This window comes from Lactuca serriola, chromosome 5, assembly GCF_051521515.1.
Source record: "Lactuca serriola cultivar US96UC23 chromosome 5, Lser_US96UC23_V15, whole genome shotgun sequence".
NCBI lineage: Eukaryota > Viridiplantae > Streptophyta > Magnoliopsida > Asterales > Asteraceae > Lactuca > Lactuca serriola.
The window spans coordinates 264,088,778-264,232,956 of NC_136412.1; the positions used below are offsets into that span (position 1 = coordinate 264,088,778).

Consider the following 144,179-nt stretch of genomic DNA (forward strand, 5'->3'; position numbering starts at 1 on the left):
TTTCTTCAAAAAACACAAAGTATTATATTTTGCAACTTACAAAGTACGACTTTCCATATCTAAATTTCAAGTGTGATATGTGTATTGATATCCTTATTACAAAGAAGACGATAAAAAGAATTCTAGTTATTTGGAATAAAAATGAAGAAATGGTCATTTGAAAATCATACCTTAGACCATTGTTATGATAAAAGTTTACAAGACCCTATGTTAATGCGCTTCTAATTCGATATATGCACTTTGTTTGTAGTTGCTTTATAAATGAAATTTGAAATTGACATGACAAAAAAAAACTCTTACATAAAAGAAATTACTTAAATCCGAGTTCATATAAAGAAGTTATGAGGTTGCCAAGTTGATATGAAAACCATGAGATTTTCGCATATCACTGCCTGCGAAAATCATGCTTAAAATGATCATTTTTCTAAATTTTGCGTAAATCTTTAAAAATAGTTTGTAAAATTAACTTGGTTTGTCTTTTTTTTTTTCGTAGAACAATTTAAAGTATTTAAAATTTAAATACACTGTATGCTTTCAACATGTTTACCAATAAATTAAAATTGATACGTATACCATTCATTATGCTTATGTTTGTTTAAATGCATGATTCATGAAAATAACACAAGTGTTTTAAATTTGAATTGTAAATTTCCATGCTAATTTGGGCGTTGCTATGACAAACACAAAAAAGGTCAAGAGTGTGCTTGAAGCTTTGAAGTGTTAATAATTACCGTCGCTAGCTTCGGAGCTTGGGCATAGTTTTTCTGGACAATGTGGGTTGGTGCGGGACCATTGCTCCGGTGCTCCTTTACTGTTTCCTTTTTACACATGAAATTTAATTAAAAGTTTGTGCAAATATATTTTTTGAATAGAGTTATCAAGTTATGTTACATTAAGTAAACCCATGTGTAAAAGATTGATTTTGAACGTGTTTCTCCTATCAGATTTATAAATTGTAGTAATAAAATAATTACTTTTCTTAAATATTCAATTTCAAAATATTTTTATTTATTATTTATCAGATAAATCTTAAAAAAAAATTACCGGTCTATAATCGTAACAATATATTTCTTACTAAAAATATTAATATATATTAGTTTTTTAAACTGGCATTTTGCCCCCCCCCCCCCCCCCAAAGCACCTGGCTATAATTATCTAGAGATAATGATTTGAAAGTGTAACGAACTTTCGATTTTGTTCACATTTACTCACTAAACTTTTTTTCATTATTTATTTGCCACTGAACTATTGAAACTGTTCAGATTTACCCTTATGACCGGTCATAAGGGTAAAATATAAACAGTTTCAATAGTTCAGTGACAATTACATGAAAAAAAGTATAGTGGCTAAACGTGAACAAAAATGAAAGTTCGTTTCCTTCTAGAAAAAGTTCAATGATTAAATGTGAACAAACTTCCTCTTGTATTATGTTTTTACAAATTATTTATTATTGTTAAATTCTAACATCACTTGCTGAAATAAAAAAGCAAAACCCAAAAAATATATTCAAAAAACGAAAAACCAAAACCGAAATAAAAAACCAATGGTTTGGTATTTTCCAAAATAAAAAATCAACATTTCCAATCTGATTTTGGTTTAACAAAAAAATAAACCATTCTCACCTATAGCGCCGTTTTAATTGTTGAATATATAACTATTTTTTCTTAAAAAAAATACTTTTTTAAAGGTAATATGGGTGGGGTGGTTTGAGCGCACCACTTCATAAAGCATGTTAACGGTTTTACTTAATTCTGTATGTCTAGTTAAATAATCATAAATTTCAATAATTATTTAAACTTTTTAAGAAAATACAATCTCAAATATAAATCAATTGTTCGGGTAAATTAAAAATGTCTAAATTCTAAACAACTTGACTTTCATTTTCGATATCATCTTTAATACTAAATATACTAATATGATGGATGTCAATATATGGAGTATAACAACATATATAATATATCAATATATGTATATATTCTTTTATAAACAACGTAGATGGTTTAATGTATGTCAATTTATGTGTTGCCTAATTTTATAACACAAAATTCGTACATATAATATTGGGATAATTTTTATACATATAATATTGCATAGTTTTATAACATAAAATTTATATATATAATATTTGTTTCGTTTTTCGTTTTTGTATACATTTTTCGGGGTTTTGAACTTTTTTTTATTTCTTCATCAACAAATGTTGTTAAAATTTAACAAAAATACATAATTTGCTAAACGATAATACAAGAGGAAAGTCTGTTCATATTTAGTCATTGAACTTTTTCTGAGAGGAAATGGACTTTCAATTTTGTTCACATTTAGTCACTAAACTTTTTTTCATTATCTATGTGTCACTGAACTATTGAAATTGTTCACATTTTACCCTTATGACCGGTTGTTACCGATCATAAGGGTAAAATGTAAACAGTTTCAATAGTTCAGTGGCAAATAGGTAATGAAAAATTTTAGTAACTAAATGTAAACAAAGTTGAAAGTCTATTACCCTTTCAAGTCATTATCCCAATTATCTACTATCATCTATATGTCAGATATAACACATCATACGAGTATCTTTAACTAGAGATCATTTCCAATCCTCAACCATATATATATATATATATATATATATATATATATATATATATATATATATATATATATACACACACACACACACACACAAACACACACATACACACTAGGTGTATTACCCATGTATTACATGAGTTTATTTAAAAGAAAAATTAAATATAAAATTTTAAATATTTAAAAAGTTTGAATTTATAAGAAACGTGAAAAAATATTAAATTATAAAAGTTAAAGTGTTTTTTTTAAATCTAAACAAATAATTTAGATAAATAAATAAAGGAAATTAATAAAACTTTAACTTAGTAATTTTGAAATTAAAAAAAATGTTAATTAATGAAATTGATATGTATTTATTATTATATTTAAATACTGTGTGAAATTTAATAAAATGGAAAAACCATAAAATGATATGTGGAATAAAATTTAATTTAAAATAACCATAAAATTAAATATAGCAAAATGAATGAGAATGTGATATATGACAAAAAGATCTTTATTTGTTAAAGTATATATAACCATTTTAAACCATAAAACCAATTGACTATTATTTTTTCAAGTTTTAAATCTTATTATTTATCGGAAAAAATTCTAAAAAAGTAGATCATATATATATATATATATATATATATATATATATATATATATATATATATATATATATATATATAACCAATTGACCATTATTTTTTCAAGTTTTAAATCTTATTAATGAAATTGATATGTATTTATTGTTATATTTAAATACTATGTGAAATTTAATAAAATGGAAAAACCATAAAATGATATGTGGAATAAAATTTAATTTAAAATAACCATAAAATAAAATATAGCAAAATGAATGAGAATGTAACATATGACAAAAAAATCTTTATTTGTTAAAGTATATATATATATATATATATATATATATATATATGCAAATGTTTAACAAAGAACCATTTTAAACAATAAAACCGACCATTATTTTTTCAAGTTTTAAATCTTATTATTTATCGGAAAAAATTCTAGAAAAGTAGACCCTATATATATATATATATATATATATATATATATATATATATATATATATATATATATATATATATATATATATATATATATATATATATATATATATATATATATATACTCTCAAAAAGGATTTTTAGTAACTCTTTTTAAAAAATGTTTTTCATGAGATTTCAACAGGAACGTAAACTTTGGAAAACATGCATCTTTGTTATTTTAATTAACTAGACTTTGTATTTGCTTTGAATTTCAAAATTACTTATTTTACCTGTTTTTATTCTTGAAAAATATATTTGTCCCGAATTTAAATACATTTGTTAATTTGCGACTAAAGCTAACGAGATTTTTTTTGTCATAAAATTTCTTTTGTCTTAAAAACATCATAGAATATTGAGTTCCTTTTGACTATTTAAACGGTTAATTTGTGATAAAATATAAAAATGTGATCAAGTGAATATATGTATCACACTGGTAGACCCTATATATATATATATATATATATATATATATATATATATATATATATATATATATATATATATATATATATATATATATATATATATATATATAAAACCAATTGACCATTATTTTTTCAAGTTTTAAATCTTATTAATAAAATTGATATGTATTTATTATTATATTTAAATACTATGTGAAATTTAATAAAATGGAAAAACCATAAAATGATATGTGGAATAAAATTTAATTTAAAATAACCATAAAATTAAATATAGCAAAATGAATGAGAATGTGACATATGACAAAAAGATCTTTATTTGTTAAAGTATATATATATATATATATATATATATATATATATATATATATATATATATATATATATATATATATATATATATATATATATATATATATATATATGCAAATGTTTAACAAGGAACCATTTTAAACAATAAAATCAATTGACCATTATTTTTTCAAGTTTTAAATCTTATTATTTATCGGAAAAAATTCTAAAAAAGTAGACCATATATATATATATATATATATATATATATATATATATATATATATATATATATATATATATATATATATATATACTCTCAAAAAGGATTTTTAGTAACTCTTTTTAAAAAATGTTTTTCATGGGATTTCAACAGGAACATAAACTTTGGAAAACATGCATCTTTGTTATTTTAATTAACTAGACTTTGTATTTGCTTTGAATTTCAAAATTACTTATTTTACCTGTTTTTATTCTTGAAAAATATATTTGTCCCGAATTTAAATACATTTGTTAATTTGCAACTAAAGCTAACGAGATATTTTTTGTCATAAAATTTCTTTTGTCTTAAAAACATCATAGATTATTGAGTTCCTTTTGACTATTTAAACAGTTAATTTGTGATAAAATATAAAAATGTGATCAAGTGAATATATGTATCACACTAGTATCATGGAATATTGAGTTCCTATAACTATTTAAATGGTTAATTTGTAATAAAATATAAAACTATGATCATGTGGATATGTATTACACTACTATATAGTCACTTTGGTAAATAACTCCGAAAAATTGTTAGCTTAATTATTATCAAGGACAAAAATTTGCTGTCAGTATTAATAAAAGCATATAAATACGTTATTATTTTATATTATTTGTCTCAATCGTTATGTATATTGTAACACCGTTCATTTACTTGTCTAATGTTTTCTCAAATTGATCATTCATCTTTACATAATTGTGAATAAACATTGACGCTATCACGATGTTGACTAATGTATCCATGTCGTTGAATCAAATTTATATATCTTTTGATACGTCCCTCTTTTGTGTGCAACACTACAAAAATTCGTTCAATCACATCATATAAAGAACCAAGGGAAAAAAATGTTTTGTTGAGACTTGTTTAACCACCAAATATATGATCTTCATCTTCCTTGCCTAGAATTACCTAATCCCAAATAAATAAATAAATAAATAAAAAGAACTACCAAACCCACTACTCATTACATGACTTTAATTTCTATTATTTTAAATTATTTGATTTTATATATTCTAATATAGTATTTTTCTTTTTAATTTTTTTTAATAGAATGTGAACAAATTGTGTGTGGAATTTCTCCTATGGTTATTTAAACTTAATTTTAAGCATTTATTCAAATAATGTACTCATATATGTTTTATATTTAGTTGGTTAAAAGGGTAAAATTGTACATGGACAAGTGAAATGGATCGGAATAAATAAAAAGGCAAACATGTTGAAATCTGTCCAAATTAAATATATGTGATAACAAAGATTTATAAAAACATTTTAGTTAGATTACCGTAATACTAGTAATAAATAGATGATATAGTTTGTTGGCTTTATATGTAACACATTAGTAATTAATACATTTTGATCCAGCATCCAGCGGTTCGACCTATCCTACATATGATAGGTAATTAACATTAAAGAAGCATTAATAAATTGTGTATGGAATTTCTCCTAAGGTTATTTAAAATTGATTTTAAACATTTATTCAAATAATGTATCATATTTGTTTTATATTTAGTTGGTAACAAGGGTAAAATAGTAAACGAACAAGTGAAATGGATCCGAATAATTAAAAAAGCAAACAAGTTGAAATCTGTCCAAATTAAATATGTGATAACACATATTTATAAAATCATTTTAGTTAGATTACCATAATAGTAATAATAGTAAATATGGTTTGTTGGCTTTTTATATAACACGTTAATAATTAATACATTTTGATATGATTTTATTTTGATCCGGCATCCAGCCGTTCGACCTATCCTACATATGATAGGCAATTAATTAACAATAACGAAGCATTAATAAATTGTCAGTGATGGTTTTCTCCGCTGTTTGTTAAAATACTGTCTTTGGAAACAATGACCTCATTTTTGGTGAACTGTTGTTGATCATTTTCTTAATCGTCATTTTCCTACAGCGTTTTATATTTGTAAATTCGTGTATGCCGTTTTGTGTTTTGATGCTCAAATAATAAATCAAGCATATGTAAAGCAAGGGTCAATTTTTATACTTAGTATTTAGCTATTTATTGTCTTATATGTGCCTCGTTTCAATTTCTATCCTGATCCCATGTATATAATTCTATGTAAATTACTAGGTGTTTGAGAATACTTATTTATTTAAGATGTTATTAATTTATTATAGGTTGTTGCATTCACACAAGTGCTTGAAACTTTGAATGGAACAAAATAAAAAGTGTTTATTGCCCGTAAAGAAACATAAGGATCACATGTTTAGTCATTACCCATGTTTAATCCTTAAAGAAACATATGGATCATACAAATATCAATTGGCACCATATGAAACGAAATTGAAATAAAAATGAATTTTAAATTCATGTTTTGTTCATGTTTATGATAAATAAATAAAAAAAATAAAAAAAATGATGTCATATTGAATTGTGTTTGTGTTCAAAATTTGACAAAATATTAACATGTCTTCGTCATGTTTTTCGTGTTTTACAAGATTAATTATAAATAAAATAAAATAATATATAGTTTTTATTGTTATTTTTTATGTTTTACAAGATTATTTATAAATAAAATAGAATAAATACGTAGTTATTATTGTTACACGTATGCTTTAATATTGTTAGTCATATTGTTTTGTTTATTATATTTGAGTTATTTCTATATGGCCCAATGTATTTAGCCCGCAATGGTTTAGCCTAACCCGATTTATATAGTATGTATATTGTAACATCCCGAGTTCAGGAATGTAAGTTCAGGGTTCAAAGTGTAAATTGTGAAAGGGCAACTCGGCGAGTCCATTGGTGGACTCGGTGAGTAGGGTCGCGAGTTAAGTGGCCAACTCGGCGAGTCGGCGGCTGGACTCGGCGAGTTGGTGTTGTGTGGAGAAAAACCCTAATTTCGGAGGATGAGCCCTATATACAGGACGCTATACCCTTTCCCCAACCTCTTTATCCTCTCTTGAAGTCCAGAAAACCCTAAGGCGCGTTTGTGAGTGATTTGAGGGCATTTGAACCTTGGAGAAGAGATTTTGGAAGAGATCTTGGAGAGTTAAGAGGCTTGGAGCAAGGGGCTTTGCAAGGATTCAGATTTCTCTTCTGTTGGAGCTTCTTTGAGGTATTATTTCGTTGCTTGGGCTGTTATTCATCTAGATTCATCATTTTGGAGTATTTAGAAAGAATAGCTTGTGATGTTTTGAGTTTGGAGGTTAGATCTGAGGTTGCTACCTCAGATCTGGAGTGGAGAAGGTCCAGAGTGCATTAAAGTCCCTGTTCTTGAGTGATTGGTGAAGCCATCTTGTCCCAAACCCTAACCCTAGAGTGTTATATGCTTAGATCTCTTTGGATTCACGTAAAGTTTGCCACTTTACGTGATGTATGGGTTGTAGAAGGGTAAATCTATGGTTTGGATCATATGCATGGCCTGGAAAGCTTCTGTATGGATTAAGATCTAGGGGTACTCGGCGAGTCACAAAGGTGTACTCGGCGAGTTGCTTGAAGATGGGCAGGAACTCGACGAGTTGGAAGAACAACTCGGCGAGTTGGTTGTAGATAGCCTTGGACTCGGCGAGTCTGGTCGTGAGGTCCTAACCTTCTTCTGGTTGAGCCGTGAATCGGTGAGTCAAGGGAGGACTCGGTGAGTTGAGTGCGAGGGGACTCAAAGTTGTGGGACTCGGCGAGTCTCGGGGTGACTCGGCGAGTTGAGTCGCGGATTGGGGAAGTTCTGAGCATGGGGGCTCGACGAGTCATCGGGTTGACTCGGCGAGTAGAGTCAGTCAGGAGGTTGACTTTGACTTTGACTTTGACCAAGGGTTGACCAGTTGACTTCCAGGGGCATTTTGGTAATTGTTGGCATTTGTTTTGAGTTCAGTGTTGGTGTTGGCTAGTGGTGGGGATCGTGTCAGTGGTCGGAGCATCTCGGTCTTATCTTTTCAGTCGGCAGTTGCGAGGTGAGTTATCCTCACTATATCGACAGGGTCTACGGCACCAAGGCCGGCCCTTTATCGGATTGTGATCCAGGTATCGTTGTTATGTTATTGTTTTGTTGTGTTTGCATCCTGGTAGTTAGGATGGTATATGTTAGAGACCTGGTTAAGGACGATATCCTGGTTAGGATGATGTTATGCTATGTGATCTGCTAGATCGGTTTGATTGGATAAGAATTGTTATATGATTAAATGTTTATGCGCACATGGTTGTTGGACTGGGGTTGGGTTGAGGCGGGTCCTGCTTTCTGCTGTAGGCCAACATACCCAGGGCGGACCCGTTATCCCGAAGGCCCAACGAGTGGTCCGGATGGGCTGTAGGCCCCAAGAGGGCGGACCAGACGTGCCGAGGCTCGGAGAGTGGACCAGGCCGACTGAAGTCCCAGTGCGGGCGGACCAGTCATACTGTAGACTCAGAGAGTGGACCAGGTGGATTGAAGGCCCGGTGTGGGTGGACCAATCACACTGTAGACTCGATGTATATGGCTAGACTTGGAGGGTCGACTAGGTGGACTGAAGGCCGGTACGGCGGACCAGTCACACAGTAGACCCGAAGTGCATGGTTGTTCTGTGTTCTGTTATGATATGTCATGTTGTGCGTGTATGGTATATGTGGTTGGTATTTTGGGGGTATCTCACTAAGCTTTCGGCCTTACAGTTGTGGTTTAATGTTTTTCAGGTTCTTCAGGAGACCGTGGCAAGGCAAAAGCGTGATCGTACTGCTCCTCATGATTATGTTTTATGATTTGGTTCTGGGAAGACTGTTAATAATTGTATTGAAAACCTTTTTGTAATAACTTTATGAAACCGGGTTGTTTTTGAAAAGTTTAAATTGTTTGAAATTTTTAGAGTGTTACAAGTTGGTATGAGAGCCTTGGTTTGAGTGAATTGGAGGAACATTCGTGTGAATCCAGTCTCAAATCAAGGAGAGTTTTCAAAAGAGAATTTAAAATGGTTTTCAAAATGAGTAAAGGAGGACGCAAAGGTACGATCAGCCAGAGCCAGTAAGTAACCCCAAAATACCATACATGATATTTGTTTTTTTGAGCTATGATAGAACAACATGCTAGTACTAGGCTTGGGATCTTCAGGATTTCATGATAATGTTGTCTAATTTATGATGCCTAGTAGCCTAGGGTTTCTTCTGTGGGAGATTTCCAGTGTTACTCTAGGAGTGAGGGTTGAGTGCTTGTTATGTATGTTCTTCACTAGGGTGTTGTGGTGATAATTGATATAAATATGGGTAAGTGTGGAAGGTAGTATGGGCCCGTACTACTGGAAGCACAGGACCCATACGCGTATCAAAGAAACCACAGCCTCTAGGGTTGGGTTGGGGGTTGGTTCCCGGGATAGTGGGAAGTATCTGAGATCTTGTGATGTTTTTCAGTATGGTGGTTACGAGGCATGCTGGGAGCGGATCCAGGTCAGGATCGGGAGCAGGAGAGGGCGGTCAGGGTGGGTTAGTACCGCCCGAGGTTATTGGTCAGATGAGCACAGACGAGTTGGATGCTAGGATTCGTGAGATCCTGCATGATGAGGTTGCTGTGTTGTTCTGGGCCGAGTTGCCGAAACTGTTTGGGTCGATCAAGACCGCCATGGTTGAGTATTTTGATGAGCGCTATGCAGCTCTCACAGAGACGGCTGCCGCGGCGGCTACAATGGCTGTAGCAGCGGCAGGGGGAGGAGCCGGTAGAGGTTTTCAGTATCGGGACTTCGAAAATACGAAGCCCCCTACCTTCGATGGAGTTCAGGACCCGATTGTTGCTATGAGATGGTTGTCGGACGTGGAGGGGTGTTTCTTCACGTGTTCATGCCCTGCTGATCAGAGGGTGAGGTGTGCTCTGAACCTGTTGAGGCTCGGGGCGAAGGATTGGTGGAGATTGACCACGGAGTCCTATTCGGATGCGCAGAGGCTGTGGTTTCTTGGAATCAGTTCCGAGAGATGTTTAGCACTCGTTATGTTCTGCAGGTTGAGAGAGAGAGGTTGGCTCAAGAGTTCCTAGAGCTGAAACAGGATTCAGAGTCGGTGACGGAGATCACCAGGATGTTCACTGAGAGGGCGATGTTTTGCCTTGAGTTCGCTTCGGAGTAGGCTCAGATGTCCCGATATCTGAGGATGCTCAAGAGGGATATCAGGCAGTTTGTGTCTACGCAGAGGTGTGAGACCTTGTTAGAGTTGCAGGAGGCCGCCAGGCGGCGTGAGTTGGAGATTGAGTTGCAGTTGAGAGAGCAGAGGCAGGCCCCAGAATAGTCGTAGCCGGCGCCAAAACGGTCCAAGACCGTTGATTCTGGATTGGGAGATCAGAGCAACCGCGCTTGTGGAAGGTGTAGGAAGGGTCACACCGGAGTTTGTAGGTCCGGTGGTGCTTGCCGCAAGTGCGGAAAGGAGGGGTACTATGCGAGAGATTGTCGGCAGACAGCCCCGGTTCGGGATTTGAGGATTTGTTATCATTGCCATCAGGTTGGACACTTGAGGGTCCACTGTCCACAGCTTGCTGCAGGACCGGTGTAGGCTCTAGCACCGGCCACTTTGAGGATTACAGGTGGAGGTCAGGGTGGAGCGGATCCCCCAAGGGCTCAGGGTCGTGCTTTTCAGCTTGCAGCAGAGGAGGTCAGGGCAGTGCCGGATGCAGCTGCAGGTATGTTTCTTTCTTGATGTCTTGTTATCTTGTGATTATTATGGAGTATTGTATATCTAACAGTCTTGGTGTGTGATTTTTGGTATTGTATTCGTTGTTCCTTGAGGGTTATGGTATGGTTATGGGTTTGGTGTTGGAAATTTCGTTGATAATCATTCATGAGGATTATTAGTGGGAAATATGGCTTTTGGTCTTAATGTCGTGTAGTATCTGCAGTATGAGGAGTGGTTAGCTGAAGGTCAGGTTTCTTTCGAGCCCAAGATGATTAGTGTTGTTATGTAATTTTGTGAAGGTTGCTCGTTCTAGTGGGAATCAGTTCGCGTGTAAGGGATTTTGTTGTGTCGGGTTGTGGAGGGAGGTCGATGATGGCGACCGGTGGTTGATAGTCAGTGCTCTAAGTGGGGAGAATTGGAAAATTCTCCGGAAGATCGATAAGCATGGGAGGTTGTTTAGTTGTTGGGATTCAACAGTGGTTCTGTCAGCCGAGCGTAGGCTGGTTTGAGCAAGTGTCAGACAGACGGGGCAGGATGCAGACCAAGGGTGATTGATTGTGGAAGGCATGGGATCGGGCCGAGATTGAGTACGTAGGATGGAGATAGAGTTTGGAACCCCTAGAGAGCTAGAACAGTATGCATGTGAGAGTTTCCTGGAGGGATAATTCGGGATATTGGATGCTAGTTGAGCGGTACGGATAGACTGAAGGCAAGTGGGTGTACCAGTCAGGCCGAAGGCTTGGAGGACGGTCCAGACAGGCTGAAGGCCCTGGAGGGCGGTCCAGATCTGCTGAAGGTTCTGAGAGTGGTCCAGATGGGTTAAAGGCCTGGTAAGGCGGTCCAGTCATGCTGAAGATTGTGCATGTGTTGATAGATCTGTATGAGGAAATGGAATGAGTATGTCGTGATGTGATAGATATTTAAATCATCCTTATCACTCCGAAACGTTTACATGTTAGTTCCAATACCGTAGACGTACGCTTAGAATCCTACACACATAAGGTTTCCAGATCCGGTCGGCAACAGACCATAGATCCGAACAAATAATATCATATATGGCAACATATAACATTTAGCACATAAAAGCATTTTAGGCAACTTTCCTCAAATAAACTAGTGCTCGTGTCTGAAATATAACAGACATACATCTAACAACCTTCACTTAGCATTCTAAGTTTAAGTCTAGAAATCCTACAAATTCCTAGTTCGCTTAAACTAATGCTCTGATACCAACTGTGACATCCCCAAAATCTCGGCCAGAAAAGACCGATTTCATTTATGCTTTTTAAAATAATTTAAGAGTAAATCCTTTTGATTTAAAAGAGTTGCGGAATTTGTTCCCAAAACATAATATGATAAAATAATATTTATCAAAGCATTTCATCAAGAGATGCATTTTCATTATATAATCAAAACTCGGGATGTCATGTTCCGATACAGACCATAAAGCATAAACGATAACATTACAAGTCATTCAACAAATATATATACATATACAAACTTGTAAACAAAACAACTCGATGATTCATCCATCTTATGCCCTTGCGCCACTTCATGTAATACAAATAAAACTGAGTGGGTCAGGCTTGGAAGCCTGGTGAGCATATAGGGTTTTCAACCCACAATAAATAAATTATATTTAATTTCACCAACCAACAATAACCCGATTACCCATTCCTGTTGTCCTCACTTTACGTCCCTAAAACAACATCTATCTCAAGGGACCTAATCTAGGATTTTCATCGGGACGGACATTACTGCTAAGGGGTTTTCTCAACAATAGATATCCTAAAGGCAACCATGAGGGGGATAGAGTACACCGGTGAACACATCGTTCACAACACCTACAGGTTATGAACCTGCTAGCGTTCCACAGGACTGTCTAGAAAGAGTCTGTGGTCGTTATCCATACTCCGCTGAATAACTAGATCAACAACAACAACATCGAGGCCTCTCATCTGTTTATCACACATCAACTATCTACTCATGTTCTACCCAACATATTAGTAGATAAAAATATATATTTTTATACATAGTTTAAAACCTGTATAGCATGTTCAATCAATACATATTCCACATAACATATGAGGCACACCCACATAACACATATTTCATAGAGAATAAATCGGATCTATGAGATAGAAGAAAGTGAATATACATTCCCACACATAACAACAAAATTATACACATAACACGTATTTAGTATAAAATACTTCATAATTATGCGTTAGAAGAAAGTAACTACACACTCACTTGATCAGAAGATGATCGGACAGCACCACGACTTGCAGAAGTAGTATTCTTCAATAGATCCGAAAGATCTTCACAAAAACCAGGCTCCTCGCGGGCAGAGCTTCGGCTCGGGAATTGCACTTCTCGGGATCTTCGGGGCTTCGGAACTTGCTTCGGGGCTCGGGATTGATACCGGGGCTTCAGGATACTTCTGGCACGCAAAACGAGGCAAAAACTAAAGAGAAAGTAAGAAATTAGCAAAAGAATTAGGCTGCCCTCGCACGCCCTTTTATAGGAGGTTGAGGCCTCGCAGTACGCTGGGCGTACTCCTTTACGCGGGGCGTACTCCTCCGAAGTCGTCACTGCATGCGTCATTGGAGCACTCGAGTGCGAGGCTTCGTCATGCTTCGCTGTACGCTGGGCGTACTTCGGATAAGTCCGGTGACTCCCCTTCGGATAATATCGGAATTAAAGATTAAATAATAAATATTAATTATTTAAAAACTTCGGAAATTCATATCTTCTTCATACGAACTCCGTTTTTGACGTTCTTCATATCCACGCGTAGGTGAGACTACGCTCTACAACTTTCGTTTAGACTCTGTCGGCTAACTTGGAATTTATTTTTATTGTTTATTTTTAGAAGACCGGGACAAGAAAACTTTGTTATAAATTCATAACTTCTTTATCCGACATCCGTTCTCGCCTATCTTTTTATCTCTTCACTACCACTAACGAGATTTTCGATTCTCGTTTAGATTGTTTCGGCTAAAAACCGCTCGATCTCAAATCAAGTATTCGGGCTACATATTGCTAAGTCGAAACTTCAGAAAACCATAACTTACTCATATGAAGTCAGATTTGGGTGTTCTATATATATTCGAAAACCTCGTTTCGGCCATTACAACTTTATGTAAAGATATCGAGTTTATTTTACACTTAAATTTTGACGCTTATTTTTTTATTCTTAATTAATCAAATCACATAATTAAGCAATTAAGCACAAACCACATAATACTCAAATAATACACTTCTATTATTTCATAACGGGTTACAAAGGTTAACCTAGGCTATTATTTCAACATTAATGACAAGCCCAGAAACACAGGCGTTACAGTAGTGTCAAGGCAGCCAAGTGGATTTTCTTGGTAAGGAAAGGGAAAGGATTGTAGCTCCGAGAGGAAGTGTAAGTTCACGGAAGTGAAAGAAATAGTGCGGAGTTATGATTGGGGTGTTCCAGTTATGGTTATTGAGCAGTGTGTTGTGGCGGTGGTATGGAATCACATCTAGGTTGGATGTCTGCTGAGGTCGCTGAAGGAATTCCGCGGGTGTAGAGCCAAGAGGCTCGGAAGGGATGCAGGGATTGAATCTTGGATTTCTAGTTTGATTTTGATCAAGGGATTATGTATGTGGTGGAAATTCATCCTGGGGGAAGTTTGGAGGTGTCGTCAGTGTATCGGGTTTTCCCAACCCTAGGAGGCAAGAGCCAGTTCAGCATGGGTATGAGATTGCGGAGGAGAACTCATGGGAGTTGCTCTGAGGCTGAAGGATGTGTCATCCTGTCAGCATGGAGTGGATAAAGTTGGTCTCAGATCGGGATTCCTGTGGTTCAGGGTTATTTGTAGCTCGTATGAGCCAAGTGATTGTTGTGATTTGGAGCGAGTGAGGTATCATGGAGTGGTACTCGGTTGATAAGTATGGTTATCAGAGGATGAGGCCGGTGGCCGGATTGAAGCGGTGGTCAGGACACCGCAAAGGGAAAGTTGGGTTTTGGGTTTCGGTGGTTGTGTTTTGAGGAACCTGGTCTGGTTAATGCCAGGTGGTGCATTGCGGGAGTAGTTCTGGAGTTGTGTTGTCGCAGGCTTCGAGGACGAAGCCTAATTTAAGTGGGGGAGAATTGTAACATCCCGAGTTCAGGAGTGCAAGTTCAGGGTTCAAAGTGTAAATTGTGAAAGGGCAACTCGGCGAGTCCATGGGTGGAATCGGCGAGTAGGGTCGCGATTCTGGTCGCGAGTTAAGTGGCCAACTCGGCGAGTCGGCGGCTGGACTCGACGAGTTGGTGCTGTGTGGAGAAAACCCTAATTTCGGAGGATGAGCCCTATATAAAGGACACTATACCCTCTCCCCATCCTCTTTACCCTCTCTTGAAGTCCAGAAAACCCTAAGGTGTGTTTGTGAGTGATTTGAGGGCATTTGAACCTTGGAGAAGAGATTTTGGAAGAGATCTTGGAGAGTTAAGAGGCTTGGAGCAAGGGGCTTTGCAAGGATTCAGATTTCTCTTCTGTTGGAGCATCTTTTGAGGTATTATTTCGTTGCTTGGGCTGTTATTCATCTAGATTCATCATTTTGGAGTATTTGGAAAGAATAGCTTGTGATGTTTTGAGTTTGGAGGTTAGATCTGAGGTTGCTACCTCAGATCTGGAGTGGAGAAGGTCCAGAGTGCATTAAAGTCCCTGTTCTTGAGTGATTGGTGAAGCCATCTTGTCCCAAACCCTAACCCTAGAGTGTTATATGCTTAGATCTCTTTGGATTCACGTAAAGTTTGCCACTTTACGTGATAGATGGGTTGTAGAAGGGTAGATCTATGGTTTGGATCATCTGCATGGCCTGGAAAGCTTCTGTATGGATTAAGATCTAGGGGTACTCGGCGAGTCACAAATGTGTACTCGGCGAGTTGCTTGAAGATGGGCAGGAACTCGATGAGTTGGAAGAACAACTTGGCGAGTTGGTTGTAGATAGCCTTGGACTCGACGAGTCTGTTCTTGGACTCGGCGAGTCTGGTCGTGAGGTCCTAACCTTCTTCTGGTTGAGTCGTGAATCGGTGAGTCAAGGGAGGACTCGGTGAGTTGAGTGCGAGGGGACTCAAAGTTGTGGGTCTCGGCGAGTCTCGGGGTGACTCGACGAGTTGAGTCGCGGATTGGGGAAGTTCTGAGCATGGGGACTCGACGAGTAGAGTCAGTCAGGAGGTTGACTTTGACTTTGACTTTGACCAAGGGTTGACCAGTTGACTTCCAGGGGCATTTTGGTAATTGTTGGCATTTGTTTTGAGTTCAATGTTGGTGTTGGCTAGTAGTGGGGATCGTGTCAGTGGTTGTAGCATCTCGGTCTTATCTTTTCAGTCGGCACTTGCGAGGTGAGTTATCCTCACTATATCAACAGGGTTTACGACACCAAGGCTGTCCCTTTATCGGATTGTGATCCGGGTATCGTTGTTATGTTATTGTTTTGTTGTGTTTGCATCCTGGTAGTTAGGATGGTATATGTTAGAGACCTGGTTAAGGACGGTATCCTGGTTAGGATGATGTTATGCTATGTGATCTGCTAGATCGGTTTGATTGGATGAGAATTGTTATATGATTGAATGTTTATGTGCACATGGTTGTTAGACTGGGGTTGGGTTGAGGCGGGTCCTACTTTGTGCTGTAGGCCAACATACCCAGGGCGGACCCGTTATCCGGAAGGCCCAACGAGCGGTCCGGATAGGCTGTAGGCCCCAAGAGGGCGGACCAGACGTGCCGAGGCTCGGAGAGTGGACCAGTCCGACTAAAGGCCCAGTGCGGGCGGACCAGTCATACTGTAGACTCAGAGAGTGGACCAGGTGGATTGAAGGCCCGGTGCGGGCGGACCAATCACACTGTAGAATCGATGTATATGGCTAGACTTGGAGGGTGGACCAGGTGGACTGAAGGCTGGTGCGGCAGACCAGTCACACAGTAGACCCGAAGTGTATGGCTGTTCTGTGTTCTGTTAGGATATGTCATGTTGTGCGTGTATGGTATATGTGGTTGGTATTTTGGGGGTATCTCACTAAGCTTTCAGGCTTACAGTTGTGGTTTAATGTTTTTCAGGTTCTTCAGGAGACCGTGGCAAGGCAAAGGCGTGATCGTACCGCTCCTCATGGTTATGTTTTATGATGTGGTTCTGGGAAGACTCTGATAATAATTGTATTGAAAACCTTTTTGTAATAACTTTATGAAATCGGGTTGTTTTTGAAAAGTTTAAATTGTTTGAAATTTCTAGAGTGTTATATATATATTGGTGATGGAATGCAAAATATGAGTTCATGGGAAAATATCGGTTGTAACATAGTATCAAAACACTCCGTCTAAAAACTCTAGCCGATCCACTGGGCAACATATTCCTCATCACTTCTTCTTTTTCTTCTTCTTCTTCTGTTTTCCGCCATCTATCTATTCTCTACAATGACATGATCGGATGTGGGTTCCTCCAAAACCAGACCTACTGATAAAATCTATGGCATCACAAACATAAAGTCTTATGCTCCTCTTCTCCTTGATCTTGATCGCATGAATTATGATGCATGGAAGGAATTATTTAAGACCTATTGCATTGGGTATTCCGTCTATAGTCATCTTGATGGAACTTCTCTCAAAGTAGATGATCCTGAGTGGGAAACAGTCGATAATAATGTCAAATAAAGGGTGTATGGAACTCTCACACAACCTTTCCTTCAATCCATTCTCAAACCCGATGCCACAACTGTTGGAATAGTGTCTAAGGCTGCAACTATATTTGGCAAGTATTTGACCCTGTTGTACATGGTCCTTTTGGGTTGCCTTCACCATAGCAACTTGACATGATGATTTATAATGAGAGAAGAAATATTATTAATATATTATGAGAATAATATAAGGAATAATAATATTGTTATTTTGATTAATATAAGTCATAAATTAATTAGGGATTAATTTGGTGACTTAAAGAGATTAATTGAATAAAGGGGCATAAACTGTCAATTGTATGATAGTTGTATTTTGGGCTGTGATTCCTTATGGATAAGAGGTGGACGATTTTAGGGTTTGGAAGAGCCTAGAAATCGTCCAAGGCATATCATTAAGGAGATTGGATTGCTTAGGGCCTAAGTTATCTAATTAGGGTTTTAAGGGTGAAACACTAGGAAGCTCACTAGTATATATAGACCCTTTGGGTGAAGGAAATCGGCACTCTTGCATCTGTAGAAACCCTGGCCGATTTCTCTCCCTCTATCTCTCTCTCTCTCTCTTATCATCCTCTTGCTAGTTGGTGTTTGTAAGCCATTAGAGGAGTGACAATTATGACTCTAAGCTCCAAGGACAAGAAGATTCAAGCAAGCAATTCAAGGTAATCCTTTAGATATGTTTTAATATGTTATGATTTGAATGTTTACGCTAGATCTATCAATTAAAGTCTTGGATACATTGCATGTTCAATTAGAGAAACCTAGATCAAAGCATTAGTGTTTGTATGTGCACATAGGAATGTTCTTATGGATCAAACCCATCAGTGGTATCAGAGCCTTGATTGGTTTCTATTGAATTGATGCATTGGTTGCTTGATTGTTGATTGCAAAATCGTTTTTTGTCCTTCTGCCTGATGAACTCAGCGAGTACCACGGTCTACTCGGCGAGTAGGCCTCAACTCGGCGAGTCCATTGTGGTACTCGGCGAGTTCGACTGTCAGAAGGAGCTAGTTTCGGGATTTCTTGCTATTTATCTTATGGAAACTTGCCTTTATCTTTATGGGTCAATATAAATCCGATTTTAACATATATTTAAGTATATCCTTGACCTAACAAAAGATATTTACCAATTAATTGAATAACAATTTCCTTATATGATAATTGATTGATTATTTTAATTGAATTGGTGAATTGTTTAAATAAATCAAATATGGATAATTGTGAAATTAAATGATTAATTTAAATTATTTGTTATTTGATCCCTTATGTTTTGAAAAGTTTAAAACTTGTCCTTAAGTTTTGAAATTTACGTTTTGTGATTAAAAGTTTAATTTAGACAATTTAAATTTCAAACCCTAGAATTTTACAAGTTTAAAATCCAACCTTATACTAATATAATATTACAAGATTAATATATATATATATATATATATATATATATATATATATATATATGTATAACTAAAATGCTAGTCTTACCGTTAGTAGGCCTCATTCACGAAGCCGGTCTATAAGGTGGGTATAAGGTTGCGGCCTATAAAATGACGCTTAATGGGTGTGCACTCACACCCACCGCTTGCTTGATCGGTGGAGGGTCGTTAGACGAACGGGTAGGAAAGGGCAACTCTATCTCCTCATGAAAAGTATAATATTAAATACAAAGTAACTACATGTTTTTTTTTTAAAAAAAATCCCAATCCTAGTTACTTTAGGAAAAGTGAATTGATGCAATCCCATGAAATTACACTTTGCACCCTTGCTAAGAAGTTAGTGGAGCGTGTGTGGTTTACCGGCACACTAATTGGTTCTAAGCAAAGGTGGCAAAGGGTGATTCATTGTTTATCATAGTTCGGTGGAGCGTGTGTGGTTTACCGGCACATCGAATAGGTGATTGTAACAATGAAGGCACTGTGTAGATTTGCATGGTTATTCACACCCACTTTGTGATCCTCGGCATCCCAGTCACAAACGAGAGGGGCATATCGAGATTTAAACATGCCATTGAAAAGTTCAATGAATCTCATCGAAACCTAGGAATTCTCAATACATTTAGAACTTAAGATTATGTCTTCATGGTGGAGAATTAGTGAATCGTCATTCACTTACCTTCAAATTGTTTTCATGTTGGATTACGACATCCCTTTTCTAATGTGTAAATAATGTTGTTGGATCCTAGCCCTAATTTTTCATATTGGGTGATAATTAGGGATTCAAATTCTAATCAAACTTTGTCCTTTCTTTTTGTAGATGTCGAACGCGAACAACGCTGCTGCTAGCTCATTCACGCTAATGAGCCTTTGCCAAAAGGTGACTTTCGATGGAACGAACTTTAGCGAATGGATAAGATACATTCGCATGATTTCTCGTTACGAGGACAAGGAGTATGTCCTTGACGAGAAGCTCGAGAAGATCAATCCAGAAGTCGCTACTCCGGCTGAAATGACTGCTTTTGAAACTCATGAACCTGATGCAACGAAGGTTCATTGCATCATGATAGCCACAATGAACGCCGAATTCCAAAAGTCCTATGAGGACATGTATCCGTATGAGATGCATCAAGACTTATTGGAGAGATACCATCAAAACGCGAGGCAGGAACGTTACGAGATCTTCACAAACATGATCACTACTAAAATGGGACATGGAGATTCTCTAACCGTACACTTGCAAAAGATGCAAAGGTATGTCGATTGTCTTCGCAAGTTGAATGTCGACTTTGGGGAAGATTTGGATATCGACATGGTACTTCATTCCTTGCCTCCGTGTTACAACCAATTTAGGATGACCTACCACATGAACAAGGAAGAGGTCACCCTAAGTAAACTCCAAGGTCTCCTAAGGGTTGCTGAGAGAAACCTCAAGGACAAGTCTGTTGCACCAACTCCCAATCCACCTGCTGCTCCTGTTTTGGCTATTGGGCAAGGAAGGGGTAAGAAGAGGAAGGCTCCGTCTAAGAGCCACCGCAAGGGAAAGTACCGAGATGTTTCCTCTTCTAGTGGGACCAAGGTTGATCCTGCTAAACCCAACCCTAACCCGAAGGAGGCAGAGTGCCACCATTGCCACAAAATAGGGCATTGGAAGAGAAGCTACCCAGAATACCTGCAAGCCATCAGGGAAGGAAAGATCAAGCCGTCTTTCGCAGGTATTTATACAATTAAATCTAATGATTCATCTCATGCTATTTCTTGGGTCCTCGATACCGGGTGTGGTTACCACATTTGTTCTGAATTGCAGGGACTAAGAAGAAATAGGGATGTGGAGCGTGGAAGAATAAATCTAATCATGGGAAACAGAAGATCGTCGCCTGTGAATGGATTAAGTTTAGATTTGAATAATTGTTGCTACTCACCAAATATGGCAAGAAACATCATTTCATTTCATGGTTTGTTTAGACAAGGATTTAGATTTTCTTTTAATAATGAGAATGGTTCAGTTTATGCTTATCTAAATGCTGTCTTATATTTTGAAGCAATACCGTGTAATGGAATTTATGAAACTGTTATGATTGTAGATAACCTAGGAAATGATGTTTTATGCATGGATTCTTCCAATAGTATGGATAAAGCATGTTTGTGGCATTGTCGTCTTGGACAGGTCAACAAGAAGCGCATAGCCCAACTCCAAAAGGATGGAGTGTTGGAGTCATTCGACCTTAGGGAAGATGACACATGTGAGTCTTGTTTGCTTGGAAAGATGACCAAGTCACCCTTCACTGGTACGTGTGAAAGGGGTGAGGGTTTGTTGGATCTCATACATACCGATGTATGTGGACCATTTAGATCTGCCATAAAGGATGCAAACCGCTTCTATGTGACTTTCACCAATGATTATAGTAGATATGAGTATATTTACTTAATCAAGCACAAGTCTGAAACGTTTGAAAAGTTCAAAGAATTCAAACATGAAGTGGAGAATCAATTGGGCAGGAAAATCAAGATGCTTCAATCCGATCGAGGAGGAGAGTACCTAAGTCTTGAATTCCACGACTATCTCAAAGAATGCGGAATAGTTTCGCAATTAACGCCACCTAGGACACCGCAGTTGAATGGTGTGGCAGAAAGGCGTAATCGAACCTTGTTGGACATGGTTCGTTCTATGATGAGTCGTGCTTCACTACCTATCTCATTCTGGGGGTATGCCTTAGAGACTGCCGCCCATATCCTTAACCGAGTCCCTACAAAGAAGGTTGCCAAAACACCTTACGAGATGTGGACAGGGAAAGCTCCCTCATTGGCACATATCAAGGTTTGGGGTTGCGAGGCTTTCGTAAGACGAGATACTCACGACAAGCTCGAACCTCGTAGTGAGCGATGTATTTTCATCGACTACCCGCAAAAATCCTTTGGATATCTCTTCTATAGACCGAATGACAATGTTGTCTTCGTTGCGAGAAGAGGGGTTTTCCGAGAGCGAGAACTCATAAGCCAAGGAGACAGTGGGAGGCAGATCGAGCTTGAAGAGATTCAAGAATCGAGTGATGAAGGAACCTCCACCGCTGGCACTCAACCCGAGGAGGAAACTCCGGTTGAACCAATTGACGAGTCCTTACCTCTTAGACGTTCCGAAAGAGTTAGAGTTCAACCCCAGTTTTATGGTTTTCATATTACTATCGAAGGGGACATGTATATTAATGATGGTACACTAATAAATTTAGATGAACCTAATAGCTATAAGGAAGCCATGGCAGGCCCGGAGTCTGCAAAATGGAAAGAGGCAATGGACAGCGAGATTCAATCCATGTATGACAACCAAGTTTGGAATTTGGTTGATAATGTGCCCGGACATAAGACCGTTGGGTGCAAATGGATCTTCAAGAAGAAGACCGACGTGGATGGAAATGTACACACATATAAGGCGCGATTGGTTGCAAAGGGCTTTACTCAAACTCCCGGAGTTGACTATGATGAGACCTTCTCACCAGTTGTGAAAATAAAGTCTATTAGGGTGATGCTAGCCATTGCTGCATTTTATGATTATGAGATATGGCAGATGGATGTCAAGACCGCTTTCCTTAATGGAAAGTTAGCTGAGGATGTTTACATGGCTCAGCCAGAGGGTTTTGTCGATACGAAACATCCCAATAGAGTGTGCTAGCTTGAGAAGTCCATTTATGGGCTTAAGCAAGCGTCTCGCAGATGGAATCTTTGCTTCGATGAGAAAGTCAAAGAGTTTGGATTTGTACGAAGCGAAGATGAATCATGTGTATATGTCAAAGCCAGTGGGAGTATAGTTAGCTTCCTCGTTTTGTATGTCGATGACATACTACTCATAGGAAACGACGTCCCGACACTGCAGGAGGTTAAGTCCTGGCTTGGGAAGTGCTTCGCTATGAAGGACCTCGGAGAGGCTTCCTATATTTTGGGAATAAGGATAGTGAGAGAACGAAGTAAGAGACTAATAGGACTTAATCAGAACACTTACTTAGATAAAGTACTAAAACGTTTTAGTATGGAAAATTCGAAGAAGGGAGAATTACCGATACAAAGTAATGCCAAGTTGAGTAAGACTCAAAGTCCGAGTACCGAAGCCGAGATAGCAGAAATGAGTCGAGTACCATACGCTTCCGCAGTTGGCTCAATCATGTATGCTATGACCTGTACTCGCCCTGATGTAGCCTTTGCTTTGAGCATGGTCAGTAGATATCAAGGGAACCCTGGCAGAGCCCATTGGATTGCGGACAAAAATATCCTTAAGTAACTTCGGAGGACCAAGGAATGGTTTTTAGTCCTCGGGGGGAGTGATGACTTAAAGGTGTGAGGGTATAGTGACGCCAGCTTCCAGACCGAAACGCGACTACCGTTCGCAGTCGAGCTGGGTCTTTACCCTTAATGGAGGAGCAATAACTTGGAAAAGTTCCAAGCAGGAAAACGTAGCTGATTCAATGTGCGAATCAGAGTACATTGCAGCGAGCGAAGCGTCGAAGGAGGCAATATGGTTGAAGAACTTCATCGGTGATCTTGGAGTTGTACCTTGACCAAGGAACCAAGAGATCATGGTAGATCTCGACATATCGACAGAAAATATCACTTTATTAGACATCGAGTAGAAGAAGGACACCTCGTGGTTAAGAGGATATCATCAGAAGATAACCCATCAGATCCGCTTACGAAGGGATTGACTAGGGTTAAGCATTTGCAGCATGCTAGGAGTATTGGGCTGAAGGATGATATTAGTTTAGATTAGATAGTTTTAGAAACTTGTAATAGATAAATGTAATTGACATTTGATGTTTAAGTAAAGGAGTATTATTTATGAGTAAAGTTACTATCATATGTTAATTGTTTAACTATTGTTTCAATTTGCATGTTTTGACTTCCTGAATAATTGAGTTTATTTAGAATAATCGAATTATTCAAACGATCCACAATCGTTCATATGTTGGAAGTAGGTATGAATGAAGATTGTCATGAATTGGTATGTAGATTGTCTAAATGGTATTAGACATAGCAAAGGGTTGCTACAACGTTCATGAGTGCTTACGAACTAGTTTTGAGCATTGGAAAAAACTCGCACTTGCTTGAATCACTTTAAGGTATATATATATATATATATATATATATATATATATATATATATATATATATATATATATATATATATATATATTGTAAGTGATCGCAAGATGATAATATCATATGGTCTTAAAACCTAGATATATGGTTTGTTATTTGTTAATTGGTTGTACATTGATGATGCGAAACCGCATCAGTAAATTGATGTTATAAAACGCATTGTTGTGTATAATTGATTAATGAATAAGTAAATGCATATAAGTCGAAGTTTATCTGTTACTTTTATCCTAAGAGGGTAAAAGCGATATCTCGGCCGCTCGATGATTTGATTTGACTTATGTGCCGGGCCCGGTTAGAAATGAATTGATGTGTTCGATTAAGTTCTATGTCGAATAAATCTGAGATCGAGAAACTAAACGCTGGACTATGATTATGTCTGCATGATATCTAAACAGAGGACTATACGATCCCTTATCTAAAGGACAGGACTGATAAGATCAGAGTTTGACAGCATCTTTGAGAGCTACGATTGCGAATCGGATTGTGCTTGTATATATAGTTACTAGACTTATCCAAGTGGGAGACTGTTGGAATAGTGTCTAAGGCTGCAACTATATTTGGCAAGTATTTGACCCGGTTGTGCATGGTCCTTTTGGGTTGCCTTCACCATAGCAACTTGACAGGATGATTTATAATGAGAGAAGAAATATTATTAATATATTATGAGAATAATATAAGGAATAATAATATTGTTATTTTGATTAATATAAGTCATAAATTAATTAGGGATTAATTTGGTGACTTAAAGAGATTAATTGAATAAAGGGGCATAAACTGTCAATTGTATGATAGTTGTATTTTGGGCTGTGATTCCTTATGGATAAGAGGTGGACGATTTTAGGGTTTAGAAGAGCCTAGAAATCGTCCAAGGCATATCATTAAGGAGATTGGATTGATTAGGGCCTAAGTTATCCAATTAGGGTTTTAAGGGTGAAACACTAGGAAGCTCACTAGTATATATAGACCCTTTGGGTGAAGGAAATCGGCACTCTTGCATCTGTAGAAACCCTGGCCGATTTCTCTCCCTCTTATCATCCTCTTGTTATTTGGTGTTTGTAAGCCATTAGAGGAGTGACAATTGTGACTCTAAGCTCCAAGGACAAAAAGATTCAAGCAAGCAATTCAAGGTAATCCTTTAGATCTGTTTTCATATGTTATGATTTGAATGTTTACACTAGATCTATTAATCAAAGTCTTGGATACATTTCATGTTCAATTAGAGAAACCTAGATCCAAGCATTAGGGTTTGTATGTGCACATAGGAATGTTCTTATGGATCAAACCCATCAACAACATCCCAAGTTTGGAAGTCCGTTGGAGATATTTTTCTTGAAAACAAACAATCTAAGGCCATGGAACTCGATGATGAGCTACGTTCCATTACTATTACCGACTCAACGACTATCTAATATTGCACTCGTATAAAATCATTGTCGATCTCCTTGCTAAAATCGAATCCCCGGGTCCCAAACGGAACCTTGTTATTTATGCCATTAACATGTTATCTTCAAAGTTTGTCATCTGGTTGAAAGATCTAATATGTTTAAGAATCGTATTAAAGTGATATTGCTAATTAACATATGATACTAAATGGTCACACTAACAACAACTTGATATAATTTATTATTTATTAGAAATTGATTTTAATAAATATTCACTAAACTCTTATAATTAATTAGAAATTATTTATTTATAGGAAATTCTAATTTTCATTAGCAAGTAACACATTATTTCATATTGTATGAATTAATAAGTCATGTACAACCTTTTGGACTATTTGAATCATTTTGTCTTTTACCTAAAGACAGAGTTTATATTTTATAAACTTAGAGTTTATAAAATTTAAACAGTTCCTCTTCCTTTTTGAGGCATGGCTAAAAATTGACAAGAAGACAACGGAATTGGTTTTTGAATTATTTAATCAAAAGTAATAAGACATGGTAGACATTCTAGCTAGTAGAAGCATGAGTGCTTATTGGTTAAAGATCCATGTATATTGTGCATGCTATATAAATAAAGGAAAGACTTTCATTTGTGTTGTTCTTAAGATACAAAACCATAACATGCATCTTATGATGCATGTTCTCTCACTTTTTATTATCACTAGAAGATATTACTAGCTTTTATACTCTCTTGAAGTTCATACTTTGGTTATGAACTTCAAGCTTAAGAGTTAAGAGTTTTAGACTAGCATCTACATCAAGTTGGCTTCTTGTTGGTAAGTTCATCATTCTTCACCAACTTTCAAGACTCCCAAGAGGATCCAAAGAACTACAAAGGTTGTTATTTGTTCTTCTTCTTCTTTGGTTGTGTTGTTTTTCTTTCCAAACTTTGCAAGAAGATCCTTGGTGAGTTATAAACCTGTTTTATGTTATTCAAATCATCAAGTCTTTCGTTGCTAAATCTTATGTTTTTTAAACTAATTTTTGAATAAAAACCAAATAATCGGTATCAAGAGCCACCTTGCAAGTTTGGTTAGATTTTTTTATTTATGGAAATCTTGGTTTTCTATAAAAACAAGTTCATACACATATTTTCTAAGACAACTTTATAATTGTTATTTTATGTGACAAAAGTTTTCATGCATCTTTTGTCATTTTAAAGTTGTCTTAGAAAAACAAAGGTTGTTTTATGTCTATGTTGATATGTATGATGTACATAAACTAGCCAATGACCATTATGTGTTGTTGTGTTGGTTGTTTTTATTATAAAATGGTTGTAATAATTTATTTATTCATATTGTATGTAATAAATTAAATAGATTAGTTTTCTTGATTTATTTTTGTAATTAATAGATTAGTTGTTAGAAATAATTTATTTGTACAAAAATATAACAAGAAATGAAGCTTGAGCCATTTTTTGAAGACCAAAGAGTAATTTTCAAGTTTAACAACATGCTGAAAGTTAGTGATAGTTTTTTGGAAAGTGTCACTTTGTTTTCAAAGGGCTCTTGGGCTCTTAGATAGTTGCTGAAATATTGTTTTCAAGAAGTTTTTCCAATCTTTTGCAAGCAAATGGTGTTTACTCAAGTGAGAGCTTCTACAACAACATTATAATAAGTTTTTTGGTCCCTTAAAATGTCCATTTAGGAATGGACTTGACATTTGTTGGCTCACAAAAAATGTCATTACTTGGTTATGTTTATGTACATATAATTTTATGCATGTTTGTGTTGTTTATTTTATGCAATTATTATGTATGGTTGATAAATTAGTTTTTCACATGCTAAAATAATTTTAGAGAAAATAAACATCACATGGAGTTTGGTTTCAAAATTTATAATGTGGACATAAGATTTAACAAGTTATTGATTTAAAATAAAATCCGCTTTTATAAAACGTTAATAACGTTAAATTTTGAAATACTCAAATATAAGTTTTGAAATGGTGATTTTTATAACTTATACAAACTCCAAATATATAAGTAATAAAAATGAAGTTTTATTAAAGATATAAAGGCTTCAAATGCACTCAAACTTAATACCGATTATTAAAATTGAATCGCGTCAAATTATCTAAAAACTAGCTTTTTATATAGAACCTTTAAAAGTGATTTTCTTTTAAAAATTTGTACCATGGTTTATTATATGCATGTAATAACCATGATATCATATTGTAAAATCCCGAATCTCAGGTATAATATGCATATATTTATTTATGAGTTGTTTGAGCAACTCGACAAGTTGGATGCCCCAACTCGTCGAGTAGAGGCGGATTGACCACGTGGGTTTTATGACCAACTCAACGAGTCGGAGAAACCAACTTAGTGAGTTGGCTCTGTGAGAGGAAACCCTAAATCTCTAGGGTTTGGTCCTATTTAAAGGACCTTAAGCCCTCATTTCTGCCTCACTAGCCACCTTACTCCCCTATGTGAAACCATAATCGTCTATATTGAGCTAAGAGAGAAAGAGAGCTAAAATTTGGGCATTTTAGTGCACCTTTTGAAGAGAAGAGGAGAGTATCAAGGCAAGGAACGAGAAGAGGCAGTTGGATCTGGTGTTATTTCATCTATAGCTTCTGTTGAAGGTAAAAAGTCTTCACCTTGCTCATTATTGTGATCAGATCTCGTTTTCATGGAGTTTTTGGGCTTTTTCCATCTTTCCTTGAGACTTTGAGTGTGTTGAACTTATCAAGTGATTGAGACTTCAGATCTGGACCTTGTGAGGTCCCTAGAGTCCAAAGGTCCTAGCCTTATCCAGCTATAGAGGAGCTTTTATGCTTAAGACCCTAAATTGCTCATGATCCTTTACATTTGACGCCACAACCATCCATTCGGGTCTTAAACCATTCAGAAATGTGACCTTCTGTTTGATCACTTCTCTTCCAATGTCGTGCTTGATCATTTTGCTCAGAAGATGGTTGAAACGATCGAAAGCCTGAATAAGTTTTTCATCCGGCTTTTGTTGGAAAGCACTAAACTCAAAAAACAATAGAGTTTAGATGGAATGTTCCAGGTCTTCATCGGTTGAATACAACTCTTTGAGTCTATCCCATATCTCTTTTGTTATGGTGCATGGGCTTACCAGACAAAAGGTATCAAACTGCAAAGTGAATCTTATCATTCTCATGGCTTTAACATTGCACAACAACTTTTCTTTTTCATCTTGAGGAATCTTCTCCACGTCAGTTAAGAGTTGGTTGTATTCCTTTTGAGTCTTTATGGTTCTATTTGTTCCAGAATGAACAAAAGGACCCAATGTTATTGCTTCCCATATAATATAGCCATTGTCTTCAGATCCAACGACGTAGTCTTCAAAGTGATGTGTCCAAACTTCATAATCTTGAGTGTAAAGAATAGGAATTCTAGTTGTGGATCCAATGCTGTTGGAGATATTGATCGAATTGGTTTGTAAATCATCAAGAGACATGATGAGATGACCTTTTTAGATATCTGCTAAGAATCAGACTTGTAAATATTGGATTAGGGTTTTATCAAAAGCAAGGAACAACATCAATGAAGAGATGATGGCTCCTACAAACTCGATAAAAGCGGAAACCCTAAGAATCGTTCTTCCAACAGAAGACATGTGTATATATTACACAGTCTCCTGCTCTGATACCAATTGATGAGAATAAAATTCTCTTAGATCGATAAATTCAAGCAGATAATAAAGAATAACGAGAAGATCAGAAAACGATAAACACAATGATGAATCAAACATGTATTGAATGATTAATATACTCTATCGCAGAAGAATTCAATGTGAATTGCTACTGTAGAGATAGGCTAGGGTTACAATACGATAAGCAAAGTAATTATCAAAAGCATTAACAATATAATGCATGCATGCACTATATATACTAAACCCTAAACAAATCACGGCTGGACATGCCCAGACCGAGAGTACTAATGGACCGAACTACAAAGCCCAATGACACAACCACTTGGACTCAACAATTCTTGAATACAACATGGGATACATGTCATTAAAAAGAGATACATAAGACATAAATGTCTCGTAAGTTACGTGGGTTTGAGACCCAAAACATTTCAAGCATTTACATGAAATATCATTTCATTCGTAACATAACATAGTCTTAGACCATAAAACCTTTTCTATCCTTTTCAAAGAAAAATCTTTTCATACATATCATTTCATATCTTATCATTTCATTTCAAAAGACATATTTCCACATTTCATTCTCTTTTATCATTAAGGACTAATTCCGGTATTAAACCATTTCCATTTTTATACTTAGGACCTAGCAATATCCCCAAGTCTATACCAAGGTTGAAAGAACAAAAATAGTCCACTAAGACCTCATTTCCATTAAGACATCTATCTCGCAAAGAGGAGGCATCACCCCAATAAACTCCTCTATATCCTATTATGAGGACATCATGGCTCAAGAAATATATTCATTTCCATTACTTTCCAATTCTTTTCATTACTTTCCATTACTTTTCCATTTCTTGCCATTATTTTTCCATTTCTTGTCATTTCTTTTTACGCTTTACACATTTCATATGTTAGTATCAAATTACTCATTTCCATGATTAAAGCTCCTATATTTAAAAACATTTCAACTACATTATTTAAACATTCGTTCTGCCAAAACGTTCTTTGCTTTCAAGTCATTATTTAAAAACATTCTTTCCAAAAATATTTAACACCTTCTTTTCAAGACATTTCATATATCAAAGCATTGCATTTCATTATCATAAAATCATTTTTTCATGTACCCCAAAGTGGAAGAAAAGCCAACATGTACTCACCTTAATCACAAGAAGGTTAACTAGTCCTCTTCCAGTTCATTTCCTTAGAGAAACACTCCTCAAACACTACCTATATAATATGGAAATAAGTCATTAAAATAACCAAAATAACCTTAAAAGTTTCCATTACTAAAGTTTATTGCTTCATACATTCCTCGTGAAAAATTATGAACGTAGGCGAAGATCGTGTGTAAATTTGAGTCTGTATGCAAAAATTATGAAGAAAAAAAACCTCTAACATATACTTCAACGCGTAATGGAAATTAAGGCATGAATATCCATGGGTCGTGTTTTCATGTCTAGACACACATAACTCAATTTTTCTCAAAATAACATCCTACTTTGCATAGTTTTTGAACACCCTTTTTTAAATCACTCTGTACAATTTATTTAGGTTCTCACACATGATTAGGAGGTGTTTTATCATCTTAAAATACCCACTTAACCCATTAAGTGATCGCTAAAACCTTTAAGGATATATTGATCCTCAAATTACACAAGAAGGGTTAACTAGACTAGTTTCCATTGCACCTTCTAAAACTCACAATGTTTGTTTATAACTCATTGAACACTCATATGAAAGTCATCAAGTATGTAAAACCAACATTAATCTCATTGTAAGTACATGGACTGAATATGGAAATCCTCAATTCCATTCCATGATTCCCAAATTTCCCTTTAAACCAAAACAATCTCTAAGTCTAGAATTTCACTAGCATCATTTCATGTTTATGTTCCAGTATCATCTATAAAGTGTCGATTCATGTTCATGAAGTTCATTCACTTCTAATATGTCAATAATCATGTAGTTATCCCTAGATTTCCTAATACCCTTATGGCTAAATCTTTCATAAATTATAGTAGAGATCATTCAAACCTTCATGTATTTGCATTCAAATCATTCTAAGAGTATTCATTCATGGTTATGAACTTCATTTGCTCAACAAGCATACCAAAATGCATAAAGTTCATTGATGTCATCATATTTTCCCAAAATGACTTAAAACCCATGTTTTGTAACATTCTACCATCATGGATGAATTTAAGAATTCTAGTTGGATTTATTGCTATCAAATATCATCTAGGTCATAGAATCCAATCCAACTTCATCATCAATTGCATTATCCCCAAATTAGATTTCTATGTTTCATGGAGCTTTTTACCCAAATCATTAAATCCATAAATAGGATGATTGGATTGAGATTAGAACCAAGAAAACCACTTAAGGGAGGTTAGAAAACCAAACCCTAACCATTGATTGGAGCCAAATTCGACATTGGGTTTAACCCAAAACCTTCAATTCGAAATATAGAGTTAGAAGAGGAGAAAACATATATAGAAAGCCTTTGATTACTCTTCCTTTTGCTTGGATACACCAAATTCCACTTGAATCAAACTCCAGGTGATAGAGAATGAAGAAATCGCTATTAGAACGCTCTTGGATTGTAAAACATAACTATATTGAAAGATTAGGGAGTATGTGTGTGTATGCATCTTATTTCCCCGACATCCTAATTTTAGTAAGATTCTGAAAATGCCCTTACTCTCCTTATTGACTTAAGGGAATTTCCCAGCAAAATTAATTATTTTTTTCTATCTTTCTAGCCTTTTAACTTGGCCATACAAACTCCAATCCGGGTAAACTTTATATCTTTGGAAATCCTGTTATATGTACTAGAAGTTCCATGTTATGTGTTTTATCTGAGTATATCCAAAATTGAAGTTATTTAGCCATAAACATGGCAAGTCGGAATATTACAACATTTCTAGTGTTAAATCAACAATTTTAAAAAAAAAACATCTCTCAGTCATTACACATCCATTTTATCTAATTCTTTTTCCTTTGTATTCTTTGTTTTATGGACTAAAACTTTCCATAATGATGTTCTTTCTAATTATCTGTAGATATTGACGTATTAAGCTCCAAAGTTGGCACCTTGCAGCTATCAAATTTCCAAATAAGTTTTCATTAACTTTTCGTCCAACTTTGCAACACTATAGATTCTTCATATAAACTCCTTTTAAGCTGGTTGTTTTTGATATTGCTTCATTTTCAAGTCTAAACAAGTTAACTCTGTACCCTCTCTACTAAGTTTAGCTTTTGTGGTCTCAAATTTGGAATTTTATCACTTTTACATGGAATTACAAATTTTATATTTTTTCCATTTTTATTCATTGAACTTAATCCATTACACCATTTGTCACACATTCTGATATCCTAACTTGCTAAATGCTATGAAAGAAGAATTTAGTGCACTTATTTTTAATGGAACTTGGGTACTTGTTCCTTGACCACCCAATGCTAATGTGGTTAACTATATGTGGTTGTTCAAAAACAAATCTAATGTAAATGGATCTTTAGCGCGATATAAGGCATGTCTTGTTGCCAACGGTCGCAGTCAGCGCCCCAATATTGACTATGATGAGACCTTCATTCCGGTTGTGAAATCGGCCACTATCAAAACCGTTCTTAGCCCGACTATTTCTCACTATTGGCCAGTTCATTAGTTAGACGTCAAGAATGCTTTTCTTGATGTCAATCTTTAGGAGAATGTATACATGCATCAACCTATGGGGTTTCATGACTCATCTAATCCTAATCATGTATGTTTACTTATGAAGTCATTATATGGATGTAAACATGCACCACTGGCTTGGTATCACCGCTTTGCTCAGTTCCTCACATGTCATAGATTTTCTAATAGTCGCTCTGATTCGTCATTATTTGTTTATTGATAGGGTGACCAGATTGCATATCTTCTTCTTTTTGTAGATGATATTGTATTGACAGCCTCCTCTATAGGTATCCTTCAGCAGATCATTACCAGCTTATGCTTAAAGTTTTCCATGATAGATTTGGGCTCTTTAAATTATTTTTGGGCATTTCCATCTCACGAGATCGTCATGGAATGTTTTTATCTCAACAAATATATGTTACTGAGATAGTTGAGCAAGCCAGTTCGTACTCCTGCCGAAACCTCAACTAAGCTCGATGAAACAGGTTCGCCAGTTGCTGACCCGACACACAATCGTAGTCTTACAGGAGGACTTCAATATCTGACTTTTACTCATATTGACATCCACTATGTAGTTAAGCAAGTGTGTTTATTTATGTATGACCCCGGGTAAACTCATTTTTCGGCTCTTAAACGTATCCCAAGGTACATTTGGGGAACTATTTATCATGGTCTACAGTTATATATATCCCTTTCTTGGGGTCTGTCGCTTATTCGGACACAGAGTGGGCCAGTTTCCCTACGTCTCGGTGCTCCACATGGTCTGAAAATGTGTTGTACGGCTTAGGTAAACCGCAAATGGTCCATTTTCACCCCACCATGTTCAACCTGCTGAAGAAAAAGTGATACCATGGAGATATCGGTGGTACCTCCCCCAAAAAACCTTCAACCCGCGAGCCACTATGTGTGCCCTTAGGGAGGAAGGTATCATGAAAGATTTTATGGGAGGTATCGACGGTACCTCCAAGGAATGGCACCTTCTTGAAGGGGTTAACAATTTTGGGTTGAGTGGGTTACATATGCAGCTTTACTAACCCGTATATATCATTTTCAACTCATGCAATAACAACTTGTATTATGTATCAAAACTTGTACCAAAGCAATTTTATATGTTTTTTAATTAATTTTTAAATTAGTATGTATATTTTTAATATTATGTAAATTAGTTTTGTATAATTCTTATTAGTTTGTGTTTATTTTAAAATAAAAAATTAAGTGGATTGAGTGTTTGGAAAGATCAAATTTTTATATGTTATGGGTTGGAAAAAGATAGAAGAGAGAGGAGAAATAAATGTTGATGTGACGTTGATGTGGTAGTGGGTTGAGTGAGTTGAGAGGTAATGACTCTTTCATCCCTTAAAGCATTGGGTATGGGGCTATGGGGAACTAGTTAGAACACCATTTTGGTGCTAACTCATATGCCACATCACCTATGGTGTTATAACACAAAGTGGGGAAATGGTCACCATGTTAAGAGCACTTTATAACACCAACTTATTTCCATTTTATAATTTCTTTTTTTATTAAAACAAATATATTTTAAATAAAACATAATATCTAAATAAAATATAATGTTTAAAAAATAAAAAAATTTAAATTACACATAACATCCAAAATAATAATAATAAAACATTACAATACAAAAAAAAAACATATTTTATTTTTCCTAAACAATGGTATTCGTTATCATTATCGTTATCGTTATCGTTGAAGATATAATTTGTCAATTCCTCTCGAAGTTGTTTTTGTTTATTTGCATCCTAAATGTAAACGATTATATGTAAATATTATGTTGTTCCTGGTTGAAATTGAACGTGTTTGGGCTCCGTTGGGATATAGTATGCAATATTTCGTCATTTATCTTCTACTACCATGTTATACATTATGATACATGCATACATGATATATCGTAGAGTTTCTAACTCCAATGGTTGTGTCGCATGTTCAATTATGTGCCAATTCGCCTTTAGCACTCCAAAAGCATGTTCCACATCCTTACATGCTCCTTCTTCTCTTCTCTTGAATAATTTATCTTTTTCTTTAACCGGGTGTCGGAATGCCTTCACGAATGTGGAATACGGAGGATATATTCCATCTGTAAGGTAATACCCAAATTTGTATTTGTTTCCATTCACTGTGAAAAGAGCATTCGGGGCCTTTCCATTCAAAAGATCGTCGAATATTGGCGACTGACCAAGAACGTTAACATCGTTGTTGGAACCCGCAACCCCGAAAAATGCATGTCAAATCCATAAATTTTGGGAAGCAACAACCTCAAAAACCAACGAATGTGATCCATGATGACTACTTGCATACTGCCCTTTCCATGCTACTGGAAATTTTTTCCATTTTCAGTGCGTGCAATCAATGCTTCCAATCATTCCGGAAAATCCATGTCTTTCTTCGTGTATTGCATAAAGCTCTTGCGTATCATGCAATGAAGGTTTTCGTAAATATACGTCTCCAAATGTTTCAACAACACCTTTTGACAATCTATACAAACTTTCCCCGTGCAGTTCTTTCGTACATTCTCATATAGTTGTCTGTGGTGTCGGGTGACTCCCCCATAACCATCAAACAAATGACCGCAACACATTTCTGCCACGTTGTAAATTATCGTCTACCTCTAGCATCATGTCTCAGTTGAAAAATGTATACCTGTATACCTAAACATATATTAACTATGGTTTTAATATATATTACATTTGTATTAAAATTAAAGAAGCATGTAGTACATTTGTATTTAAGATTTAAAGAAATGATATCGGCTTTCTAAGGCATTGGTGATCCGTAGGAACACATTCCTATTCAAACGAAATCTTCTTTTGAAGTCATTCGACCCGTATACACAATTATCCGCAAAATAAGCGCAATATAGACGTTTGTGTCCTTCCTCGCAATTTCTATTTAACAGCGCACGTTTTGTTAGTAGCGGGGTTGAGTCTGGTTGTATCATCTCGCTGGTGTAATAATGATACATCATATTGAAGAATATATCGTCAGCGTCATCATCGGACGAGTCGAAAATATCCATAATTTTTTTTGAAGATAATTAAAATTGTAGAGAGAGAGATGAATTGTGTGAAAAAAAAAATTATAAATAGATAGTAGGTATTTAAAGGTAAAAAAAATAATTTTTTTTTTATAAATTTGACTGTTTGACAACGGTTTAATTGGTGGAAAATGTGGAAATCAACTCGTTTCATCCGGTCAAAACGGCAACGAGATGCACCCGCAATGAGATACAACGAGAATGGGGGGGGGGGGGGGGGGGGGGTATTCATCTTGGTATGAAGCCGTTGAGGCCCCTCCACGTCAATCATACCGTCATTTTGGTGCCCATACCGCCTTGTCTTACAATGATCTACCAAACAACTCTTTTCACAAATTATAAACATCTTTATTTCGAACTACTATCAAAATTATACTCATACTGATTATTAATTATAGATAAATTTTGGTTACGCGATTTTTATTCCTGTTTGATAACCACATATGTAGGCTACGTGCCTGTTCTTTTATTTTAATGCAATTCATAAAAAACTAATGAAACAAACTGTGAATAAAAACAATTTTTCTTTCTTATAGTCTTCGTTAATGTGATTATTTTATAAGATGTTGAAAGTATAAATAAAGATGGCGTGTACTTGCAAATAAGATTAAAAAAACAACATAAACGAAGTTAACATTTTATCAAAGATTTTTTAATCACAAACAAAGTAAACTAGAAACTTTAAAGTTTAAAATGATTACACAAAACTTAATGCTCCACGTTCTTTTCAACAATTTAATTTTAAAAAAAAAATGAATACACTGCATACCAGTCCTGTAAATGGCTGCCACGTGGCTTATCTGACATTTAACATTTATTTTCACCGGCAACAACAACCATTCAGTCTAGCCAAAATAAATAAATAAATAAATAATTAACTCAACCACGATTTTCCTCCCTGAAATATAACATCATAAAGAACCAGACAATATAAGCATCAAAGTCAAAACCAGAAGTCAACCATAACCATTATGAGCATTGAGCTCACAATCGTCACAAGTAAAAAGAAACACAGACACAAGCAAGTAAAGACAGCACGTTCTCAACTTCAAGCTACTCAACATGAAAAAAAAAACAAAAATAAAAATAAAATAAAACATCACAAAATCAACGAGAACAAAGGCTCCCTCATGGATGCATTCTTAAGGATGTTTGATTTCAAGTTTAGTTGGTTAGAACTGGGCGAGCAACACGTGGCCTCACTGGAGTCTTTGAAGGACTCACCCTGTAAAATAAAATAAAAAAATAAATAAACAAGGGCAAATTTGTAAAAAAAAAAGTTAGGACTTAATAGCTTACCTGATTGGTTGTGCTCCTAAAGGTTGACCACAACAATCAAGCGCCAGGATTGCACTCTCTGCCTGCAATTGTTATCGACAATAAGATAATTAGCATGTGTAGAGCACGGCCAGCTGTTGTACTGTGTTTGTCATGCATTCAGACTGTGTGGTTGTGACTGATGTCAATCAGACAAAAACTGTGACCGTGACAGATGTCAAGGTTATGCTTGACAAGGACAAGTTATACTGTATTTAACATGCAGTAGACTGTGTGAAAGTGACAGTGACTATGAATGATGACGATGGGACCACAAATTACAACTTTTTTGCCCACCCAAAAAAGTGGAACAAGGACTTTACTTTTGATTTTGATTTGTCGTATGTGCAAAAGACGTGAATACCCTCCTCAACAAAAAAAATAGCCCTAAAAAGCTTATGTCAACAAAAGCAGCCTAAAATTTGAAGTTACCATCACAAACTCAACAAAAGCAATGCGTGTGGAATGAACATTGTCCCCCAAAAGCCTCAAGCGAGAAACCTACATGCAAAAAATTTCAAGAAAATTAAGAACGTATTTTAAAAAATAGCTCGTGAATATAATAAAAATAAAAACTCTAAAAGTATTGTTTTAAGTTTTAACCTCGCCACATCTTGTTTCAAAGAAATTCTTGACCTCAGTTTGGGAAATCTTCTTATCGATGTTTGTACAGTAAACTGTCCTTGCACACATCTCTCTTTCATCCTCTGACTAAAATCACAAAAGATAAATAATAAAAAGAAAAGAAAAAGATATATTCACAATCCAAATTACATATGATTAAAGGGAAAGAGGTCAAATACCCTAGGGAGGAAAGTTGGATTCACAGGAAGGATGGCGGTTTTTGAGGGCAAAACCGTAATTTGCGAGAAACCGAGCATCGTACCACTAAGATTAAGCGCTAACCTTGCTGAGTCTGCAACACATTGACAATAAAATGTAAAGTGGCTCAATGGGTAATGATTTTTATCTGGATGAAGTGTCTGAATCTAAGTAAATGACCATTTTACTATAACGTGTATAGAATGAACTTTTTTCTTTTTTACTTTATCCTTGTTAACAAGTCATTATGTCTGGATAAAGTAAAAAAGAAACAACCATAGATAGTTGTTTGGATTAAGTGCTTAACCCATTAAGTCTATTAAGTCAAAAAGAATTGTGTCTTACTTTCATCACCAAACTCAACGAATGCAAACCGGAGACGTGAATGTGGATCTCCACAAACGCGACAATCCAAAACCTTCATATAACCATTTTTAGTTATTATTATATAACAAGAAAATGATTGTGTGAATAATGAAAATGCGGAAAGTGTAAAAAGACTTACATGCCCATAGCCGCTAAACAAACCAGCAAGTTGCTCTTCGGTCACCTATTTAAGTAACCGTAGTCTAAGGATGAAATGGTAAAATGACAGAAGATATAAATGGTAAGTTAACATGTGTTTTTTTTACTCACATTGTGATCGATGTCTGAGACATATACAGTTCTCTTGATGCTGTCTTCTCTTTGAGCTCTGAAAGATCTTCCATTAGACAATCGTCTAGTGTTGTAGTTATTTCTCCTCTGGTATTTAGAAATGAAAAAGGAAAATATTACTCTTTTAAACTCAAAATAGATTCATTTACATGGATGGTAATCAAAGATGACACATTATATGCAAAATTTCTACACTATTATCTTCATCTCACTAGCTAAAAGATGATATGAATTAACACATGTTCTTGTTTCAAGGTCTATGGATATGAATCCTGTAACTCCATTTCTTTTTCAGAATGCAAAGAAGCTTTTTTATAGTATTAATCATCATGATAACTTCACGAAATGAACAGAACAATATGCAAGTGTTACAAAACATGATAAATGCAGAATATTCATAGGAAAAAAATGAATTTTTGGTGGAAATTGGGACATATCTGATTGATAAAGGTGCACAAATTCATAGCAAAGCCTTAGAAACTTCAATTTTAGTAGGCTTATGACACAAATTCAGGAGATAAGAGGAATCCTTAAAAGAAACACAAAGTTCAATGAAGAAACAATTGAATCTAGTGACAAATATTCTAAACGAAGAGAAAAACCCTTCAATTTAGATTTCAAAGGATTAAATTTGAAGGAAAAAAAAAAACATAAATTGGAAGAAGATAAAATTCAGATGCTAAAAGATTATACCCTTCGGTTATTGGGGTACCCTTCAATTCCATTTTCGGGATAATTCTTGTAATAAGCAGGTTGCACGAAGTAATTGAGGGCAAACTCAGGTTGATCACGATTGCGATCAATCGGAGAGTAAGAAGAAGGAAAGAATTCCTTAGCCATGGGATTTAACTTCAAATTGGACAGCATATCAACAAAATCTTGCATTTTCATTTCTGATTTCGAATCAGAATCAGACCCTTTTTTGGAGTCGACATGGCTGATGATTGAACCATTATCATCATAGGAATTGACGGAATTATCACTCTCACTATCGACACTCTTGACGATAGAATCCTTGGGTTTTGGTGGAGATTGATGAACATCAGGAGAAGCAGACACTGCTGTTGATGCTGGTGATTCAACAGAAATTTCAGGACCAGCAGCCATGAATTCCGAGAAGCAAAAAAAAAAAAAAAAAAATCAAAATTTTATCAACAAAACTGTATCAAAACCAAAAACCCCACCTCTCAAAACCCAGAAAAAGAAAATGAATAAATATTTACGAAAAAACAAATTGCTGATAAAAGAAGCAAGCAGTCTGTGTTCTTTATGGAAACGATCAAGAAAGAAAAGGTTTTAATTTTTTTTTCTTTCTTTCTTTCAGATTTGCGTCATATATGGAGGTCGTATAATTATCTAACAAGAATTGATTCTCTCTTTCTCTCTCTTTATCTTTATATAGGCATGGACAAAACCCATAAAGATAGACCCATTTACAAAAACCAAAATCGAAAAGGAAATGGAAAGAAATGAAGATCGAATTGCTAAAAAAGAGAGGGTTTTTGAGCAATTTGATCACAAGATTGTGGTGGGTTTCTACGAGAGAAACAGGTGGCTTTGTGTTTAACTTTTCCTCACCTTCTCTTTTTGTTTTCTTTTACAAAGAGAAACTGTGGATGGGTTCATGAAATTATAGGAAAAAAGAAAAATATTTACTTTTAAAGAGAGCATTTAAGTGAGGTGCGTTAAATTGGGGATGGTAGAACAACAAAGATGACTTACTCTTTGAATTTTTGTTATTTTCTGCAACAATGGATATGTCAATCACAACTGTTTCTCTTTTGTTTGTTATGATTTCTTGAATTTAAAAAACAGTAATTGATCCGGATGAAAGTACTATTCCATTGATTTTTTAATTGGGTTCTTGGTTCTTGTTGGATAAAATTGTAAATAATTTTCTTGGTTTGCTGGAATGGCAGCCAGCAAGTAGTAATGGTGTGTGAGTGGTCCTTAGCATTGAAAGCATTATGAGAAATGGGGGATCAATTTGGGAAAAAAGGTACCACATGGGAAAGCAAAAGGATTCACCTTTCAATTGTTTTGAGCTTTGAAAGAGAGAGTTTGGTGGAAGATGATGATGATGCTTCGTTTTTTGGTGGTCACATGTTTTGATGCCAACTTCTAGGGTTTCGTTTGTGTTTCCATAACCAATGTAGGAATTTAGTTACGATTTTCCATTCGATAATGAATTAAAAGGTTCACTAGGAATAAAAGTATAAAACGCAAAACTTGAACATCTTGATCTTATTTTAATTTCTCAAAAAACTACTTTATGAGTTTAAAGATCTAAAAATATGCTTTATATAAAGTTATGTCTTTTAACATCAAAAAGATTTTATTAAAACATATCAAAAGCCAGAATATTAGTAAATATACGTAAATGAAATAACGAAAATATGGTTTTGTAATCATCCAACTCTTTTAACGTTCACATTATTAGAACTTCTATTAAACATCCAAAGATATAATTGTGTGACAATCTTATCAAATATGTCATTTTTTTTCTAGGCATTTGAGTGCTAGAAATTAAGAATTTTGGAAACTATAAAGTCCAAACCATAGTAAAAATAACTGCATCTAAACACTTCCTTTGTATCTTGTGTAACACCGAATGAAATAACATACCATCATCAAGAAATTGATGTGTCGAAGTGACCATGTACATAGCTTCCATGTCTAACTCCTAACTCTCCCGTTCCTTAATTTGATTGATCACTCAACTCAACATGACCTAGAACTTCTTGTAACTCTAACTATTTTGTTTCCTCCCTTTGTCCCTAGCTATAAACGTCATGAAAGAATCCACTCATCATTGGCAAAACGATCTTTGACAATAAATGTTTTTTAAGCTTTCTAAGCGTACAAGAATAAGAAAGGATTTCAAAAATCGATATCACCAATCCAATTATCTTTCCAAAATTTAGTCAATACTCAATCATCAATCTTTTGTTGATTAAATGAGTCCATATTGAACCCTTTTGAACTCGAATGACTGATATCTTGAATAATGTTACTCCAAAGTTCATGCATTTTCATACCCCCCCCCCCCCCCCCCCCCCCCTTTCTAATTTGTGGAACATCCTAACGAATCTAACCCACGATGCATTAGGATCATTTAAGAATCTCCAATGCCATTTGTAAATTGAATTGTGAAGCCAAAGGCTTCCGATACCTAACCCTCCATCTTCTTTAGAAGCCTAACTTTTCTTCCATTTGATGTAACATATGTGTTTCACCAGATCCTCCCTCAAAGAAATGACATCTCAAGGTTTTCATATAATCAAGAATTACGTCTTGAGCTTTAAAAATTTAGCATATAATATATGACTAAAATCCCTATAACTATTTTAGGTAAAGTATTTCTTCCTGCTATATAGAGTGATTTTTAAAAATTTAGCATATAATATATGCCTAAAATCCCTATAACTATTTTAGGTAAAGTATTTATTCCTGCTATATAGAGTGATTTTTTTGCTTTCCATTTATAAAATGTAGTCATAAACGATTTAACAATTAGACACTAACCTTCTTCATATTAATACCAATCGGCAATATGAGATATATAAAAGGGAGTTTTTGGAAAACATTCAAAATTAGAAGTTAAATCCCTCACCTCTTGACAAGAAACTCCTAGCCTCCTTAAAATTGTTTTTTATTTTGCAAATTAATTTTAAGATCTGGCACTAGATAAAAAGCACTACAACATTCGAGCAAGACTTCTTACATTATGGTGAGACCATTATCAAATAAACATCACATCATTTATGTAAAATAAATGGGGATAAAACTAACTCGTAGCTTCCCACTTGAGCTCCACTAAAAACATTTTGATCCAAAGCTTCTTCAAGGGTAACATGTAAACCCTTCACAACAGTAATGAATAAAAACAAAGATAAGAGTATGTCTTTATCTTAATCCCCTTTTAATCTAAAATTCAGAAGACATAGATCTATTTAAGTCATCGGGTTTAAGCGTAATAATATCCAACCCCTCCATTTTCAATAAACTCCATCATTTTGAAAATATCTTCCAAATAGCCATAACTCCAGTTATTCAACACCGCTCATTTATTTATTTTGAATATCCAATTTCTTTAAAATTTGAATCTTTTTTTTCTTCTACATACCATAATTTTAATCTTCTTTATAGTTCTTTAACTTTTTTCATGAATGATAACATTTTATTTGGCACAACCTCCCCTTTCCCATTATGTATTAGCAAAAGACATCCATCAAAACCATAAATTAAACGATTAAAAGGAGTTGTTAATAGTCTTTTTTGGAAACGACGGGTGATATGTAAAAACCATTGCCTAAAAAGAACAAGGCATGGAAAGCAAAAAAATACAAAATGCTGAAAGGGCAACATACCCAATTTGCCCAATCACAATTACCGAAATTACCCCTGTGTTTTACAAAACTAAACACGGTAGTAACCACATTATCCACTAAATTAATATGCGAAATACGAGCCTTCTTGAAAATCAATTCATTTATGGCCTTCCACAAGCACCACAAGAAACCACAATAGATAGCAAGTATAATTTTTCTTTTCTTTGGGCAATGACCCCAGCTGGCAGCAAAATCGATAAAGATGAACACCGAAGAGAAGCCTTGCACTGACAAGCCACACCATCTGAAGATCCAAGCTAGAACATCGTCGACAAAAGGATAGCAAACCAACGTGTGATCCGCGTCATCAATCTCCAGGCAACAAAAAGAACAGGAGGAATTATAATCGAGTAATGATCTAACTATCTTTAACATTAAATCTAGGTTGGATGGGACCCCTAAGGAGAGGCCAACGATAGCTCTTTGAATTGGTCTATAGCCGATGAACCGACCAGGACACCCCCCCCCCCCTTTCTGCCATATCTCTCACCACCTCAGACTAGCAACTAGGTAAGGGTGAAGGGCAAGGAATGCGAGAACAAGGGATGTCCCATTGGATTGTATTCAAAAAGCAAGCTAAGATTCATCAGAAAAGTAAGTTTCTTTCAGACTAGAGGGGTAAGAGATTTCCCCTGTAGAGTAGTCTTCGTATTAGTCCATGGCCTAAGGTGCAATTGCGTTCTTAGAGCCAGTAACTTCGTACTTTAAATTGGAGAAAAAAGAATTCCAGAGGCATCTTCCATTCATTTCTATCACAAAAGCCTTTCTAGAGAGACCCACGTGGTTGAGTACCACCGCTCTTGTTTGAGTAGAATCCTGGTATCTTTCTATAATCGTCTTTGTGGCTCCTGTTGCTGCAGAGCCTCTGTGTTGTTGGTTTGACCCTGCCGGGTAATTGAATATTCTCATGTTCCGATTATCGACAAAAAACCCATCAAAGTGCTCCTAGCTATCTAAAATGAAGAAATTGTACAAGGGAGAAATCCTGTTTCACAAAGTAACTTCTCAAAGGTTGAAGGCGTAGTATCGATTGCTTGTCTCTCTTCTTTCTTTTAATCGACACACTCGACGCAAATAACTCCGGTGACCTCTACTTCTGTCTCTATCAGGCGGCGACAGCCCCCACCTCCATAGCCCAACAACCAAGGAAGGGAAGTGGGTGGTCCCTAGGAACGGCAGAAAGCAAGTACTGGTTCAACCAGATACGAGTGGCGGAACCGATGTTAATCAAAGACATGCGCCGAGTGCCAGGAATGACTATAAGCCGATAGAGTTGTTTTAACATGCCATGAACCGAGATACAATTTCATATCAGTTACAAGCTTGTCATTTCAATCACTTGCTACCTTTAGAGGAAAGTAGTTCGCCCATTGAATCGATTAATATAAGTCCCCTTCCTATAGAGTGAACGTGAAAGCCACAGGAGGGGGCTTTCCCAGCAGCCTACTTTTCCAAGAGGTGGCAGGAACGCAACGACCTAGCCCAAACCTACTTAAACAACCTAAAGGCTTGGCCTGGTCTAAAGGAAGACGAAAGTCAACCTTGTAAAAAAAGCAGATAGAAGAGGTAGCCTATAGACTCAAGCGACGAGCTCGGTCAAAACTTACCCCGTATTCCATGTGACTCATTTGACTTCCCGTGAAAGTATTTCATAGAAATGAATACTTCTTCTTACAAAGCAAATTACATTTCTTATTGATTTGTCCCTTGGACCTATTCTGATTCTGAATTATCCGTCGCCTCCTTTCTATTGATGGAATATATCAATACCCGAGCTCCTGCTTTTCTTGTGTTCTTCACCGGCGCTCGCCGGATGTATCACTCATCCCGCTCCTAAGGTAAGGAGTCTTCTGTGTATTAGAATCTTTATGGGAATGAATCACATATGTTGTTTGAGAATTGCTCGGGAATTCATTGATAATGATAATGACTTTGCCAGGTTCTAGGGGGCTAATATTCTTTTTTTTCGATCGAGTCGCTCTCCCTCATTCCACTCGTCCAACCCTTTTCACGAACTTATACAATCGATGCCACAGCGATAGCCAACTCTATTATCGAAAAATAAGGAAAGGGGTGATGATTTGGCACCAGATATCCGGAGGTGTGGAAAGAGCAGCTGTGAGAAGCAGAAAAACCATCAAAAACAACGATTGTTCGTGGAGGTTTCCACAAAAGACCCCTTAGTTCTGGAAAATGGATCAGAATTACAAGTACCTGGGAGCATACCGATGGAATGAACGAAATACGAACAGTTAACATAATATGGTCATAGATCTTAGGTTGTAACTTGAACATAAGCAAATTTGTTGATTTTGCACCCATCAAGTATGGAAAGTGCCAAACATTAGGAACTACCCGGAGAGGAGTTAGGAATAGGAACAAGGAGAAGCGAGAACCATAACTGTAGCACCTGATTCCTGGTACGTAAAATTTATCTAAGAATTTGCTTTTTAGTCTGGGACTCGGCGAGTTGTAGGTCCGACTCGCGGAGTAGGGGCGGGGTCCGGGGGCACGTTTAAGTTGGTGACTCGGCGAGTCCATATTCTGGACTCGGCGAGTCACCGCTGTTTGATGAAACCATAAGTTTCAGGGGCTTGCACCCTATTTAAACCCTCACTTCCGCCCCAAGCTCGCCCCCATTCACCCTCAGAGCTCCCAACATCGTTTTACCCTTATTCCTTGTGATATTGAAGTACTTTGGTGTGTTCTTGAAGCTTTTGAGGAGAAAGAAGAGTAGATCAAGAAGAGGAGAAGGAGGCCAAGCATCTCTGTGTCATCCCAACGTTTTCCTTGAGGTATAGCTCGTTTCCCCTCTGTTTTCAAGCTTGTAGTCTCTATTAGCTTCATGAAAGTCCTTCTTGAGCCATTCCCCAAGCTTGTTTGTGCATTGTGGGTTGTATTAAGTTGTTAGCCTTTAGATCTAGGCACTATTTAGTCCCTAGAGCTTGGATCTACTGCCTTTATGGAGTCATATTGCATGAAAGTCCTAGATCTACCCCTTTTGGTGCACTTTGAGCCCTAAAACCTTCATTGGTGATCATCTACACATAAAGTTGGAAACTTTACGTGTAAACCAGGCCCTAGGAACCCAGATCTATGAATGGCATGGACTGGATTCAAGCAAAATCGCGTGTATAGTTTTTGCATGTGGCCGACTCGGCGATTCGTTCATCTGACTCGGCGAGTCGAGTCGCGAGTCCCCGAGTTTTTCCCCTTTTCGTTGTGCCGAGTAGAGTAGTGAGTCCTGAGTGGACTCGGTGAGTTGGAAGCCGAACTCATCCATGAAGGAACTCGGCGAGTCAATGCCCTGACTCGGCGAGTTCAAGATGATCTTCTTAGATCAAGAACAGACTCAACGAGTTGTTCATACAACTCGATGAGTCACAACATAAAGTGTTCATCGGATGAAGATGAACTTGGCGAGTTGTTCATACAACTCGGCGAGTAGGATGAAGATCTTGGACATCAGTTTAGAAGGAGAACTCGTCGAGTCAACGCCTAACTCGACGAGTAGAGTCGGGATTCAGGACAATCGATTGGATAGGGACTCGGCGAGTTGGAGAGCCAACTCGGCTAGTCGGGTCAACTGAAAGTTGACTCTGACTTTGGCTTATGACTTGGACAGGGGTAAAATGGTCATTTTACCCAAAGGACAGTTAGCAGTGATTGATTGAGTGTTTTGTGGGAATTATAGCCGGAGGATTTCCGGAGCAGCAGCAGACAGTCCATTCCCACACCGATCAGCAGCTATTTCGAGATGAGTTTCCTTCCAGTAGGAACGGGTCTAAGGCACCAAGGCCGGCCCGTATAGACGAGATGTTAGTATTAGAGTGTGGGCCGAGCCCGTATCGCTTGGTTGAGTTGATTATGATATATGCCAGTGTGATAGAGTTGTCTCTACTTGTTGTCTGTGTGATACTTGTATATTATGGGTTAGCGGCTGAGTGTGGTCAAGGCCCGTATCTCTCCGAGAGTGGAGTGTGGGCGAGGCCCGTACCTCCCAGATAGTGGCGTGTGGGCGAGGCCCGTATCTCCCGGCTAGCGGAGTGTGGGCGAGGCCCGTATCTTCATGAGTGTGGGCGAGGCCCGTAACTCCTAGCTGTATGTTGTATGCTTGCATGATATGAGGTATTATAGGGGAGCTCACTAAGCTTCGTGCTTACAGTTTTCAGTTTTGGTTTCAGGTACCTCTTCAGCTAAGGGAAAGGAGCCGGCGCGGTAGCGGCATATCACACACACTCTTGTTTTTCCGCACTATGGATTTTCTGGGATGTACTCTGAAATATTATTATGATATTACCGGTTTTCAGACATGAAGTATTATTATGAATGTGTGGTAATGATGTTTTTATGTATTAACCTAAATTAAAAATGAAATTTTTAGTCGGTATTTTTGGAGCGTTACAAGTTGGCATCAGAGCCCTGATTTGAGGGATTCGGACACACCTTCGGGGGTGTCTGAACTCAAATCGAGGGATCAAAAGATTTTGAAAAAGAAAACGTTTTCAAAAAGGTTAAGTAAAGTATTTTAAGAAGGAACGAAGTGTGTGATGTGCGCAACCGGCCGAGCTCAAGTAAGTATTCCCCAAAGTACCCATACAAGTTTATGTTGTGTTTATCAGTTTCAGTAGAACAGCATGCTAGAATAGGACTAAGGATCTAGGAATGATGCCTTATGTGCCTGCTTTATGTGCTTCAGTGTATGAAAATTGCATGCTAGAATTGAGTAGACAGCAGTAGGATAGCATGTTAGGGGTTATGCCTGATAGTATGAGTTTAGCATTATATGCTAGTTCAGTTCTCTCTCTGGGAGCGGAGTTGCTTGAGATTGTTCCCTTAGTTCAAATGTTGCTTGCTTTGTGCTTTGTGGGACTCTGAGTGATGGGAGTTAGCCATTAGGTGAATACGTCACGTCACATGTGATCAGGGTTGAATAATCTTAGAGTGCTGGATTTGACCCTATCGCGCAGCTCTCGTTTGAGTCTAACCGTTGTAGGGACGAGTCTGTTACTCGAAGGATTATTTGAGCCTTATCACATGTGATGGTATTCAGGTAATGGCTAATTGGAAATACAAGGGGGACTTTAGCAGCTAAGGACTGGGTAGGGTAGAGTCAGAGATTTCCCTAGGGCAAGCCTAGGATGAGTATAGAAGTGATCAGTGGTAGTGAAAGGGATCTGGTGGAGTCGAGGCAGTCCTTGAAGAAGGTACGGATAGATGTGAAAGGTAGTATGGGCCCGTACTACTAAAAGTAGAGGATCCGTACCCGAACCAAGGGAGGCCAAGATAAGACCAGGGAACTTGTAGTAGATGTGATCCCTCAAGGAATATCAGTATCACTAACGATTATTATTTATGTATTACAGAATGGTGGTACTACGATCGAGGCCGATAGATGGCGGTTCAGGAGAGGGGTTAGGTTCGGGATCAGGTTCCGAGCCAGTAGATGAGGGACTACACGAGTTCATCGCGTCAGAGATCACCAGGGGTATCATTGAGTCGACCCCCATTATCTTCGGGTCGATCAAGGAAGGGATAATTGAGTTGATGGAAGATCGCCTTTGGGCATTCAGGAGCGACATGGCATCTGGCCAGTCGGGATCTCGCACACTGTCCTTCAAGGACTTCAGGGGCAGTGGTGTGCCGGATTTTCACGGGGCGAAGGACCCCATAGCTGCCAGACGATGGATTGCGAACATTGAGTCTGCACATTTGATTAGCTTCTGCCCTGAGGGGTCGAAGGTGCGGTTTGCAACAGGATGCTTACGAGATCAAGCTAGGGATTGGTGGGAGTCCGTGGGGGACTCATTGGGAGCCTCGACTGTCGAGGCTATGACTTGTTCGGACTTTACGACCAGGTTCAGGGCAGAGTTCGCGCCAACTGTCGAGCTTCAGCAGCTGGCTAGGGAGTTCTTGGATATGAGGCAGACGACGGAGACTGTGGCAGAGATCACCGTCAAGTTCCGGGAGAGGGCATTGTTGGTGCCCCAGTATGCGGGTGACAAGGATATGAGGAGGACCCGTTATCATGACATGCTACGGGCTGACATCCGAGAGCATGTTAGCTTTTCAGCTTGTCCTACCCTGGAGTCCATGATTTCCAGGGCGAGGGAAAGGGAGATTGATTTAGAGCACATTCGGAAAAGGAAAGTAGAGGCGGGGCAGGTGGTTAGGGCTTCGGAGAAGAAGCCCAGGGGATCAGATGGGAGGCTGAAAGGCCAAGGGGGGCCGAGTCGCTGCGGGAAATGCAGCAGGACGCATGAGGGAGCATGTAGGATGGGATCAGCAGGCTGCTACAAGTGCGGCAAGGCAGGGCACTTTAGCAGGGATTGTACTACTCCTGTTTCGGCTATTCAGACATCGGAGTTGTTGTGTTTTCACTGCAACTAGAGGGGCCACAAGAAGGCCAATTGCCTCCAGTTGACAGCATCGGCGCCAGTGAAGGCGCCAACTCCAGCGACCTTGTGGATCACTGATGGCCGGCAAGGCAAGGCAGAGGCTCCGGTGGTGAGGAGCCGGACATTTCAGCTGACTACCGAGGAGGCACGTACCGCACCCGATATGGTGACGGGTATGATTCTTTCCCCTACTTTATTTTTATGATGTTATGATATTGATATGTGCTCTGTGTATATGTATTAGGATCGTTCCATGTGAACGGTATTCCTGTCCACGTGTTGTTTGACTCGGGTGCCACCCGATCATTTGTTTCCCTTGTGATTAGCAAGAGGTTTACTAAGTCTTCGGGCATGTTGGATTGCCCTTTAGAGGTAGAGATCGCCGATGATCGATCGGTGCGAGCATCATCGGTATTCAGGGATTGTGTCTGAGGCTTTTTGAGGAGCGCTATTTGGTGGATTTAGTTCCCATTCCGTTTTGTGGGAACAAGGTGATCATAGGCATGGATTGGTTGAGCCTTAATGGGGCGATGATAGATTGCGCGCAGAAGCTAGTGCGGATCAGGACCCCGAGTGGGGGAGAGTTGGTGATCCACGGCGAGAGGCCACAGCGTGGACCTATAGTGTGTTCAGCAGCGAGAGCTAGGCGCTACCTCCAGCAGGGATGCGCGGGGTTTGTCGCGTATGTTATGGATACACGGGAGACGGGTAAGGTGACGTTGAGCGAGGTTCCAGTGATACGAGACTACGCTGATGTGTTCTCGGAGGATCTTCCTGGAATACCTCCGGAGCATCAGGTAGAGTTCAGGATCGACCTAGTTCCTGGTGCGGCTCCGATAGCCAAGGCACCCTATCGGTTGGCTCCTCCCGAAATGAAGGAGTTGTCTACGCAGCTGCAGGAGCTGCTAGACAAGGGATTTATTCGTCCGAGCAGTTCACCCTGGGGAGCCTCGATCCTGTTTGTGAAGAAGAAGGATGGGCCGCACCGGATGTGTATAGATTACCGGGAGCTGAATAAGGTAACGGTGAAGAACCGTTACCCACTCCCGCGGATTGATGACCTCTTTGAGTAGTTGCAGGGAGCATCTTGGTTCTCCAAGATCGATTTGCGTTCACGCTATCATCAGATGAGGATTAGAGAGGAAGACATACAGAAGATCGCGTTCTGGACGCGCTATGGCCATTATGAGTTCGTGGTGATGCCGTTCGGGCTCACCAATGCTCCTGCCGCGTTCATGGACCTCATGAACCGCGTGTGTAGACCGATGTTGGATCGGTCTATGATAGTTTTCATTGATGACATCCTAGTTTATTCCAAGACGCAGGAGGAGCACGAGGAGCATCTGAGAGAGGTTTTGGAGACCTTGAAGAGGGAGAGCTTGTACGCCAAGTTTTCCAAATGTGAGTTTTGGTTGCGCGAAGGGTAGTTTCTTGGGCACCTCGTCAACCAGAACGGGATTTCAGTAGACCCGGCCAAGGTGGAGGCCGTGATGAGGTGGGAGGTTCCGAAGTCTCCATCCGAGATTCGGAGTTTCCTAGGATTGGCAGGCTACTATCGGAGATTCATTCGGGATTTCTCCAAGATAGTCGTACCCCTGACACGGTTGACTAGGAAAGCTGTGGTCTTTCGATGGGGGCCTGAGCAGCAAGGCGCCAATCTTAGCCCTGCCCGAGGGCGTAAAGGATTTTGTGGTATATTGTGATGCGTCGATCTCAGGCCTAGGCGCAATATTGATGCAGAGCGGGCATGTCATTGCTTATGCCTCGAGGCAGCTAAAGCCTCACGAGGCGAACTACCCGACACATGATTTGGAGTTGGGGGCGGTGGTTTTCGCTCTCAAAATTTGGTGGCATTACCTCTACGAGGTTCGATGTACCATTTACACGGACCACAAGAGCTTGAGGTACCTCATGGATCAGTCGAATCTGAACATGAGGCAGCGTCGGTGGTTGGACGTGGTGAAGGATTATGATTGTGAGATCCTTTACCACCCAGGAAAGGCCAATGTGGTGGCTGATGCTCTTAGCCACAAGGCGGCGCCGATCAGGGATATTTTCATGAGGATGACTATGGTGACTCTCCTGTTGGAGCAGATTCGGGAAGCTCAACAGGAGGCTATGAAGGAGGAACATTGGAAGAGTGAGCGAATAGTGGGTCAAGTCACATCTTTCGATTATGATAGCCGGGGGTTATTGACACTACACCGTAGGGTGTGGGTCCCGTATCATGGAGGCGTGCGCCAGATCTTGATGGAGGAGGCGCACAAATCCCGATTCTCTATTCATCCAGGGGCGACGAAGATGTATTGGGATCTTCGCCTAGACTATTGGTGGCCCTGCATGAAGCGAGATGTGGCGTGGTACGTCGAACGGTGTTTGACCTGCAGGAAGGTCAAGGCTGAGCATCAGAGACCGCACGGAAAGATGCAGCCGTTGAATATCCCGTTGTGGAAATGGAAGGATATTACGATGGATTTTATCACTAAGCTTCCACGAACGGCGCGAGGTGTAGATTCGATTTGGGTCATCGTGGATCGGTTGACCAAGAGCTCCCATTTTATTCCGATTCAGGAGAGTATCTCGGCCGAAAAGTTGGCCGATATCTATATCAGGGAGATAGTGGCGCGGAACGGGGTGCCAGTGTCAGTTATATCAGATCGAGATGTGCGGTTCACTTCCAGGTTTTGGAAGAGGTTTCATGATGAGCTGGGCACTCGTCTGCATTTTAGCACCGACTTTCACCTGCAGACGGATGGTCAGAGCGAGCGGACCATCCAGACTTTGGAGGATATGTTACGGGCATGCGTGTTAGATTCCGGTGGTAGATGGGATACCTATCTTCCCTTGGCTGAGTTCTCATACAACAACAGCTACCACGCGAGTATTGACCGTCCCCCATTCGAGATGTTGTACGGTCGGAGGTGCAGGACCCCGATATGATGGGGTGAAGTTGGCCAGAGGGTCATAGGGAGTACCGAGGTGGTGCTCAAGACGACCGAGAGAATCCAGCAGGTTCGGAGCAGGCTTCAGACTGCGCAGAGTCGGCAGAAAAGTTACGCCGACAAGCGTCCATCCGACCTGGAGTTCCAGGTCGGGGATATGGTTCTCCTGAAGGTGTCGCCTTGGAAAGGCGTCATTCGATTCAGGAAGCGGGGCAAGTTGGGCCCGAGATTCATCGGACCGTTCAGGGTTGTAGCCCTGGCGGGCAAGGTGACGTATAGGCTGGATCTGCCAGTAGAACTCAGCCAGATCCACAGCACCTTCCATGTCTCCCAGCTGCGGAAGTGTCTCGTGGATGATTCAGCGGTGGTGCCATTAGAGGATATTCAGGTTGATGATAGCCTGAATTACATAGAGCGCCCAGTCGCAATCCTCGATCGAAAGTCGAAGGATCTAAGGAACAAGAGGGTGGAGCTAGTGAAAGTGCAATGGCAACACCGCAAGGGTTCGGAATGGACTTGGGAGCCAGTGGAAGAAATGATGGAGCATTACCCCGAGCTGTTTCAGGATCGAGCGGTAGACTTCGAGGACGAAGTCTAAAATAAGTGGGGGAGATTTGTAGCACCTGATTCCTGGTTCGTAAAATTTATCTAAGAATTTGCTTTTTAGCCTGGGACTCGGCGAGTTTTAGGTCCGACTCGCCGAGTAGGGGCGGGGTCCAGGGGCCCGTTTAAGTTGGCGACTCGGCGAGTCCATATTCTGGACTCGGCGATTCACCGCTGTTTGATGAAACCCTAAGTTTCAGGGGCTTGCACCCTATTTAAACCCTCACTTCCGCCCCAAGCTCGCCCCCATTCACCCTCAGAGCTCCCAACATCGTTTTACCCTTATTCCTTGTGAGATTGAAGTATTTTGGTGTGTTCTTGAAGCTTTTGAGGAGAAAGAAGAGTAGATCAAGAAGAGGAGAAGGAGGCCAAGCATCTCTGTGTCATCCCAACGTTTTCCTTGAGGTATAGCTCGTTTCCCCTCTGTTTTCAAGCTTGTAGTCTCTATTAGCTTCATGAAAGTCCTTCTTGAGCCATTCCCCAAGCTTGTTTGTGCATTGTGGGTTGTATTAAGTTGTTAGCTTTTAGATCTAGGCACTATTTAGTCCCTAGAGCTTGGATCTACTGCCTTTATGGAGTCATATTGCATGAAAGTCCTAGATCTACCCCTTTTGGTGCACTTTGAGCCCTAAAACCTTCATTGGTGATCATCTACACATAAAGTTGGAAACTTTACGTGTAAACCAGGCACTAGGAACCCAGATCTATGAATGGCATGGACTGGATTCAAGCAAAATCGCGTGTATAGTTTTTGCATGTGGCCAACTCAGCGAGTCGTTCATCTGACTCGGCGAGTCGAGTCGCGAGTCCCCGAGTTTTTCTCCTTTTCGTTGTGCCGAGTAGAGTAGTGAGTCCTGAGTGGACCCGGTGAGTTGGAAGTCGAACTCATCCATGAAGGAACTCGGCGAGTCAATGCCCTGACTCGGCGAGTTCAAGACAATCTTCTTAGATCAAGAACAGACTCGACGAGTTGTTCATACAACTCGACGAGTCACAACATAAAGTGTTCATCGGATGAAGATGAACTCGGCGAGTTGTTCATACAACACGACGAGTAGGATGAAGATCTTGGACATCAGTTTAGAAGGAGAACTCGTCGAGTCAACGCCTAACTCGACGAGTAGAGTCGGGATTCAGGACAATCGATTGGATAGGGACTCGGCGAGTTGGAGAGCCAACTCGGCGAGTCGGGTCAACTGAAAGTTGACTCTGACTTTGGCTTATGACTTGGCCAGGGGTAAAATGGTCATTTTACCCAAAGGACAGTTAACAGTGATTGATTGTGTGTTTTGTGGGAATTATAGTCGGAGGATTTCCGGAGCAGCAGCAGACAGTCCATTCCCACACCGATCAACAGCTATTTCGAGGTGAGTTTCCTTCCAGTAGGAACGGGTCTAAGGCACCAAGGTCGGCCCGTATAGACGAGATGTTAGTATTAGAGTGTGGGCCGAGCCCGTATCTCTTGGTTGAGTTGATTATGATATATGCCAGTGTGATAGAGTTGTCTCTACTTGTTGTCTGTGTGATACTTGTATATTATGGGTTAGCGGTTGAGTGTGGGCAAGGCCCGTATCTCTCCGAGAGTGGAGTGTGGGCGAGGCCCGTACCTCCCAGATAGTGGCGTGTGGGCGAGGCCCGTATCTCCCGGCTAGCAGAGTGTGGGCAAGACTCGTAACTCCTAGCTGTATGTTGTATGCTTGCATGGTATGAGGTATTATGGGGGAGCTCACTAAGCTTCGTGCTTACAGTTTTCAGTTTTTGTTTCAGGTACCTCTTCAGCTAAGGGAAAGGAGCCGACGCGGTAGCGGCATATCACACACACTCTTGTTTTTCCGCACTATGGATTTTCTGGGATGTACTCTGAAATATTACTATGATATTGCCGGTTTTCAGACATGGAGTATTATTATGAATGTGTGGTAATGATGTTTTTAAGTATTAACCTAAATTAAAAATGAAATTTTAGCCGGTATTTTTGGGGCGTTACAATAGCGATCTCAGAAGCACAAGGAAGCAGAAGAAAGAAGGCCTGCTAGAAATAGGGGAGACCTCGGAACGATGTATGAAAGAGACTCTTGAAAGCTATCGAAGTGGACAATAGAGTTCTGCTTCTTACTCTAGCTTCAGAGCGAGGGAAGATGGATGGGCTGACTTGAGGCTCGGGATGGTGTATGATAACAACCTTGAACTGAGCTTCATTTGATAGTACCTGCCCTGTTTTTCATATCGGCAATGCACCTCCATCGATATTCAATTTCTCTTGCCATTTCTTCTTTTTTGTCTTTATTGATTTAGATACTCATCATCATCCCGCCGATCCCACCAAGTAAATGAATCCCATCCCCTAGCGAGTAAAGTGCTTATGCCCCTTTAGAGAGAGGGGCGCGCTAGCGCTTGACTAAGAGAATAGGGGGCTGAGAAGCTCTTGCTTGTTGTCTACTTCACGAGAAATAAATAGAATCATGAAAACCAGAAGAATGAGTGGGATAATCAAGCTGCAATGCAATAAATCCTTACACTAGTGGGACTTGTTCCCTCTTCAACTCAACGCTTTAAACTTGTGCAATTCATTGGATAGATCCCGGTATCTGTGGACAGAGAAGGAAAATATTGAAAACGTATCAATAATCTCCTCGAATAGTAAAATCTATCAATTTTGATCATTTTTGTTCCATATATTATCATCTATGTAAAAGACCAAGCTCAAAACGAGATATCAACCAAAATTACTTCACTAGTAAAAAAAAGTTAAATATTTTTTGAATTTTGACCGAATACTAATAAAATGTTTCCTCATTCACACGATCTTCATTTAGATATCTAAGAGTAACATGTTCACTTGACTAGGGATGAGATTTAGAACCGGAAAATCGGACCGGAACCGAAACCGTTAGAACCGAAATATATAGAACCGGTTCCGGTTCCGGGTTTAAAAATTGGTTTTATCCGGGTTCCGGGTAATTCGGGTTTGGGTCCATCGGGTCCGGGTAAACCGGGTCTAAAAACCGGAACCGGTTTTTGGAACCGGAACCACTTTTAGGCCCAGAACCGTTTTTTTGTGAAACGTTTAAAAGATGCATATCTCATTCGTTTCAACTCCGATTGACATACGATTTTTTTCAACATGTAGTTTAGAGTTTGTACATGATTTTAAACTATAAATTTGCCATTTTCAGTTTTATATTCATTGACTTACAGTCCCCCAAAGTCGATATATCAAAGCTAGAAGTTTTTACTTTTTCAATTTTTTTGTGTTCGGTGAAAGTTTTAAAACATGCATATCTAACTTTTTTGAAGTCGGATTGATATATGGTTTTTTCCAACTTGTAGTTTACAGTTTGTACATGATTTTAGACTATAGTTTTGTCATTTTTGGTTTAACATTCAATGATTTATAGTCCTCCGAAGTCGGGATATCAAAACTGAAAATTTTCAACTTTTCAGCTATTTGTTTTTGTACTTTGTATTATGTGAAAATGTTAACACATGCATATCACATTCGTTTAAAGTCGGATTGACATGCGGTTATTTCCAGAGTTTATTTTAGAGTTTGTACATGATTTTAGACTATAATTTTGTTAATTTTGGTTTCATATTCAATGAGTTACAATCCCCCAAAGTCGGGATATCAATATGAAAATTTTCAAAGTTCAACCCACTAAGTAGTAAGTAATTACCAAAAAATTCCGGTTTTTCAGGGTTTTCCGGTTCTAAACCCACTTTATCCGGTTCTAACCTACCCGCTTTGATGTTTCCGGGTTTTCCGGTTCTAGACCCACTTTACCCGGAACCAAACCGGAACCGGTTCCTATATACCGGTCCGGTTTCCGGTTCTACAAAATCCCGTTAACCGGTTCTGGGTTTTCTGGGTCCGGGTCCATCCAGTCCGGGTTTGGACCCACTTTCATCCCTACACTTGACTGTCGACTAAAGATGTTTAAAATTGAGATCCAAAGTATTTTCTTCTTCGTCACATCTTTGATACGTCTAATAAAAGTGATTTTAGCATTATGATTTACCTATATCCCTTCAACTATAAGTCTATAACAAAATGATGTGAGATAGTTAATATTTGTTGGTGGTTATCGAGGCCGACAACAAATACCCTAAAACTTGTACACAAAAATAAAGTATAATGGTAAAGGGATCAAATCCATGAGGATTGGTTCAATTTGTAACTCTATGAAATCTCTTTGCAATAATACTTGGAAAACGAAAACAAACCTAAAAATGGAGGTTTTATGTTTTGCTTGCTTTAAAAGAAATTAGAACAGAGCAGAACTTTTCAGTTGACAGCTGAGGAGGCTAGAGCAGCATCGAATGTTTTCACCAGTATGTATTCCTATTTATTTAATGGTATTTATTTATTTATGTGTATGTATGTTCGTGATGTGATTAGGTATATTCCTAGTCATTGGTATTCCGGCTCTTGTCCTTTTTGATTTGGGTGCTACTTGATCATTTGTATCTGTTTCCCTTAGCAAGAAGTTTAATGTTGATCCATGGGCGCTGGATTTTCCTTTAGAGGTAATGATCGTTAATGACCGCATTATGAGTGCTTCGAGGGTTCATCAAGATTGTGTATTGGTGATGTTTCGAGTCCAGTTTCCTATTGATCTCAATCCTATTTCTCTGAGATGGGCAAGGATCATTGTGGGCAAGGCGGAGGCTCCCATGGTGAAGAGCATAGATTTTCAATTAACGGCCAAGGAGGCCAGAGAAACATTGGATGTTGTCATCGGTATGTATTCCTAATTACTTATTTTTATTTCTTTAGTTATGCTTATGTTTGTTCGTGATGTGATTAAGGTTGTTCCTAGTCAGTGGAATGCTTGCTCTTTTCTTTTTTGATTCGGGTGCTAATCGATCATTTGTGTCTCTTACCCTTGGCAAGAAGTTTGATGTTGATCTAAGGGAACTGGATTTTCCTTTAGAGGTAGAGATCGCCGACAACTGCATTGTGATTGCTTCAAGGGTTCACCGTGATTGTGTATTGGAGATGTTTTGGGTCTGGTTTCCTATTTATCTCGTTCCTATTTCTCTGAGAGGGGCGATAATCATTGTGGGCATATATTATTTGAGTCGGTTTGGGACTATGATTAACTGCGGCATGATCTAGTGCGAGTTCGAACCCCAAGTGGGTGAAAACTGATCATTTATGGTGAAGGAGCACGAGGCGGTCCAACCATTTGTTCAGATGCGAGAGCTAGGAGATACTTGCAACATTGTTCAGGGTTTTTGGCTTATATTATTGATACTCTGGACGAGGGCAGGAAGTCTATCGAGGATGTTCCTATTGTTCGAGATTTTTCTGACGTGTTTCCTGAGGATTTACTAGAAGTGCCTCCTGAGAGGCAAGTGGAGTTTCAAATTGACTTAGTTCCAGGTACGGCTCTGATAGCCAAGGTACCCTATCTTCTTTCACCTCCTAAGATGAAAGAGTTTTCCACACAACTTTAGGAAATGTTGGACATGAGGTTCATCATACCAGGTATTTCTCCTTGGGGAGCTCCCATTTTTGTTTGTGAGGAGAGATGATGGATTCCATCGAAGATTTATTCAGGATTTCTCTAAGATCGTAGTTCCTCTGATGCGGTTGACAAAGAAGAATGTCACTTTTCGGGGGGGGGGGGGGGGTCTGAGCAGCAGGCGACATTTCAAACACTGAGACAAAAACTGTGTGAGGCGCTGATACTGACCCTTCCTGAGGGTGTGGATGATTGTGTGGTTTATTATGATGCGTTGATCATGGGTTTGGATGTAGTACTTATGTAGAGGTCCCATGTGATCCATACGCTTCGAGGCAGTTGAAGCCTCATAAAGCAAATTATTCTACTCATGATCTGGAATGGGGGTGGTTTTCTCCCTCAAGATTTGGTGACACTACTTGTGTGGGGTTCGATGTATCATCTACATGGACCATAAGATATTTAGGTATTTGATAGATTAATCGAACCAAAGTATGAGGAATCACAGGTGGTTGTATGTGGTAAAGGATTATGATTATGGGATCTTATATCATCATAGTAGGCCAATGTAGTGGTCGATGCCTTGATCCACAAGGCGACTAGTGCTCCTATCAGAGACCTATGCTTAAGGATGAGTATCATTTCACCGTTGTTGGATCTAATCAAAGAGACGCGGATTGAGGGGTTAAAGGAAGAGAATCAGAAAAAGGAGAATATCAGGGGTCATTTTTCTATATTCTTCAGAGATAATCTAGGTTTGTTGACTAAGTGCGACAGGATGGGGTTCTTTTTTCTCGTGGGGTTGTAACGTCCCAAAAATAAGACCCGAAAATTTTCCATTTTTAGGTTAATAAAACAACAACCCAAAACATTGTTATAAAGCCAAGGTTATCAAATGTGTCAATACGTCATCAATATCATAGTAAATCACAAATATGTGGAAACGAGTGGTGTGTGCCCTACAATCTTCCCGAGCTCTTCCCTTTAGAGCCAGAAGTACCTGAAACATAAACTGAAAATCGTAAGCACAAAGCTTAGGGAGTTCCCCAAAATACCACATACCATACACAATAAACACATATAATGGGCCCCGCCCGGTATCGAGCCCCGCTGAGTATATAGATTTGTCAGTCATTGACCTCGCCCGGTATACATATAAAACATATAAACACATAACACATGTAATAATCACAAAGATACATAGGATACAAAATGGTCATCGGGCCTTGCCCGGTAAGCATACGAGCACATAACACATGAAAGAGTCACGAAGACATCTAGCATCCTAACATAACAAAACCATAGGCCAACATTGGTGCCTTCAACCCGCTAAACACAGTGAGGAAACTCACCTCATACTACTGAAACCCACGAATAAATCTCTGGCTGCAGATCCGCTAAAATCCCACGCTGTCAATCACAAAATAACATCTATTTAATAAATGGATCCCAACTCACACTAAAAGTTCAAACTAGGGTAAAAGAACTTTGTACCCTTTTTCCAACTTGGACCAAGGTCAAAGCCCAATCCAAAAGTATAAAAAGCCCAAAATAATCACCCGAGCCCAAATATGGCCCAATTTTCCAAATTAGGCCCAAACCCCTTTCATGGGCCTTTTACCACGGAGTCCAATAAAATATCAACGACCCAACAAGGGAATCGTGATGGCCCAAGACATCAAAAGCCCAACATAGCCTAATACCAAGAAGCCTACGAAACTGAAGCCCACTGCTGAGTACATGAGGCATACTCAGCTCATACGCTTAGTGTACTCCCTTCAGGACTAGTACACACAGCGTACCAGATGGGTACGCCCAGCGTACTCCCCTATTCACCATCCTCCCCCATTAAGCACTTAATCAGTTAAGCCCTTGCTCCAAACCTCATATCTGATTCCTATGGACGACTTATCATGTAAAGTTTCCAACTTTATGTGCATGCATGGCTTAATGGGGCTTTAGAGCTCAAAAGAGCTTAACAAATGACTTAACACATGCATGAGACCAAAACCACCATAAAGTTTTCACCTTTATGCTCAAGAAACCCTTAATGTGCCCAGATTTACAAGGATAAGCTCCAAAAACGTCCATAGCTCACAAAATCAACCAAAGAGGGACCAAAACGACCATAAACAAGCTAAAGAGTAGATCTATGAAATGGAATGACAAGCTTTGAAGTTTATACCTCAAAGCCACTAAAAGAAGGTGCAAAAGCTAAATCTCAAGGCTCTCCACCAAAAAATGAGTCTTCAAGTTTCTTCTTCTACCACTTCAAGATGCACAACACTCACCAAAAGCTTTACAAGAACTCAAAAGCACCACACAAAGGCTAAGGAATAGATTAGGGTTTTCTAGGGTATGGAGGCTGGTTAAACAAGGCAAAAAGAGTTTATCTTATGGTTTATATAGGGTACAAGCCCTAAAGTTAGGGTTTCTACACTGCACACGTACGCTAAGCAGACTCCACGTACGCCCAACGTACATGGATGAGCTCCACGACCTGTATGCATGAGTACGCCCAACATACAAGGAATATGCCTAGTGTACTCCAACTTTCCCAAAGTTAGCAATTTAGCCCCCTACAGACAAATTCTGCAAACAATACACCCTCAAAGGGTCTAAACCGAAATGCACAATAAACCAAGCATTACAACTCTCCCCCCTTAAATTAGATTTCGTCCTCAAAATCATTCCTTACCATCCCAGGCATGCTAAACAGCCTGAGCAACATAACCACAACACCGAGCATACAACAGCCTTCCCAAAGGCAACCGAACCCAACCCTAGCAGGGCTCTCCAAATCTGATGATGAACAAATCCATTCTCAACCTAAGTTAATTCCTTTGCAGGAAACCACTTCTACCCTACCCGAAATTTGAGATCCCAAATTAGTCTGACTCCCTAACAAACCGCCCATACTGAACCACCACCAGGTCAAATCCACTTTGAGTCTAGTCCATCAATCCACTACTCAATTTCTAGCAACAATTCCCAAGCCGATCATAATAATCGTTTCCTTCTTGAGTCTCGCGACTCAATGCATGGCCTAGAGCAAAACCCTCGAGACCTCGAAATCAACAAACTCATCAAGGTCTAAACCAATCAACCCAAATTGCTATCGCCACTGGGGCTCAAAAAAATTAACAGGCCCATCATTATGCCTGAGCATCCATAACCAAAAGGTTAACCGATACAGAACCATTGCCATGAATCATGGTATCAAACCATGCTATATACCCCAACGAGCCCTTAGAACCCCCAAAATTTTCCTTGATTCGAGTATGGATCCTATTCTTCTAGTAGTACGGGTCCAATACTACCTGTCACACATATCCATACTTTCCTCAAGAATTATCTTGGGTCCTCTAAGACCTATTCATAAAATACTCCCGAAACCTACTCAACAGCGAAACAACCACACTAAAATACTCCCTAGGCTCTCCTAGGATTCCCTACCTCCCCTTCTATCAGCTGTTGAGGGGCTCTGATCAATTCCATCCAACCACTTCATGAATAAAATTACATGCAACAAAACTTAAATAATCTTTCGACTAAAGGACCCAACCCTACAACAGTTAGACTCAAACGAGAGCTGCGCAATAGGGCTAAATCCTTCACCATAGGATTACTTAACCTCCGTTGCATGTAACTTAATTTATTCATTTTATATTTAGCATCCATCAATGTGGGTCCCACAAAGCACAAAGCAAGCAACATTCGAGCAGTGGAGTCGAATGGCACTAAAACACAATAAAATCATACAGATCCTCATACGAAGTCCTCGATCTCTATCTCCCAACATCTCGGATACACCTTCGCCTTGCCCTTAGTCTCTCAAGAGTGGCTAATAATCCTCATGATGACCCGCCATATACTGCACCCAGTCATGAAACTTCCACCAACCCTGTAGCACACGTGTATGCTAATCATACATAACACTGGATCCTATAGACGGTCGAATACTTGATTCTACCCTAACCCCTTCATCAAACAAGAACACGAAATAAGGCTAAACCAAACATTCTCAGGCTATAGAATCTTATTTGTGTACAAATATGCTGCATACACTAAGAAACTACAGTAATGATGTCAATTTCATATAAGGAAGAACCTAAGATATTAGGCGTCATATAATCAGAAAATTCTATCCTGCAATTCATAAAGATCCCTAGCCTATCACTAGCATGTTGTTCAAATATATCACAATATCAAGTAACATTGTGGTAATTTGGGGTCTACTTATTGTCTTCGGTTGATTGTACACATCACATCCTCTTTTGGTTATTTTGAAAGAAACTTTGATTTTCTTTTTAAACCCTTACTTTGAAAATTATTTTTAAAACCCTTTCCTTAGTTTGAGACCGGATTCACATGAGTGTTCCTCCAATTCACTCAAAGCAAGGCTCTGATACCAACTTGTAAGATCCATAAAAATCACAACAAATTTAAACCTTTCAAAACAACCCATTTACTAATAAAAGAGTTTACAAAATCAATGTTTCCAAAACATTTATTAAAATCAAAGTCTCCCATGATCCATTCAGTAGTAAAACCAAGGATGTGTACGGTCACGCCTTCGCCTTGCCACGATCCTCTGAAGAACCTGAAACCATAAACAAAACTTTAAGCACGAAGCTTAGTGATTTCCCCCAAAGTACCAACTCACAACATATAACATATTTAAATAACAACATGTACCAGGTCTACAGCTAAAGATTGGATTACCCCTAATCCTACAGTATGAGTCAGGCTTGCCTATTGGGCCCACGACTTATATATGGCTTACCCCTGAGCCCACAACATAAGTCTGGCTTGCTCTCAGGGCCCACAACATATGTCTAGCTTGCTCCCTGACCCAATTAGTCATCGAACTAGAATACCAATGTCCAACCCTCAATATGAGTCTGGCATACTAACCGGTCCTCAACTTGTTTCTGGAATGCTACTGAGCCCTCAGTATGAGTCTGGCATGCCCTTCCCAGCCCTCATCTCATATCTGGAATGCTCCAGGGTTTGTTGTGTATAGCACAAAGCAGTACAACCTCAACCCAACACAACATGTCAACATATAACAGATAAAAACATATACAGATAATCAGACAGACAGGATCATAAGTAGTCCTACAGATCTACCAGACTAACATATCAGAAACTAGCATAATCATGCATATCTATTCCATACTCATCATATCAGTGTATAGCAGGATATCAATCCAACATGTCGGCCTTGGTGCCTTCGACCCGTAAGTATAGTGAGAAAAACTCTCCTTGATCTGCTGATAATCAAATAACTTCTAGGATCGTCGAACCGGATAACCTCGCACCAACTAACAATAAATATAATCTTAATAAATAATTAACTCGATAACCCAAAACCCTTAGGTCAAACTTGGTCAACCCTGTCACACCCCCAAACCAAGGATGGCGGAAACGTCCAGGGGTGGAGGACTTCATGTACAGTATCACAACAACGTGTATAATAGTGCTCAAAGTAAATACAACCATCATAAATATAATTGAAAAAGTTACATCAAAGTATATGTTTACATGTTTCAAAATCAATTACAATATGACGACAAAAATAAATTGTTGACGGTTTAACGTCCCATCCTCAAAGCGCTGCAGTTTTCCTGTTTCACTGATTTCCTGAGAATACAAGTAGTTTTGAAAAGTGTCAACAATTAAGTTGGTGAGTTCATAAGAGTTTTGTTTGGATTAGAAACCGTTTTCCTTTTTTTTTTTTAAAATCGATGGAGTTTGATTTCCAGAAAATCCAATATTTTCTTAGTTAAGTGTATACAGAATAATCCTATATGATGCGTTGATGTATTCTAGATTTACCCGTAGATTTCCCCTATAATTGTCCAGCATATATAAGTTATATAAGATTTAGGTTAGATAAAACGTCGAATATAATGGGTCCGCCCTAGGTCCACAACCAAACGAGGAACAGGAGATGAGGCGGGCACCACCAATTCCAAGCCAATCCAGACTAAATTCTTGTATGACTCAACCATATACGCTGAACGATTATAGTTGAAGTCTAACAATACGAAAATCTATTGTGAATATAACCTATACATATCATAGTTCACCGGGGAGTAATAGGGATTAGGGAACCTTAACTATGCATATGAATAGCTTATCAAAAGTGGTGGTGATGGTGAGTGTAACCTATACATATCATAGTTCACCGGGGAGTGATAGGGATTAGGGAACCTGAACTATGCATATGAATAGCTTATCAAAAGTGATGGTGGTGAGTGTAACCTATACATATCATAGTTCACCGGGGAGTGATAGGGATTAGGGAACCTGAACTATGCATATGAATAGCTTATCAAAAGTGATGGTGATGGTGAGTGTAACCTATACATATCATAGTTCACCGGGGAGTGATAGGGATTAGTGAACCTGAACTATGCATATGAATAGCTTATCAAAGTGGTGATGATGGTGAGCTCCTTTCTTGTAATTAGGTTCCTAGGATAGATGAAACATAAACTATACCTATTATAGTTTATTACTTTGTTTGTAATATGTATTTACCATAACTATACCGATTATAACTAACGCGTTCGTTTGTGGGGGTATAATGGCTTAACTATACTTGTTATAGATTATCTTAATCGTCCATAGCGGCAATAACTCTTTTGTAAGTGTAAGACCTTTAATATTGTGTTTGTTATATGAATAACCCTAAACTATACCTATTATAGTCTATCGATTGATTTCGTGGGAAATGAGCATAGGCCTTACTTGTCATAATTTATCAATGTTTATATTTTAATGAATATAGCCTCGTAATATCGTATATATATATATATATATATATATATATATATATATATATATATATATATATATATATATATATATATTGTCATACTTGTGAAGGTGTAAATCCATTTGTTTTCTGATGTATGTCTATGTAAGAATACAAAATTTGTCATATATTGCAACTACACATAATCACATAACGATGTATACCTTGCTCAACATGTTACAAGGTGAAATGAAATTTATTGTGTTTTTCTGTTAATAACATTTTCTGTAACTGTTATTGGAAAAATTGTAGAAAAATCATAAAATGTCCAAATCAGGTTCTGTAACTTCTGAGAGTTTGGAAAATGAGTCTAGTTTGTTCATAATTTTTATTATAATTTTTAATGACCTCTAACTTGGGTGAAAAAGTCCATAATCACAGACTGGTCCGGATTGATGTTTGAAATGATAGGCAGTTTTGTAAAAATCACCATAAATTGTAGAAAAATCGTATGGAGATGTGCAAGTAGTCATTTTAAAGCTAAGAAGTGGAACTACATGCACCTAAAACAGTTTTGAAAACAAAAATATTTAAGATGTCCAAAACAGTCCGTGAATGGAGTGAAACTTTTCTGATGAAAGCTGTTAGAAAAATGTAGTTATGTTCTAAGTATTTTAACTTGTATTCCCCCCCTAAAAACTTGAGAAAACGTGAAAATGTAGGGGTATGAACTCACCTTAAGTGTTTTCAGTAGGTAAGTGTTGAAGAAGAGAAGTGTTCAACCCAAGAACACTTGAAGAATCACTTGAAGATTCGAAGCTCTAACACAAATATATTGGAGTTTGTGTAAGATATCCATGATTTGAGTGGAAATAATTGAGATAATCATAAAGAGAATGGATTATGCTTACCAAATGTGGAGGAAAGACTCAAGATCAGCCCTTGAATCTCGAATTTCTAGAGAGAGAAAGTGAGAGAGAAAAGAGTTTGATCTTCTTGTGAAATGAGAGCAAATGAGAGAAAATGAGGAGAGAGGATGATTATCCAGCTCTCAAAAACGTGGGGATGGCTTGTGAGGGAGGTAAAAGGTACAAGGTATGGTGGAAAGGAGTGTGGGTGGTCATGGAGTGGGTATGGGGGTTGCTTGCGTCATAGAATAAAGTAAAGTCAACACTCTACCCTTGTACTTTACCTACTCTTATTTGGATAAGGTTTTATCCTTAAAATGTTATTAAATCCTTAATTTAGGGGTCTTATAATTTAAAATAAAGTTTTGGGTGAAAATCCCATGTTAAAATAATTAAAAACGGGCTTAAAACGCAAATTTGGTTGAAAACCGGGAGAAAAGTGCTTCCCAGCGAGACCTCTCGGTCCTAGGCCGAGGTTCGGTCCCTAGGCCGAGGCTCGGTCCGCGCTGAGGTTGGAGTCGGAAGCGAAAGGCGCGAGAAGTGAAGAAGGAGCGAAGGCGGGGGTCCGGTCCGAAGGCTCGGTCCGAAGGGTCAGCAGGGAAGCTTCGGTTCGGAGTTAAGAAGCGAGAATGGCAGAACCGAACGGACTGTAGTGAACAGTAATGAACAGTACCTTCGGTTCGGTTGGTGAACAGTACCTTCGGTTCGGATCAGCAGCCTTCTTCATCAGGAGGGTTCGGTTCCTAAGAGGGGTTTCGGTTCCTAAGGTCCGTTTTTCGCGTAGACTTCCGTTTTTGGGCTGTTTTTGCCAAATTCGAGGGTCAGGATGCCCCGAGTGATTATAGAAAGTTGGGAGAGATTTCGAGAGAGATTTGAGAGAGATTCCACATACTCAGAGAGATTTGGGAGAGATTTGACATTCTTGGAGAGATTTCACATACAAAGAGATATGTGGCAGAGATTTCACATACTTAGAGAGATTTGGGAGAGATTTGACATACTTGGAGAGATTTCACATACAGAGATATATTTGGGAGAGATTTCACATACCTAGAGAGATTTGGGAGAGATTTGACATACTTGGAGAGATTTGGGAGAGATTTGACATACTTGGAGGGATTTCACATACAGAGAGATATGTGGGAGAGATTTCACATACAGAGAGATATGTGGGAGAGATTTCACATACAGAGAGATATGTGGGAGAGATTTCACATACAGAGAGATATGTGGGAGAGATTTCACATACTTAGAGAGATTTGGGAGAGATTTGACATACTTGGAGAGATTTGGGAGAGATTTGACATAAGAAGAGATAGAGTGAAAACGATTGAGAGAGGTTTCATTGGTGTCCTTTTTGAGTGTCCGGCTACGCACTGCAAGGTCCGTAAACCCCGTTAAGCCCTGTTTAGGGATCTTGCATACTCCCGATGAGTATGTAACATTGTTTTATCGGTTTGGCTCTCCACGTACCATCGTTTTAGGTTAAGGAGATCTAGGTGTACGCACTTTTTGATTTAGGATCTCTCGTTAGAATAGAGAGTTGTTTAGGAGTTACTTATCATAAGCTCTAGCACTTACGGCAAAATGAGTGGACCGGTTTGATTTGTTGACTTTTGTTGACTTTGACTTGACTGAAAATTGACGGTTGTCACATCACCCCCCCCCCCCCCCCGTTAGAGGGAATTTCGTCCCGAAATTTGGATTTAGGCAAGGAGTTTGAAAATGACTAAGGTCGGCTCTACATTATTTTGATTCTGACTAAGAGACAAGTTATCATACATGAAAACTTAGCTTATACACATTATGATATAACCAATACTGGGCGGATAGTAAAATGTGTGATTCTATTTCAGTTTCACATCCCAACGAGGAAAAGAAACTAAGTCAGAATTCTCACATTTTATTATCTACCAGGTATTCGTTATATATAACTGGGGAATGTATAAGCGAGGAAATCATAACAAATAACTTAGTAATCCTTCTTAATGAATTAGGGTTCCTAGTCAGGGCTAACATTGAACCTAGATTTATTTTAACCGCTCACCTATAGAGTAGAAGCATGTTCTCGAAAGTTTGACCTACATCCCTATGATGCAGTCCCATTGCGGAGTCGAAGCAAATTCATAGAATGGTCTTATGACGGCCTTGGAATTTCCTATTGTTTATGGCTCTCAGTTTAATCTTTGGCATTACTACTATGCATGCTTTAATCGATGCTAGACTCAATCAAATAAAGAAATTTGGAATTTAAACGTCGGTGTTAGAAACACGTACTAATATTTGCGGGCAGTTCCGGCGTGGTCTCTCCTTCGGTGATCGCAAGCACCCTTCCACCACCACTGGCATCCCTTGCTTTTGGGCAGTTCCTTTTAAAGTGGCCTGTTTCTCCACATTTGTAACAGGCTGGGCTTACTCCAGAGCCGGGGAACTGGTTGATGGGTCGTGCCGGTGCCCTACAAAAACGGGTAGTGTGCCCTTTTCTATTGCAGTTCATGCAATGCAATTCTCTACAAGCCCCAGTGTGATGGAAGCTACACTTGTTACATTTCGGAAGGGTTCCAGCGTATTGCTTTATGGGAGTTGGCGTGGTGAGGGTTGTGGCAGCATGAATCGTAACAATTGGCGTGGTTGTCGAAGTGTCACGGCTGGCTCGATGGTCGATGAGTTGTTGTGCCAACTCCTTGGCGCTGTCGAAGGTAGTTGGTCTTGAGGCCAATACACTATCATGGATCTGGGATGATAGCCCCCAAAGGTATCGTTCTACCTTTTTCTCCTCTAGGGTGACCATTGCAGGACAGAGGAGTGCTAGGTCATTGAATCGGGCAGTATAAGCATCGAGATCCATCCCCGACATTTTGAGGTTCCAGAGTTCCTCTTCCAGTTTTTGCACTTCGCCTCTTGGGCAATACCCTTTCAGCATTAAAGCTTTTAGATCCTCCCAGCTTATAGAGTTAGCCACTGCAGGAGTAAGTGACTTAACTCGGCTATTCCACCAAGTAAGAGCTTTTCTTGTAAAAGTGAATGCCGCATATTTGAATTTGCTCGCTTCGGGACAAGCGCAGATTTCGAAGACTGCTTCGGTCCTTTCAAACCATTGCATCAGCACGATGACGCCCCCGCTTTCGTCGAAAGGATCGGGTTTGCCATTTGTGAAGTCTTTGTAAGAACACTCCTTAGTGCGTCCTGTGCTGTCCCCCTGATTCGAGTTAGTATTCCCGGATCCGAAGCCGCCGGAACCATTTGTACCCATTTGCGACATTGCTGCCGCCACTGCTGCTGTTACGGCAGCTTGAAACATTATGGGATCAAACTGCGGAGGGGGCGGTGCTGTGCTCCCGGAGGGTCTGGACTTTTTCTTTGGCGGCATAGTCCTCTCATAAGTTGGTAGAGACGTACAAACGATAAGTTTTTAATAATAGTGACAAGTCAGAAGTTATCAAGCCAGACTTGTCTGTATCATGTTCTGTCTTAAAAGTATTTTGTATGTAATTCACAACAAAGTCCTTGTGAATGAATTTTAGTGGTGGTGACTCAAATGCAACTAGTGATTTGTTTCGCCTGATCCCTTTCTAAAATTACTTGGTATATATTAAGAATTTCTTGGAGTTACCATATGTAAATTGTTTGTAGTATAGGGTTCGAGGATAATAGGTCTACATCTCATTAACGTAAGGAAGATTTTGGGCAATGCTACGGTTCCCTCGAATAGTGTAGCCTCCGGATTCTGAAGGATTCGAATGTCTCCACTTAACAACCTAGGTTGGTCGTGTTCTTCTTTCCAGGTTTCCAATCACTCTTCCCAAGGAGGCGTTGGGCCTTGAACAACCGGACGAGGGTTAGGATTTGGAACAAGGGCCATCAGGGTAGGTTCTCCACTTCAGGGTCGGGGTCAGGACCATCAGCAAAGCCTTCAGCTTGGTGACCATCCAAAGGGATTCGGTACTCACTCTATGGCTCCTCTCCGAGCCATTCAGTATTGCCGTGGTTAGGGTAGTACGGGTCGTCGTGGAGAAGGAATTCAGCCATAATATCTTTGTGAGAAATGGGGATATAAGAAATAACTAAGTAGACGTACTAATTAGATAATTATAAGGTGATCTTTATCAGGTACTTCAATATATTATTTAGTGCATACTAGTCACATGTATTTGGGACAGGATAGACCTTCGAATAAGCAATCCTAACTCTAAATCCCCAATCCAACGAGAACAGGAAGTAAAGCAAAGATTCACAGATTCTAAGCCTATGACGTCCTGGATACATATAGTTTTATTGTATCCTCTAGGCAGTTATTGACCTATTGATAAAAATCTATTTAGTTCTCAAATAAGTAATTATAATAATTCCAAATACCCCTATGGTATTTCATTGTGGTAGTGTTGGTAAGTTTTTAGACTTGTTGCAACTCCTACGACCATTCCTGGGCATATGGTAATCATTTCTGGGTGAGACATAGTTGATCAGGCTATGTCATTCCCAATCCTGACTATACATCCCCAAGCCTACTCGTATTGTTCAACAATTACTACTTTTGTCCCATCCCATCGTGATACTGACCCTAGTGTGTGTGCACATGCTCCTACTTTTACCGAGGAATTATTTGTTTCTAAAAGTATAGTTGTTTTGAAAACTTTAAATCAGAGACTTTCGGTCCCAATGTAGTTATAGTTTGTATATCTTATGTGGTTCGATATACTGAGTTCACTATAAACAATGCTCTCATACCAATCTGTCACACCCCCAAACCAAGGATGGCGGAAACGTCCAGGGGTGGAGGACTTCATGTACAGTATCACAACAACGTGTATAATAGTGCTCAAAGTAAATACAACCATCATAAATATAATTGAAAAAGTTACATCAAAGTATATGTTTACATGTTTCAAAATCAATTACAATATGACGACAAAAATAAATTGTTGACGGTTTAACGTCCCATCCTCAAAGCGCTGCAGTTTTCCTGTTTCACTGATTTCCTGAGAATACAAGTAGTTTTGAAAAGTGTCAACAATTAAGTTGGTGAGTTCATAAGAGTTTTGTTTGGAGTAGAAACCGTTTTCCTTTTTTTTTTTAAATCGATGGAGTTTGATTTCCAGAAAATCCAATATTTTCTTAGTTAAGTGTATACAGAATAATCCTATATGATGCGTTGATGTATTCTAGATTTACCCGTAGATTTCCCCTATAATTGTCCAGCATATATAAGTATATAAGATTTAGGTTAGATAAAACGTCGAATATAATGGGTCCGCCCTAGGTCCACAACCAAACGAGGAACAGGAGATGAGGCGGGCACCACCAATTCCAAGCCAATCCAGACTAAATTCTTGTATGACTCAAGCATATACGCTGAACGATTATAGTTGAAGTCTAACAATACGAAAATCTATTGTGAATATAACCTATACATATCATAGTTCACCGGGGAGTAATAGGGATTAGGGAACCTTAACTATGCATATGAATAGCTTATCAAAAGTGGTGGTGATGGTGAGTGTAACCTATACATATCATAGTTCACCGGGGAGTGATAGGGATTAGGGAACCTGAACTATGCATATGAATAGCTTATCAAAAGTGATGGTGGTGAGTGTAACCTATACATATCATAGTTCACCGGGGAGTGATAGGGATTAGGGAACCTGAACTATGCATATGAATAGCTTATCAAAAGTGATGGTGATGGTGAGTGTAACCTATACATATCATAGTTCACCGGGGAGTGATAGGGATTAGTGAACCTGAACTATGCATATGAATAGCTTATCAAAGTGGTGATGATGGTGAGCTCCTTTCTTGTAATTAGGTTCCTAGGGTAGATGAAACATAAACTATACCTATTATAGTTTATTACTTTGTTTGTAATATGTATTTACCATAACTATACCGATTATAACTAACGCGTTCGTTTGTGGGGGTATAATGGCTTAACTATACTTGTTATAGATTATCTTAATCGTCCATAGCGGCAATAACTCTTTTGTAAGTGTAAGACCTTTAATATTGTGTTTGTTATATGAATAACCCTAAACTATACCTATTATAGTCTATCGATTGATTTCGTGGGAAATGAGCATAGGCCTTACTTGTCATAATTTATCAATGTTTATATTTTAATGGATATAGCCTCGTAATATCGTATATATATATATATATATATATATATATATATATATATATATATATATATATATATATATATATATATATATATATTTGTCATACTTGTGAAGGTGTAAATCCATTTGTTTTCTGATGTATGTCTATGTAAGAATACAAAATTTGTCATATATTGCAACTACACATAATCACATAACGATGTATACCTTGCTCAACATGTTACAAGGTGAAATGAAATTTATTGTGTTTTTCTGTTAATAACATTTTCTGTAACTGTTATTGGAAAAATTGTAGAAAAATCATAAAATGTCCAAATCAGGTTCTGTAACTTCTGAGAGTTTGGAAAATGAGTCTAGTTTGTTCATAATTTTTATTATAATTTTTAATGACCTCTAACTTGGGTGAAAAAGTCCATAATCACAGACTGGTCCGGATTGATGTTTGAAATGATAGGCAGTTTTGTAAAAATCACCATAAATTGTAGAAAAATCGTATGGAGATGTGCAAGTAGTCATTTTAAAGCTAAGAAGTGGAACTACATGCACCTAAAACAGTTTTGAAAACAAAAATATTTAAGATGTCCAAAACAGTCCGTGAATGGAGTGAAATTTTTCTGATAAAAGCTGTTAGAAAAATGTAGTTATGTTCTAAGTATTTTAACTTGTATTCCCCCCCTAAAAACTTGAGAAAACGTGAAAATGTAGGGGTATGAACTCACCTTAAGTGTTTTCAGTAGGTAAGTGTTGAAGAAGAGAAGTGTTCAACCCAAGAACACTTGAAGAATCACTTGAAGATTCGAAGCTCTAACACAAATATATTGGAGTTTGTGTAAGATATCCATGATTTGAGTGGAAATAATTGAGATAATCATAAAGAGAATGGATTATGCTTACCAAATGTGGAGGAAAGACTCAAGATCAGCCCTTGAATCTCGAATTTCTAGAGAGAGAAAGTGAGAGAGAAAAGAGTTTGATCTTCTTGTGAAATGAGAGCAAATGAGAGAAAATGAGGAGAGAGGATGATTATCCAGCTCTCAAAAACGTGGGGATGGCTTGTGAGGGAGGTAAAAGGTACAAGGTATGGTGGAAAGGAGTGTGGGTGGTCATGGAGTGGGTATGGGGGTTGCTTGCGTCATAGAATAAAGTAAAGTCAACACTCTACCCTTGTACTTTACCTACTCTTATTTGGATAAGGTTTTATCCTTAAAATGTTATTAAATCCTTAATTTAGGGGTCTTATAATTTAAAATAAAGTTTTGGGTGAAAATCCCATGTTAAAATAATTAAAAACGGGCTTAAAACGCAAATTTGGTTGAAAACCGGGAGAAAAGTGCTTCCCAGCGAGACCTCTCGGTCCTAGGCCGAGGTTCGGTCCCTAGGCCGAGGCTCGGTCCGCGCTGAGGTTGGAGTCGGAAGCGAAAGGCGCGAGAAGTGAAGAAGGAGCGAAGGCGGGGGTCCGGTCCGAAGGCTCGGTCCGAAGGGTCAGCAGGGAAGCTTCGGTTCGGAGTTAAGAAGCGAGAATGGCAGAACCGAACGGACTGTAGTGAACAGTAATGAACAGTACCTTCGGTTCGGTTGGTGAACAGTACCTTCGGTTCGGATCAGCAGCCTTCTTCATCAGGAGGGTTCGGTTCCTAAGAGGGGTTTCGGTTCCTAAGGTCCGTTTTTCGCGTAGACTTCCGTTTTTGGGCTGTTTTTGCCAAATTCGAGGGTCAGGATGCCCCGAGTGATTATAGAAAGTTGGGAGAGATTTCGAGAGAGATTTGAGAGAGATTCCACATACTCAGAGAGATTTGGGAGAGATTTGACATTCTTGGAGAGATTTCACATACAAAGAGATATGTGGCAGAGATTTCACATACTTAGAGAGATTTGGGAGAGATTTGACATACTTGGAGAGATTTCACATACAGAGATATATTTGGGAGAGATTTCACATACCTAGAGAGATTTGGGAGAGATTTGACATACTTGGAGAGATTTGGGAGAGATTTGACATACTTGGAGGGATTTCACATACAGAGAGATATGTGGGAGAGATTTCACATACAGAGAGATATGTGGGAGAGATTTCACATACAGAGAGATATGTGGGAGAGATTTCACATACAGAGAGATTTGGGAGAGATTTGACATACTTGGAGAGATTTGGGAGAGATTTGACATAAGAAGAGATAGAGTGAAAACGATTGAGAGAGGTTTCATTGGTGTCCTTTTTGAGTGTCCGGCTACGCACTGCAAGGTCCGTAAACCCCGTTAAGCCCTGTTTAGGGATCTTGCATACTCCCGATGAGTATGTAACATTGTTTTATCGGTTTGGCTCTCCACGTACCATCGTTTTAGGTTAAGGAGATCTAGGTGTACGCACTTTTTGATTTAGGATCTCTCGTTAGAATAGAGAGTTGTTTAGGAGTTACTTATCATAAGCTCTAGCACTTACGGCAAAATGAGTGGACCGGTTTGATTTGTTGACTTTTGTTGACTTTGACTTGACTGAAAATTGACGGTTGTCACATCACCCCCCCCCCCCCCCCCCGTTAGAGGGAATTTCGTCCCGAAATTTGGATTTAGGCAAGGAGTTTGAAAATGACTAAGGTCGGCTCTACATTATTTTGATTCTGACTAAGAGACAAGTTATCATACATGAAAACTTAGCTTATACACATTATGATATAACCAATACTGGGCGGATAGTAAAATGTGTGATTCTATTTCAGTTTCACATCCCAACGAGGAAAAGAAACTAAGTCAGAATTCTCACATTTTATTATCTACCAGGTATTCGTTATATATAACTGGGGAATGTATAAGCGAGGAAATCATAACAAATAACTTAGTAATCCTTCTTAATGAATTAGGGTTCCTAGTCAGGGCTAACATTGAACCTAGATTTATTTTAACCGCTCACCTATAGAGTAGAAGCATGTTCTCGAAAGTTTGACCTACATCCCTATGATGCAGTCCCATTGCGGAGTCGAAGCAAATTCATAGAATGGTCTTATGACGGCCTTGGAATTTCCTATTGTTTATGGCTCTCAGTTTAATCTTTGGCATTACTACTATGCATGCTTTAATCGATGCTAGACTCAATCAAATAAAGAAATTTGGAATTTAAACGTCGGTGTTAGAAACACGTACTAATATTTGCGGGCAGTTCCGGCGTGGTCTCTCCTTCGGTGATCGCAAGCACCCTTCCACCACCACTGGCATCCCTTGCTTTTGGGCAGTTCCTTTTAAAGTGGCCTGTTTCTCCACATTTGTAACAGGCTGGGCTTACTCCAGAGCCGGGGAACTGGTTGATGGGTCGTGCCGGTGCCCTACAAAAACGGGTAGTGTGCCCTTTTCTATTGCAGTTCATGCAATGCAATTCTCTACAAGCCCCAGTGTGATGGAAGCTACACTTGTTACATTTCGGAAGGGTTCCAGCGTATTGCTTTATGGGAGTTGGCGTGGTGAGGGTTGTGGCAGCATGAATCGTAACAATTGGCGTGGTTGTCGAAGTGTCACGGCTGGCTCGATGGTCGATGAGTTGTTGTGCCAACTCCTTGGCGCTGTCGAAGGTAGTTGGTCTTGAGGCCAATACACTATCATGGATCTGGGATGATAGCCCCCAAAGGTATCGTTCTACCTTTTTCTCCTCTAGGGTGACCATTGCAGGACAGAGGAGTGCTAGGTCATTGAATCGGGCAGTATAAGCATCGAGATCCATCCCCGACATTTTGAGGTTCCAGAGTTCCTCTTCCAGTTTTTGCACTTCGCCTCTTGGGCAATACCCTTTCAGCATTAAAGCTTTTAGATCCTCCCAGCTTATAGAGTTAGCCACTGCAGGAGTAAGTGACTTAACTCGGCTATTCCACCAAGTAAGAGCTTTTCTTGTAAAAGTGAATGCCGCATATTTGAATTTGCTCGCTTCGGGACAAGCGCAGATTTCGAAGACTGCTTCGGTCCTTTCAAACCATTGCATCAGCACGATGACGCCCCCGCTTTCGTCGAAAGGATCGGGTTTGCCATTTGTGAAGTCTTTGTAAGAACACTCCTTAGTGCGTCCTGTGCTGTCCCCCTGATTCGAGTTAGTATTCCCGGATCCGAAGCTGCCGGAACCATTTGTACCCATTTGCGACATTGCTGCCGCCACTGCTGCTGTTACGGCAGCTTGAAACATTATGGGATCAAACTGCGGAGGGGGCGGTGCTGTGCTCCCGGAGGGTCTGGACTTTTTCTTTGGCGGCATAGTCCTCTCATAAGTTGGTAGAGACGTACAAACGATAAGTTTTTAATAATAGTGACAAGTCAGAAGTTATCAAGCCAGACTTGTCTGTATCATGTTCTGTCTTAAAAGTATTTTGTATGTAATTCACAACAAAGTCCTTGTGAATGAATTTTAGTGGTGGTGACTCAAATGCAACTAGTGATTTGTTTCGCCTGATCCCTTTCTAAAATTACTTGGTATATATTAAGAATTTCTTGGAGTTACCATATGTAAATTGTTTGTAGTATAGGGTTCGAGGATAATAGGTCTACATCTCATTAACGTAAGGAAGATTTTGGGCAATGCTACGGTTCCCTCGAATAGTGTAGCCTCCGGATTCTGAAGGATTCGAATGTCTCCACTTAACAACCTAGGTTGGTCGTGTTCTTCTTTCCAGGTTTCCAATCACTCTTCCCAAGGAGGCGTTGGGCCTTGAACAACCGGACGAGGGTTAGGATTTGGAACAAGGGCCATCAGGGTAGGTTCTCCACTTCAGGGTCGGGGTCAGGACCATCAGCAAAGCCTTCAGCTTGGTGACCATCCAAAGGGATTCGGTACTCACTCTATGGCTCCTCTCCGAGCCATTCAGTATTGCCGTGGTTAGGGTAGTACGGGTCGTCGTGGAGAAGGAATTCAGCCATAATATCTTTGTGAGAAATGGGGATATAAGAAATAACTAAGTAGACGTACTAATTAGATAATTATAAGGTGATCTTTATCAGGTACTTCAATATATTATTTAGTGCATACTAGTCACATGTATTTGGGACAGGATAGACCTTCGAATAAGCAATCCTAACTCTAAATCCCCAATCCAACGAGAACAGGAAGTAAAGCAAAGATTCACAGATTCTAAGCCTATGACGTCCTGGATACATATAGTTTTATTGTATCCTCTAGGCAGTTATTGACCTATTGATAAAAATCTATTTAGTTCTCAAATAAGTAATTATAATAATTCCAAATACCCCTATGGTATTTCATTGTGGTAGTGTTGGTAAGTTTTTAGACTTGTTGCAACTCCTACGACCATTCCTGGGCATATGGTAATCATTTCTGGGTGAGACATAGTTGATCAGGCTATGTCATTCCCAATCCTGACTATACATCCCCAAGCCTACTCGTATTGTTCAACAATTACTACTTTTGTCCCATCCCATCGTGATACTGACCCTAGTGTGTGTGCACATGCTCCTACTTTTACCGAGGAATTATTTGTTTCTAAAAGTATAGTTGTTTTGAAAACTTTAAATCAGAGACTTTTGGTCCCAATGTAGTTATAGTTTGTATATCTTATGTGGTTCGATATACTGAGTTCACTATAAACAATGCTCTCATACCAATCTGTCACACCCCCAAACCAAGGATGGCGGAAACGTCCAGGGGTGGAGGACTTCATGTACAGTATCACAACAACGTGTATAATAGTGCTCAAAGTAAATACAACCATCATAAATATAATTGAAAAAGTTACATCAAAGTATATGTTTACATGTTTCAAAATCAATTACAATATGACGACAAAAATAAATTGTTGACGGTTTAACGTCCCATCCTCAAAGCGCTGCAGTTTTCCTGTTTCACTGATTTCCTGAGAATACAAGTAGTTTTGAAAAGTGTCAACAATTAAGTTGGTGAGTTCATAAGAGTTTTGTTTGGAGTAGAAACCGTTTTCCTTTTTTTTTTTTAAATCGATGGAGTTTGATTTCCAGAAAATCCAATATTTTCTTAGTTAAGTGTATACAGAATAATCCTATATGATGCGTTGATGTATTCTAGATTTACCCGTAGATTTCCCCTATAATTGTCCAGCATATATAAGTATATAAGATTTAGGTTAGATAAAACGTCGAATATAATGGGTCCGCCCTAGGTCCACAACCAAACGAGGAACAGGAGATGAGGCGGGCACCACCAATTCCAAGCCAATCCAGACTAAATTCTTGTATGACTCAAGCATATACGCTGAACGATTATAGTTGAAGTCTAACAATACGAAAATCTATTGTGAATATAACCTATACATATCATAGTTCACCGGGGAGTAATAGGGATTAGGGAACCTTAACTATGCATATGAATAGCTTATCAAAAGTGGTGGTGATGGTGAGTGTAACCTATACATATCATAGTTCACCGGGGAGTGATAGGGATTAGGGAACCTGAACTATGCATATGAATAGCTTATCAAAAGTGATGGTGGTGAGTGTAACCTATACATATCATAGTTCACCGGGGAGTGATAGGGATTAGGGAACCTGAACTATGCATATGAATAGCTTATCAAAAGTGATGGTGATGGTGAGTGTAACCTATACATATCATAGTTCACCGGGGAGTGATAGGGATTAGTGAACCTGAACTATGCATATGAATAGCTTATCAAAGTGGTGATGATGGTGAGCTCCTTTCTTGTAATTAGGTTCCTAGGGTAGATGAAACATAAACTATACCTATTATAGTTTATTACTTTGTTTGTAATATGTATTTACCATAACTATACCGATTATAACTAACGCGTTCGTTTGTGGGGGTATAATGGCTTAACTATACTTGTTATAGATTATCTTAATCGTCCATAGCGGCAATAACTCTTTTGTAAGTGTAAGACCTTTAATATTGTGTTTGTTATATGAATAACCCTAAACTATACCTATTATAGTCTATCGATTGATTTCGTGGGAAATGAGCATAGGCCTTACTTGTCATAATTTATCAATGTTTATATTTTAATGGATATAGCCTCGTAATATCGTATATATATATATATATATATATATATATATATATATATATATATATATATATATATATATATATATTGTCATACTTGTGAAGGTGTAAATCCATTTGTTTTCTGATGTATGTCTATGTAAGAATACAAAATTTGTCATATATTGCAACTACACATAATCACATAACGATGTATACCTTGCTCAACATGTTACAAGGTGAAATGAAATTTATTGTGTTTTTCTGTTAATAACATTTTCTGTAACTGTTATTGGAAAAATTGTAGAAAAATCATAAAATGTCCAAATCAGGTTCTGTAACTTCTGAGAGTTTGGAAAATGAGTCTAGTTTGTTCATAATTTTTATTATAATTTTTAATGACCTCTAACTTGGGTGAAAAAGTCCATAATCACAGACTGGTCCGGATTGATGTTTGAAATGATAGGCAGTTTTGTAAAAATCACCATAAATTGTAGAAAAATCGTATGGAGATGTGCAAGTAGTCATTTTAAAGCTAAGAAGTGGAACTACATGCACCTAAAACAGTTTTGAAAACAAAAATATTTAAGATGTCCAAAACAGTCCGTGAATGGAGTGAAACTTTTCTGATGAAAGCTGTTAGAAAAATGTAGTTATGTTCTAAGTATTTTAACTTGTATTCCCCCCCTAAAAACTTGAGAAAACGTGAAAATGTAGGGGTATGAACTCACCTTAAGTGTTTTCAGTAGGTAAGTGTTGAAGAAGAGAAGTGTTCAACCCAAGAACACTTGAAGAATCACTTGAAGATTCGAAGCTCTAACACAAATATATTGGAGTTTGTGTAAGATATCCATGATTTGAGTGGAAATAATTGAGATAATCATAAAGAGAATGGATTATGCTTACCAAATGTGGAGGAAAGACTCAAGATCAGCCCTTGAATCTCGAATTTCTAGAGAGAGAAAGTGAGAGAGAAAAGAGTTTGATCTTCTTGTGAAATGAGAGCAAATGAGAGAAAATGAGGAGAGAGGATGATTATCCAGCTCTCAAAAACGTGGGGATGGCTTGTGAGGGAGGTAAAAGGTACAAGGTATGGTGGAAAGGAGTGTGGGTGGTCATGGAGTGGGTATGGGGGTTGCTTGCGTCATAGAATAAAGTAAAGTCAACACTCTACCCTTGTACTTTACCTACTCTTATTTGGATAAGGTTTTATCCTTAAAATGTTATTAAATCCTTAATTTAGGGGTCTTATAATTTAAAATAAAGTTTTGGGTGAAAATCCCATGTTAAAATAATTAAAAACGGGCTTAAAACGCAAATTTGGTTGAAAACCGGGAGAAAAGTGCTTCCCAGCGAGACCTCTCGGTCCTAGGCCGAGGTTCGGTCCCTAGGCCGAGGCTCGGTCCGCGCTGAGGTTGGAGTCGGAAGCGAAAGGCGCGAGAAGTGAAGAAGGAGCGAAGGCGGGGGTCCGGTCCGAAGGCTCGGTCCGAAGGGTCAGCAGGGAAGCTTCGGTTCGGAGTTAAGAAGCGAGAATGGCAGAACCGAACGGACTGTAGTGAACAGTAATGAACAGTACCTTCGGTTCGGTTGGTGAACAGTACCTTCGGTTCGGATCAGCAGCCTTCTTCATCAGGAGGGTTCGGTTCCTAAGAGGGGTTTCGGTTCCTAAGGTCCGTTTTTCGCGTAGACTTCCGTTTTTGGGCTGTTTTTGCCAAATTCGAGGGTCAGGATGCCCCGAGTGATTATAGAAAGTTGGGAGAGATTTCGAGAGAGATTTGAGAGAGATTCCACATACTCAGAGAGATTTGGGAGAGATTTGACATTCTTGGAGAGATTTCACATACAAAGAGATATGTGGCAGAGATTTCACATACTTAGAGAGATTTGGGAGAGATTTGACATACTTGGAGAGATTTCACATACAGAGATATATTTGGGAGAGATTTCACATACCTAGAGAGATTTGGGAGAGATTTGACATACTTGGAGAGATTTGGGAGAGATTTGACATACTTGGAGGGATTTCACATACAGAGAGATATGTGGGAGAGATTTCACATACAGAGAGATATGTGGGAGAGATTTCACATACAGAGAGATATGTGGGAGAGATTTCACATACTTAGAGAGATTTGGGAGAGATTTGACATACTTGGAGAGATTTGGGAGAGATTTGACATAAGAAGAGATAGAGTGAAAACGATTGAGAGAGGTTTCATTGGTGTCCTTTTTGAGTGTCCGGCTACGCACTGCAAGGTCCGTAAACCCCGTTAAGCCCTGTTTAGGGATCTTGCATACTCCCGATGAGTATGTAACATTGTTTTATCGGTTTGGCTCTCCACGTACCATCGTTTTAGGTTAAGGAGATCTAGGTGTACGTACTTTTTGATTTAGGATCTCTCGTTAGAATAGAGAGTTGTTTAGGAGTTACTTATCATAAGCTCTAGCACTTACGGCAAAATGAGTGGACCGGTTTGATTTGTTGACTTTTGTTGACTTTGACTTGACTGAAAATTGACGGTTGTCACAAACCCTGGTCAAATTCAAAGTCAACGGTCAATGTTCAAAAGTTAATATTTCTTCCCAGCAGAGTACGCCCTGCATACCAAGAGAGTACGCCCAACGTACTCTGATGTTGACCAATAGTTGGGTGCTGACCACGTAGGCGCAACGTACCACCAGGTATGCCCAACGTACTCAGGTTAGTCCCACAACTCCATTAAGAGCTTATTCCATTAAGTTCTGACATCCAAAACTCATATTCATGCCCAAAATGATGTCCTATGTCATAAAGTTTCCAACTTTATGACTTTGCATGGCAGTAAAGTGCTTAATGTCCAGAACCCTAAGTTCTTAACCCACTAAGACATCACAACTCTTGTATGGAAGGGATAGAAGGGCCAATATCACATTTTTATAGTTCATAATAGCTTTATAATGGATAAAGTTTCCATCTTTATCCATTAGAATGGTCCCAACAAACAAGATCTAGTCTTTAAGTCTCAAAGGGACCCAAAAGTTCATCTTTTTTAACTTAATCCATTAAATACAAGTCTTCAACTTTCAGATCTCAATCAAAATTATGTTTAGATGTATAAAGTTTCCAACTTTATCCATAACAAGGTCACAAACTTTCAAGATCTAAAGTTTATGCACTAAAATGATCAAAAGCTCATAACATCCAAAACTAGTTAGATCTAACAAATGCATCATCAAACTTCAAACTTTATACCTCTAGAAGATAGATCAAGGTGAACAAAGTCCCGATCTACATGCTCCAAAGCAACCAAACTTCTTCAAGAAGTTCCTTCTTTTCCAAGGTGCACCATACATACTCTAAAGCACTCAAAAACACCTTCTTTTAGCACACAAGGTTCAACTAGGGTTAGGGTTTTATGGAAGGGGTATTGGAGGGGTGGAAGCTAAGAATGAAGTGAGTTTGGGGGAGTTAAGGAGCTTAAATAGGGCTCAAACCACAAAAATAGGGTTTGGGCACTGATTGTGCATGCCCAGCGTACTTATGGTACGCCCATCATACTCAGGGTGCCTCAATACGCCCAACGTACTCAACACAACCCAAACCGACCAAACCTCAAACATGCATAATTTCTTCGTGTTAACTCTGATTTTAATGCTATTTATATCCATAGAAAGGTAACAAGAATCTCTACACTTTTATCAACTCATCCTTGCCTTAAACCTTTCTGAGCAAAAATCCAAAATTCATAAAAGCCAAAACCCTGACCGAACTCCTGAATCATCCAAATTACATTACCTACACCCAAGTGTGTCTAAATCTCTTTTCCTCAAAGGCTCTAAGCATGATGATACTCGGTCTTCGGGTCACCACCCCCACATGGGAAACAATTCGGAACAGGACGTTTCAAATTAAGTAAATCTCATAACAAATGTAAATGATTCCAAGATATAACATAATATATGAAATAATTAACATAGTACTAGATTGACGGCTGAACATATATCTTGCATATATAGAAATATCATGAGTATGTTTAAACAAGAATATAAGTTGCCATATTATAGGCAAATTAGCTCTAATGTGTCATATCACCTTTACGAGGCGTGAGTTGGAATATATTAAAAAATAGGGAAAATGACTTACCAAGGTAATCATCTTTATCGCTTTGTTCACATTTGACAATTTAATTTGTTATATGTGTTCACATATTGTCATTGTCACCGACTATAGCAGGTCACAATGGTAATATGTAAACAAATCAACAAGTTAAATGGTTATATGTTTACGAAAAAAGAAAGTTGTCTAAATGTGAACAAAAAGAAAAGTTAATTACCCTGATAAGTCATTTTCCCAACTTTTAATAACGAATTTATTTTTCATATTTGGTCATGTTATTTTTTTCAAACGTTGTTTTTAAAATATCCATAATATTGATCAATTTTATATTTTACTTTTTAATTAATAAATATGTTTTTGTTTTGTGAAATATTTTATATAGTCTTTTATAATTTTTTTTTCATTTGTTTTTAAGCATATACAATATTTTTAAAGTAAATAGTATCTAACAATAAAATTAAATATGTAATAATAAGTAAGGATGGTATTTTAAACAAATTAAAAAAAAATAGTACTTAGCAAATAAAAAAACAAAAAAATAATCTATATAATGTAAATGTTTTAAAATTATTCAAACTTTTTAATACCTTTTAATTAGATGTTTATAAACTTTTAATTTTTTAATACAACGTTTTAAACTAGCATTTAAATAAAGATATTTTAAAATGTTATAAAATTATTAAACCATCATAGAAAATCTGTGAAATACTTTAAAAATGTCGCAAAAGAAAGTTTAAAAATAAATGTATGAAAGTTATAAAAAAAATTGTATGAAAATGTAAAAAAAAACAAGTTAAATACTTGTAAGAAAAATTTACATTTATAAAATATTTGGTTTAAAAACACTTATATTAAAATTATATGAAAGTATATAAAAAAGTTTAAAAAAAATATAAGTAAAGTTTAAAACGTTGTATTAGAAAAACCTATAAGAAAAAAATATCATGAAAATGTTATAAGAAATTATAAAAAGCTTACGAAATTTGTAAAAAAAAATTGTTTACATTTAGACAACTTTCTTTTTTTGTACACGTTTGATCATTTAACTTGTTAAATGGTCAAATGTGTACAAAAAAATGAAGTTACCTAAACGTGAACAAGACGAAAAAGTAATTACCCTTGCAAGTCATTTTTCCTATAAAATATTGTAAAATGTACAAAGGTATAAACTGACTCTGCCTAATACACACATGTCTGATATGAAATACAATAAAGTACAAAAGACGACTATCGAACTTTTAAAAATAACCGTTGGCGTTAAAATATGTTCCTAATTGAAGAGTTGTTGATAACATATAGTGTTGATTAGAGGTCTATTGATTATGTATGCTGATCGGCGGACTATGTTTGATCATGATAGGTAGCTAGTTAGAGTTGGCCAATATCCTAAGAAACAACAAAACATAGAAGGATAGAACAGTAAAGCTGGAGCAATTTTCAGAATGTATTTCCCAAATTGAAACTTACAATTTATATACTATTAGTGCATAATGGAAACTAAAAACAAGGAAGCAGACAACAGTAACAATAGTGGGTTCCTAAAGAAAACCATGGTTCCAACCGCAAATTGCTTGTCGGTCCTATGACTATTGGCGAGATCCGTCATTCTTTTTTTAGCACGTTTTAAGTTATCTTTTATAATGGACCATAGTCGATTATGCTCTATAAAGGTGGCATCTATTGATGCTATGGTAGAACTGCCCGGTTGGTATCGATTGATGTCCGGGATAGGTAGACAATATAGCGCTTGGAACGAAGCTATATTGATGGCTGAGTGATGGGTTGTGTAGTACTAGAATCCATCTAGGTATAAGAGTTTACTCCAAGATTGTGGTTCCGAGCCAACAAAGCAACGAAGATAAGTTTGCAAACAGCGATGGACAACCTCCGTTTGAACATCAGACTATGGGTGGTAGGAGGTGGAGTAGCGGAGTTTGGTACCCAATTGCTTGAAAAATCTTGCCAAAATTTACTCAAGAATAGAGGGTCTCGATCTGAAATGATGCTACGAAGGAGGCCATGGAGGCGGTATATGGTTTGTAAAAACAAGGAGGCGAGTAACACCACATTATACTTTGGTGGAAGAGCTATAAAATAAGTAAACTTTGAAAATCGATCTACAACTCCCCATATTATTTATTTTCCATAAGAGGAACGCAAGTGGGTGATGAAATCCACAGAAATATCACTCCAAACTTGTGCTAGAACCAAAACGGGTTGGAGTAATCTATAAGGTTTATGAGTCGGGTATTTGGTTTGTTGGCATATCTCACAACATCTGATGAACTCCTTGACATCATCTCTAAGTTTGGGCCAACAAAAAGTGGAAGTGAGTCGACGTATGTTAGGGTGAATACCTGAGTGACCTCCCATTGGTGATGAATGATATTCATATGGTATTTTGGAGCAAAGTGACTAAATTTCTGGAATGAAGAGGTGATGTTGTTGGTAGAGTAAGACGTCGCGAAAAACAATGACTTTGCCTATGTTGGTTTGACCGGTTAAGTTTTGGACCAGTTGTTGACCAGGCTCAGTGTGGTAATATTTGCAAAGACCAGCTTGCCATGTGAGGTCAGCTGTTGATAAGGCTAAGACAATTGCATCTTCTATTCTGCTCAGTGCATCAGCGACATCATTTTCCTTACCGGGTTTGTAAATGATTTCAAAGTCAAATCCAATTAATTTAGAAGCCCATTTGTACTGTTCAGGAGTTTGAACCACTTGTAAGAGGAGGTGCTTTAGGTTTTTTTGATCAGTAAATATTTGAAATCTCCTTCCTAATAGGTATTGGAACCATTTTCTTACTGCTTTAGTGATTTTAAAGAGCTTACGTACATATGCTGAAGCGACCTGCATACGTGGGCCCATTTTTTTTGTTGAATAATGATATGGGACGGTCATTCTGGGACAAAATTGCTCCTGGAGACATTTGACGCATCTGTAGTAACATCACAGATAACATCAAAGTTAGGAAGCGTGAGTATGGTTAAGGAGGACATCGTTTTCTTGTGAGCAAGGAAGTTGACTGGCTTCGGTTAACCATTCAAAGTTCTTCTATTTGAGAAGGTTGGTTAAGGAGGATACAATATGGGCATAATCACGCATGGATCTTCTGTAATATCCGGTGAGTCTTAGGAATCATCGCAAGGTTGTGAATGATTTGGCTTGAGGCCAATCTTTTATAACTGCTACTTTCTCGGGATCAGCAGCTACTCCGATAGAGGAGATGATGTGTCCTAAGTAGTCAATGGTGTGGGCCCTAAAGGTACACTTTGACCACTTTGCATGAAATTTATGGTAAGCCAATGTTTCTAGTACATCCTGCAAGTGTATATAATGTTTTTCTGCAGAAGAGCTGTAAACCAGAATGTCATAAAAAAAACTAAGACGTAGCAGCGTAGCACGGTTCGGAATAGATCATTCATGGTGGCTTGAATGGTGGTTGGGGCATTGGTAACCTTAAATGGCATTATGAGAAACTCGTAATGGCTATTAGTTGTTCGGAAGGCAGTTTTGTGTGTATCCGATGGAGGAACCGGTATTTGTTGATAACCTGCTCGGAGATCGATTTTTGAAAAAATCGAAGCTCCATGTAATTCATCCAGTAGCTCATCCACCGTAGGGATTAGAAAACAAAATTTGATGGTGATGACATTGAGGACCCTGTAATCGACACAAAAGCGCCAAGTCCCGTCTTTTTTCTTGACAAGTAATACCAGGGAGGAGTATGGACTATGGCTCGGTTTTATAATACCGTTTGAAAACATTTCTAAGATTAGGTTTGTCATCACCTATTTATGGTAATGGGGGTATCTGTAAGGCTTAACATTGACTGGATTGGCAGAAGTTTCAGTGGGAATATGGTGGTCTTGGAACGATTGGGTGGTAAGGTTTTGGGTGTGTCCAAGACAACTTCATATTGGAGTAACAGGTGGTCGATAATAGGGTCTGGGTGTGGGAGGATTGAAGGTGGGTTTGGTGTCGGTGATGGTTCAAAATTTAAATAAAGAGTATGTAGGGATGCGACACTCTCCTGGTGAATTAGGGATTTTAGGTTAGAAGATGAGACATGTGTAGATTTAGGTTTACCTTTGAGTGTTATTGTTGTGGGCCCTTTGTAAAATGTCATCTGGGGTATGGAAAAATCGGCCAAAATTGGGCCCAAACTACTAAGCCAAGCGACGCCCAAAATTAGGTATGCTCCCTCCACAGGAAGTATAAAAATGTGATGGAAAAGGGTGTTTTAGCAAGGTGAACGACAAGGTTGGGGCAAAGCCCATTACGTTGAATGTAGTCGCTGTTTCCCACCTTTACAAAAAATTTTGTGTTCGGTTCATGTGAGAGCTGAAGGAGAGAAACGAGTCGCGGTTGAATAATATTATGTGTACTCCCACAGTTAATGAGAATGCTTACCGGATGTTTGTTAATGTGACATGAGATACAGAGATCTTGAGGTGAGGGTAACCCAAAGTAGGCGGCTATAGATAGTGCAAAGAATTGGTGTTGATCTATCGGTGGCGGTGTGTCGTCATCGAGGACTAGCGGATCGCTGGTGTAGTTGGTTTCACTCTCATTATCAGCAATGAGAAGAAACTGTGGCAAATTGCACTTGTAACCGGGGGCATACTTCTCCAGGAAATGGAAACACAACCCTTCGGCCCTGTGTTTTTGTAAGGCGTCTGCGGATAGCCGTGTGAAGGGTAGTGATGGTTTGGGGGTGGGCAGGAGACCGATTATGGTTTGTGGAGCTGGTGTGGTGGGTATAAAGGCGGTAGAGGTTTTAGCGTTGGTGGAGGGGTTTTGGTATGTGGAGTAAGGGCGAGTTGGTGTCAAACGGGTTTTAGATAAGGATAATTTATCTTCCATTAGTTTAGCTAATCTTTAAGCTTGATGTAACGAGGTAGGCTGACGCATTGCTAACTCGTTTTGGATTTCGTAGCGAAGACCCGATAAGAAGCAAATGAGAAGTGCTTCATTGTTTAACCCGGTAACACAATTACTAATCTTCTCAAATTCTGCATGGTACGCCGCAACTGTGGAGTTTTGTTTTAGTTTGAATAAGGTGGCTTGATGGTTTTCATAGGTAGAAGGCTTGAAGTGGAGTTCCAAAGCGTGCGGAAATTCCAACCAGGTGCCCAGTAAGTTGTTATTTGCCAAGTATTTGTACCAACTTAGTGCTTCTCCCATGAAATAAAAGACTGATAATGCAATTCGTTGTCCAGGGGAAATAATGTAATATTGGAAATAGTTATTTGCTTGAAATAGTCGACCCAATGGGCCGAAACCGTTAAAGAAGGGAAGAAGGATTTTGGGTGGGCGAGGTTGTTGGTGTGGCGGTGGTGGTGAGGGTCCATGATAGATATGGTTGGTTGTGAGAAGGGCGATTAAGTTATTGACAACTTCTGTTTGGTTTGTCATGTTGGTGGCTTGGGTGGTGAATTGGTTGGTAATGGTATCAAGGTGATTAGTGGTGGTTGTGGACAAGTGAATAAGGGGTTGGAGTTGATCCATGTACAGTGGTTGGTTCACCAATAGGAGCTTCTTGTTTAGGAGGCATAGTAAGCAGATGAAAGCACCAATTGATAGGTAGTCAGTTAGAGTTGGCCAATCTCCCAAGAAACAACAAAGAATGATAGAATAGTAAAGCTCGAACAATTTTCTGAATATATTTCCCAAATTGAAACTTATAGTTTATAAACTCCTAGTGCATAATGGAAACTAAAAACAAGGAAGCAGAAAAAACAATAATGGGTTCCTAAAGAAAAGTAACATCCTTTGACTAGCAGTTGTATGACCAGGTCTTATTCCTTCATTAGGTATCAGACCCATGTTATATGAGTTTATTTAAAAAAAAAAAATTAAATATAAAATTCTAAACATTTGAGAAGTTTAAATTTATAAGAAAAATGAGAAAATGTTAAATTATAAAAATTAAAGTTTTTTTTCTCTAAATTTAAACAAATAATTTAGATAAATAAATAAAGAAATTAACAAAGTTTTAATTTAGTAATTTTGAAATTAAAATGAAAGTTCATTAAGGAAATTAATATGCATTTATTATTGCATTTAAATATTTAAATATTATGTACAGAAAAACCATAAAATGACATGTGGAATAAAATTTAATTTAAAATAACCATAAAATAACGTTTGACAAATTGAATATGAATAAAAAAAAACATTTATTTATTTAAGTAGATTGTTTATCACACCAGATGTGATGACTTAATCCAAATAACAAGCAGGCTTCCTCTTTTCTCTTATGGGCCGGCCTTTCTTTTCCATAACTGGATTTCATGTTGGTGGGCTGGTGTAACTGGGCTCATGAAGTGTATCAGATCACTTCTTCGGAGTATCAACAATAGTCACTTCCAATCTTATCCATTTGTGTTTGTGTGGTGATAAACAACGAAGACGGCAAGGCAATACTGCCAATACACAATGGTTTAGTGGTGAAAGGCGATGGCCGATGGGGGGTTTTCAATGGTTTCAAGCAGAGACGTGGAGCGATGGTCGGTGTGAAGGCCGATGGAGGTATTGTTGGCGTGAACAATTAACATCAGTCGTAAAAGAATAAGAGGCGTGACTTTTAAGAATAAAATTTGTTTTTCTATCTTATGGGAAATTGGTCGTCAAATAGACCTTTTAATTTCTCTACTCTTTCAAAAACAAACAGTTTATTTTTTCTTTTGTCACAATACATGCATGACCGCATACGAAAATGCTGAATAATACCACTTTCAAAAAAAAAAATAATAACTTTAACGACACAAATTTTGCAAAAAAGAAAAGAAAATATAAACTTAGTAAGGTCCACAAATTTGTAGCAACCCCGCCGCAAAATATGTGGTTATTTTGAGGCATGAAAAAAAAAAAAGAAATTAGGTGACCAGTATAACTACATTTATCGTGTCTTCCTAATTAATCGTGTCAAATATTGGCAATTACTTGTCCATTTGTCTAGATTTATGTATTTTGTGATTTTGATTATAGTTTTACTTTTTTCTTCTATTTTGAGAGTTTTTAAGTTAAGATGTAAGTTCGTTGTTACTAATATGGTTCTACTTCTCACATGTCTATTCATATACGTACCAACTATAAATCTTGTCGAGTGAGTCACTTGTACTTGAGACTATTTTGAATTTTGGCACAACTCCATTATAACAGATTTCTGTTTGGTGCTCGACATTTGTATAGAAGGATTTATATATGTATCCAAATGGACGGGTAACAAAATTTCGTACATGTCCAGGTGGTAATTGTGATCTCGACAGCTCAAACTTATTTCCACGTCAGCACATTACGTGCCAAACAGTTAACACATCACATGGTCCACATCAGTAGTAATATAGTGCAAATCATGCACGTAAATTTCGATTTGTGTTGCAACACTCGAAAAGCGTCAAATGCACTTTTCTTTTCACATTGAATCACAGCTGTACACGTGGCACCTGCCGCCGGTTCCTTATATGCCACTTGGTGCAATCATGGATCCTAAATTGACAATAGCTCGGATGTGTTCATATTTAGTTATATGATATGATATTTATCCAAATTTAAAACCTTATAAATAATATAATTGTAATAAAATTACAATACTTGAACTGATGAAGTTATTAATCACAAGGTAAATGTATCCTATTTCGTTATTTTTAAGAACATTTTAAACATTATCATGAGATATATTTAAATTGTATGATACCATAGAGTATTTTAAACATTATCGTTTAAAAGTGATTTATTATTTTAATGGCACTTTTAAAGAAACTACCAAATACCAATATGTTTTTATTGATAAAATATCAACTTAACCAACGGCATGTCAAATTTCTAAATAATGTTGCTAGCTATTAACATCACACGAAATGGTTATAACATGTGTTGTGCATAGAGTAAACCATCAATCTTTTAAAAATATATCTAGTTTGTTACAAACAGTATTTCAAATATTTATTTATTTATAGATGATAACCAATGATTGAAATACGTTAATTTCGTAAAACAAAATATAAATCCATATGATTACGTTTTTTTAACAAAAGCCATAGAGCAAACGGCTAACATAACAAATTTATTACATATTAAAAGTTAGAGAGAAATTTTCAAATAAGTGTTGGTATATTTCATAAAATAAAGATATAAGCTAGAGTTTTAAATTCTAAAAAAAAAATATTATTTGAAACTTTTATATAGGTTCAAGGAATATATTTGTGAATTAGAGTTTTATTCGTCAATTTAGAAAACCCCAGGAGGAAAAGTGAAAGGGAGCCCCACCTCTCCTCCTATAAAAGCATAGTGCCAAAAGAAGCCAAAACCATCTTATAAATTGATGCCAATAATTTAATTTTTTCCATGTGGCCATTTGGGTTTATATTAGGTTGCATATTATACATAAGTTATTCAAAGTTTTCAAATAATGTCATGTTAAAATTGTTGTTGTTTTAAAATAAATATGAATTTAATTTTAAATTGGTATTATTATTATTTTCGAACGATAGAAATTTTATTAGAATGACGATAAACTAATCAAACCAAATAAAAAGCAAGCATAAGAACCTACACCCAACCTAACCTACCAAAATTTTGATATCCCTCCTAAACCAATTGTTACCCAAAGAATATGGGAAATAATTATATCAAAGAAATATCAATCTTAGATTCTACAACCCACATACCGGTTTAAGTTGTCACTCCTAAACCTATTGTTAAACTAAGAAAAAACAAAGCAAAACAAACTGACTGGGCAACAGTTTTATTAAATAATAATAATAATAATAATAATAATAATAATAATAATAATAATAATAATAATAAATCTTTTTTATAGTACTCCTACATGGTGTAAATAGAGGGTCTCAAGGTAGACATAAACCAACATATATAACCGTTCATCATCATAATAAGTAATTGTGGGCAACATAGATCCCCACCATCACATGCTGGGCAAAGAAGAAGGGGGGCATACATGATACATCCCTCTATTATCAAGTTTTTGTCCAACGCCAAACTCCAAGAAAAAAAAAATCAACCTTTGTAGCAAGTAAATGAACTCATATATTAGGAATATAACTCATCACCAATTCTGATGAGAAACGCAATCAATTATTATTCATAGCTAAATCTATTTAAATTTAATAAGTTTTTAAATACTCAAGAACTAATATGAATGATTGATTTTTTCAATCAATGTTTTAGAATTATTCTTACCGACTGAATGATTGGCTTTTTCATCTGTCGATTCAGATATTTTCTTATATTCATTCTTACGGTACTTATGATTTTCATATGAGCTTAACTCATATATCATATAGGGACAGATAAGGAGACATAAATATATTAATTTGTGTTGATAATATAGGCAACTTTGTATACCTTTTTCTTCCTTAAATTTGATGTAAGAGTAACATGTCATATGATTATTGAATGATCGGCCATTGACAAAATCTTAATGATACGATATGTTCTATAATAGAAGGAATATATGCATACATGAATGATTGGTTGATTATATTTTATTTGTTTCTTTAGCATGTTAATTTAAACCATAAATATCCAATTAGGTGTGTTTTACTTATAGTTTTTTTTAATGTCAATTCACCAATTGGAGAGAGAGGTAAATATAAAACGGATACATAAAAAAGGAATGTCGGATTAGGTATTCATGTAATACAAATACCGTAACATCATATGTATGATAGATGCGATTATGACACTATGGTTATATAACTAACACACACACACACACACATATATATATATATATATATATATATATATATATATATATATATATATATATATATATATATATATGCTTAGGTTATTATATTAAAAATAATTATTGTGTTATTGTATGCATAAATGTGGACCAATCAATTTACTTATTTTAAGTAAGTGATTATTACATATTATTGAATTAAATATAATTCAAAAATACCATCTATTCTAACTAAAATGGTATTCTAGCCAATTAATATAGATTTAATAACGGAAAGTTGCATATTTTAAGGAAAATTGCATATTTTAAAGGAAAATAGATTCTATTAATTTTAAAAATCTGATTGTATGGATGATAATTCTCCTAATTCGTAACATTCTGACGGAATATGTTTATCAATATATTGAAAAATAATAAATATGATTGAACCATACAAGAATACACATTCTGACATAATATATATTTTGATTTAATGAACTTCTTGAAGAATAACAAAACTTTGGATACAAGTTAAAAAAAAATTCATTACATTCTTAGAAAAGAAAAAAAAATTATATACTATTCTATGAGAATGTTACACTTATTAATAACAAAGAAATACAATATATAAATCATTCTACCAGATTATATTATTACATATATTTTCTTTTCATTATATTGTATATTATTCTGCTGGAATAATCCATTCTTTTTGGAAGATTGGTGGTCATTGTTCATCTTCATCCCATACAATGTTCATCTTCAAGATTCTATTATAACAGAATCGAAATTCAAGATTCCGTTCCAGTAGAATGTTGTAAGTTTCATATGTACCTTGTTTTGCTTTGATATCTCTCGTTTCGTTCCCAGCCAAAAAAACAAGAACATTCTTGTTCTTGATTTTATGTGTACATGCAAATGAGAAATACAACCACTCATTGATATTGCTTTATATACAACCAATCATTAAGAAATACAACCAATCATTTCAAAAACCTAGATTGGGGTAAAATTAAACTTCATTGGTTTACATACCTACGCTCCTTGAATTGACTCCTAGCTTTTACCATAATTTCCATTCGACTTCTTGAATGCCTTTCAATTTGAGCTTCCACCCATATCAAAGGCTTCACCTGAGTGCTAAGTCGATATGTCATCAGGTCAAATGCTCCATCAGGAGGCACAAATGATATTGTTCTATCATTTTCAAAACGTGCCAATAGCACACATCTACACCAAATTCGTCCATAGCCTCAAATTTTATAAAACTATCTATATATATAATATATGTGATATAAGATTTAAAAGAAAATGAAAAATTACTGGTGGAACTTAATGTCATCCAAGTCAATGGCTTTTCCCTTTGTAGTATGTCCTTGTGCCTCCAATAATACTCTATCATTCAGTCCAAGCTTACACTCAAGCATATCAATGTAACAAGAATGAAATAAAGGCAAAATTGTCCATTAGTTATTTAAAAAAAAAACTTTTTAAAGATATATAATAGAAAATAAAGAGAAATTTAGTTTGACCTCAAATAAGTTCGTATCTTCAATGCACCAACGACTTTTGATCTAACTATTTGCCCATTACCGTTGACAAGCATATTCACACTCTCCACAACATCCAAAAATACTTGAAGAGATTAGCAAATTGTTTGTTTGTAAATTGTAATATGAGTGATAGCAACAACCTTTCAATATATTAACAATTAGAATGTAGACATACATCTATGAATGCCTTGGAGTGCATGCCACAAGCATCAGAGACAGAGGTGTTTGTAGCAGAGGCATCTAGAACAGTAGCACCAACAATCTCATGTTGAATTGTGCGGGGACCCATAATAGAATCCACAGCTCTGTGAGCCACAACACTTCCAGTACCAAAAGCCATTCCTAACATACCAAAAGTGTCAAAATATAACTCAAATTCATAAAATTAATAAAGAAAGAAATAAAAAGTGTATACGTATAATAAAGATATAGGATATGGTTTATATTGAGTTACCTTGAGCTATGGTTGAACCAATACCTCCAAAAATCGATCCACTACCACTAGACTGAACAGGGGCAGGAGGGGGTGATTGGTTAACTGGTGCTGGAGGTGGAGCACGAGCAGGTGATAGTAATCATTTAGAAAAATCCCACAAGAAGACATGCATCATTCTTTTTGTAATGTATCCCTTCACTACGGCATGAGATAGCATTTGTAATAGCCATGGGAGGTCTCTGTGAAACTTCCATCCTATATGCATCAGTCTTTATGAACTCACTAAGGATTTTAGCTTCAGTGAATTGAGGGTAACCAAAGTCTAGGGAGAAGAAACAGAAGTTGTTGCTGTCATCTTCTCATTAACCAAAAAAAGCCCTAAATTCTCGCTCAATGAGAAACAGATGTATAATTTCTCCGAAAATGAGTAAAATTTGTAGAGGATTTCAAAGGAGAAGCTCAGATTAGCAACATCGAGAAATAGGGGTAAAATTAAACTTCAGTGGTTTACATACCTATGCTCCTTGAATTGACTCCTAGCTTTTACCATAGTTTCCATTCGACTTCTTGAATGCCTTTCAATCTGATCTTCCATCCATCTCAAAGGTTTCACTTAAGTGCTAAGTCGATATGTCATCAGGTCAAATGCTCCATCAGGAGGAGAATGCAAAAATCTTGTTGAAGCTCATCGACGGCAACAACAAATGATGGTGGTGGCGATCTTCTTTTGGAGGTAGGGTTAGGGAGGATCGAATGGGATAAAATACAATATTGTTGATTGTTTTAAAAAGGGATAAAGGTAGGTCAAAGTAATTACTATAATTATAAGAGTGTATTTGTAGAAATTATTTATCAAATTACTAAATTACCTTTATTTATTTGTTTGATTATTTATTTATTTTTTAAATTTTGATTGGCCCACATTTATTCATACAATAACACAATAATTACTTTAAACACTTGAACCTAGCTCTCTCTCTCTCTCTCTCTATATATATATATATATATATATATATATATATATATATATATATATATATATATATATATATATATATATATATATATATATATATGGTGAGGTTCAATAGAGAACCATAATTAACCAAGGAACATATTTTTTTTTTAACTTTTAGAACTTATTTTTTATAAAAAAAAACTAAAAATACAGAAATTCATAACTTTTTATCATTTTTCCAATGATATAAAATTCGATTTTTTTTACGTCAAATTCACAATGTGAATCTTCGAAAATTCACAACGTGAATCCGAATTCACACGGTGAATCCAAAAAATATTTTTCACATTCATAATGTTAATATATGAATTTAGATATTTTTAGATTTTTTTTCGATAAAGAATAAGCTCTAGAAATTGAAAAAAAGATTTGGTTCCTTGAAGAACCAATGATTATGGTTCTCTATTGAACTTTTCCCTATATATATGAACTTTTCCCTATATTAACCAAGGAACCAATTTTTTTTTAACTTTTAGAACTTATATTTTATCAAAAAAAAAACTAAAAATACAGAAATTCATAACTTTTTATCCTTTTTCCAATGATATAAAATTCGATTTTTTTTATGTCAAATTCACAATGTGAATCTTCGAAAATTCACAACATGAATCCGAAAAATATTTTTCACATTCACAATGTTAATATATAAATTTAGATATTTTTAGATTTTTTTTTTCGATAAAGAATAAGCTCTAGAAATTGAAAAAAAGATTTGGTTCCTTGAAGAACCAATGATTATGGTTCTCTATTGAACTTTTCCATATATATATATATATATATATATATATATATATATATATATATATATATATGTGGGTTAGGTTATTGTGTTCCAACTATCTATTATATGCATGTAGCTATTGGGTTGAAAGTTCGTTACACGGTATCCATAGAAAATCATGAAGTTAATAATAACAAATAAAGATAATCTGTGGCCTTTGAGGTTCGGGCAAGTAAACCCAATGGATCTTTTTAAATCTAACACATTAAGGTCATTTGATTTGGATGTGTTGGTTGAAAACCCGTTACACGGATTTCAAAGAAAGTCATGAGCTTTATTTGGAGGAAAATGTAATTATGAAGTTTGTCATATTTGTGTTTATAGTTAATTAAATAATATGTTTAGTAAAAATGCATTTCTGTCAAAAGATTCCTTTCGACTTGGATTTGAACTTATGACATTGGGACTGAATGTTAATTACTTTGAGTGGTGTAAGTGGTTTGAAATTTGTAACCAATTTGGATAAATATTAGGGAATTTTTAGAAAAAGATTGTTGTTAATCAACAAATAGCTGGAGTCAATCATTGTTATATTTTGTGAAATAAAGATGATTGAGCATGTTTTGTCAAATATAATTTCACGAGAGTAAGACCATAATTTGTTTCATGAATTAAATTGATGATATTGAAAGGGAACAAGTGTTGTGATCTTTGATTATGTTGAGTTGCATTAGGGAGTGGCCAAAAATCTTGTTTTTGCTATTATATAATATTTTGAGACTTATGCCAAGTTTACTCAAGGCACGACAGGTATATTCTCAGCTACACTACTAAAATGAGGTTAATCGAGTTGGATCTCTTTCATGCTTGTTTTGGTTATTGCATTAATTTTTGAAAGTTTGAATTTTGATTTTTATTCATTTTCTTTTATTTTCCCCGATCTAAATTTTTCTTGCTCTTTCTTGGGGACAAGAAAGGTTCAAGCTAGGGGAGATATGTTAGGTGCATTTCATGCACCCATTTTGTAGCTTTATTCCATAAAAGTGCATTGCATTTATGTTCAAACTCATGCATTTTGCATGTTTTTCGGGATTTTTCATGAAGCAAATTCATTCACACATTTTTGTGATATTTCGGGGACTTTTGGATGTAGGATATTGTTGGAGGAGGTAAATAAGAGCTGCGGACAAAATTTCAGGACTTGCAGAGCAAGATATCAAAGAAATGAAGATTTTGGCTTTATAGAGATTTACACGGGCGTGTAAATGGAAGCCTTGCGTTTACACGCCCGTGTAAATGTAGATTTCTGTGCAGTGTATTTTTACATTTACGCGGGCGCGTAAACGACATTATTAATTTACGCCGGTCATGTAAACGTAAATGCGGGTTTTAATGCAGTTTTTCACCATTTTTAACAGGGGGGACTGATTTTTTAAGGAAGAGTCGACCCTGATTACCTTGTATTACATTTTTAGTGCAAAGTAACAGTGTTTTGGAGTCATTTTGTACCCCTTTATTTGTTGGGTTTGACACTGTTAACAAATTGGCGTTGTTACCGGGGACACGATGTTACTAATTGTTTATGTCAAGATTTTTGTGAGGAGGTACATCTCTATCAAAAATAAAATAAAAAAACACAAAAAAAAGTGTGGCTCGGAAATGAACACTCCTTTCATTAAAGACCAACTTTCTGAGCTAGCCCAGATAGTTATGATGATTGGAAATGACCTAAGTGTGCAACCTACACCTATTCCTTATGCTTTTTGCTCTCAAAATGGATATCATACCAACATATGTCCATATTCACAAGGGGGAATGGGAGGAAGTGCAGGAAAAGGGAAGCTACTACTGGTAAAACCAATAGAGTTATGATTAACCTCAACATGCTCAATGGTGGGAAAACAACCAAGCTTAGGGAAACAACCAAAGTCAAAACCCATACCAAGCTTGGGGAAATGAACAACATCAACCAACTCCACACTTCCAACAACTATATCCTCCACCTCCCCAACAAATTGAAACATCGAGCATGTCCTTGGAAGACATTCTCAAAAGCATTGCCACTACTACCCAAATCTTCCAGGAAACAACCAAAGCTAACCTCAAAATATTAGAGCAACAAATTGCACAACCTACTCAATCTGTGAGTATAATGGAAGCTCAAGGAAAATTACCATCGCAAACTGAAGAGGACACAAGGCATATCGTTTCTACCGTTACCTTGAACGATAGGAAATTTTTTGATGATCCAAGATTGCACTTTGAAGACGAGGAAGAAGAGGAAGAAGTAGAAGTGGAGAAGGATGTCAAGGAAGCTATAGAGGAAGTGTTGGAGGTTGACAAAAAAGAGGCTAAGCCACCCACTACCAATGATAAACTCCTTTCACTGGTAGAGCAACCACAAGAGCCGAAAATGAAAAATCTGCCAAACCCTTCAAAGGATATGTATGCCAAGAAGGAAGACATCCAAATGGTCATCAACTCGACCACCCTATCAAAGAAGGAAGGTTTGATCACCTTACTGGACAAGTACAAGAAAGGGGTCGGTTAGACGATTGTTGTCATTAAGGGTCTAAGTCCAGCATGGTTCCCACAAAAAAGAAAGTCAGGTACAAGATAAGTGTTCCCGTTGAAGGAAGTGGCGAGAAGGTTGATGTATTGGAGAGCTCCACATATTTAGATTGATGCATATTCACGGGTCATGTCGAGCCAATGACTTAAAACAAGGGTGGCTAACCGGGAGGCAACCCGGGGGTATTTTTGTCCTTTCTTTTAAAACTTTTTAGTCTTTGGTAAATTTCAATTTTTTTATGTCCCGAATGGTTTAAACTTTTTTTAGGCCTAGAAAATGAATCTTCGGCTCCAAAAATACTTCACAGGTAACTTGGGGAGGATGAAGCGGAGGTTCACACAACAATTGCGAGGCTCCAAGAACGATTCGGTAATTCTTTCCATATCTTTAATCGTTCATATTTTACTTAAAATTCAATCGGTGTACATTTGTGACTGTTTTGGACCCATTCCCAACCTAGCTACCATCCTCCACCACCCCCGATAATTAGATGGTTTAACTCTCTCCAAGCATCGAGGACGATGCTTATTTTAAGCTTAGAGAGGGGCATCCATCCATGCATAGATCCCGTTGCATGTAGGTTGCATGTAGTTTTGTACATTTTGCATTATTATTATTATTATTATTATTTTGCATATAATTTTTTTTTTCAAAAGTCAAAAAAATTTCTTTCTATTCTATTTTTAATATTATTGCATTTTGCATCTAAATTTTTGTTTTGCATTGCATAAAAAAGTTCAAAAAAAATAATAATAACAAATAAAAATAAAAAAAATATATTTTATTCTATGTTTATTTTGATCAAATCCCAAGCAGTTGAATCTTCTCAAGACAGTTGAGCTGGTAAGTAAGTTGTTTGCCTTGAGATTAGACTTGCTCTTTTTATTGAAAATCTAAAAGCAAGTTAATCACACACGAACATACCTCCCAATGCTACCCGTGCAAAACAGAAAGTGAGAAGATTGTCAACATTGGAGCATAACAGCAGGTATGAGTCAATTCTTTGGGACACATGGCTGGTCTTATGAGTAGTAAATGCTCAATTAAACTCAAAATGCGAAATTCAAAATTTCAGAAAAAGAATACAAAATTTCAGTGTCCCGAGCCTTCAAGCAATGTAAAAAAATCTTTTTTACTCATTCCCTGTTATATACCCTGCTTGGGGACATAGTTTCTAAATATACTTACGGGTCTTTGCATGTTAACCTCAGTCCCCCCGAAAAATGTCTAGAAGCCCTCACGGTAATAGACCGTGAGATTTCCCACAATAGAAAATTCAAGGATGAAAATATAAAGAAATTGGCCTAGCAAATAAATTTATAAGAGTGTTATATGTTATCTTTATTTTGTTTTGTATATATATGTAAAAAAAATTATTAAGTTAATCTATGACCTTTGGGACTCGAACAAGTAAACTTTGAGGGGTGTTTTACACCTAATCGCCAACACTCCCATGTATGATACTAAAACTCGATATTACTCCAGATCCAAAGCATCAAAGGCCCTAATTGGCCTGGAGATTCTTAAAGTTGCTAACTTTATGAGATCTCACTACTCAATAATTTACATGACGATATAGGGACAAAACTCAAGATCTAACCACTTTTCATGATAAAAATCAAATCTTAGACATTTACAAGGGTCTAGAAGGTTGTTACAACAAAGGATGATGGCTTGCTTGCAAATTCTAAGCTCACTTCTTCTTTTTCAATTCTTCAATGGCTTCAAAACGCACCAAAACAAGGTTTAAACAAAGGAGGATGGGATTTGGGTTTTCAAAATCTAAAAGAGGTTGATGGTGGCTGAGGGTGAGCAAAACCTAACCTCCCAATTCCTTAAAATTGGGAGCAAAACCCGAAAATAAGGTTTTTTCATTTCCAGCTGCTATGTCATGGCCATATACTGCCGTGTCGTGGCAACCTTAAATAAACCTGCAATTTTCTTCAATCGCCACGTCGTGGCGCCTTTCCCACAACGTGGCAACCTTAAAATGGTTAAAATATTGGAAATTGGAATACCTCAGGATCCAGATGTTACAATCCTCCACCAGTTAATTCAGACTTCGTCCTCAAAGTCCGACGTTGCGAATAACTCAGGGTAGTGCTCCCGCATCTCAACCTCAGGTTCCCAAGTCTATTAAGAACCCTTCCGATGCTGCCACTGAACCTTGACCAGTCAGACCACCTTGTTACGCAAGGTCTTTGTCTTCCTATCTAGAATTGTCACTGGTCACTCAATATAGTCTAGACGCTCATTGACCTGAATATCGTCCAATGGAACCAATTCCGAATCATCAACTACACACTTCCATAGCTGGGAAACATGAAAGGTGTTGGGGGTCTGTCTGAGCTCCTCAGACAGATCCAACCGATAGACTACCCTGGCAATCACTTAAAACGTCCTGATATATCGGGTCACCAATTTTCCCCTATTCCTGAAGCGTATTACACCCTTCTAATGTGATACCTTTAATAACACCATGTCGTCAACTTGAAACTCCTACTCGGATCGACGTCTATCAACATAACTCTTCTACCGACTCTGACCTGTCTGCAACCTCTGTCGGATATGTTGGATAAGCTATGTCGCATGAAGGACTACCTTGGTGCTTCCCAAGGACATGTGACCGACCTATCCCCCAACAAGATTGTGTAAAGAAGTTCAAATGGTGGCACACCAATACTTGAGTGATAGATTTTGTTATAAGAAAACTCAGGCAGAGGAAGGTAGGAGTCCTAACTCCCACCGAAATCGATAACACGGTCTCTCAACATATCCTTGAGCATCTGAATGGTCTGCTCGCTCTGGGCATTAGTCCGTGGATAACAGGTAGTGCTAAAGTGCAATATCGTACCCACTTCCTCTTGGAATCTCTGCCAAAATTGTGAAGTGAACCCAACATCTCGATCAGATACAATGGAAAGTGGAACACCATGTCGAGCGATAATCTACCGCATATACACATCGACCAATTTCTCGGCCGAGGAGCTCTCTCAAATAGCTAGAAAGTGGGCACTCTTGGTCAGATGGTCCACAATAACCCATATTGCAACAAATCCATTAGCCGTCCGAGGTAACTTGATGATGAAATCCATTGTGATCTATTACCATTTCCATATGGGAACCTCCAAAGGCTAAAGCTTGTCGTGCGACCTCTAGTGCTCGACCATGACCATCCAACAGGTCAAGCACGTCTCCACATACCAGGCTATCTCCCTCTTCATGTACAACCACCAGTAACCGAGTCTCAAATCTCGATACATCTTGGTGGCTCCTTGGTGTATCGAAAATCTGGACTTATGCACCTCCTCTAATACACCCTACCTGACCCCACCAAACCTTGGTACCCAAACCCGACCGCACTAGGTTAATAATTCATGACTATCAGTAGATAACCTGTGAATCTCACCCCTGATTCTCTCTTGCTTCCATTTTCCTTCTTATCTATTTCGACCTTAGCCTCCCTAATCAAATCCATAAGTGGTGAATCGATAGAAATCCTCACACATACGCTCCGAATTGAAGAAGTGAAGAACCAACTGACTTATAGGTCAACCCATCAACGAATACATTTCTTTCCCCAGGTGAAAATGAATCTCGCAGTCATAATCCTTGACCACGTCAAGCCATCTACGCTGCCTCATATTCAAATTTGGTTGATCCATGAGATAGCTCAAACTCTTGTGATACGTGTAGATGGTATACCGAACCCCATAAAGATAATGTCGCCAAATCTTGAGGGAAAACACCACCGCCCCCAACTCCAGATCATGTGTCGGATACCGAACCTCATACACATTTAGCTGCCTAGAAGCATACATAATAAGCCTCCCTCGTTGCATAAGCACCACCCCACAACCCGATGATAAAAGCATCAAAATAAATGACAAAATCCTTAACACCCTTAGGGAGGGTCAACATCGAGGCCTCACATAATTTATGTCTCATTATCTCAAACGCATCCTGCTACTTAAGCCCCCAACGAAAATCCATGCTCTTCCTCGTCAGATGAGTGAGGGGTACAACAACCATTGCTAAATCCTGAATAAACCTCTGATAATACCCTGCTAAACCCAATAAACTTCTGATCTCTGAAGGAGACTTCAAGACCTCCTACTGCATGACTGCCTCAATCTTGGACGGGTCGTCCAAAATCTCATTCGGGTTAACAAGGTGTCCTAAGAACTGGACCTCCCGTAACATAACTCACACTTCGAGAACTTGGCATAAAGCCTCTCCCATCTCAAAACTCACAGAATCTCTTGAAGGTGCTCCTCATGTTACTCCCTGGTCTTGGAATAGAACAAGATATCATCGATAAAAACAATGACCAAACAATCAAGCATCGGCTTGCACACCCGATTCATCTAGTCTATAAATGTTGTCGGTGCATTGGTGAGCCCAAACGGCATCACCACTGTAAGGTCGAACCTTATAATATGATGATGTTTGAGACTGATCACTCAGTATCAGCGTATGACTCAGTATTAGCATCAGCGTCAGCGTACTAATTGTTCAGTGTATAGTTTTATATTCAGCATTTTGTAATAGATTTAGTACTTATCTAGTTTCCATAGTTATCGTCTATTAGTTAGGTGGTATATCCCTGATTTGTAGGGATTGCCTAGATTAATTCTATATAGTCTTTTGTACCGGTTTGTGATAGTTACGCCTTTCACAAACCCTAATACCTGCTTTGTGCATACGATAATCTCTTGGTGAGATTATCATTCTTAGTGAAAGTTTTCTTTGTGAATCTTTATTGTTCTTATTTACAGTCATTGTTTGATAAGTTGTTTGATCTTTGGGTCGTTTAATTGGTATCAGAGCAGTGTTCTCTTATCAAACAAATGGCTTCATCATCTTCTTCTTTAAACTCATCAAATCATCCTTCTGCTAAAATTCCTCCATTTGATGAAACCAATTTTGCTATGTGGAAAATCAAAGCTCTCTATGCATTAGAATCTGTAGATGAAGACATGTTGGACATCATCGAAAATGGTCATATCTCTCCTCAACTTTCTCACCATACCATTTTTGTCACTGAAAGGATTCGTTGAGCTCATGGGGAGCCATCTGCTCAGGGGGAGCAACCTTCTCAGGGGGAGCAACATCGATCACAAGAAATTCTAGGTACGCAGCTCATTCATATCCCGGCCTCAGCGTTTAATGAGCTTCTTACACTGACTCGAGACATGAGTCAGCTTCTTCTTCGTATTGAGGCTGATGTCAATCAACTGAAGGAAGTTCTTCTGTCAACTCCTTCCCCTGGCCCAAATGATGATGATGATCAAAAGGGGGAGAAACTAATTCTGTTGAGCATGGATCTGAAGAGAACATTTTAAACCAGACCGAGCCACCACAGCCTGTGCACGAGTCTGAGAGACTAGCAGAAACTGAAAAGCCTACTGAAGATAGTGAACCTAATGATGAAGATGAAGATGAACATGATGATGAATGTCAGATGCTGGACATGAAATTCATAGATCCCACTGTGCCAGTTCAAGGTGAAGACTCAGATGTAATTAGTGAGGATCTAGTTCCTTTATCTCGAAAGTGAAAGGCAGTAGATACTGAATCATTTGATTCACATGCTAACAAGTCTCCTCCTAGCAAGAAACATAAATCCATTGTCAGCATATCAAATCTGGCAGGTGAATGGAATATGACCCCTGATCAAGTTAAGCAAATCCTTGACGAAGCCAATAAAGCTCAGCTTCTAAAGAATATTGCTCAAGCTGATGAATCCCTCATTCAGCACAAACTTCAGGCAATGGGATACTTTGAAGCTCAAATGCAAAGGTTTCTAGAAAATCAGTCCAAAACTAAATCTTCACAGCCTTCTTCCAGTAGCAGTAAGTCAAGGACTGATAGCCTTCTTGATAGAATCAATCGCAAAAGGTTTCAAGATGTTTTCAAACGAAGACTAAGCAGTGACAAGATCATCAAAGTTAAAACCTCAAAACCTCGTGACGAGAAAATCCTCACTTTGCTGATCACTCGTCAAGGTCCTCAACATCCATACACTGAAGTTGTAAAGAGAGACGAGATGATAAGATACGGATACTCTGAATGGATGGAACTGCTCCAGTTGACATCCAAGCAAACTTCAGCTCCTTCTTCAGAACTGACCTGTGCTCTTCACTTTCTGATCAAGAAAGTTCAGCGTCTTGATCTTGTTCCTACAGAGCGTCCTCAGCAGCAAGGCCCAAGTTCCTCAGTTCCAAGAATTAGAAGAACTAGATTTCAAGTTGATGGTGAAGATGTATTGGTTCTAAATTTTGGTGCTGAAGAAATAAACAACTCTCTTCCTATTGGTTTTGAGCCGGTTCAACATCAGTTCATTTCTGTTCCTGAACATGGAATGTTTTATCTTGATAAGAACAGGAAAATGTGTTTTCAGCGTACTGCAGAGATTCCAAGGGCTCCAACAGAACATCTTGTTGGTTTAAGACAAATGTGCATGAGTTATCAGAATCTCTCTGGAGAGTTTCATATACTGATTGCTATGGAGTTACTGAATAGAAGACAGGAGCTGCTAGATAGTCCTTACTGGCCAGTGAAAGTAGAAGCTGAAGCTGAGTGTGAAGAATTTTTGTCCAGAGGTGTTCTAGTCTAGCTGGTTTTGAACATCATCATATAGAGGGAGATTGTAAGGTCGAACCTTATAATATGATGATGTTTGAGACTGATCACTCAGTATCAGCGTATGACTCAGTATTAGCATTAGCGTCAGCGTACTAATTGTTCAGTGTATAGTTTTATATTCAACATTTTGTAACAGATTTAGTACTTATCTAGTTTCCATAGTTATCGTCTATTAGTTAGGTGGTATATCCCTGATTTGTAGGGATTGCCTAGATTAATTCTATATAGTCTTTTGTACTGGTTTGTGATAGGTACGCCTTTCACAAACCCTAATAGTCGCTTTGTGCATACGATAATCTCTTGGTGAGATTATCATTCTTAGTGAAAGTTTTCTTTGTGAATCTTTATTATTCTTATTTACAGTCATTGTTTGATCTTTGGGTTGTTTAACCATGAACTCGTAATGCCCATAACGAGTTTGGAACACTTTCTTATCTACGTACTCCTATCTAACTCTCATATGATGATACCCTGACCTCAAATCGACATTGAAGAACCAAGATGCACCATGCAGCTAATCGAAGTGGTCATCAATTCCTGGAAGTGAGTAACGGTTCTTCACCATCAACTTGTTCAGATCCTGGTAATCAATGCACATCCAGTGTGAACCATCCTTCTTCTTTACAAACAAAATCGGTGCTCTCCAAGGTGAACTACTCAGTCTGATAAACTGCTTGGCCAACATCTCCTAAAGTTGATAGGACAGCTCATGCATCTTAGGTGGTGCTAAATGGTATGACACCTTAGCAATTGGGGCCGCACCAGGAACTAAATCCATTTGGAAGTTGACCTGTCTTGTATGAGGCGCAACGGGTAATTCCTTCGGGGACACATCTGGGAACTCTCTGACTTTAGACACATTTAAGATTGAAAACCTCCTTCTCTTCCTGAGTGTCAACCACATACATGAGATAACCCATACACCCATGTTGTAGATACTGTCGAGCCCTGGAAGTAGAATAAAAGACTGATCCAACTCTGGTACCCTCTCCAAAAATAATCAGTTCTCCCTCTCTTGGGGTTCAAACTACCGCCATCTGACCCTCACAGTCAATCATCGCACCAAACCTACTCAACCTGTCCCTCCCTACTATCACGCACACATCCCCCATAGGGATAGGATTAAATCGATCGGGTAGGACACCCCGAAAATCTCCAATTTACAATCCTGAAAAATGATCGATGCAGAAACCTCGTGCTCGTTGGCGATGGAAACTCGCAATGGGCACGTGAACACTGCAAGCAACATATCAAAACTCTTACTGAAGGACCAAGACACAAAAGACCGACTCATATTGAATTCAAAAAAGGATAAGGGCAGGCAAGGAACTCACTAAGAAGGTACCTAACAGAAATACAATCATAAGCATACAAATAAATATCTCGACAAAAAAATAAATGGAAACATACCAATAACGACGTATGGCAGCGCCATGGCCTCCTCCACTGTGACCTGGAAAGCACGACCTCGAGCCATCGGGGGCTTCGCCCTGCCCTAGTGTTCGTCCGTTATCCTCAAATTAGTCGGGGTTGGTGGATGACCTTCATATTGCCAACCTGGTCATAATGATAACAAATCCCGGTGCTTGCTAACTGGTCTTGTTGTCGACAATCCTTGCATAATGCCTCTCTTTGCCATATTTATAGCACCCAGAAGAAGATCGACAAACACCCTCATGAACCTTGTCGCACTTTCCATAAGTACGGCCCCTTTGTCCCCCAGATCGTGAATCGGCAGGCTTGAAATTCTTCACTGCAGATTGTGTTGAATGGGAGTCTGACTTTGCTCCATCGTCCAAGTCTCAATCTCAATCTCGTGTCTTGGCACGACACCCTGAAGCTCGGAGAGGGTATTGTAGCGCTGGTAGACACAAATTGTCGAATTTCAGTCTTGAGTATGCTCAAGTATCATGCTATCTGAGCCTCCTCCGTAGCAGCATACTCCGAACAGAAAAGAGTCCTCTTAGTAAACATCTTGTTGATCTCTATCATCGACTCCGTCATCTGCCTCAAATCCAGACACTCCTGAGCCAACCTCTCCCTCTCCACCAGGGTAACATACCTAGTGCGAAATGTCTCTAAGAATTGCTCCCAAGTAACAACAGTCCTCTGCTCTAGAGTATAAGAACCGGTCACCAGGTTCCACTAGTCCTCTCCGCCCAGTCGAAGAAGGTTAAAGGCTCACATGACCTTTCAGTCCTTCGGATAAGAGCAGGTGAAGAAAAAACCCTCCACATCAAAAATCCACCTCATAGCTACAATCGGGTCCTTGAACCCTTCAAACTTCAGGGGCTGTGTGATGCTGAAGCCCTGATATTGGAATGGTCCTCTCACCTGAACCCACGTAACATCGACAACTACGGTAGCTGCAGCAGCAACAACCTTAGCTACAGCGGGTACCACTCATCAAACAACTCAATCACAACAGTCATGATAGATCCAAAAACCTCGGGGATGGCACCCCGGACATCATCAACCACCTCAATGGCGATCAACTCACTAATGTCATCGCCTCATAAACCTGGCTTCTCCGGGACGCCAACTCTTAAACCAGATCCTCTAGTGTACACCATACTAAAAATGAACCAAGAAAACATAACATAAATGCCACAATTCATAATCTTACAACCATCATGGGAAGACTAAACCCTCAGGGTTTGTGACTTCCTTGCTACGCGTATGGGTCCTTTGCTTCCTGTAGTACAAGCCCATACTACCTTCCACACCTACCTGTATTTGTCTCAATGGATTATCACAAACTACCCGAAAACAAACCAACAACTAGGATACACAAACATTCTATACTCACTCTCTCAAGAGTGGCTAATCACTCCTTAAGTTGGCTTACTTCAACCACACTCACTAATGAAACTTCCACTAACTCTGCAACCGCTCGTGCATGCTAATCATACATAACACTAGATTCCATAGACAGTCGAATACTTGATTCTACCCTAAGCCTACAACTAGACAAGGAATAGGAAATAAAGCTAAATCAAACATTCTCATGCTATAAAATCTTGGTTATGTACAACGATGATGTGCACACTAAGCAACTATAGTAATGATGTCAATTCCATATAGCATATAAGGGATTCTCCTAGGCTATAAGGCATGACACATCAGACAATTCTAGCATACAATTCTTGAGGAACCCTAGCCTACAACTATCATACAAGTAGATCAAAATCATCATCAACAAATAACAATGTGGGTATCTTGGGGAATACTTTCTTGCTCTGGCTAATTGTACACATCTCATCATTTTTGGTTACCTTTGAGAAAAATTTTGAAAATAATTGAAAACAAACAATTTTGAAAACTTTACAGATCCATAGTTTAAGTCTGGATTCACGCAAATGCTCATCCAATTCGTTCAAATTAGGACTCTGGTACCAACTTGTAACATCCCAAATTCATGATAAAAAAATTCTTCAATTAAATAAAACCATTATTTCAATCAAAAACCCAGGTGACAAGAAACCAATTATTAAATACAAATATCCCAAAAATCAATATATCATAAATTCTCCAAAACATGTCACAGAAGGATGTGTACGATCATGCATTCGCCTTGCCCCGATCATCCGAAGTATCTGAAACATAACACTTAAACTGTAAGCCAAAAATTAGTGAACTTCCCCCAAAATACCACCACACACAACAAATAACGGTATGCATGTTGGGTCCACAGTCATCGGACTGGATTACCCATTAGCCCACAACATGAGTCTTGCTTGCCTTTGAGGCCCACAACTCATGTCTGGATTGCTCTCGAGCCCACAACATAAGTTTGAATTTCCTTCTTGGCCCACATCTTATATTTGGCTTGCTCTTGGATTTGTTGGCTTCCACACATAGCAATAATGCCTCAACCCATCCACACTATGTCAACATAAGCAACAGATAATCATATAACTACAACAGATAAACATACATATCTTAACAGATCACTACAACATATCAACATCCTAAACCAGGATACATAATCTACTGGGTTGGCTTTTGTGCCTTTAACCCACAAGTACAATGACGGAAAAACTCACCTCGCTGTCTGACAAGATAGTTGAACGAATCACTGTTCTAAATATTGCCTCTACTAATCACCTATACATATAACATGGACTCAGGCTTCAATTTGTAAATAACCACTTATGAATAGACACATACTTATTCATATGTGAATATACTTTTTCATATATAAATATATGAATATACTTATTCATGTATTCATATATGAATACACATATTCACATATGAATATTCGTCGCCATCACCGACACTTCTGCCCACCCACTAATACTACTACTGTCACTGCTACCACCACCTCTGCCACCCCTGTCACCACTATCTCCGCTATCGTTGTCACCATCACCCCCGCAGGGCCGGCCCCGAGATATCAACGACCCTGTGTAATTTAGTAAAAATAGACCCTAAAGCTTATAAATAAATAAATAAATAAAAAACATAAAATTCTTGTTTTTCATTATCGTAATATACATACAATTCTTATATTTCATGTCAAACACATATTTTAATTCCATGAGGCATATTACAGAAAAAGAAAACACATCTGATTTATAAATTCCTTTTTTCCTTTGTGCTTTGTAGATTTCCTCTCTTGTTCAACCAAGCTAAAATCTGATAAACTGAAATGTAAATGAAAAATTTTAAAAAGAAGAAATCAGTAAAATTTGAAACATAATCTGAATTGTATAAATCACTAATATAAAAATGTGAAAGTTAGAAAAAGATTTATTGCTTTACCACTCAAAAAATCACTTGAACAAAAACTAAGAACAAGGAGAATCCGATAGCCAACAGAAATGAATCTTTTGAGCAACACTGTTATGTAACAGGAACAGTAAAACATAAACTCAAAAATATAAAATCTCTCACATTGTGCAACAAAATCAGAAAAAAGAAGAGTAAAAGTAGAAGACTTGAAAAAAACTGATATGCAATTCCAGAAATCAGGACATTACCTTCTGATTTTTCAAAACTTCAAAAAAATATGAAAATTTGAAATTTCTAAACCTCAATGTTGGATTGATAGTCACACACTGAGTCATAAAGAATGAAAGAAAAAACATTGATTTACTTCTTACAAATCAGAAATGAAAAAAAAGAACAAAACTTTATTTACTTGTACCTACAAAATTCATAAAATGATTTCCTCACTTCCTTGTTCTTCTATATTTCAAAATTGGTTTCCTTATTCCTTTGATTTTGGAAACTGATTAGAATGTCTACCTTCAAAAATTAAAAAAAAAACCCAGAAATTAGAAATAAAAAAACTAATTTTTGAAAAGAAAGAAGAAGTGAAGAACGAAGCTTCTATGAAATTTGATTAGAGTGCTACCTTCATTGGTGGTTTCCTAATTCCTCAAACTTGTGTGAAATTTGAAGCTTCTAAAACCTGAATCTGATTTTCGAGGAGAAAGAAGTGAAAAGTGATTGTAATACCTCTATGAACTCAAATTGAATGATATTTCTTATTGCATCAATGCATCTAATAGATTGTAAAATAAATCCTAAACTTGTTGCTTTAACCTGTAGAATTTCGAGAAAAAGAAGAAAGAAGTTGTTAGTAAGATTGTTGATTGCCCCTTAATTCCACTGATATAAAGCAATAATTATATCGTTGTTGTGCTTGTCAAGGATTGGGGAATGATTTAATTTGTGCCTCATGCGTTATCAACGAAGAAGAAGGAATCGAAGCGTTTTTTTCCCAAAAATTTAGATTTTCCCGCTCCCTCTTTGTGGTGTCTCTTGCGTCGCCTGTTAATAACCTAATTTGTTTTTGGGCCCTCAAGTGAACATAGTATACTATAATAATTTAATTGCTAAAAAATTGGGCCCTACATTTTTGTGGGCCCTGTTCATGGGAACCTTTTGAACTCCCTATGGGCCGGCCTTGCACCCCCGCCATCGTTACCATCACTGCCACCAATGACCATATTTATAAATGAATAATCACTTGTGAGTAGATACATATTTATTCATATATGAATATTATCTGTTTCGTCGTTCCGGTATATTAATGCTATAAAAAAGACATTGCATTCTCTTAATTTCTTCCTTCCTTTTCCTTTTAATGTTTTAACAACTTTTATATTACAATATACTAATGCTATAAAAAGAAATAAAAAAGAGTTGAAATATGACAATTTCTTTGGTTTAGACGAGAAAAAAGCTAATGAGGCGAGAGAGAAAAATAGTGAAAAATGGTCTTAATTGGTACAAAAATATATATGAAATGTCGATTTTATTGTACGTTTAAGTGAAAAGTTGATCTTACGATACCATTCTCTCATCTTTTTATGTATTTTCAAAGGAGGCTAAACTAACATACAGAACAGTGATACCATTTTTTGTATCGTTTCTTCAGTTAGAGTTCGTTTTTAGCATGCAAAATACTATTAATGTCAATCATGTAATTTTTAGCTCACTCTTCTCTTAACACGTAATAATATTGCCGTTAAATTGATATTGTATCTTGAATTTTGTACATATATAACTAGTTTTGAATAAAAATAGTAACTTATACAACACTGAATAATCAAATTAAACTTAAACTAAAGGCACAACTTAAACCGATAAAGCATTATGATTCAAGATATCCAAATAAATATATAAATTGTAAAGCAAATAATTTTAAAGTTTTAAGTTTCAAAATGGTGTTATAATATAATGAAAAGCTTAGTTAATTTTGGAGTGACGAGGATGAAGATAATTAAATAAATTAATATCACCACAATGAGCTAACACGTGTCCGTTTATGATCTACATCATAAAATTGATTTTGTTGAATACCTATAAATTTCGATATTTTGGGAGCCTAGAGTCATCCATGACACAGCTACTTTAATAAGAAACCCCATTTGCTTAATTAATTGGATAATTAGGAAATGGTTGTTATCCCATGATTGGAGTTGCAATATAGATTTTTAATTAGTTGATTAATTAACTATTAATTATGGTCTTATGGATTGTTACTTAATCGCATGTTATGGAAGAAAGCCAAATATGTATTTTGGATATGGGGTTACGTCACCCCATCACTCCCTTAACCTTTGGTGGCTTATTAAAATTTTAACATTAACAAAACATAGATTATATAAAATGTAAATACAATTATTCCTTATTTGAAAATAAATTGATGCATAATAAAATCAAATACATGCCGGCATACACAAAAGTAAAAGATTTTAGTATTATATGATATTTACTGTATTAATTCGATGATCTATATTATTTAATTAACAATCTTTATGAAAAGTTTATAGTTGATTCTCTTTTAATTATTCAACACCAAATAACCATAGTGTATGATACTTGATATATTTTAATTATGTTCTATCGATGAAATAACTATTTAATCTTAGTTGTCTAAAGAAATAATCGTATTTAAGTGAAAATTAATATCATAAAATGATAGCTAACAATATTCATGTTCTTTAAGTTATTTATAATTTATTTATGCGATTTTAGTCATTTATCGTTTATTTGTATTTAGTGGGTCAGTAAAGATTTTTTATGTTTTTATTACACACTTGAAGTGGATTTCAACAAGGTAATTATGCCATATTGGATGTCATAATCGACTTAATAACAATGTCAGGTATATATATATATATATATATATATATATATATATATATATATATATATATATATATATATATATATATATATATATATATATATATATATATATATATATATATATATATATATATAAGTGAACACAATTTCTTCATATTGAAGATCATAGTTGATGTAACGGTGTATTCAATATCAGTTTGCCCTTATTGTCAGAATTTAGTGGAAAATAATACTAAAGACGTGTTTTTAATGATGCAAGGTGGTTAGCATGTTGTTCAATGTTCAGATTTTCCATCATACCATGAAGGTGTTTGAGTGGGTAATTAATCAAAACTTATATGTTTTTAGATCAAAAGATTTTATTTTTGAAAAAATTGTAGTTTTTTCTTACAAGTGGTTTGCACATAGAAATCGTAAACTTAAAGTCAAGTGTGTTAGCGGGATACCCTCTTTTGCCTATTACTATGTAATTGTTTTGCTTTTGTTAGCTTTTAGCTGGTTTCTAGAATATTTAAATGTTCAAAAAAATATGAAAACCCAAAAAATTATTTATTTGTTTATTCGGGTATAATTAAATGATAAGCGAACCAAAAAACAGATTGAATAGTATTATTTGTCAAAATATGAAATTAACCTTTAAATGAATCTTTTTGTACATAACTTTTTCTGACCATCTTACTTGTAGAAGACATCATAAGAACATTGTTCATTGATCATAAGATCAAAATTAGCCGTATAACATAACCTATAACAAAATGATTAGAAACATGTGGTTAACGATATTTTGCTATTACAAGATTGTACATACATAAAGAAAATCATTTAGTTGAGTGTGATTGGCTAAACAGCAAAACGAATTAAATTCGTTGAATTTGAAGAACGATGAAAGCAAAAAAATACAAATAGAAACGTGTTGGGTTAATGTCGTTTGATGTTGACTTCAATATGAAGACGACATGTTTTGTTTTATTTAATGAGAATTCATTTTTAGAGGATTAAACGCGGATTTTAGGCTGTAGACGTGTATAATTATATACTATTTTAATCAACATATCTAAAGCTTTTCTTTGAAAATCAATTTTTACGTTTATTAAATTGCAAAAAGAACAATTAAGATATTTGATAGTTTTCATTGGTTATTGATTATTCTATAACGAATAACTAACAATGAGACGGTTGTTAAACAACAATTAAATACGTGATTAGTTATATAATTAACGACCTAACCTTCCTCCATTATTAGCAATTTGTTTAGTGTTTCTTGGGTTCCACCTTTCCCATTTCAGAACCCTCCAGTCTCATTTGACTTATATTTCCAATTTCTTAATTTTTTTTTGTTATATGCCTATATTTATTAAAACACCGATATTATATCTGCGGTTGATGCAGGAAACATTTATCGAACAATAAGATCATAACAAATACGTAAGGAAAAATATAAAAGTTAATCGTCTAAAAAGTTATATAAAACACAGAAGCATAAACTTTGGATCTTACTCTCAAATCTAATTACAATAATACTTAACAAGAAATAACGAATATTACAAGCTTGCCTAATTCAATTGAGATCTTCTGATCTGGATAGTGGAATGAGTTTTTTAGTAGATCTTAAGAACTCTCTTTAAATCCTTCAGCAATCCCTAAACAAATTTTATGTGTGTATTACGTATCCTGGATATGCTTCTCATCATGTATTTATGTATAGTTTGATATATAACCAAATATGAAAGATATTGGAGATTTAGGAGACCTTGAGGGGCTGTTTGATACCCATCTGACCCAAACCGAGTCAGATGAATAGTTTTCTCGGTCAGATGTATTGTGTTTGATAGGAGTTGTCTCGGTCAGCTTGTCTGGCCCAAATAGATGTCTCGCTCAGATCTGAAAATGTTGCTGACTCGCCCAAAAGACCATCCTACCCTCTAATAATTTTCTCGTGACCTAAAAATAACGCGTCCAAAATCAGACGCCTCCTCCACCTCCATCGAACAGCTCCCTCCCTGTCGCTGCCATCTCCCTTCTGGTCTCCTCCTTCCTTCAGCCGGATCTTCTTCTTCTACAGCAGGTCAGCTCCCTCTCTATCGCTTCCCTCTAATTTCTGCATCAATTGAATTTGATTTTTCTATCCCCGGTTGAATTTCTGCATCAATTGCATCAATCAGAAGCCTTTTAGGTGTCATGATTCCTCTTGGGCCATATTCATGCCACTCCCACTCGTTATTTGCAATAAAACGATTTAGAAGGCTGTAATCATTTTAATAAACTTAAGGTAACTTCGATGCATCTGGCCCGTTTCAATTTTATGCTATAAACCCACTTCAGCCACGTTATTTTATATAAGGGTAATTTGGGAACTCAATTAATAAAGAGCATCTATAACACAAAAAATGGAGTTGCTTATTATCGTATCTGATGTTGTTGTTTATATAAAGCTTCAATGTTCAAATAAAGATGTCAAAAGTTGGATTTATAAATCTATCTGATGTTGTTATTAATCTATCTGATGTTGTTTATTATAAATCTAGATGAATTTGTGTATTGCTCTATCTGTGTAAAGCTTCAGTGTGTTATAAATCACAAAACATATGATAAAGCAATTGTGAGATATTTCAAGACTTATAATCTATCTGATGTTGTTGTTTATGATAAAGCTTCAATTTTCAAATAAAGATGATAAAGCTTCAATGTTCAAATAAAGATGTCAATTTTTTTTTTGTGTATTTCTCTAACTTTATGAAATATGAATTTGTTTATGAAATCTTGTGTTTAGATGTGTTATTGTTATAAATTCAGAATTATTTTTATGTATTGCTCTAATTTTATGAAATCTGAATTTCTGAGGGGTAGGAAAGTCATTTAACGTACAATAAATCATTGGTCCACTACCAAATCATATGTTTTTAACTCAAGGAGAACATGAATAAAAGGCATCTAAGGACATGAATTAAGCATGTTTCCATGGAAGTATAAAATTTTTTTTTGTGTAGAATCTGAATTTATGAGGGGTAGGAAAGTCAAAAAATTTATAATTAATTAGCAACTTAATCTATCACTATATATAACATAAGGGTAAAATGGTCATTTTTCATCACTCAGCACATTCAGTCAGATGTATAATCAAACAACAGGATTTCTTACTCAGTCAGGATTTCTTACCCAGACAGACCTTTCCCAGTCAGCACTTTCTCAGTCAGTAACTATCAAATGGGGCCTGAGTCAAATCGGGAAATCTGTACCAACCCAAAATTATGAGGTAAAAATTTCGTTTTAATTCAGCCAAAACATTAAGTATCTTTAAGTCGCTATTCAATATCCGTTAATTAAATATTCAAAAGTACTTTATAAGAATACAGTTATCAGAGTACTAACCCAAAATCATCAAAATGCGGAAACATGGGTGGACGTGTTGCGATCAAGCCGAGTCCTTCCTTTTCGAACTGGAAGTACCTGAAACCATAGCCATAAAAAACCGTAAACACAAAGCTTAGTGTGTTTCCTAAAATACCACATACCATACATGATAATCACATACTGGGCCCCCTCCCTACATTGGACCTTTCCCGACTTCAAGTCCCACCCGGCATCAGGCCCCGCCCAGCATCGAGCCCCGCTCGGTATACAAATCTATCAGTCACCAAGCTCCGCTTGGCATTGGGCCCCGCCCGGTACACATATAATCATACAACAATGCAATAATCACAAAGACAATAGCATATCATACAGTCATCGAGCCCCGTCCGACATCGGGTCGTGCCCGGTAAGGTCCAAAATATGATCTAGAAGGATAAAGTTTCCAACTTTATCCATTGAGACTACCCCAAAAGGTCCAAAACCCAATCCATAAAGCTTAATAATGCAAGAGCTTAACCAATAAGCACTTAATCCTTAAAGTCCAAAGTCCATCCTTTCCAGAAGTGATTCTAACACTAAACCATCCCAAAGGTTGGTGCTTAATAGACATGTATGCCTAATGTATGTCTTGAAACCATATTAGGTCAAAATGAGGATTTATGACGCAATCTCTATGCATGACATCAAAACTTTATTATAGTCCAGATCCAAGACACTACTAGATCACCTTGACTTGAAGATTCATAAATTTGCAAACTTTATCATGTTTAAGCATTCTAACAATCAAGAACAAGAATATAATAGGACAAAACTCAATATCTAACAACTTGGTAAGTAAAAAGTCGAGTCTTGGACACTTACAAGGGTCCAAAAGAGTGCCAAGATGAAGAATGGGTACTTTCTTGCTTGATCTTTGCTCCCTTCCTCCTCATTCTCTAGCTTCAAAGAGTACCGAACTAGCTCAAAACTAGTGGAAGGTGATTAGGGTTTGCAGGGAACGATTTGGGGGAATGGAGGCTGATGTGTGGGAGGCTATGAGGGGTTAAGGATCTTTAAATAGGGCTCAATCCCTTAAACTTTAGGGTTTTCTCCATCAGCTGCCACCACGTCGTGGTACAACACTACCATGCCGTGGTGGCCCATAAAAATCTGCACCCAAAAGCTTATTGGCACGTCGTGGTGAAGCTTCACCACACCGTGGCCAAAAGAACTCATACAAAAATCGGAAACAATTTCATATTTGGAATTGAGTGTTACAAATCTCCCCCGGTTGAATTAGATTTCGTTCTCGAAATCATTCTTTAATATCCCAGGCACGCCAGAAAGCCTGAGCAACACAACCACAACCCTGATGTAGACTGATCAAGCAACCCCGGGCATAGAACAACCTTCCCAAAGATGCAACCGAACCCAGCCTTAACAGGGCTCCCAAATCCTGACAATGAACAGATCCTTACTCGACTTAAATTAACCCTTGAAGAATAACCATTTCTACTCTACCCAGAATCTAAAATCTTAAACTTGTCTGACTCCCCGACAGACAGTCCATACTGAATCGCTACTAATTTCAACTCCACTTTGCATTCCAAACTGATTACCCAAGGTCGGATTACTTGTTGTTTCCAATGGAAAACAGAATCACTGACCATTTGTTGTTGTCGAAAACTTTTCACTTAATAAAAGGGATTAGATAATCCTTGGAGTAAGAGAATCATCTTGAAGTTATCAAATCCATGAACATAATGAGCAACATGAGACAATCTAAGAGTCAATCCTTCTAGTCTTGGATAAGTCACATATTCTTTAACTGCCGAACCGATACGCTACCTCTATAATTCCGAAGTCCCAAAACTTGACAAACCTACCCATAGGTAGAACCATTCCAAAACACAATCACAAGGGCTTGTTTTACCATCAAAACTGAAACATCCTTTAACCCTGAACCCTTCAATTGATTCCCTTGGCATACAGATTTCTTAATTCATATCTTATTGAAATAAAGATATTTCACATAAACACTAACGGTTCCCAACGCGAGTCTCAACCAAAAGCTGACTCGGTACATAACTTATAACCCGAGATCCCTGGATCTACACTTTCATTTCACCCAAAATCTTCTGATTCACAACAAACATTTACTAAACTGGGATATAAAAATTGTCAAATCACCGCTGAGACCGCCAGTCTTGCACTTGGTCCATCCATCGGCTTCCTAAGAGTCCAACCGATTAGGATACCCTAGCCTATGCATTGCTCTATGCCACTCACTGGCCACATACTCAACCCACTAAAACCATGATCCAATACCTTGACCCAACCGGTCACTACCAGGTCTTACTCGCACTGCCACCCCCATATGGGCCTCACCTACGGTCTCACCCAGTCTATACCAACAAATGGGCCACGCCCACAGGTCTCACCCAATCGAGAGCTACACATGTCTAACCTCGCCTTCGACCCCAATGGTCCTCCCCCTATAACAAAGAAATGCTCTCCAAAAATATTATCCATCTTGCCCAAGGCACAAACTAATCCTCCGTTATACAAAAGACCATCCCAACGATGGTCTATCTCAATCTGGTGAATATTAAGATCACATCGCAGACTTACAACATTCCCACAACTGATTGATGTCCTGGTGAATGCTACGGCTACCTCGTAGTCTTACAACACTTCCATACGATCTATCAATTCAGTGAATTCTACGGCCACCCCGCAGTCTTACGACACTTCTGCTCCGCCATGGTCACCACCCATGGTCTTACCATTCCTCTACCATGCCGCCCAAAATCATCTTGATTTGAATACTCATCCGACTATAACCCAATCAGGTGTTTGGGTCATGCTTCAAACCCATAGCCTTAATTAGACAAGAACAGGCAGAAAGGCCTAACACCACCCTTCGACTTGGATCCATCCACATACCCATCATGCGTCACTACAGATGTGCAACGAAACCTGAATATCCTTTCCTGTACAATCCTTTAGACCAACGATTATCCCCTACTTGTGCTCAATTGCGCCCTTCTAATCCATAGTATTTGAGGGATTTCCAATCCATCCCGCAACCTTGTGATTCAAACTATCGACATCCTCACAAATGCCAACGTTCCATTACTAGCCAATCTTGGTGATTGCACAACTCTTGAAATCCATATGAACATTTCCTGAAACCTCAGCAAATCTGACAACCCCAATAGCTTCCAATACTTATAACACCAATTCCTTAAGTCCCTTATGTTGGTGAAAAACACCATAACCCTTGCTCTGAACTGGAAAATCACTCTAACTCCCCATCCTCAGTAGAATCTATGAATTCTAACCATCTTCAACCCTTATGATAATAAAATCCCCCTGGAACTTCCAAAGACCAAACAAACTCATGTGGCTGCCACCTTCATCTTCTTGTTACCGCTCATTTCCTAGAAAAGGTAGCATTTGGACCCAAAGGTCTTGCCATAACGACTTCCACTCCCACGTAAACAAATGCAATTACGCCCGAACTCTGACTTCACTGATGAACTAATCCTGCTGATTCGACTATAGATCTCCCAATCAATACCCCTAAATTGAACCAATCAAAGAACAGGAACGATCACCCAACAACTAAATCCCGCTTTATGAGATACGACCCACTAATGACTCTTTGGCATGCAAAATGGAATTTAACAATTCTTGATGATATAAACCAGGCAAAAATAGAGAACTAACGCGGAGATAATACTTACCCATACCCAACAAGATTTCAAAGCAATATTAATACAGATAATAATAAAGGGGAAAGCAAAAGATAATATACCTACGATACCATCTGATGAAATCCTGACCTCCCCTCCCTGCCGAAGAACCTGCGATGGACCCTGAGCCGCCCCAATCACTACGTGTTGGAGATTCGCCTTGATATGGCCAGGCTGATGACAATGATGGCACAATTCTACCTTCAGGTTGCACTCTTGGCGGAGGTGGCCCTTCCATCCACACCTACCGCATTTAGACTTTCCGTGCAAACGCTCTTGTGCCCCTTCATCCTTCATGAAAACATCATGGCCCCTCTGTAACATCCCAAAATTCAAGGCCAAAATTTCATTTTGAAGTGAGTTATTATAAAAACCAAAAGTATAAGAAAACATCCATAATAACATATCAATGCAAAACCAGTACGTCAATAATTAAAACATGTCACCATAAAATCGCATCAAAGTATAATCCCAAAGATCTCCTGCGCGGAAAACATAGTGTGATGCGCTGCGATCGAGCCGACTCCTTTCTTTTGAAGACGAAGTACCTGAAACCAAGACTGAAAACCGTAAGCACGAAGCTTAGTGATTTCCCCAGATACCACATACCATACATGCCATACATAACCATGAGCCATACATAACAAAAATTTCCATAATCAAGTAAGGTGCAATGTGCCAAACATAGTCTTGCTAAGGTGTTATGTGCCAAAAATAGTCTTGCTAAGGTGCTATGTGCCAAACATAGTCTTGCTGTTATGCTACGGGCCATACGTGGTCTTCTTGGTCAAGCCTGGGGTCACTCCCTGGGTCTTACAGACAGGTGCCAAGGGCCACCCCCTGGTCTTCCATGCAAGCATCACAAAGACAACTATACATACTACTCTACTAGACTACTCCGCATATAGTGTTCCAGGAGCCACCTCCTGGTCTTTCATACATAATAGCATACAGTGTGCCAGGAGCCACCTCCCGGTCTTTCATACATGTTGCCTAGGGCTAACCCCCGAGTCTTTCCACCCGACATAATAACATATTATGCGCCAGGAGCCGTCTCCTGGTCTTTCATGCATAATGCCTAGGGCTAACCCCCGGGTGTTCCTACCATACATACACCAAATGGGCCGACATTGTGGCCGTAGACCCATACAAGCAGTGAGGAGACTCACCTCCCACCGCCGAAAACTCGCTGAACACCTCTGACTACTAACCGAAAACTTCTGAACCGCTGACCCTTCGGCTTTCCGAACTGTCAATACCCAAACTAACATTTAGATCTATAATCCAAAAGTCAACACTGGTCAAACTTGGTCAAAGTCAACGGTCAAAGTCAACATCCAGTTGACCTGACTCGCCGAGTTGTTCTACCAACTCGTCGAGTCCATACTCCTCAAATCCTAAAACAACCCCAAATCCACTCGTCGATTCTAGCAATAACTCGATGGGTTCTCCTTCAACCACTCAATCGGGACCAACTTCATCCGACTCGCCGAGTTCATCCTTGAACTCGTCGAGTTCATCATCCACATATGAATGTGTCTAGTATGTGACTCACCGAGTTGTATAAACAACTCTTCGAGTCCATCCTTGTAACGAAGGAGAGTGCCTTAGACTGGCCGAGTTCTTCCTTGAACTCATCGAGTACGATGAATTTCATGACCATTATGGACTCAGACTGATTAAGTCCCTTTCCAATCCCAACTCATACCCTTAAAAGAAGGGTTTTAGGGGCAAGAACTGGCCTAACTCACCGAGTCCCACAACTAACTCGCCGAGTCCCTTTATCTCCAACACTATCCAGACTATTACAGTCAAGCTCAAGGCATTCAAGACCCAGATCTGGCCTCCTAGGGTCGGGATATCACACAAACTTGCTACATTTGCACCCTTACATGGCCCTTTTTGCTCAAAAGGCTATAATAACCACTTAATCTTTGCATGGGGAGGTTTGATGGCATAAAGCTCCCACGTTTATGCCTTTACTTCACTAAACACCCTTAGATCTGAAAGGATCTAGCTTGGGGACGTCCAAATCCCACAAGACATCCTCCTTGGACCATAAACTCCATAAAAAGGGACATAAAGAGATCTATCAAACTAGAAGTCAAGGAAGGAACTTGATTACCAAAATGAGCAGAAAATGGTGTGAATCTTCTAGATCTACTCCTCCCTCCTTGGATCACCAATCTCCTTCACCTTCCAAGCTCCAAGAATTCTTCAATACTCACAAAATAGCTCACAAGCTCAAAGGAGACTCAAGGGTTTTGCTATGGACGTGAGAGAGTATCCAGGGGGCTGGTGGAAGGCCATAATGTTCCTTAAATAGGGTACAAGTCTCGTAAATAGGGGTTTCCCAAACCTGGCCAACTCGCGCGAGTTAGTCTTCAGACTCGTCGAGTAGGTCACTAAGCCTGCGACCAAATCGCGTCCCAACTCGTCGAGTCACCCATTTACTCGACGAGTCACCCTCCTCATTTGAGATTCCTTCCCTTTCTAAGCCTTCTGAATTAAGGGTGTTACACCCTCGGGTCTCTAACATAAGCCATGGCTTCATCCAACTGCTCAGATCGTCGAGTCAGACCATGAGTCCGCTTCCTCGTCCCCAGTTGCCTATCCGAACCAATCTCCTACTCCTGAGTTACTTCGACCATCCCATCAACTGCCTGAACAACCAAAATTCGATCCTCGAACCTGGCGACCAATCTATCAGTGACACGAACAATGATATCAGGTAACTCCTCGTGTAAAGCTCGCGAAACCTCTGTGTCAATCCAGTCATGGGATCGATTCTCCTTAAAACATGATGCATAACCCACCTCTGATCCTATATGAAAAAAAGCTAGCAGTAGGATCCTCCTTCCCGAAGGATTCTAGAGCCCCATAAGCTTTGAGCTCCAGATAAGCCCCCAACTGTCCCGCTACAATCTCGGTCAGAAAAGCCCCGTGATGATCATCCAAGAGCTCTAAAATCCCCTCCTTGACCAAACCAAAGATCACAGGAACCCTCTCCGAAATACCATGGGTAATCTCTGACGAGATGAACTCCCGCATGAGCTCATCGATCGACCCAATACCTACACATGAGCCTGAGCCTGAATCTGAACCCGAACCTCATTCCTGAGTGCTCATCACCATTCTAAAAACAACCAAACAAATGATCATAACATATCCAAGAATCCTCATCCCACAGGCTACCTAGATTCTCCATGACTCTACCTGATTCAAGTATGTATCATGTGCTTTTAGTAGCACGGGCCCAATACTAGCTTCAACACCTACCCATACTCTTCTCAAGAATCATCCTGAATCCTATAAATCACCATTTCAACTGATACTCTAAATGCTCGCTAAAAAGCTCAACTAAATCCATTGAGTACTTCCTAGGATTTCCTAGGTATCCGACCTCACCCTGCCATCAGCTGCTGAAGAACTCCCCATAATATCAGTTACCCACCTCATGAATACAACCACATGCAACAAATCTTAGATAATCCTTTGAGTAAAAGACTCGTCCCTACAACGGTTAGACTCAAATGAGAGTTGCACAATAGGATCAAAAAAGTTCGTCACTCTGAGATTATCCAACCTTTGTCCCATGTGACTTGACATATTCACTTAATAGCTAACTCACATCACTTAACAATTCCACAAAGCACAAAGAAATCAGCATTCGAGCAGTAGCACTTCAATCCATAGAATAACCAAGTACATCCAAACTCACATACTACAACTCATGATAGGAACTTCCATTCTCGCTGCCGATTTTCTTACGCATGCAATTTATACACCATGCAAGATCAAATAGACTATCAAATAAAAGACTCTACCCTAGGACCACAACAAACGAGGAACATGAAATAAGGCCAAATCAATCATTCTAGGGTTATATGATCCTATTCGAGCATACACATAGCAATCCCTGATACCAATACATATTCCCAAACTAGCATCCCATGCTTCATAGGCTACAAGGCATCACATATCATGTCAATCTATCACTGACTGATCAGTACTAGCATGCAAGTCTACAAGCTCATACAATAGGCATGCAAATGCATCTCTCCTAGAAATCTATCATGAAAACACTGAGCATATCCTTAGCCCTAACTAGCATGCGATTCACAGATTCATAAATCAAATCATATCAGTTAACATGTATGGGTATTTTGGGAAAACTTACTTGAGCATGGTCGATTGCATGCATCACACCCCCTTTATCTTTATAAAATCTTCTTAGAAATTTGTTTCCTTTTTACAAAATCTTTTTAAAGACTCGTTTCTTTCAAAAGATTATCAATTCCTCAGTTTGAGTTCATACATACCCGAGAGTGTGCCTGAATCTCTCAAACTAAGGCTTTGATACCAACTTGTAACGACCCAAAATTATGAGGTAAAAATTTCATTTTAATTCAGCCAAAACATTTAATATCTTTAAGTCAACTTTCAATATTCATTAATTAAATATTCAAAAGTACTTTATAAGAATACAATTATCAGAGTACTATCCCAAAATCATCATAATGAGGAAACATGGGTGGACACGTTGCGATCAAGTCGGGCCCTTCCATTTCGAACCGGAAGTACCTGAAACCATAGCCATAAAAACTGTAAGCATAAAGCTTAGTGAGTCCCCCAAAATATCACATACCATACATAATAATCACATACTGGGCCCCTGCTCTACATCAGACCTCACCCGACTCCGAATGCCACCTGCCATCGAGCCCCGCTCAGTATACAGATCTGTCAGTCACCAGGCCCCGCCTGGCTTCGGGCCCTGCCTGGTACACATATAATCATATAAACATATAATCATACAACAATGCAATAATCAAAAAGGCAATAGCATACCATATAGTCATCGAGCCTATCCCGATAAGCATAAAACACATATTGATAACTGTCATACAATATACTCACCAGGCCCCGTTTGGCATCGGGCCTTGCCCGGTAAGCATACCATCACATAATGCATGTAAGAGTAACACAAACACCTAGCATCCCAGTATATAAATTATGGGTCGGCATTGGTGCCGTCGACCCACTAAACACAATGAGGAAACTCACCTCAGAATCTAAAAAAATTGCTGAATAGGTCTTGGCTCCGAATATCAACTCCACCCGTCACCTATTCATCAAATGGTGACCAATCCTCTGATACAACTCAAAATGCCTAAAATAGCCCTTATGTCGAACTTGGACAAAGTCAAAAGTCAAAAGTAAAAGTCAACAATCCATGTTGGCTTCAACACACCGTGGTGCCCCTTGGCCAAGCTGTGTTCCACCAGCATCCAAACAGTCTGGAAAATCCCAGCTAACATGTCGTGGTGACTTAGAACCACATTGTGGTTTCCTAAGTTCCAACAGCCTAATAAATTAAGTTGTTTTCTTCAGTTCTAAGAGATCCAAAGCTTAGATCTAGTCCGAAATATGATCTATAAGGATAAAGTTTCCAACTTTATCCATTGAGACTGCCCAAACCAAATCCATAAAGCTTAATAATGCAAGGTCTTAACCAATAAGCACTTAATACTTAAAGTTTGAAGTCAATCCTTTTCAGAAGTGATTCTAACACCTAAACCATCCCAAAGGTTGGTGCTTTATAGACATACATGCCCAATGCATGTCTTGAACCCATATTAGGTTAAAATGATGATTTATGACCTAATCTCTATGCATGACATCAAAACTTGATTATAGTTCTGATCCAAGACACTACTAGATCACCTTGACCTGAAGATTCATAAAGTTGCAAACTTTATGAGGTTTAACCATCGTAATAATCAAGAACACGAGGCTAATGGGAAAAAACTCAATATCTAACAACTTGGTAAGATAAAAATCGAGTCTTGGACACTTACAAGGGTCCAGAAGAGTGCCAAGATGAAGATTGGCGACTTTCTTTCTTGATATTTGCTCCCTTCCTCATCCTTCTCTATCTTCAAAGAGTACCAAACTAGCTCAAAAATGGTGGAAGGTGATTAGCGTTTGCAAGGAACGATTTGGAGGAATAGAGGCTGATGTGTGGGAGGCTATGAAGGGTTAAAGATCTTTAAATAAGGCTCAACCCATTAAACTTTAGGGTTTTATCCATCAGCCACCATCACGTTGTCGTACAACACCACCACGCCGTGGTGGTCTATAAAAATTCATGGCCCAAAAGCTAATCGCCATGTCGTGGTGAAGCTTCACCTTGATGTGGTTAAAAAGAACTCATACACAAATTAGAAATAATTTCATATTTGGAATTGAGTGTTACAAAATCAACCCATAAAAGGTAATCAAATATCCTATAAAGTTGGTCTACTAACAATTATATATATTCTTACCATAATAATTTTGTATTTAAATGATAACAACAAATTTATATTGATGAAATGGTCCCAAAGTTATCTAATAATCTCTCATTGGACCATGAATATATAAATGCACATATAACTATATTATCACTTTAATGTATGTTATCATAGTATTGGTACCCTTAAACAATCACGTCCACTAATCATAATGGTATAGGATCAAAGCAGTCTTCGTTACAATTTATCCAACTAAACCCATCAATGGTCACATATACATATATACCTAATGACGTAGATTAAACATAATGTGTGGTTTTTAAATCCAATAGAATTCCAACGAGTTCTCCTTTTAGGTTGAAGTGAGATCAAACTTCAAATCAGTGCAACTAATAATGGAATTAACTGAATCCTTAGTTCGTATAGAAAAATATAATTATTCTTAAACAAACCATGAAACGAAAAAAAAAAATTCCCACTAAAAAATTTTATCACACCCATATGTGTAGTGTGCTCATGAAAGACCTTGGGAGACAATCCCTTCGTGAGCGAATATGCTACAAGGAGTTTGTGCTTTATAAATATTTACACATTTACAATATTTTGTTAATAACTAGAAACTTGATGTTAATATACTTTGATTTAGTAGAACTTCTATTGTTGTTGGAATATAATATTGCTAACTTATTGTAACAACTTTTGTTGTCTTTTGTCACACCCCCAAGCCGGAATGGCGGAAACGTTCGGGGGCGGAGGACGTCATGTTTAGTATCACAACACATGCATCATAGTAATCAATGTAACAAACAACCACTGCATTAATATGAAAGTGTTTACAAAGTATGTGGTTCACATAAGATTGACTCCAAAAGTAAATAACAAAACAAGAGATGAAGCTACTATACTCTATCTTCTGAATCCCAGCGCGCGTACCTGTCTACTAGTCTCCTGAGAATACAAGTTATTTTGAAAGAGTAGTTCAACATTTAAGCTTGTGAGTTAATAAGTATTTAAGTGATGAAGTAAGTTGTAAGTTCTTTAGAAAAGTTCGCATGTTCCTCCAGAAAATCCTATATTCTCTGATGTGATGAATGATAAGTAAAAATGACTCTACAATTCCTTCTATGAGTATTAAATGGATACAAGTTATATGCAATTCTGAGTAAACAGACAATCGATTGTGTGAATCTGCCCTAAGCCTACAACCAAACAAGGAACAGGGAATGAGGCGGAAGTCACACAACCCATGGTTTGTAATAGTTCTTTATATTTGGTACTTACAGAGTTAATTGTAATAGTTCTTTATATTTGATGAAAACATTCTTGAAGAAAATCATTTATTCCCTTTAGTAAAAATGGTAACCACAATAGCTCCTTCTATAATCACTTAGTTAATACAAGCTATATATAATCTAATATCGAACGGACAATTAAATGGGTGAATCTGCCCTAAGCCCACAACCAAACAAGGAACATGAAGTAAGGCGGAAAGCATACATCCAACTGCCTATCAGATATTAATTATATATAACCCTGATGTATAAACTAAGGTATTATAAAACTAACCACTAAAGGTCCTTTAAGTTATACTGGTTTAATCAAATGAATTAAACCTTTTTTACTGATATGTTTCTGGTTTAGCCTACTAAATGTTCTATCTGAAAAGTATGTTTTTGTACTACAAAACGATGTATTGAATATATATGTTATGACTTGTCCCATACCTGGTACTCCTTATGATTACTTGGTGTATACGATATATATATATATATATATATATATATATATATATATATATATATATATATATATATCGGATAGATAGTAGACTGGGTGAATCTGCTCTAAGCCCACAACCAAACAAGGAACAGGAAATGAAGCGGAAAGCACACATTCTACTGTCTACCGGACCCGATTAATATATATCCCTAATGTATGCACTAAGGAATCATAAAGTTAGCATTATAGGCCCCCTCGACTGTTCTGTTTGTCTGTTGTAATGATGTATGTTTTCCCAAGTTTAAGACAATTCTTACTAGAAAATAGTTTGCATTACTTTTTATGTGAGTAGATCACTATATGAATGTAATGGGAAAATGAAAGTATTCAATAATGCTGTATAAAGTAACTACTAAAACACTAACTACCTTAAAACCAGTTTGTTGATTAAGGTTAAAATGTGACGATGTTATAACCATACTGATCGACAAGTGTTTAACACGATGACCTGCTGCCGTCGAAACTAATGTGACATTTGTCACCCCTTTGCCTTCCGGCCAAACTATAGCGAACAGTTGGGATGCCGGCTTGTCAAAACGCGACCTAACAAGCATATTGCTAAGCCGTGAAGTAGTGGTTTCACATTATTGTTATCTTGTTCTTGTTATTGTATGTTCCTACTTTTCCTGTTATTGTATGTTCTAAAACCCTAAACTATACCTATTATGGTTTACTAGTATGTTTGTATTGTACTGTCCCTGATTTGTAGAAAAGACTCGATTACCTACTGAGTTATGATTGTACTTTTAAAACAGAGTTTTATAAACAACTATGTAACATAACTTTAAAAGAGTTTTTGAAATGATTTGATCACTTATAAAAGCGTAAGGAATCCTTTAAAATGATGTTTATCATAGATAAACTTTTACACAATTATCATTATGTTCAACTTGACCCCCCCCTAAAAGCATTTAAAACATTTAAATGATTGATTATAGGGGCATGAACTCACCTTATGTGGGTGATTCAATTGAAGATTCGCGTAAGGATGAGAAGTTCCACGAATGAATTCCCGAGACACAAAAGAGTCCTAAATGACATATAATGGCATATATAGGCATGTAATTAGTGTTTAAAACAACTAACATGCAGGGAAACAACCTTAGGGTCTAGGAAACACTTGTAAGGAAGTGTTACAATCACATGTGATTGTATGAAAGGGAGTTTACTACCAAAGGAAGATGTGTTCACTGCCATGCAAGGGTTTACGACCATGCAAGGGTTTACGGTCATAAACTCTTGATGTTCATGCATTTTTGGTCCTTGATTCATGCTAAAAGGGTGTTTGCTTCATGAGTTTCTAGTGTATAACAAGAATATGGAAGAATTCTTACGATTTGGAAGCCTTTGGGAGTTCACGGCTGTCACACCCTCGAACCAGACGGCGGAAACGTCCAAGGGATCGTGTGACTATAAATTGAAATATTATTACAATGAATATACATGAAACATAACACAATCATCACCAAACATTACATTAATACAACTGGCGTTGTTCACATCAAGTAGTTTGTCTTAGATTACATATCCCAAAATATTAATTGTATGATGATTTACATTACACAAAAATAAATCCCTACACTTGATGATTCCCCTGCTTAATGATTCCATGTGAATACAAGTTATTTTGAAAACGGTCAACATATATAATGTTGGTGAGTTCATAAGCATGTTTAAATGAAAGATTTCGTATTATTTGTAAAACCCAGAAAATTCAATATTTTCAGTAAAAAAGTCTGAAAAATGATGTAATAGTCAAGTATAAATGCATGTGTGAATTCCATTGTAAAATATGCATAGATATGCAATCCAAAATTTCTTTGTATTCTTTCTGTTGTAAGTAGAAGGTAATTGAATAATAGTGTTTCCTAGAAAATTCGATATTATTAGATTATAAAAGTATTGTGGTATTAACCTTAAGACGATGTATTGATGTATTATATATTTGCATTTCCATGATTTGTATTCTGATTTTCGTAATGTTACGATGATAAAGATCTATATGTGAGTCGTTATAACCATGCTTAATAGGGACTAATTCGCCTGTCTTGGCATTTTCCAAATGCCTGTTTGTTGAAGTTAAGGTTTGTCACCCTAGATTGGCCTAGTCTAGTTGTAGGGAACAGCTCAGGTGTGGGGGAGTCACCCCCGTACAGATCTATACACAAATTCTCGCTCTCCCTCCAGGAGACTTTGGTTATAACTACATGCTACGATCATACACTCAGTGGTGTCAACCGACATGTCTCAATAGATCCCAGTTGTTAATACATGATTATTTGATTTTTGCATGATATATAATGTATATGAATTTAGATTCTTGCACGTACCAATTAAGTATTAATATGAATAGATGAAGCCCAACCAACATGTAAAAGGACAACTATGGCCCATTAGACATGTAAGTTATTGACAGGCTCGTTAAGTATGCAAAAGGACACTTTAAGCCCATTAAGCATATAATGAATAGTCCAGGCCCAGTTAGCATGTAAATGGACCACTAAGGCCCAATAAACATGTAAATGATAATTTAGGCCCATTAAGCATGTAATTGGGTCACTAAGGCCCAATAGACATGTAATGAATGTATTGGGCCCAATAAACATGCAAATGGATCACGAAGGCCCAATAAGCATGTATAGTGAGTATTAGGCCCAATAGTCGTACCGTTGTTGCATAATGTTTGTTCATCATCATATAGTTCTTTTTAGTTGAAACGTTTACCCACAATGTTATAAAAGAAATCCAGTATCTTGTTATAATGGTATTTTTAGATCATTAAATCATAATTCTACAATTTGGACTTATTATTAATAAAACTTACACTTTAGGGCCCTTAAGATCTAAATTAAACATTTTAGAACTTATTTCACGTAAAATGACATTTTTGGCCCATTTTGGTTAAAAATAACATTTTAGCCCATTAATTTATAAAAAATTGTATTTTCGGCCCAAATGTCTAATAATTGACAGATTTGGCCCAAAAATACATATGTTGACATTTTTGGCCCAGCATAAATTTACATTTTCAACCCTTATTTAATAAAAATGGCATTCTCGGCTCAAATTTCATAAAATTAACATTTTTGGCCCAATTTTGAAATAAGTGTCATTTTCAGCCCAAAAACCGTGGGTATTTCATTTTAGACTCAAGTTTACATATAATGACATTTTGGTCCATCAAAAAACAACATTTTTCACTTTAGGCCCAAGAGAATCGTAAAGCCCATTTAAAGGCGCATTATGCAAAAATTCGCATTTATGGTCCCTCTAATACCGAAATTTCATAAAAGTTCATTTTTGAAATATAGTGACCCTTTTTGCCCTTATGAAAATCGTATATATTATAAAAAGTCCCAACATTTTTGTTTATTTGACAAATATAGTCCTTAAACATGGTTTTTGTTAGTTTATTCAACAAGCATGCATGTTTAACACTTTCATCCATAAAGTATGCTGTTTAGAGTCTTTTAGTTTACCAATCTCAACCATTTTTGCTATAACTTTCGAGATCTAGTATGTATAGCCATATTTTCACAAGAGAAACACACATAACATGCACAATACTTAGATCTATCACATAAACACTTGTCTTCTCCCACAAAAACATGTAAAAATTGAAAACAAGGGGGTACGAACTCACCTTGCGTGTTTGTTCTTGGTTTGGTGAAGATAAGAGAGAGGTTTCGGCTCTAGCAAGCCATCCTTGAGTAGATCTTGAGCTTATGAGATTTCTAAGAGTATGATCACAAACAAATGTTTAGAAGGAGTGATCTAACATAAGATTGAAGTTATATAACTTGGATATGTAGGGATTTACCAAAGAATGATTATTTTTGGTGAAAATCCCCTTAAACACACTCTAAATCTTTGAAAATTTGGAGAAGGAAGGAGGTTTTCTAGTGAGAGTTTCTTAAGAGGTTTTCGAAAGAAATGAGGTGGTGAAAACGGTGGTTCGGCCGAGAAGAAAAAGGGAGAAGAGAGAGAGTGAAGATGTGATGGATACGTTGATGTATGAGATTTGTTGTTTGCTTATAGGGTAATTTGCATGGAGAACCACCATGTAATTTTGAGGTGGCACCATAATATCATCCCCTTTGTTTTTTTTTCATGGGCCGAGAATTGGGCTAGAAGAAAAGGAGTGGAATAGTTTGGGCCACTACTTGACTTAGCTCGAAATCATGAGGCCCAAATAATTATTTTTTGGCCCATTGGGCCCTTAGGAGAGTTCATGGCCCATTTGAATAAAAGAAATGTAGTTCATGGCCCATTAGGGTTATTGGAATTTGTTGTGGCCTGACTTGGCCCATTAGAGATAAAATGAATCATTTTAGGTCCATATGACCCAAAATGTTAAGTTTTATGAATGTGGTCCATTTAGAACTCAATTAAGGATTCTAGACCCAAATAGTAGAATTGAAGGATTATTGGCCCATTAGGCCGAATAAGAAAATCCTAGTCCATAATAAACTTGAACCGGGATTTTTAGGGTTTTCAACTCATAATTGACTATTTGAAGTACTTTGTATAGAGTTTTGAACTTCACTAATGAATCTAGATGGAATTTGTTGTCATTGAATGAGCATCATACATATTATCAAGTTATGGATACAAGGATTATCATAGTTAATGTTAACATGAGCACAAAATTTCCTAGATAAATTGCCAGTTGTGACATAGGCCACCAAGAACAAGTGTGTGTTCTTGGTGTTCTTAATGATACTTGAGAGAGAAATGAGTGTTCTTGACTTGAAGATGTGAGAAATGAAGAACAAGTGAAGGAAATCTATACTTATGATGAGGAGTTCCCGACCACTAAGAGTTTACGGCCGTAAACTCTAGTTTGGGCCGTGAACACCCTTGATGAATGTTCTTGGCTCAATTAGAAAGTCATAGATTCGTTACTCACGCATCCTAGCATCAAGTCCTAAGTGTACGAGGCTTAAAAGCTCACATAATAACCCTTAGCACGGCTACAAGGTAACATATACAAGACTGACTTTGATTGAATTGGTTGGCTTTACCATTTAGAAATTTTTGGGTTGTCACATCTTTCAGTACCAATAATATGTAGTCTCCTGACATAATTTTGCAACCATATTCCATGTTATGATGCCTCATAACATCTTATACATTATGCAACCATTATGGAAGAAGCTATCGAGTTCTATTTCATGAAATGCCTCATCATGGTTGCATGTAAATGTATCCTGATATAGATCGATAACCATTTTGGAATCTAATAAAATCATATTCCTAATACAAATGATTACCAACATATCTAATTTCATATATTTAAGCATATAGCCTTTTGTTCTCTATATATCTCAAAACTCATTTAGATGCTTTTTAATGATCCATAACTGGGTTGCTTAAATATCTGTCCAACATCCCTACAATACAGGGATGTGTACATACTTGAGCATACATCAAATTCCCATATAAAGAAAACATCTTGAATGTTGTATGACTCTATAACTTCAACGTCAGTTTTAGGGCACTAAATTTATCTCTTTTTGCAACAAGTGTGTCACCTGGTTTGTGTTTGCAACATGGGTGTCACCTCGTTGAATTTAAATTCCTAATACAAAAATGGCTTCCCTAAGATCTTAATTTTGAAATAGATTGAAAGAAATATATCATCAACATGGAAGACCATAGAGATATATTTACTCCCACTAAATTTGAGATATACAAAATCATCGATTGTATCTACCACAAATACTGAACAAGATAATGAATTGATGAAACTTGTTGTACCATTGATGGGATCTCCTAAGTTGAGGTTGTTGAGTTTGTTCATTTTGAATAAAATATTGAAAAACATTGCATATCCCTTATTCATAAGTTGCATACTATCTAAAGCAATAATATGAAACAAGATTGATTCCTCCTTAAGGACAATGTTTTTAACCTTCTCCCCCAAACTCGTCATCCTCAAAGAACGTTGCTCTTATCCGAAATGCAAGGTAAATATCCATGCAACTGAGAACTAACATAATGCTCTCATATCATTCCATAAAGTTAGTCTCATTGAGCATCAAGAATATGATCAATGTTGGTAGATATAATACCAAAATTCAAATTTGTTGTTTTAAGAACATAAGTAAATCTAGTTTATTTATGGTCATTAATCCATAGACTTTAATCAATAAATTCAATTTATGACATCTTTACAAGATCTCAATATAACATTAATATCAAGTTTTTTGACAGTAATATTAAGTTGCAAAAGATATCTTTGTTTTTGTGATAAAACATTGACAATAAAAAATGTCAATTAACAAACCCCTCTCTGGATCGACTTATTAATTACATGGAACCAAAATAATTGTCATGTGTTTATCACCACATATGTGTTTATTACCACATATGTGTTTATCACCACATATGTGTTTATCCGACCAAGTATCAACCAACCTTTTTGGTCAATACATAAACTATAAAACTTAATAATAAACATTGACAATGAATCATGTCGATTAATAAACCCCTCTTTGGATGACTGGAGAAGTCCCAATTTTGTTGATAGGAGGAACTCGACGAGTTGTGAAAGACTCGGCGAGTTAGATCGTGATTTTAGGGTTTTCTGATTTATAGAACTCGACGAGTTGATAGGTCAACTCGGCCATTTAAGTCAACCTAGGAAGTTGACTTTGACCAAGGTGTTGGCTTTGACTTTCACCTTAACCAAAGTTTACTCTTAAGGGGTTATGAGTATAAAAGGGGTATTTAAAGGAGATCTTTTATATGTAGGAGTTTGATTGGAGTTGATTTCAGAGCCGATGACAGTTCAGCTACTTCACGACATTTGAGGTGAGTTACCTTCCAGTAGAAGTGTGTCGAAGGCACCAATGTCGACCCCGCTAGTAGTTGATTATAGATGAGATGGATGTATTTGTGATAATTGACTGGTATGCCACTATCTGTTATGCTTTATGTGCTAGTATGCTATGATATTATTGATGGGTTTTATGCATAAGAACAATCCTATGTGCTCATACAAACCCTAATGTTTAGATCTAGGTTTCTATATTGTACATGCTTTGAATCAAAGACTTACAAACCTAGATCTATCATATATAATTCGAAATTATCATTAAGAAAATAGATCTAAGTGTTTTACCTCTTTCAAGTGGCTTTAAATCCTTGTAATCTTCTTGATCTTGAGCTTAGAGTCACAATTGTAAGTCCTCTAATGGTTCACAAACCCCACAAGCAAGAAGGCAATATGAGAGAGGGTGAGAGATGCTAAAATCGGCCATAGGGTTCTCTTGGAATCAAGTGTAGCCGATTTCCATAGCCTAGGGGTCTTATTTATACTGCAGGCTGCTAGGGTTTCAGTTTAAACCCTAATGGACAACTTAATCACCAAGCAGCCCATAGAACCTTCTAGATTAGGGCCTTTGGACGAAAATATGATGGATCCCCATCATAATTTTGTTCCCCCTTAGTCCATTAGGTTTCCCAGCCCAAAACTCAACCATTATACATTTGACAGTTTATGCCCCTTTATTTAATTAATCTCTTTTTGTCACCAAATTAATTCCTAATTAATTTATGACCAATACCAATTAAATAAATATGATTTCTCCTTTAATATATTATTCTTATAATATATTAATAAACCATAATATTCTCTCTTTCTCCTTAAATTACATTGTCAAGTTGCTTTGGAGAAGGCAACCCAAAAGGACCATGCACAACCGGGTCAAGTACATACCAAATATAGTTACGCGCATAGACACTAATCCAACAATTATGTGATAGCGGTAGGAGGGGTGAAATAGTCCCCGATACCAGTTGAAAGAGACTGAAGGGGTAGGCCAGCACCCAGATATGCTAGGCGATATGTGACTTATATGTTTATGTACAAGGATGATATATGGTAGTGGTAGGGGCTGAAATAGTCCCCGTTACCGGTTGAAAGAGACCAAAGGGGTAGGCCAACACTCAGATATGCTAGGTAGTTACCGGTTGAAAGGGACCAAAGGGGTAGGCCATCACCCAGATATACTAGGCAGTATGCTATTGTATGGTATGTGGTATGATGGGGGAACTCACTAAGCTTTGTGCTTACGGTTTTTAGTTTTTGTTTCAGGTACTTCCTCTTCGAACCGAAAGGAGTCAGCATGATCGCAGCACATCACACTACATTTTCCACACCGGAGATCTTTGAGATTTATACTCTGATGATGTTTTCTTATGACATGTTTGACTATTGATACATTGGTTTTTGATATGAGTGATATTATGATTGTTATCAGACAAATGGTTTTATAATTGTTTAATTTAAAATGAAATTTTTGGCCTTATATTTTGGGATGTTACAAAATGCATGACGATGTCAATTTACCCAAGGTGATATAAGTGTACCGCCTTTAATACTGAAAGTTGTTGCATCTAATTAACAATTTGTGGATTTGGCATACGTTCTTTTGGGTCGTAGGGTCCAATAATAACATAAATATTCTTCAATGTTCTCCAATTTTCAATGATATTCTGACCGAAAAAGCATTTGATATGTCTTTCATAGTGAATGGAAAAGAATACAAACATGGTTACTACCTTTGTGATGGAATATACCCTGATTACTCTAGTTTTGTGAAGGCATACTTGTTATGAACTATAAAAAAAAATCTAGAAAAAACAATAATCTGCTGTGAAGGGCATAGAGAGGGCTTTTGGAGTCCTAAAGAATAAATGACATGTACTGAAACATGCTACACCACTCTGAGATTACGGTAGGAGAATCACCATATTAAGGATAATGGACTATCTGATCCATTAGACACACATAAATAGATAGATGAAATCATGTTGTAAATACTTAGTCAAGAGTATAGTCCAATACCTAGTTTAGCTGCTATTCATTCTCCTGTATATAAGGATGACTCAACTTTACAATTAGCCTATATAAGGCATACGTATCTATGAATAAAAATCATCACTTCCAGTATCAATTATAATCTCTATATGGTATCAGAGCTCAAAAACTCCTCTGATCCCTAATCAATCACTAAATTCTCAATCGATTCTCAAAACCCTTCTTTCATGTTCGCTTATCTTCCACCATGTCTTCAGTCATTGAAGTCGTCGCTCAAAGTCACTTCCCAATTAAACTTACTTCAACCAATTTTCCTGTTTGGCGTAAACAAGTCATGGCAACTCTAATTGGCCTTGGACTCGACAATTTTATCGATGGGTTAAAAGAAACCCCATCCAAAGTTCTGTCCACAAATGCTACCAAACCTAATCCAGAGTATCGACCCTGGTACATGCAAGACCAAATTCTACTTGGTGCTCTACTCGGAAGTTGTTCAGATACAGTCCAACCCAATGTCTCTTATGCATAAACCTCTCGCCAGGCCTTCAACCGACTGATTGAGTGCTACACAATCATCTCTCGCTCACAAATTATTTCCCTTAAATCAAGAATCTCAAATAACCTAAGAGGCTCTAGGCCCGTTGCTAATTTTCTCAATGAGATGAAAACAATTGTAGATGAATTAGCCCTTGCTCAAAGCACCATTGGATGAAGAAGACCTAATAGTTCACATTCTGGGCCAACTTGGTAAAGACTATGCTAAGATATATGTTGCTTTAAAGACCCGAGACACCACAATCACTTTCACTAATTTGTGCGAAAAGCTTGTCGATCACGAGAGAACTTTAAAAGACACCTCATCCTCACCGATTATAGCCACCGTCAACAACTCCCAAAAATTTCAGAATCGCAACACATCCAAACAGAACTCAGACAATCTCTCATTCAACAAATTCGACAACAACAACTCTGGATCTCGCTTTTCAGGAAATCGATTTCAATCTGCACCTACAGGCAATACTTTCTCAAATCCTCTAAGATTTATCAGGGAAAACAACATCACCATCTCATCATCATCTCCGATAGTCAACACCACTGGTGCTGGATTGACTTCACCAACACCAACATGGATGTTTGGCAGCGGGGCTTCTCATCATGTGCAACCAATCCTGCTTCTTTTCACACCCTATTGAAATATGGAGGACCTGATGAAATTGTGCTAGGCAATGTACGAGTCTTCCAATCTCTCATAATGGTAAAACATCTCTCCCTACTCATACTCATTCCCTAAACTTAAAAAATATTCTCTTTGTTCCAAAATTACATACTAATCTTGTTTTAGTAGCCAAACTCTACAAAACTAGCAATGTGTCTGCTGAATTCTTTCCATACTATTTTGTTTTCAAGGATCTACGCACGGGGGTGAACGTCAATGACAAATATTATGCTGCAATTAGATCTCTTTGGCAATTTCCTCAAATAAACACTCTCACAACTTCCCATGACTCACTTCATTCATGGCATCATAAGTTAGGTCATCCATCAATCAAAGTCTTTAAGCATCTTATCCAAAGCTTAAAATTAGAGTCCAATAAAGTGTTTACTACTTTTTTTCATTGTGATACATGTTCCATTAATAAAAGTCACAAACTACCATTTGGTAGTAATTCATTTTCTGTTTCCAAACCACTTAAACTTGTGTACTCTGATGTCTGGGGTCTTGTCCAAAAGTCAAATGATGGTTATAGCTATTATGTCATTTTTGTTGATTTTTACACAAAGTACACATGGTTATATCCCATGAAACGTAAATTTGATGTCTCTGAATTATTTCCTCAGTTCAAAATTGTAACGACGTAAATTTTCAAACGAAAATTTTCATTTTTAAAACACATAAAAACTCATAATATATTTCTCAAAAACATAATTGGCTCAAGCATCAACACAAATCCTTATAAAATCTCACTATCCCAGAATCATCCACATAGTCTCGAATCGGTGTGTACAATCAAGCTGTCGCCTTCCCGTGATCCTGAGAAGTACCTGAAACACATAACACGATAAGCACAAAGCTTAGTGAGTTCCCCAAAATACCACAAATATCACATTAGCCACTCAAGGCTGTAACTCAATAAGACCCTCCGGTCAATGTGTCTCAGTGGAGACCCTCCGATCCCACAACTCGGGTGGACCCTCCGGTCCTAACTCAATAAGCTCAATATAATACTCAACATAAATCACATTGTAACGACCCCGTTTAGGGTAAAGAGCGAGCCTGACTGCGATCGGTAATTATCCCGATCCGTCTGAAAACTAGTGTCACTATAGCCTCATACCCTTAAGTCATCACTCCCACCGAGGACTAGAAACCATTCATTGGTCCTTCGCAGGTACTTAAGAATATTCTTTACTGCAATCCAATGATCTCTACCAGGGTTCCCTTGATATCTGCTGACCATGCTCAAAGCGAAAGCCACATCAGGGCGAGTACAAGTCATAGCGTACATGATAGAGCCTACTGTGGAAGCATAAGGTACTCGACTCATATCATCTATCTCTGCCTCTGTACTTGGGCTCTGAGTCTTACTCAGCTTGGTATTGCTTTGGATTGGCAACTCCCCTTTCTTGGAATTTTCCATACTAAAATGCTTTAGTACCTTATCCAAGTATGTATCCTGACTGAGTCCTATCAGTCTCTTTTCTCTGTTTCTTACTATCCTTATTCCCATTATATAAGCAGCCTCTCCAAGGTCCGTCATAGCGAAACATTTTCCAAGCCAGGATTTGACTTCCTGCAAGGTTGGGATGTCGTTTCCTATGAGCAGTATGTCATCGCCATACAATACGAGGAAGCTCACTATACTCCCACTGGCTTTGACATATACACAAAATTCATCTTCGTTTCGCAGAAAGCCAAACTCTTTAACTTTCTCGTCAAAACAAAGGTTCCATCTGCGAGACGCTTGTTTCAATCCATAAATGGATTTCTCAATCTTGCATACTCTATTTGGATGCTTCGCATCGACAAAACCCTCTGGCTGATTCATGTAAACATCCTCAACCAATTTTCCATTAAGGAAAGTGGTTTTCACGTCCATCTGCCATATTTCATAATCATGAAACACAGCTATTGCAAGCACTGCCCTAATAAACTTTATCTTCACAGCTGGTGAGAAGGTCTCATCATATTCAACTCCGGGAGTTTGAGTAAAGCCCTTCGCAACCAATCGCGCTTTATAAGTATGAACTTTCCCATCCATGCCCGTCTTCTTCTTGAAGATCCACTTGCACCCGACTGTCTTACGACCCGGTACATTATCAACCAAATTCCAAACTTGGTTGTCGTACATGGACTGAATCTCGCTGTCCATCGCCTCTTTGCATTTAGCAGACTCCGGGCCTGCCATGGCTTCCTTGTAACTGCTAGGTTCGTCCAAATTTACTAGTGTACTATCACTAATAACTGTATCCCCTTCAGTAGTAATATGAAATCCATATAACTCGGGTGGAACACTAGCCCTAGTAGAACGTCGAAGAGGTAAGGACTCGTCAACAGGTTCAACATGAGTTTCCTCCTCAGGTTGAGTGCCAGTGTCAAAGGTTCCTTCATCACTTTTCTCTTGAATCTCTTCAAGATCAATTTGCCTCCCATTGTCCTCTTGGCTTATCAATTCCCTTTCTCGAAAAACTCCTCTTCTAGAAACGAAGACAACATTGTCACTCGGTCTATAGAAAAGATATCCAAAAGACTTCTGCGGATAGCCGATGAAATAACACTTCTCACTACAAGGTTCGAGCTTGTCGTGAGTCTCTCATCTTACGAAAGCCTCGCAACCCCAACCTTGATATGTGCCAACGAGGGAGCTTTCCCTGTCGACATCTCGTGAGGAGTCTTGGTAACCTTCTTGGTGGGAACTAAGTTAAGGATATGGGCGGCAGTCTCTAAGGCATACCCCCAGAAAGCTATTGGTAACGAAGTCCGACTCATTATAGAACGAACTATGTTTAACAAGGTCCGATTACATCTCTCAGCCACACCATTCAATTGTGGCGTCCTCGGAGGCGTCAATTACGAAACAATTCCGCATTCCTTTAGATAGTCGTGAAACTCAAGACTTAGGTACTCTCCTCCTCAATCTGAACGAAGCATCTTGATTTTCCTGCTCAGCTGATTCTCCACTTCATTCTTAAACTCTTTGAACTTTTCAAAGGTTTCCGACTTTTGCTTGATTAAGTAGATATATCCATATCTGCTATAATCATCCGTAAAAGTCACGTAAAAGCAGCAAGCATCCCTTGTGGTAGATCTAAAGGGCCCACACACATTGGTGTGTATGAGATCCATTAGACCCTCACCCCTTTCGCAGGTGCCAGTAAAGGGTGACTTGATCATCTTCCCAAGTAAACAAGATTCATATGTGTCATCATCCCTAAGGTCGAATGACTCCAACACTCCATCCTTTTGGAGTTGGGCTATGTGTTTCTTGTTGACATGGCCAAGGCGACAATGCCACAAGCATGCTTTGTCTAGACTAGTAGACGAATCAATATTCAAAACATCATATCCTAAATTATCAACAATCATCACAGATTCATAAGTCCCATTACAAGGTAATGCATTGAAATAAAAGACACCATTCAAATAAAAATTAATAGAACCATTGCTATTATCAAAAGAATATCCGAAACCTTTTCTAAACAATCCATGAAATGAAATAATGTGTCTTGCGATATCTGGCGAATAACAGCAATTATTTAAATCTATCCCTAAACCATTACTCAACACTAAAGAATAAACTTCGACTTTATTCACAGGCGATGATCTTCTGTTTCCCATTATCAAGTTCATCTTTCCATGTTCCATTTCCCTACTTCTTTTTAGGCCCTGCATATCAGAACAAATGTGGAATCCACACCATGTATCAAGAACCCATGAAGTAGCAAATGATGAGTTGTTAGATTTAATAGAATACATACCTGCAAAGGTGGGGTTAATCTTCCCATCCTTTATATCTTGCAGATACTGAGGGCAGCTTCGTTTCCATTGGCCCTTCTGGTGACAATAGAAACACTCTGCTTCTTTGGGATCGGAGGAGGGTTTAGCGGGGCCAGCTTTGGTCCCACTTGAGGATGAACCATCACGAGGCTTCCCCTTTTGGTGGCTCTTACATGGAGCCTTCCTCTTTTTACACTTTACTTGACCTATTGCCATCATAGGAGTGGCCACGGTAGGGGATGGTGCAACGGATTTGTCTTTGAGGTTTCTCTCAGCAGTCCTCAAGAGTCCTTGGAGCTTGCTTAAGGAGACCTCTTCCTTGTTCATGTGGTAGGTCATCCTAAACTGGTTGTAGCAGGAGGGCAAGGAGTGGAGGTTTATGTCGATAGCCAAATCCTCATCAAACTTAACATTAAGTTTGAGAAGACGATCAACATACCTCTGAATTTTCTGCAAATGAGAGGTTAGGGATTCTCCACTCCCCATCTTAGCGGTGATCAAGTTATTACTGATCTCATAGCGCTCTTGCCTTGCGCTCTGGTGATACCTGTCCAGCAAATCCTGATGCATTTCATACGGATACATGTCCTCATAGGACTTTTGGAGTTCGAGGTTCATGGTGGCCAGCATGATGCAATGAACTCTCGTAGCATCACGCTCATGGGCCTCAAAGGCAGCCAATTCTTCAGGAGTAACAACATCTGGGATGATCTTTTCAATCTTTTCATCGAGGACATATTCTTTGTCCTCGTAGCATGTGATCATGCGAATGTACCTCATCCACTCGTTGAAGTTTGAACCATCAAATGTCACCTTTTGACACAGTTTCATCAACGAGAATGACCCAGAAGCGTTGTTGTTGTTGTTTGCAGACATCCGAAAAAGAAAGGAACAAAGTTTGATTAGAAATGAATCCCTAATTAAACACCCAAATGAGAAATTAGGGCTAGGACACAACAACATTATTTACAGCTTAGAAAGGGATGCCATACTCTAAAAGTAAATAATTTGAAGGTAAATGAATGATGATTCACTAATTCTCACCATGAAAAACGAAAAAGAGATTTAGGTTTTAAATGTATTGAAAACTCCTAGATCTTTGAGATTCATTGAACTTTTCAATGGCATGTTTAAATCTCGATATGCACTTCAAATTTGAGATTGGGATACCGAGGATCGCAAACAAGTTGTGAATAACCATGCGAATCAACATGGTGCACTCAATGTCTCTATCACCTAATCAATGTGTCGGTAA

The 144,179-nt window shown here is 37.7% G+C and overlaps 2 protein-coding genes and 1 pseudogene across 2 annotated transcripts; all 3 read right to left on the minus strand.

The window, feature by feature from the left end:
- Nucleotides 1-37,108: 37,108 nt before the first annotated feature.
- LOC145054190 (polyadenylate-binding protein-interacting protein 9-like) lies at nt 37,109-40,758 on the minus strand. Its single transcript, XM_079002332.1, has 9 exons — nt 39,724-40,758; nt 39,010-39,117; nt 38,879-38,923; nt 38,719-38,791; nt 38,355-38,467; nt 38,155-38,262; nt 37,984-38,052; nt 37,534-37,595; nt 37,109-37,459 (listed from the first exon to the last, which is right to left on the minus strand). The coding sequence occupies exons 1-9, from the start codon at nt 40,135-40,137 to the stop codon at nt 37,399-37,401; spliced, it is 1,053 nt and encodes a 350-aa protein (XP_078858458.1). The 5' UTR covers nt 40,138-40,758; the 3' UTR covers nt 37,109-37,398.
- Nucleotides 40,759-45,332: 4,574 nt separating this feature from the next.
- On the minus strand, nt 45,333-86,553 carry LOC145050449 (putative tatC-like protein ymf16 pseudogene; annotated as a pseudogene).
- Nucleotides 86,554-94,109: 7,556 nt separating this feature from the next.
- Nucleotides 94,110-95,966, minus strand: LOC145050450 (AP-1 complex subunit mu-2-like). The gene is made up of 6 exons (XM_078998695.1): nt 95,887-95,966; nt 95,538-95,719; nt 94,915-95,017; nt 94,706-94,813; nt 94,418-94,612; nt 94,110-94,329 (listed from the first exon to the last, which is right to left on the minus strand). Exons 1-6 carry the CDS (start codon nt 95,964-95,966, stop codon nt 94,110-94,112), a joined length of 888 nt encoding a protein of 295 aa, XP_078854821.1.
- Between the last annotated feature and the right edge of the window lie 48,213 nt (nt 95,967-144,179).

What these genes read in the sequence shown, in the direction of transcription:
- LOC145054190 (XM_079002332.1), bottom strand. Translation starts at nt 40,137, where the DNA reads ATGGCTGCTGGTCCTGAAATTTCTGTTGAATCACCAGCATCAACAGCA. An exon ending in TGTTTAGCGGCTATGGGCAT is followed by an intron (nt 38,792 to 38,878) that starts GTAAGTCTTTTT and finishes GGTTATATGAAG; the next exon opens with GTTTTGGATTGTCGCGTTTG. An exon ending in CGTTGAGTTTGGTGATGAAA is followed by an intron (nt 38,468 to 38,718) that starts GTAAGACACAAT and finishes AATGTGTTGCAG; the next exon opens with ACTCAGCAAGGTTAGCGCTT.
- LOC145050450 (XM_078998695.1), bottom strand. Translation starts at nt 95,966, where the DNA reads ATGGAAGATCAGATTGAAAGGCATTCAAGAAGTCGAATGGAAACTATG. An exon ending in TTACAAAAAGAATGATGCAT is followed by an intron (nt 95,018 to 95,537) that starts GTCTTCTTGTGG and finishes AATCTCTTCAAG; the next exon opens with TATTTTTGGATGTTGTGGAG. An exon ending in GATGACATTAAGTTCCACCA is followed by an intron (nt 94,613 to 94,705) that starts GTAATTTTTCAT and finishes AATTTGGTGTAG; the next exon opens with ATGTGTGCTATTGGCACGTT.